Source organism: Paramormyrops kingsleyae, chromosome 1 (assembly GCF_048594095.1).
Source record: "Paramormyrops kingsleyae isolate MSU_618 chromosome 1, PKINGS_0.4, whole genome shotgun sequence".
Taxonomy (NCBI): domain Eukaryota; kingdom Metazoa; phylum Chordata; class Actinopteri; order Osteoglossiformes; family Mormyridae; genus Paramormyrops; species Paramormyrops kingsleyae.
Genome location: NC_132797.1, coordinates 36,082,150 through 36,204,147, shown reverse-complemented (window position 1 = coordinate 36,204,147; position 121,998 = coordinate 36,082,150). Strand labels below are relative to the sequence as shown.

At 43.1% G+C, this 121,998-nt stretch overlaps 8 protein-coding genes and 1 pseudogene across 32 annotated transcripts; 5 read left to right on the top strand and 4 right to left on the bottom strand.

Moving 5' to 3' along the window:
• Positions 1-1,272: 1,272 nt before the first annotated feature.
• On the bottom strand, positions 1,273-7,643 carry LOC111840675 (alpha-aspartyl dipeptidase). The gene is made up of 8 exons (XM_023805742.2): positions 7,393-7,643; positions 7,052-7,140; positions 6,835-6,909; positions 4,372-4,451; positions 4,026-4,199; positions 2,849-2,908; positions 2,389-2,471; positions 1,273-2,308 (listed from the first exon to the last, which is right to left on the bottom strand). Exons 1-8 carry the CDS (start codon positions 7,485-7,487, stop codon positions 2,248-2,250), a joined length of 717 nt encoding a protein of 238 aa, XP_023661510.1. The 5' UTR covers positions 7,488-7,643; the 3' UTR covers positions 1,273-2,247.
• A 2,340-nt stretch (positions 7,644-9,983) lies between these two features.
• nhej1 (nonhomologous end-joining factor 1) lies at positions 9,984-25,988 on the top strand. Of its 5 annotated transcripts, none has more exons than XM_023805664.2 (8): positions 9,984-10,079; positions 11,488-11,687; positions 11,759-11,992; positions 12,551-12,689; positions 13,489-13,547; positions 24,496-24,694; positions 24,844-24,953; positions 25,691-25,988. In XM_023805664.2, exons 1-8 carry the CDS (start codon positions 10,058-10,060, stop codon positions 25,769-25,771), a joined length of 1,044 nt encoding a protein of 347 aa, XP_023661432.1. In that variant the 5' UTR covers positions 9,984-10,057; the 3' UTR covers positions 25,772-25,988. The 5 variants fall into 5 exon arrangements, with proteins under 5 accessions (XP_023661432.1, XP_023661436.1, XP_023661434.1 ...); XM_023805668.1 differs by lacking the exon at positions 9,984-10,079 and adding an exon at positions 10,373-10,584; XM_023805666.2 differs by lacking the exon at positions 9,984-10,079 and adding an exon at positions 10,373-10,683.
• Positions 25,989-27,118: 1,130 nt separating this feature from the next.
• On the top strand, positions 27,119-37,426 carry LOC111840846 (indian hedgehog B protein-like; annotated as a pseudogene).
• Positions 37,427-38,409: 983 nt separating this feature from the next.
• On the bottom strand, positions 38,410-44,571 carry slc23a3 (solute carrier family 23 member 3). 3 transcript variants are annotated; one of them, XM_023806142.2, is made up of 12 exons: positions 44,240-44,563; positions 43,798-43,949; positions 43,614-43,702; positions 43,422-43,489; positions 41,382-41,563; positions 40,862-40,961; positions 40,358-40,607; positions 39,938-40,188; positions 39,751-39,856; positions 39,495-39,662; positions 39,286-39,381; positions 38,410-39,177 (listed from the first exon to the last, which is right to left on the bottom strand). In XM_023806142.2, the coding sequence occupies exons 1-12, from the start codon at positions 44,360-44,362 to the stop codon at positions 38,888-38,890; spliced, it is 1,875 nt and encodes a 624-aa protein (XP_023661910.1). In that variant the 5' UTR covers positions 44,363-44,563; the 3' UTR covers positions 38,410-38,887. The 3 variants fall into 3 exon arrangements, with proteins under 3 accessions (XP_023661910.1, XP_023661911.1, XP_023661909.1); XM_023806143.2 differs by having other exon boundaries at positions 39,286-39,333; positions 43,798-44,571; XM_023806141.2 differs by having other exon boundaries at positions 43,798-44,567.
• A 217-nt stretch (positions 44,572-44,788) lies between these two features.
• LOC111840748 (myc box-dependent-interacting protein 1-like) lies at positions 44,789-63,057 on the bottom strand. 13 transcript variants are annotated; one of them, XM_023805918.2, is made up of 19 exons: positions 62,962-63,057; positions 62,599-62,706; positions 55,731-55,811; positions 55,214-55,268; positions 54,999-55,093; positions 54,340-54,435; positions 54,152-54,259; positions 53,678-53,770; positions 53,239-53,324; positions 52,745-52,820; positions 51,972-52,027; positions 51,503-51,547; positions 50,949-51,018; positions 50,442-50,570; positions 50,021-50,116; positions 49,346-49,369; positions 47,663-47,737; positions 47,346-47,447; positions 44,789-47,256 (listed from the first exon to the last, which is right to left on the bottom strand). In XM_023805918.2, exons 2-19 carry the CDS (start codon positions 62,677-62,679, stop codon positions 47,155-47,157), a joined length of 1,470 nt encoding a protein of 489 aa, XP_023661686.1. In that variant the 5' UTR covers positions 62,680-62,706; positions 62,962-63,057; the 3' UTR covers positions 44,789-47,154. The 13 variants fall into 13 exon arrangements, with proteins under 13 accessions (XP_023661686.1, XP_023661687.1, XP_023661688.1 ...); XM_023805919.2 differs by having other exon boundaries at positions 47,663-47,734; positions 62,599-63,051; XM_023805920.2 differs by lacking the exon at positions 49,346-49,369 and having other exon boundaries at positions 47,663-47,734; positions 62,599-63,051.
• Positions 63,058-70,701: 7,644 nt separating this feature from the next.
• Positions 70,702-77,989, bottom strand: ercc3 (excision repair cross-complementation group 3). The gene is made up of 15 exons (XM_023805643.1): positions 77,760-77,989; positions 76,789-76,991; positions 76,037-76,273; positions 75,874-75,923; positions 75,587-75,722; positions 75,282-75,449; positions 74,926-75,130; positions 74,228-74,542; positions 73,958-74,142; positions 73,583-73,785; positions 73,400-73,496; positions 72,493-72,610; positions 72,276-72,394; positions 71,829-71,978; positions 70,702-71,598 (listed from the first exon to the last, which is right to left on the bottom strand). Exons 1-15 carry the CDS (start codon positions 77,785-77,787, stop codon positions 71,461-71,463), a joined length of 2,352 nt encoding a protein of 783 aa, XP_023661411.1. The 5' UTR covers positions 77,788-77,989; the 3' UTR covers positions 70,702-71,460.
• Positions 77,990-79,212: 1,223 nt separating this feature from the next.
• On the top strand, positions 79,213-90,194 carry map3k2 (mitogen-activated protein kinase kinase kinase 2). 2 transcript variants are annotated; one of them, XM_023806072.2, is made up of 17 exons: positions 79,213-79,614; positions 81,778-81,847; positions 81,989-82,101; positions 82,463-82,503; positions 82,608-82,707; positions 82,854-82,967; positions 83,261-83,357; positions 83,742-83,872; positions 83,994-84,073; positions 84,151-84,218; positions 84,317-84,409; positions 85,021-85,230; positions 85,316-85,464; positions 85,725-85,856; positions 86,004-86,133; positions 86,290-86,467; positions 86,560-90,194. In XM_023806072.2, exons 2-17 carry the CDS (start codon positions 81,844-81,846, stop codon positions 86,777-86,779), a joined length of 1,860 nt encoding a protein of 619 aa, XP_023661840.1. In that variant the 5' UTR covers positions 79,213-79,614; positions 81,778-81,843; the 3' UTR covers positions 86,780-90,194. The 2 variants fall into 2 exon arrangements, with proteins under 2 accessions (XP_023661840.1, XP_023661839.1); XM_023806071.2 differs by having other exon boundaries at positions 83,739-83,872.
• A 744-nt stretch (positions 90,195-90,938) lies between these two features.
• Positions 90,939-99,323, top strand: cyp27a2 (cytochrome P450 family 27 subfamily A member 2). 4 transcript variants are annotated; one of them, XM_023805879.2, is made up of 11 exons: positions 90,962-91,042; positions 91,171-91,226; positions 91,363-91,601; positions 93,168-93,358; positions 93,468-93,667; positions 95,609-95,806; positions 95,972-96,135; positions 96,226-96,392; positions 96,985-97,066; positions 97,173-97,379; positions 97,528-99,323. In XM_023805879.2, the coding sequence occupies exons 3-11, from the start codon at positions 91,386-91,388 to the stop codon at positions 97,642-97,644; spliced, it is 1,542 nt and encodes a 513-aa protein (XP_023661647.1). In that variant the 5' UTR covers positions 90,962-91,042; positions 91,171-91,226; positions 91,363-91,385; the 3' UTR covers positions 97,645-99,323. The 4 variants fall into 4 exon arrangements, with proteins under 4 accessions (XP_023661645.1, XP_023661647.1, XP_072570996.1 ...); XM_023805877.2 differs by lacking the exon at positions 91,171-91,226 and having other exon boundaries at positions 90,939-91,042; XM_072714895.1 differs by lacking the exons at positions 90,962-91,042; positions 91,171-91,226 and having other exon boundaries at positions 91,233-91,601.
• Positions 99,324-99,448: 125 nt separating this feature from the next.
• On the top strand, positions 99,449-120,937 carry LOC111840729 (transmembrane protein 198-like). 3 transcript variants are annotated; one of them, XM_023805883.2, is made up of 8 exons: positions 110,058-111,245; positions 111,648-111,796; positions 113,769-113,875; positions 115,156-115,272; positions 115,403-115,655; positions 116,078-116,653; positions 118,072-118,319; positions 118,667-120,937. In XM_023805883.2, exons 5-8 carry the CDS (start codon positions 115,487-115,489, stop codon positions 118,820-118,822), a joined length of 1,149 nt encoding a protein of 382 aa, XP_023661651.1. In that variant the 5' UTR covers positions 110,058-111,245; positions 111,648-111,796; positions 113,769-113,875; positions 115,156-115,272; positions 115,403-115,486; the 3' UTR covers positions 118,823-120,937. The 3 variants fall into 3 exon arrangements, with proteins under 3 accessions (XP_023661649.1, XP_023661651.1, XP_072571005.1); XM_023805881.2 differs by lacking the exons at positions 110,058-111,245; positions 111,648-111,796; positions 113,769-113,875 and adding exons at positions 99,449-99,951; positions 100,728-100,942; XM_072714904.1 differs by having other exon boundaries at positions 110,058-111,796.
• Positions 120,938-121,998: the final 1,061 nt, after the last annotated feature.

Here is a 121,998-nt window from a genome sequence, read left to right as displayed (position 1 = left end):
TTTGTCTCAAAATTTGATCACTGAAAGAGAGCCATGAAATGCATTTTGAGATATCGTGGTAACAAGGAAGTGTCTAAAAGTGGCAGTGACTGACCAGTTCCAAGACTGTGTATTCCCCATCTGGGAATTCCTTGTGTTTGCAAAATTTGTGAAAGATCCACTGTGTGCACCAGGGCTGTGGAGTCAGTAGATAACTGCTCCGACTCCGACTCCTCAGTTTCTAAATCTTCCGACTCTGACTCCCCGACTCCGACTCCTCTGTATGTATATAGCTTGCCGAAAATCTCGACCACCGCCCCCATCCAAAGTAATGTGATGCCACTGTCTGCTGCAGTGGCTGTCTCCTCTGTCAGCCAGCCGGAAATTTAGTGCATTGTGTCACTCACCGGCCAGCTGAACAGCAGAACGAGCCTCTGCTGGAGACAGGTAGGGAGATCTGTGTTCTCGGCTCCTTCGGCCCCCTTCACTAGCGCATAGCGAAGGGGAGCCGACGGAGCTGAGAACACACCAGATGATTTTTCAGGCGTTTCACGCGTGATGACTCGTTGAACGGCCGAAAAATCGGCAGTGCATCTGTAAATGTATGGGGGGCTTTAGGCTAGGTTCACAGTTCCCTGTAACAGTGGAACACGACACAATGGATAGCGGTGCCGCACCTTACCTGTGCATTACATCCCATATAGTGACGCATACAGTCAATGAAAAGCATGCTTCATGGTTACTTGACATGTTCGTTTTGTGGTAACATTATGCACTGCATGCATTGGGCTTTATTCTTACAGCAGAGAAGTAGTTCATTATGAGTGTTTGTGAATTGGGACATTTCAACTTACTTTTTTAATTCCCATTTAAATTTAGTAGGAGTCGGAGTCTGTTAACTTTTTGCCGACTCTGACTCCAGGTACCCAAAATTGTCTCCGACTCCGACTCCTCGACTCCGACTCCACAGCCCTGGTGTGCACAAGACCAAGTGTCTTATACAGCCTTCATTTCCTTTGGGTAAGTTTGTCTTTTTTTTATCAGTCTGATCAGTTCAGTTCACCCATACAATGTGGCTGCAGTGTTTGAGAAAGATCCTTCAAATTAAATTTTCAGTTATCGTCTGGAAGGGATCAAGTGTCAAAACTGCCCCGTTCTTTGCCATAACAATGCGGTGCTGTTTCAATTTTTGATTAGTTGTAATTCATAACCCAGACAATGCAACCGGCAAAACTGAAAAGATCTACTAATACTTTGAGTTATTGTGTTAAAAAGAAAGCAGTGTCAGACCACTCCCAAAACCATATTTATTCCTCACCCAGGGAATACATTAATTGTCGACAAATATACAATCTTGACCTCTTGTGGTCAAAACTGGAATTGCATTTTTAAGTTAAAAAAAACTGTATCCAAAGTTACAATTTGAGTTGCTGTTGATCAGCATTCTAGACCATGAGGGGAAACTTTAAAGAATACATCATATCAGCTCCTTTTATTACCATTGTCCATCCGTATTTCAATTGGCTGTCCGGTACATTGATGCACAGGATACAAAGCTAGGAAGCCCTCTGGACAGTATTCCCACCCATTAGCGGGCACATACACTTACACTGCTATAACAAAAACATTAGAAAAAGGCTCATTTTAGCCAGAGTATTCATGCGCACACGGTGTCCTGGAAACATGGGCCAAAGGGATAGTGCCTTTGTTAGAAAGCAGCTGAACAAATCGTTAGAAAAGCTGTTAATTGATTGGTGCTCAGGATAATTATCATTTCCTCGTATTAAGTTAACAGAAAAAGGTAATGGTTTTAGTGATGTCAGATAGTTAAGCCATTGATTTTCACAATTTATTTACTATTAAAAATAGAGTGTCAAGGACAAACATCTATGTAGGATGGCAAAAAATCTTCCAAGCTGCAGTAGCTTCTGGATCCCTAATGTTTTTAGATGTTCAGTGTCTTTGAATGATAGTAATTTCCTATTTAAAATGCAAGGTCTCAATTATACTACCTGAATAGAACCATTTTTGCATTTTCTGGGTACATTTCTTCTTCAGCGTCTTAATAAACATCTCTTGTGATTTTGGTCTCCTGTATGTGTTGCATTCAGGTTTGATGCTTAACAGTAGATATCTAACCAAAGTATTTAAGATTAATGGACAATTGTTTTTAACAGTAAGCTTAAATCTGCTTGTAAGTACAGTCATTCCTCTGGTCACATGATATGATATGTGCTTGTGAGATGCCATTCTGCTTCCAGCCAGTGATCAGTCTGTCAGTAGGAAGCTGAGATCGCTCCCTGGCGTGAATTCTGTGGCCGCTTCTCCTCTGCAACACATCCAACAGGTTACAAACTTGTCTTCCCAGACAATTATGCAGATAAAGGAGCACTGGCCTGAGACTATTACCTGGGGAAGAGCCTTGCATTAGTGCTGCCCAGCAGCGTGGCTTTGTGTCCCTCCACGAGCAGCATTGATCCCTCCCTCAAGCCCTAAACAGGACAGCATCCATACTCATGTATGCAAACCACTGGTCATGCACTTTAATTTAATCTGCACCCAAAGGTATGAATGGGTGAAAAGTCCTTTTCAAAAAAACCATTAGTTGAGTATCAGAATTAATTTAAATGTATTTATTCAGCAGATGCTTTTATCCAAAGTGATGTGCGATTGGGAAGACAGGGTCAGCCAGTCCCTGGAGTAACTGGGGGTTGAGGGGCCCAACAGTGAAATACCCCTGCTGATCCTGGGATGTGAACCAGTCACCTTCTGATCATAAGCGTAGTCTCCCAACTTGCTGAGTCAAACACTGCCCCCATGCACTGAATACAAGAATTACAGGAGCTATAAAAAGCGAGGCACAGCTTACCAGCACATGTGGTGTATCGGGTTCCTCATGAAACTGAAGAATGCGCTGCTCTCGGGTCTCCTACATAGAATAATGCAAACCATCAAAGTTAACTAAACTCAAAAGATAGGGCTGGATACTGCTAACTGGCCCATTATAGAGTACCAGGGTCATGATTCAATGCATCACAACCATTGTATCCAGACCATTGTTATTGTAGTTAACATTCCAATACTGTAGCAATGGAACTAACAATATTTTTAAAAAGGCCAAATTTAATTAACTGGCATTAAAAGCCTTTAACTACCAAGGATGAGTCAAATTGTTGCACATTTCTACTACCAGTCACACAAATTATGCATTTCTTCCCACTGTACCAGGCACTTCGGCCCCTGCCCTCCCCCCCCACTGAATCACTGACCTCCCCACTGTACCAGGCACTTCGCCCCCCCCTACTGAATCACTGACCCCCCCCCCCCCCCCCCACACTGAATCACTGACCTCCCCACTGTACCAGGCACTTCTGCCCCACCCTACTGAATCACTGACCCCCCCACTGTACCAGGCACTTGCCCCCCCCCCCCCCCCCCCCCCACTGAATCACTGACCTCCCCGCTGTACTGAACTATATATCTATCTAAGCATTTATTTAAATTAAGGCTATGATCAAACATGCAGTGCACTCTGCAATTTATGCCAATCAATGCCTATCGCACATATCTGATTGGATGTGCCAGTGAATTTTAAATGAAGCACCTGTGGTTTGGCTTTTTGGATTGGTTGAGTGTTCACTAGTTTTGCGCTAAGCATTTGCAGACCCAAGACCCATATTAACATTGGTTAATTCTAGGACTGGAGCTAGACATTTCCAATTTTCCCTTGCGACCCATGGGTTGAGAATCGCTGCTTTAACATTTGAGAGGTAGACGCTTCACTGCATTTTTGAATTGCAGTGCACTTAGCACAGACTACAATAAACAGCACATTTTAATCAACAAATGTTTACGTTTGAAAAATAAAACACCACCATACCGCAATAAATGAATCAATGCACAGGTTCAAAGTATTGATGAAAATCATGACAAACTTAATCGAGATTTAATGATTAACTGCAGTATTAATACAGCTCTTGTAGGAGAAAGGTGGAAGCACGCTGGACATAGAAAGAAAGTCACGAGAAAAATATTATTGGCCTCACCCCCATGTGCCTGCTGTTAGGGTCAGGATCCACGTAATGGGGATTGATGTTAAAAGGCACCAGGCCAATGGCATCCAGGCTTGGAGGGTAGACAATGGGCATGTCGTTTGTGGTATGGATGCTGATGGTGGAAACGTTTGTGCCAGCACTTGAACCCATGTATGGAACCCCGTCCTGTAAAGCCCAAAAACACTGAATTCATAAACTTACCTGTTATAACTTGCAATGATCTTGTCTTATAAATGCTCCAGCTCTGGCGTGGTAAATTCAGAACCAGGTTAAGTCTGAGACTGAATAACAGAATATTAATTAAAATAATATTGAAAATCAGGCAAGTTGCACTCACCACCAGCACACGCCTCTGGATTTCTGACACCAGCTTGTGATCGTACAAGGTTTTGAGCAGACGGAATGTGTTGCCGCCCCCTGGGGAGAAAGACAAGACATCAGGAAATCCCTCCCTTGATATCATCCATCCATCCTCCATGACTGCCTACCCATGGAATCATGGTTGGTTTGGAACCCCAAGAAGCAAAGGCTACAAAGTAGGGACCACCCTGGGCAGCATGCCAGTCTATCCGAAGGCACGCCAAAACGATGCCAGTCTATCCGAAGGCACGCCAAAACGATGCCAGTCTATCCGAAGGCACGCCAAAACGATGCCAGTCTATCCGAAGGCACGCCAAAACGATGCCAGACTATTTTTAGACATGCAAACTCCACAGCACATTGAGTAGGGTGGCACAGTTGTGGCAGTTGAGGCACCTCCTCAGTTGTGGGTTTGAGTCTTGTTTTTGCGTTCTCAGTATACATTGCACAGATTTCCTCCAGATACACATGCAAATGGTCTCTCTCCTGCCTGCTGTATACATCACTTGTGATCTTTGCCTTGTGCCCTGTGCTGAATGGGATACTCCATGTGACTCTAACCAGGACAAGTTGTTGGACTATGAATAATATACTTTGTACAACAACATTTAATGCAGTAAACAATCAGATCAGCCAAACTCTCAACATATGGACAAAACTACACTATATGGACAAAAGTACTGGGACACCTCGCCATACAAGATATGCATACCAAGACATTTTGGACAATTCTATGCTTCTAATTTTGTGGGAACAGTTTGAGGAAGGTCCTTTCTGTTCCAGCATGACTGTGCCCCAGTGCACAAAGCAAGGTCCATAAAGACATGGTTGGGTGAGTTTGGTGTGGAACAATTGACTGGTCCACATAGAACCCTTACCTCAACCCCATCAAATAACTTTGGGATGAACTAAAATGGAGATTGTGAGTCAGCCTTTCATGTCCAACATCAGTGTTTGACCCCACAAGTGCTTTTCTGGATGAATGGGCAAAAAATTCCCACAGACACACTGCAAAATCTTGACGAAATGTCACAAGTGAAAATGGGAGACCATTGGGACATTCCATGTCATGTCATCACACTTTCGGACCTCATTGTCACAAATTTTAACGAAACTTGGCATGCTGGTTTGGTCACATGAGTAACTCATGAAACTGAAACTGGGCGTGTCTTGGATAAATATTGAGGGAGATTAAGTTAAAAAAAGCTATGACTTTGACTGGCTATATTTACCTTGATATAAGCTGCACAGAAGTGGACCTCATATTGTTTTAAAGCTATTGTCCAGTTCTATAGATTGAACAAATATCATGCTATCCCCATATGAATAATTACTATGTAATAACTGATTAAAATATTTAAAATTCAATAACAAAAAAACCTATATTTCAAAATGTATAATTTTTTTTACTAATGCATCATAATGTCAAGACATCTCCAGAAAATGGAAAAAATTGAGAAAATTTGGTCTTTGGTTTTTAAGGTATTGCTGAGATATCTTGACGTAAAGGTAGCGTCACATGGTTTCATATCACTGATGGGCCTTTTTAATGGCAGCCAAACTGACATGAAATAGTATAACAAGCACAGGTGTAAGTAATAACATTAATTAAGGTTACAAATATGCTACAATCATTAATGTCATTGCAGACACCTGTACTTGCCATACTATTGAAAAGGCCCACATGGCTAGTAAATATGGCTAATAAATGGCCTGCATTCATCAGAGGTGAGTGAGGTGTGCAAATCGGTCCAGTGTAAGTGCACACTTAGGGAATCACTAGACTTTGAAAGCATCAAAGGTTATGTCATGGCTGCATATGATGAGAATTGGTGGCTAGGATGTGTTGAAGAAACTATGCCCAGCACTGGAGAGTTGAGACTGAGCTTTTTACATCCTCATAGACCATCTCCATCCTATTCATTCCCATGCCATCCTGATAGACTTGTTATGGATCATCAGGAGGTGCTTTTAGTAGTTGAACATGTGACATCAACAGAGTGGACATACACAATTTCAAGCAAAGACACAACAGGTAGCCATATGGGCCTTTTCAATAGTATGGCAAGTACAGGTGTCTGCAATGACATTAATGAAGCTTCCATTAAATGTCATTGTAGCATATTTGTAACCTTAATGTTATTACTTACATATGGAGATGTTCATGACATTATGATCTAGCTTTAGTAAAAAAAAAATTGATCAATTTTAAAATATAGGTTCTTTTGTTATTGAAATTTTAACATTTTAATCAGTTATTACATAGTAATTATTCAAATGTGACCAAATCAGCATGCCAAGTTTCGTTTTCGTTGAAATCCGTGACAATGAGGTCCGAAAGTGTGATGATTTGACATGGAATCCATTTTAATGATGAATTTCAGGTACCATTGGAATCCTAGTGATCACTAAAGAGATCAGAAATTATGCACCAACGCACCAATGAAGATGCCCTCTGCCCTTTTCACTGCCTCCACAGGATCGGCTGCTTCATGTACACTGTCCAGTTCATAACCTATTTAAGAACATGAATAAAAGAAAGAACGGAGAGATGCAAATTCAAACACTAGTCTGTACTGATCTGAAATACCCGCTCATACGGGCGACACTGTCATGTACTGTAAGAGATTACTGGAAATCGGTGTTCCTTTACTCACCTAGACTTGTGAACTTTTTCCGGGCAGTGCTAGCATAAGTGTCCCGGTCTTTTAAAGCGTAGGGAACGAAGAGTATTTTTTTCACATGACTGGCAGAAAGGTTTAGGTTTAGTGTTTATAACTACAGTACTAATATAACAAAATCTACAGTTTAAAATCAACCAAGAACGAACTCGTTGACAAAGTATGCTATCGAAATGTACACTAAAAACAAGGCTGAAGCGAACCTTTGATTTTCGTTTTCATTAAGTTTCCACACATCGAACAATGGGATATAACTAAAAACAGCATGCAAATCAGAAGATGGATGTATTTAACCTTTAATAATGTGATAAACTTACTCTCCGAAAAACTGCTTTATCTCTTGTTGACAGTGATCCAAATAACCTCCACCGTAAAGGGTCGAGTTTGACACCAGCAATAACCTCCTTTTCATGTTTCTTAATCAAATGCAGCTCAGCTTTCAAGTGGTGAACACAAAACCATGTATTTTGTCTATGATTTAAAATCATGAACAAAACGCTATGGGCGTTTACAATACGTGTCCAAAGATCGCCTTTTTCCTGACGACAGCGTTTCTAACGCCCACTTTGAACAGCTGATTCGTGTCGTGTTTTATTGATCTCAACACACATATAGGACGCATTTGGAAATACACTAATGTAACGCATGGACTGAATAAACCAACTTACAATTACTACATCATAGAAATATAATCGAATAGCTTAAGTTTGTCCTTTACTTTTATTGTATTGCCAGCATGGGGAATACATAGGATGACCCGGATTAAAATATAGGTATTTGGGCACATGTCCAGAGGTACCACATCCTCAGGGAGCACCAGACAGAGCAATCCCCAATAAATCTGGGGTGAGATTACATCTGGTAGGTCAACGCTTGACACTTGAGAGCCCTGCCTTCTGCATTCATCTGATATTGCTCTGCCACTTCCCCCTTGTCTGCGTTCCCCGTATGTATATATGCACCCATGTCAGATATACTAGAATTGGGGGACTCTCAGATAAACTATTTGTTAGGTTTTAATAAATAAATAAATAAAAACACTTAATTGGATCAATTTTGAGTAATTGTATTAATTATATTAAACTTTCACTAATAATAATGAAGTATATCTTAGGCATAACTTTTACATAAAATATTAACTAAATAACTCCCACCTCTCATTATTCACTGTCTTCTTCAGCTTTTGATTCAAACATTGAATTAACATGAAAGAATTAAGTCTGGTTTCCGGTTTTTGTTTTTACTCTTTAATAGTTAGAAAATCAATTGCGCATATATATATATATATATATATATATATATATATATATATATATATATATATATATATATATATATATATATATATATATATACATACACACACACACACACACATACATACATATACACTCACCTAAAGGATTATTAGGAACACCATACTAATACGGTGTATGACCCCCTTTCGCCTTCAGAACTGCCTCAATTCTACGTGGCATTGATTCAACAAGGTGCTGAAAGCATTCTTTAGAAATGTTGGCCCATATTGATAGGATAGCATCTTGCAGTTGATGGAGATTTGTGGGATTCCACCACATCCCAAAGATGCTCTATTGGGTTGAGATCTGGTGACTGTGGGGGCCATTGTAGTACAGTGAACTCATTGTCATGTTCAAGAAACCAATTTGAAATGATTCGAGCTTTGTGACATGGTGCATTATCCTGCTGGAAGTAGCCATCAGAGGATGGGTACATGGTGGTCATAAAGGGATGGACATGGTCAGAAACAATGCTCAGGTAGGCCGTGGCATTTAAATGATGCCCAATTGGCACTAAGGGGCCTAAAGTGTGCCAAGAAAACATCCCCCACACCATTACACCACCACCACCAGCCTGCACAGTGGTAACAAGGCATGATGGATCCATGTTCTCATTCTGTTTACGCCAAATTTTGACTCTACCATTTGAATGTCTCAACAGAAATCAAGACTCATCAGACCAGGCAACATTTTTCCAGTCTTCAACTGTCCAATTTTGGTGAGCTCGTGCAAATTGTAGCCTCTTTTTCCTATTTGTAGTGGAGATGAGTGGTACCCGGTGGGGTCTTCTGCTGTTGTAGCCCATCCGCCTCAAGGTTGTGCATGTTGTGGCTTCACAAATGCTTTGCTGCATACCTCGGTTGTAACGAGTGGTTATTTCAGTCAAAGTTGCTCTTCTATCAGCTTGAATCATTCGGCCCATTCTCCTCTGACCTCTAGCATCAACAAGGCATTTTCGCCCACAGGACTGCCGCATACTGGATGTTTTTCCCTTTGCACACCATTCTTTGTAAACCCTAGAAATGGTTGTGCGTGAAAATCCCAGTAACTGAGCAGATTGTGAAATACTCAGACTGGCCCGTCTGGCACCAACAACCATGCCACGCTCAAAATTGCTTAAATCACCTTTCTTTCCCATTCTGACATTCAGTTTGAAGTTCAGGAGATTGTCTTGACCAGGACCACACCCCTAAATGCACTGAAGCAACTGCCATGTGATTGGTTGATTAGATAATTGCATTAATGAGAAATTGAACAGGTGTTCCTAATAATCCTTTAGGTGAGTGTATAATATATATATATATATATATATATATATATATATATACATATATATATATATATATATATATACATATATATATATATATATATATATATTCTGTATTATATGTAATTTCAGTAATAAAAAATACATTTTGTGTGTGTCCCAATGTTCCCAATGTCCCAACTCTGTTACCTCTGTTATAAAACTACAAAAAAGTTCTAATAAAAAGCATGTGACATGCACACAGTGATGTCACGCCTCACTGCCCTCCACTTCCTCTGGCAGGAAACTATTGGAGAGCAGTGAGGTGTGTCATGCCATCTCATCTAGGGTGCACCCCAGTCTTTTGCCCTATGCTGCCTGAAACAGGCTCAAGGCCCCCTATGTCCCTGACCACGATAAGCTGTTAGAAGAAGAATGGATGGATGGATTCTTACTGGTACTTTTCAATCCACTAATTTTAACTTCATGCTGGGAATTGAGAACATTTGCTTCTATTTTATAAATCTCACATATACAAAGCCTACATAAGAAAAGAAAATAAATGCTGTGACCCCGTGGGGTTGGTCGGCAGGACCAATTATGCAGTTCTCCACACCACGGAGTTTGTAAATAGTCTAAATTTTGTCTATTAATGTATTTATGTTGTAAATAGCAAATGTCCTAACTGCGTCATTGCTTTGGAATGTGTGTGCGTGTTAGCATGTAACCGTAAGTATCAGTATTGTATAAACGGTTGGCTTCCATATCTATGCCGCTGTTAGGGTGGACTAGCGATGAGTGTCATTACAAACGCTATTCCCACATTTTAAAAGAGCAGTCACCTCCTATTTATTAGAATGACCCACACACTCACTGCAATATGTTAAACATTCTTATTGAATTGAGAATATACGTATGAAGTCTGTTTCTACTTTTTATGTGAGAAAGCTCTGACTAAACAGGTGAGAGCGCAATCTCTTCAAGCACAGTTTTTAGAGGAACCTTTATTTGTATGTCGAAGTTTCTCGTCGGAAGTTGAAGCCCGACGGATATCCTGTGAGGCAAGTCGGGCTTGAGGGAATGCGCACTTAAAAAAGATTTTCGGTAGCCGTTTAATGATTCGGGATTATTTTTTAATAAATGTATTTTGTTTATGATATAATTAATATACATGATGGCTATATAGTTTTAACTCGGCTTAGAAAATGCACGTTAGTATTTGCCAGCTAGCAAGTCAGCTAGTATGAAAACAGTATAATTTCCACAAGAGACTTGTCACAGTTAAAAAAAGTTAAAATTCTAGATACGTGTCACATGAATCCTTTGTTGTTTTTGTGTTAGAAGTATTAACTATTATATATCTACATATTTATGGCCCTAAAAGCCAGTCTAAAGTCACTTATTGTGGATGGCTAATTCAGTCCAGACAGCATCAGAAGCCACCTTAGCTGTTAATTAACCGACACCCTGTAAAATAGTTTAGAATAACCAATGGGAGTAAAATTGGTATTTAAATGGACATGTAGCAGAACTTTAGTTAGCTTTGTTGAACAACACCCTTGGTTGAATTAAAATCAAATACAATTTCAGTTTTAGAAAGAGGGGAAAAAAAATGTTTAAAACTTTATATTTTATCATGACCCGGTTAATGAAAACAATTTTAAAGCCTGAGTACACCCTATGGAAAAACATCATACAGTACATCGTACTTAATTTTCACAGAAAAAAAGTAATGAAAGATTTTGGGTGGGTTTTGGAGTGAGACCTGCAGTTGATTTCTGGTGCATATTTAGTGCAATTCTCTTTATCTTGTGCTTTTATGTTCTGGGTAACCATCTTCTTCCCTTTGTTCCTCTGCACATCAGTGGGCTGTATTGCTGCAATGAGCACGTTAGCGCTGGACATAGACCTGCTGCTGCAGCCTTGGATGCCAGTCCGCCTGGGTGGCATACAGCTCTTGGCAAAATCCTACTTTGGGGACACAAAGTACCAGATGTTGCTGAGCGACATGCAGAGTGTGTGGGAGGAGGAGGTGGATGCAGACACCATTAAGGAAAGAGCACAGGTAAAGACAGGCGTGTGTAGTAGGTGTGGTGCCCTTTAAAAGCTCAGTCTGATTTACTGTTCTATTTGCAGGAGCTTAACAAGCGTCTCCGAGCGCCCGCTGACGCTTTCTTCGCTCACCTGCGCACAGTGGCGCGCCCGTATCTGGCTGGGGAACCTGGTGCTGCAGTGGCGTGCAGTGGTGATGTGCCATCCATCTCCGTCGTTGACTTGAAGCCCCACCGGCTAACGTTGCGACTCAAGAGTGAGCTGGCAGGAGTGCCTTTCTACTGGGAGTTCCGCTGCTCTTCCTCATCTGTGGCAGTGGTATAGTGTAAATTCAACATGTTGCTGTAGCACTAGGGACCCGGGATAATCGCTGTGTATGCAGGGACATAGCTTGAAATTCGCGGCCCCATGACACAATGTCACCTGGGTAGATGTAATTGCCAAACAGTAAATTCTGTTTCTTGACTTAAACGTATTAAAGAGAGGGAATGATATCTGCACATTCCTGCAGCTGGTGGGAGCCATGGAAGATAGATGCATGGATAGCAGTAAAAGCTTTTCTTTCATACAAGCTATTTACGCTGTGTGTGGAGGGCTTATCTACATGTGTGGTTTTCCTGCATGTCATTAACACATAGTCTAGTCACAAGTTCTCCTGCAGGCTCATGGCCACAATCATTCCCAGACTGAAAGCATGCTTCCCATTTTCCTTCCTACTTTCAAATGGCCGTTTCCAGTCGTCTCACTTCTCACTAGCCTTCTTGTTATGTCTCAGAACAGCATTGTTCTTGTACGCGTCCATGTATATGTGCCTGTTGCCACCAGTGTGTTATTTTGAAGCTGTTCCTGGTTCAGTGACTGGTCGTGTCCTTACAGGTGTGCAGTCAGCTAGTGTGCCCCCTGCTGGCTGTGAATTCAATATTGCAAAGACAAGTAGCTGAGCTGGCTGCCCTGCTTGTGAGGAAGGATGCTGAAATTCAGGACTACAGAGAAAGTGGAGCTGTGTTGAGCAGAGGTGAGTAAAATGTATTGAGGAGGACAAGGGAATCAGTGATTTTATATGGTTAGACTGGTGTTTAAACTACTAACCAAACGCGCAAGCTGAATGACCTAAATGCAGTAGGTGGTAGATAAAAACATGGATTGTTTTTATGTGATTTGCCTCAAAGTCTTCTGCGGTCATAGAGGAGAGGCTACTTGCATCTAATTCTAACTTTGGCACTTCACATAATAAATTAATGTCATTGACATTTAATATTGCAATAGAATAACAATCTTGTTAGAATTTTCTGCAAAATATCTCTTCTAAGAAATAAAGTGTATAATCGCTGATCTTTCCCAAAAGTTGGGGCAGTATGGTTGCTGTGCCAAAGTAGTTTTGATTGGTTGACCTTATTTTTAAAAACTTATTTTTGCCTCAGTCTAGCAGCCTCTGTCTCTGTATGTTGTGTGATGTTGCACAAGGTCTATCACATGTCTAAGTGACCCATACAATCTTATACATACCAGGAAGTGTCCCACCAGTCAGTGCCCCCCTTAGAGGAGCCTTGTTGCCCCGCAAGCTGCATATTTCCCTAGAGCAACACTAGCAGTGAATTTAACAGTGGTGCAATAAATACTTGTTAGGCCATTTTTATTTCAAATTTCCTTATCTGTAATGTTTTAAAATGTTGCTTTTTGGTAATCGATACCCAACAGATACTGTGAATGTGATTTAAAAGGTATGAATCTCCTCATTGTTTTTTTCACCCTCATGAAATTGCTCCATAGCACACACCTTAATTTTTTGGGCCGTTCTATGTGTGTCGTTACAGGTCGGCTACAGACAGAGGTGTTTGATGAACTGCACTACAGAGAGAACTTCATCACACAGGTCAGTTTTAACATTTGCTAGCATTGTGTGCAATGTTCATACTGAACTGGTGTGCTGTGCCTTTAATTTGATTTGGAGAGAGGAGAGCCGACTTTGGCAGATAGTGGAAGCACAGTGGTCAATGAGAACCCTTGTCCACTGTGGTCCTTTTGAGGGAACATCTTAGCTGGGGGCCAGAAAGGCACGTTTTCTATGATGCGTTCATGCTTTGTTTTGATTGGTTATATTAAATGTATGACATAAATCTTTAACTAAAGTTCTGTACTGACCACATGGTGAGTGACTTTGTGATTGTCTGACTGAATCCATCAAAATGCTGTATGAGGAGAACATGGGGAGACCATGCAATTGGGTCATTCCATGTCAAATCATCACACTTTCGGACTTAATCGTCACGGATTTTAACGAAACTTGGCATGCTGATTTGGTCACATAAGTATCTCATGAATCTGAAATTGGAGATTTAAACAAAGTTTTAACTTTTATGACTATGACTGGCTATATTTACCTTAATGTAAGCTGCACAGAAGTGATCTTCATATTGTTTTAAAGCTATTGTCCAGCTTTATAGATTGAACAAATAATATGCCATCCCCATATGAATAATTACTATGGGTTAATGCACAACGAGCCGTGCTTCATACAAATATATGATGCACGGATTAGAGTTCATTAAGCTACTTATACCATGTTACTACACATTTGGATTGCACGTTTGTACCTAAAGACATCATTTCGATGTTTGAGCCAAAAACGAATTTATAAGTAGAACCACTTTCTTCCGCCAGTGATTAAACATTTTGCTTAGATATGATCCAAGCCAATTCGAAAATTGCCTGTTGCTAAGCCCAAAGGCTAGTTGTTAGTTTGAAATTGTCCATTTAATTCCAGAACCTGTGACAATAAAGAAAAGTTCAATGAAATGTGGGATGAAGTATCCAGGCAAAGTTATCATTGAAATATTTGAGGGTGATCTCATCTGGATGATCGCGTGTCTCATTCGGCTCGTAAACATGAAAAATAATGTTTTTAGGTTCAAACATGTCAGCCAAATGTGTAGTAACCTTAGTATAAACATTAGGTGGTTCTTTTTGCCTCTACAGCCATACATTTAAATACATGTAATGCACATCTTGTTGTGCATTAACCCTTAGTTAGAATTAAAAATGACAATAACACGTTGATTTATCACTAGATCACAATCCAGCTACTAATCCAGCGTCCACTATGACTAATACAGACGCTCCTCCACTTATGAACTTTCAACTTACGAACTTTCAGACATACGAACAAAGAGGACTATAAGTCCAAATTGTGTTCCTTGGGCTCCCGTTTCTTGTCCACAACATTAATTTTTTTTTCTGCACGCCAATTCCGCCTAGTATGACTTCTGGCCACTACTCCTGCCGCACAGCAGCGTAGCGTGCGTACTCCCAGCATCCTAGTTCTTTGTACTTGCCTATACCCTTAAAATGATGTTAATCATTTACGAACATTTCAAGTTACCAACGGCCGTTCGGAACGTAACTCAGGTAGAGGAGCGTCTGTATATATATAACTGAAGCTAATGTGCTACAAAGTCTAGCTAAGCTCAAAATAAATAAATTACAGGGCCCTGATGGCATCTAACCTATAGTTTTAAAAGAAATTAGGAATTATTTGCCGACCATTAACTTTATTTCAGAAATCGTTATCTGCTGGTGTGGTACCTTCTGATTGGAAGCATGCTAATATAACGCCCATATTCAAAAAAGAGGATAAAAGTAATCCAGCAAACTATAGGCCAGGGGTCTCCAACTCCGGTCCAGGAGAGCTACTATCCAGTAGGTTTTCTATCCTACTTGGCTTCTGATGAGCCACACCTTCTCCTGCTATTTACCTGAGAACAGGTGTGGCTCATCAGAAGCCAGGTAGGATTGAAAACCGACTGGATAGTAGCTCTCCAGGACCGGAGTTGGAGACCCCTGCTATAGGCCAATCAGTTTAACTTGCATAACTGGCAAAGTAATGGAAGCTATAATCCAAGTGAAAATGGTAGATTACCTGGATTCAAATAACATTCTGAGGGTTAGCTAACATAGATTTAGGAGAGGCAGATCCTGTTTAACTAATCTATTTGAGTCTTTTGAGGAAGCTACAAGAGAAATTGATCTCTAAAAAGGCCTACAATGCAATCTATTTCGATTTCCAGAATGCCTTTGATGTTGTCCCCCACAAACGACTCTTGCTTAAGCTCAGAGCTGCAGGGATTTTAGGAACTGTAGCAGCTTGGATTGAAAACTGGTTAACAGACAGGAAGCAGCAGGTAGCTATTAGAGGCACAATGTCACAGTGGGCCTGTGTTCATAGTGGAGTACCCCAGGGTTCAGTTTTTGGACCATTGTTATTCCTAATTTACATTAACGGTATTGACACCAAAATATACAGTAAACTGATTACATTTGCAGATGACACCAAGGTGGGTGATGTAGCAGATACTGAAATAGCGGCACAGAGGCTACAGTGACATCTGCTGATACCTGGCAGATTACATTTAATGTAGACAGATGTAAGGTAATCCATGCATAAAGTACAGACATTTTTATGGGTTCCACTGAAATAAAGGTAGCTGATTATGAGAAAGACCTTGGTGTGTATGTTGATACTTCCATGTCCCACTCTTGCTAATGTGGGGAGGCAATTAAAAAGGCCAATAGGATGTTGGGTTACATCTCTAGGTGTGTGGAATTTAAGACAAAGGAGGTGATGGTAAGTGCATTGGATTGGATGCATGCTTGGCCTTTTCTCTCTTTATATAAGCATTTAGCTTGGAGTTCATACTCCACTTTTTCTCATGCGCGCGCACTGTGCGTCTGGCCTAAATTTCATCATCAGGAGTGTCTTTGCAGACTGTGCGTGTGCAGCCCAGATTTTGGTTCTAGCAGACCATTCATGGAGAAGAAGGTGGGATACGAGAAGCCCGATTTCCCCATGGCGGTGAATGAATGATGAATGAATGAAATGATGAATGAATGCTCTTATAGTTGAGCTGGCACTCCCCCCTCCTTCTGTCGCCCTCCTTGGCTCTGGTGCCATGTGACACACTGGCATTTCAAGTGATCCTGTGGAATCTGCATGCAGGTCGCTTCATCAACATTGCTGTTCCTTTGATGCCTCTGGGCAGCCCCCCACCCCCCCACACCCTGTCACCCTGACGGCAGCTTTGCCTTCTGCCCACTTTCGCTCCTGTGTGTCAGATATCTCACTTCTGCTGGCGGCTCCCCTTCCTTGGTGCATGTTGATTGTGTGGCCGACCTGGTTGACCGTCTTCCGGTCACACCCCCTCCTTTGTCCTGGGGAGGTGCATCATGAGGAGATCAATCTGACTGTCTGGCTGTTGATGGGCCACATCTCCAGTTTCTCCAGCAGTATTGTCCTTTCAGGCGGCACTGAAGCCACAGTGAGTCAGTCTCTCAGCAGCAGAGAATCTGTTCTGTGGTCAGTGAATTTCCATTTGTGCTCCTCTGTAGCCCCTTTTTACATATTGTGTTTGACTCTGCACTGTCTGTCAAAAACTCAGGGTTTTAAAGTGTTTCCCAAGGAAAAGAAACACACACCAGAGCCAGAGTCTGGCTGGCATGACAAAAGCCAACATCTTCTCCCTCAGAAGCTTTAAAGATTGAGGTGAAAAATTCAACGGGTCTGTGGTGGCAGTGCCTTACGCTGAATTCAGCCAATGTAAGAAGGGCTTAAAAACTTCACATGGCCACGTCAGCAGAACACTGGCTCCGAGGGCCCCCCCCCATACTCAATGTAATCTCATGGGTGGGAGACGATCACTGTGGCAGATTGGCAAAGGAATAAAAGTGTCACCTTTTGGTTTGAGGGACAGTTGGTAGCAGAGTGGCTATGTAGAGTTTGTAGTAAAAAAACAAAATTAAAAATGAACCGTACAGGATAAGTCTGCTGCTGTACGCGTGAGCTGTGTGTTTAATCTGAAATGCTGTGGTCAATATGCAGTTATGTAAACTGGAAAAATCCCAGTTACAAAACCATAAGACGTGTTGTCCTCTGCAACTAAAATCCAGTAAATGGAAGTACATACTTTGTGACCTTTCTCTCAGCACATAATTTTAATGATTTGGAATTTACCAGCTTCTTGGGAAATGAGGCTTTGGGTAGAGGGGTAATTATCTGTGATTTGCGTGTATCGCTGGGGTTTTATGGGAATCCATGAGGCATGTGCTGTTTTGATGTCGTTGCTGTTCCTGGTACGTCGGACTGTCTCATAAACAGGACGGGCGGTTTTTTGGGACCTCCTGTCTTTTTCACATTCTTCAGTCTGAAGCTTAGCCAGTCCTGACCAGCATTAAATAACTATCTACTGTATGTGTATATAATGTATGGATATATGTATAGGTGTGTGTGTGTGTGTGTGTGTGTGTGTGTGTGTGTGTGTGTATATACACTCACACACACGCACAAACAACTATACCTATATCCATATATTATATACACATATATAGTATATACACACACACACACACACACGCACAAACAACTATACATATATCCATATATTATATACACATATATAGTATATACACACACACACACACACACATACATGCACACACCTATTTATATATAGTCTGCACAGGCTTGTGTTTTTCCAAGAATCACTTCTCTAAGCAATGGCGGACAGTGTATTTCTGTATCTGTCGTGATAGCCACCAGCGAGTCTGACTCAGCTGCTGATGTTGGTGTGCCCCCTCCCTCAGACCTCAGTCAACACCCAGCCATGTGTACTTCATATCCCACTCTGTGTTTGTGTAATCCCTCGATTTATTAATTTATTTTCACTTGAGCATGAATTGGACTTGTGACCAAGACAGTCGTAACCAACTTTAATATATTTCAGGGATGTGCATCCCCCCCCCCCCACAAAAAAAAACCAAAATAAACAAAATTCAGCAGAGCCCCCCCCCCCATGTAGTTTTCTGCCAAGTCCCGTGCTGCCATTTCAGGATCCTTGTGTCTAATTTACTTCTTTTGTTTCTATCGATGCTGGAATCACATTCCTATTCTGTTGTCGGTGACATTTCGATTTACCTGCATCTCCTGCTTGTGCTGTGGAAGCATTTGGAAGCACATCATCTCCATAAGTGTTGCAGACTGATTGACCAGTGTGGGAAGGAGAGCCTTATGTGGACACACCATTAGTGTCTTCGTCCTTCATGCTTGGCCTGCGAATTTTACCCACCAGACCATTAGCTGTTGCTCTGGTTGTTCACTTCTAAATATGAGGTGCTGATGTCTTGGATGAAACTGGTGCATCTCAGGCGAAGAGCTGAACACTTATGTCTCCAAAAGCAGTTTCAGTGTGTTTCCTCTTTTTTGCCTGTACATAATTCCTTTGGAAAATATACAATATGACAAATGTACCACACGTATCTCTTCTTTCCTTGTCATCCTGAGGATATGCTGTGTCAGGGTTTGGCTGCTGGAGGCCCATGTGAATAGCTTCCTTTGAGCTCTCCTGAAGACTCTCTCCACCAGCTGCTTAAAGCCCCTAACTACCCTCCTGTATTTGCATATCGGTTTCTCGCAGTATCCAAATATGCTCACTTTGTCCACCACGTCATGACCTCACTTGTAAAATTTGTTTTTGTCAGTGTGCAGTGGTGACGCATGACTTGGTTTTGGGGGTGTAGGGTGTGGAGGGGCAGACTGAAATGGATGTTTGAGTGAGGGTTTACCAGTTGCACCTCTTTGTGGTGAACCTCACATGGAGGTGGGTGCCATGCTCCAGTCCCATGATGCCCTTAAGCAGTAGTGCCCCCTGGGGGGATAAATGGCTGCTTTAACCCCCCCCCCCCTCTTCCCAGCCCTTGAGGCTGTGGGACAGTATTTACACCCCAGACCAGCCAGAGTTGGTTGCCCATGACCATGGGATGAGGTGTCAGGATGTGTGGGTCCAATCAATCAAAGGCTTTCAGCACCTTTTCTCTCCTTCCTTCCCAGCTGGCCATCCAGAAGGTCTGAGGTCTGGGGATCTCTGTGGTCTGCAGTTTGAGCTCCTTTTCTCTGTGTCTTTTCAGGTGACTGTCTTTTTCTCTTTCTTTTTCAATGTCACCACAACTGCTGTTCTATCAGGCATGAGACCCTCCTGCACACCTGACTGCTAACCCCTTTTGGATCCATTCCCCTCCTTTCTTCCATGCTTTTGGAGCAGTGGTCTTCTCACAGCAGCGGCGTTCTCTGGCAGTTCAGCCCCTCGGTTATCAGCTGTCAGGCAGATCATGACAGTAGCACTATTCTCTGCATGACATTTGCAGGCATGGCTGTACCCAGAAGCTGAGATTCCAGCAGATGGCCTGACTCCCTCCGAACTGTAAGGTCATCATGAAGGTGGGCTTTCTTTCAGTGCTTTTCCACTGCCACCAGGAATGGAGCTGTACCACATACTGGTGGTTTTCCATTGCAAAGTACTGTATGCGAGCCGTAGCTGAACTATAACCGCACTGACATAGACCTGCCTACTAGCAGGGTAAAAAGTGTGACCAAACTTAGTTGGTTGTGTCACCACAATGTAACTGGCCAAAATGCATGGAGATACCGGTGTTCTGTGCATGGATCATCAAAAGGAAAAAGCGTATATTCTATATATTAGTAGTATTGCAGTGCCTGCACCTGTCATTGAAGACAGAGGTCAAGTCCAGAGTATTTTTTCTGCAATTCCATTAACCACGATCCATTATGGGGCACGCCTAGGAAGGGTTAGCCCTTTTACCTTGGTATTTAAAAAAATTCTGGCTATGGTCCTGAGTATCACACATTGGGATGCACTCCCAGAAACTTGGATCTTGAAAATTTCCAACTTCCTCCTACTTAAAGTACTATGCAACAGCCAGACAGAATGGATTCATAATGCAAATTTATTCAAGCAAACTCCGCTAGCATTTGAAACTTGCGTAAGACAGCGATGCCCACAGGTGTGCTAGCAGAAATTAGCACACAGTTAAAAAAAAAATAAAAAATCATAATAATTGTACGTGATGACTCATGATATACACCCTGTGAACAGTAAGCAAACAATAAACATTGCTGTTGCTGTCCAAACCCGGTAACCCTTTACCGAGCCGACCCTTCTGCAGTGGAAAATGGAGGCGAGCTGGAACCGTGCTGTAACTAGTCTCTCTCTGCGGTATGGGTCGGTTCCTGTATGCCAGTGGAAAAGTGCCGTTTCATTACAGAAAGCTGTCCATCCTCCGATAGACTGTGTGTAGAAGTCACCAGCGCTCTGTCGACTCAACTGCAGAGTTCCAAACTTCTCTGGCATTAACTCAAGCACAAAAACTGTGCTGGGACCTTCAAGTGATGGGATTACATGGCCAAGCTGCATGAAAGTCTCAGATCACCAAGTGCAGTGTCAAGCTTCGGATGGAATGGTGTAAAGCACGCCGCCACTGGATCCTAGAGCAATGGAAACATGTTCTGTGGAGTGATGAATCATGGTTCTCTGTCAGCCGAAAAATTTGGTGGAGAAGGAATAATGGTAGCCTATGGGGTTATTTGTCAGGGGTTGGGCTAGGCCCCTTAGTTCTAGTGAAGGGAACTCTTAATGCTTCAGCATACCAAGGCAATTCTATACTTACAACTTTGTGGGAACAGTTTGGGGGAGGCTCTTTTTCTGTTCCAGGATGACTGTGCCCTAGTGCACAAAGCAAGGTTCATATAGACATGGTTGGGTGAGTTTGGTGTGGAAGAATTTGACTGGCCCACACAGAGACCTGACCTCAATTCCTAAGATCTTTAGGATGAACTAAATCGGAGATTGTGAGCCAGGCCTTCATATCCAACATCTCAGTGCCTGACATCACAGATACTGTTCTGGATGATTGGGCAAAAATTCCCACACACACTCCAAAATCTTGAGGAAATCCTTCCCAGAAGAGTAGCAGCTGTTTTAGCTGTAAATGAAGGACCAACTCCATATTGTTGCCTATGGATTTAGAATGGGATGTCAAAAGTTCCTGTAGGTGTAATGGCCAGGTGTCTCAATACTGTCTGTCAGTCTGTGAATACAAATGTGTGTGTTTGTACATGTCCTGCAGTGGCCTGGCGTCCTGCCTGTGGTCCTGCGTCCTGCCCGTGGTGGTTCCCTGCCTTGTGGTCTGTGTATCCTGGCGTAGCCTTCAGGCTTCTGTGACCCTCAAGCTTGCTGTATGGTTATGGAGCATGAATTGCTGTCTTTTTTTTTTTAGTGTATGACTATTAAAGTGCTTAAAATAATGCTTTTTATTTTTTGCATGTTCAGCATATATGGGGTCACCCTTATGAGATGGAGATGGGTGGTGAGGCAGTGTGACCACAGCCAAATCCAGCTGGGACTTTCTGAGATTCTGGGCCTGGTTTTTGTGTTTTTATTAGCGACGAGGGAAACCCGTCAGTCCAAAACTCATGAAGCAGAAGGTGATCATGTGGTCCAAGAGGAACCATTTGTATGCTGTTGACCCCCCAGGCATGTTAAGGTCTGGAGGAGAATCGGTGGGAGGGGGGCGTCTAGGCAGCACGCTGTAATCATCCATTACTGATGTCACAGTATCCGTTGCCCAAGGTCGCGGCCCGGTCCTGTCCGAAGCTGATCATGTGGCCTCCGCGCTGCCTAATTACACGCGGAGCGACAAAACCATTGCAGTAAATAGACTTATGGTTGGAAGGCTTAGGTCTGTGTTCCAGCATGTTCCAGGGAAAAAAGCAAGATGGGGCCCTTAGCACCTGGGCGGTTAGGCTGAGCAGCTGCTCAAACAGCAAGCCCACTGCAGCCCACTGCAGCCCACTGCAGCCCACTGCAGCCCACATGCACGCCGGTCCACAGACAACAAAAACAACCCGGGCTCACCTGATTACCTGCTAGTAAAAGGGGAAAGGGCAACACGCCTGGCCCGTGTGTGTTCCGTGTTAGTCAGCTCTGGTGCACCGCTGCTCGTTCTGAGGCCACAGGAAGTCTAACTAGCTGGCTGCTATTACCTACCAGAAGTGTATGCCGCTGTCTTTACAATGTCCTGTTTCACCGGGATTACAATACATGTAAGTAGAGATGGGTGATCCACATTTTTTCAGTTCCGATCCGATTCCGATACACAACTGCCGATTCCGATACGAGCTCTTTTTACTTTGTTATACTTTATATATAATTTTTTTTAAGCTAGTAAATACAGATGGAAAAAATGTATGACAAAAATTTAATTAGGCTACTAGAAACATACATCACGTACTGTTCCACCTCGTTTGTTTTGAGCGTTTTTGAGGCATTTGCAGTTCAATATGAATATCTTCAAAGCGAGGATATACAAGTGGCAAATGCTTAAAATTTTAACACAGTTTTTCTCCCATTGGCGTCAGCGCAGTTACTTTCGTTGCGATGGCAGCCCCTCTTGTATCACAAGCTGCAGCGAGTTCGCAAAACAGTCCAATTAAGTTAGCGACTCCCAAATCATCCATTGCTTTGTTTTGTCTCGCAGTTGCGTGCGCTTTGTTAAATGGGATTGTCCATTAAACGCTATTCCAAACTCAAAACTTTATTTTACATAGATTGCAAATCACTGTGCTACTGCTTTCTGTTAAAAGCGTATAATACTCGCAGATCATCACGTCTTATCTTACGCTTCTCGTACTGCGAAGGGTATGCGCATGATGTCACAGCAGGCGGAAGTACTCACACCCACTGAGTAGCGAAAAAGACTGAGGGGCAGCGATAGCGTTCGATTTGAATACCGCAAAAAAACACATGTAAAATGGGAAAGCGCTGTTGTGCGATTGATTGCCAAAAACTAAATAAGTAGGTATGGGACGTGATCGGTCACGCATGGCCGATACCCGATCCGTCAAATACGTCTGTATTGGCGCCGATACCGATCCGAATATCGGTATCGGTGCATCTCTACATGTAAGCTTCAGGTAAAAGGTCCAGGCTTCTGTCCAAATGATGCCCATTAATGATCTGTTAGAAGACATAGAAATAACAAGTTGTAGACACATAGTTAGAAAAGCAGAAGGTGCCGGAATGATTCCAGTCCCATCACTGAACCACTTTGACAGTTTTAATGCTTCGATATCCATTTCTATGTTCTTTCCTTTAAGAGCATGACATTTTCTTTTGACTAATCTGTGAAAACGCATGTTGCTCATTTAAAGATCACGGTGGGTAAGGAACAAGCCTTATGACAGATTTTCAGAGAAAAGTGTTGGAGAGAGTGATCTGTTTTTTTTTTCTCTCCACTGTGGATCTTTCTGTAGTTAATGGCTCTCTGTTCTTAAAATGGAAATAAAAAGAGCGGATGCAGTGTACGTCTATTTTTTGGGTGTTTGAATAAACAAATAAATTTTAGTCGGCAAAGTCCCCCAAGCCTGAGCTGTATATTTAGAAGCTCGTCCCTCTGAAGGCAACGCGAAACCGCTGATTTCTTCTGGTAAATATTTGAAGAGCTAATTTGGATAGTTTGTCCTCCCTCTGTAAATTAAAAATAAATAAATTGAATTAAATTAAAAAGTCCAAGTACAGTGGAGAGTGTGTCACTCGCACACATCTATTCTTAAACCTTTTGGCCATTCCAACACCTGAGGTAGTGTTCCCCCCCCCCCGTACTTTCATCTGTCTTAGCCCCTTTGCAGACCCCTTTCATGAGCTGCTGAAGCTCAGATGGAGCAGTCATTCAGACTGTGTTTAGACGATGAGTGTTTAAAATATGTATTTTTGTGTTTGTGCGTGTTTGAGGTGGAAGGTGTGTCTGTGTCGATAGGCCCCTGCCAAACTTAGACCCGCGTGTAGGTTGTAATGGTAGCTTTTCCTCTTTGACGCTCACGCCTTGACTAGGACTCCTTGTCCTGATTCTCCCAGGTCTTGCGTCTCTCTTTGGCCCAGTATGGATGTGTTCTGATGCCTCTATTGCTCTCTTCTCATCAGGTGCTGCCCAAGGTGTGCGTGCAGCAGGAGAATTTTGGGTTCAACGTCACCCTGCAGGAGCTGTACGCTGCTGTCATGGCTCTGAGACCCGGGTACCAGCAGACTGTCCCTCCGAGCACGGTGACCGAGAGCGGCACGCCTAACAGGCGTGTGCGCGATGGGCAGCGCCCCGAAGAGCCAGCGTCTAAGAAACACAGAGGTATCCTGGACAGTGCTGATTGTAACATTTATATTAGTTTTGGCGAAAGCCATGAGCAGCTTGATGCGGTTTCATTGATTTAAAGAGCCAAGCCGCTTTCTCTCAGCTCTGCGAATAAGACGGCTTTTGTTCTCCACTCGTGCTATCAGTTGTAGATGATCAGCAGGATGGTGCTCAGGATGACGGTGCGAGCGGCACCGTTGTTCCGAAGGAAGACTGCAGCACGGCAGTGACACTGGGGGAATCACAAAGCACACAGGTTTGGTGCTCCGACGTCCCTGTAGGTTTCATCCTCTCTCCCAGCCCTCCAGCTTTCTACTATACACTGCCCGGCCAAAAAAAAAAAAACGTTGCCATTTGAATTTTTCGTTGGGCCGCCTTTAGCTTTATGGCGCGCATTTGGCATGACATTGTTTCCACAAGCTAATGCAACACCTCACCTTTTAGTTTCATCCAGATTTGCGTTCATTTCTCACCGAGATCCTGTATTGACAAGTGAGTTGAACCACTCCATAAAGCCTCCTTCAGAACATCCCAAAGACCTTCACTGAGGTTAAGGCCACAACTCTGTGGTGACCAAGTCACGCGTGAAGATGATTCCTCATGCTCCCTGAACCACTCTTTAACAATTCGAACCCAATGAATCTTGAATATGCCCGTGCCAACAGGGAGGAAAAAAATCCATACTTTATTGCTGCATAACGTTGCTCAGCTGTAATAATGATCCAGTCATTGGCTCTCAAGTATTTGCTGATATAAATTCAAATGGCGACTTCTTCTTTTGGCCGGGCAGAGTATATATTCTGACTAGACTAGACCTGACTAGAGGAACCTTAAGAAGCTGTGGTGCCCTTCAGGTACTGTGATGCAAACAGCAGGCTGCAGCTAAACGTTGGGCACCTTCAGCCCATGTGTTTTATGAGTGAGTTACACTGCAATAAATCCTTCATGCTGGATGGGAGGCCAATTTGGTTCCTTTTGGTCCCTGAAACCCAGACGGTGCCTTCAAACCCGGTCCCTGCCAACTGCGGTCCTCCCCGACCCAAGAAGAAGAAAGCAGCGGGATTGTTTCGCTGAGCAGCGCTGGATCTGCTCCTCTGTTTCTTCTCAGCTTCGCTTCATGTGCTGCTGTATGCTCTCATCCATCTTTCCCTTTATGCATTGACTCCTGGATTTTAATGTCATTTTAATTAGGATATTTATATTAACCTTTTTATATGACTTTTACTTCATTTTCCAGTCATATTTTAATGATTTTATTGAACATTTAATAAAGACCAGCCTATCAAAATGAGATCTGTGTTTTGTGGGTTAGTTACCTGCTACATGTGTGTGTTGTGTTTTGCTCTGAGCTGCTGGCATGACCTGCACGGTAGCCCACTTGTCCCTCACCCATGTGATGTCAGAGCCGTGCATTCGAAAATAACTCTGGGCCCTGTGGTTTTTTTTTTTTGTGGTGATTTATCTTGTTTTCAGTCGTCCATCATGACGTCCAGACCCTCTGCGAGGCCTCAGAGGCGGTGGGTATATCTGAAAAGCAGTGCCTACTGCACCGGTCGGGGACGCGGGACAGTCACCTCTTACCGCTGGGCAGCAGGCCAGTCTGCGGTGCTGAGACAGATGTACCTGAGAGAAGGATTCTGCTTAAAATCCACCCCTCTGGAGGTCACTGTCACAGTATGCTAATGATAAAACACAGACACACTGTGGGTCCACCACTAGATGGGTCCACTGGAGAGCAGGAAATAGCTTTTTAATGGCATATCAAACTCAGGCACTTGCATTAACTTAAGAGAAAATGTATATTTTAAAGCATTCTATTTAAAAAAAAAAATAATACATTCCATTTAGAATGCTGGAGTATTTTTTAATGGCTACTTGGGTAGGATATACATTTAACATGTACCAGGTACCTTCACAAGTAAGACAGGCTGCTGCCTGATGAATGGGGGGGGGGGGGTGAATCAGCTTCCTTTTGCAGCTGATCAGTTAGATCTGAAGGGATCCAGTGCCTTTTGTTAAGAGGTGACCCTGTACCTGGCTGGAAAATGTGTATAGGACCAAAGGAATTTCACAGCAATGAATGGTCTAAATACTCAATGTAGACATTTTTGAGAAATGGGGTTTTCCATGAATGGCAAGGTAAGCTAGTAGTTTGAATCTTTTGATGTTTTAGAAATAAATCTAAAGAAACTGGGGGGAAATATATTACTTGAAACAAGATATTCATGATGCACAGAAAAAGTTTTGTCTCCTGTTATTCAAAGATAGTATTTGATGTGAGCTAAATATTTATGATTCACAGGGCTCTGTGAAAGCTACCTGTCGGTTATAAATAGCATGATTCTCAAATATATGTGAATTCAAATCCTCTGATGATATAAAATAGTGCATATCTCACACAGGTACTCAAGATACTTTTTCAATAACGTGAGAAGAATGTACTTATGCGCACAGCGTGGAAAAGCTGGGAACCGTGTATCCGGCGCCTCGGTCAGTGAAAGCGGACCTCGCTCGCCCCGCGTTGGAGTTTCAGGAGGGGTCTGTCTGTTTGTTTATGGCCACACGCGTATCCTGACATATGAGTGCAGTCTAACACCGCAGAGAAGCGCTGGGTTTCTTCCTGCAAAGTGCCGTGTCGAGGTACCTCGACGTTTTTTACATTGCATCAGGTGGCATCTGTCCGATCTGCGGCGGGCAACGAGAGGGGAGCGCTTCGGGCTGATGATGAGACTGGCACTAACAAAATGGCAAAACGATATCTTTCCTATCTGTTTAGTTTCTACCAATTCAGCTATGGACGTATATAAAATCAAGCAGAAAATGGAAAATGACAGTGGGGACACTTTTTGACCGCCACGCAAAAGCAGAGCGCTTGCTCAGGTAGGACGGTCACTATTTCTCACATGACTTTGAACTTGGCTGCCAAAATAAACGGACTTTCAAATTTATGTTCAGGGAGAGCTGACCTCGGGAAAGGACTTTCGCAGGCTGCGGCCAAACGACTCTGTGGCACCTTCATTTCAGAGCTGCCTCCGGTGCGCGGCGGCGCCCCGTTTACGGGCTAATAATGGCGAGTGTTAGAAATTAGTCACATTAATAAGTTTCTTATATCCCCCCTCCCCTTAGGGAAGTATATAATTGAGGGGGAGGGGTCGATTATAGCAAGATCGGAGAAAGGCGTCTTTTTGTCACTCCTATTGGGGTGCCCACAGGTGTGGGTGGCATGCAGCTCTTAGTGCTTGTTGCGTTTTTCATCGGTTTTGCCTCGATTCGGGTGCCGGTCAGCGAGGGCTGCGGACCGGGCAAGAGAATCGGCAAGAGACCGCAGCCGAGGAGGCTGACAGCGCTCGCTTACAAACAGTTCCTCCCCAGCATTCCTGAGAAAACGCCGGGAGCGAGCGGCAGGTACGAAGGGAAAATAACGAGGGCTTCGGAGCGCTTTAAAGAGCTGATCGCCAACTACAATCCTGCCATCATCTTCAAGGATGAAGAGAACACGGGCGCTGACCGATTGATGACACAGGTGAGGGACAGAGTGAATTCACAACTTTCCGTTTCCTACGGCTGTAATTTTTTCAGTAATCAGCACAATGGACATTAAAGCAAACCGACGCGAAGTTTCACCGAATAAAAGTGCGACATGTAACATTATATATTTAGTCAAAACATTCTATAAGGGAATTTTTCTAGCACAATTCCAGTGGTTTAATTTTGTTTCATTTTTTTTTAACATCTTAACCGGTCTTTTGTCTTGGGCTATTAGTAGTAGGCTACAGTGGTAATGCTGTACCTGTATCAGTGTGTGTACCTGTAAGTAACTCAGAGCTTTTTAAAGCAATTGAGATCCAGAGACAAGATGTGCGGTACTGAATAGGAATTTACGCTAGGGGGAGTTATGGCTCAGGATGCGCGCAGAAAGAAAATTGAACAAGCGCAGTTTATATTAATTATTCGCTGTGAATGTGAAGCTTGATTGTTTTGCTTGTAGTTTCTTTAGACGCCGAAAAGCCTCGTGGATCCTCGTGAGTTTTTTGAATGTATATTTTATGACCAGTTATATATAGTTTTATTGTTTATGTGCGACTGGATTCGAGTACTTAAGAATGAATGAGTTTTAAAGTCAATGAGGCCACTAGGGAATGCAACTTGTCTTACTGAGGTTTTTCTCCTCCATCAATCTGCGCGGTCACCTCGCACTTAATTATGAGGCGAAGCTTTCTTAATCTGTACAATTTACGAGCTCCATTTCAAATGCTTCCGCCTGCAGCAGAGGCAATCTCGTTTATAGCTTACCGTATTTTGTAGTTTTGTATTTTGCTTTTTAGCGCACCAATACAACCGTTGCATTACACATAAATTTCGCACACGTTAAGATATGTTATATATAGTGACATAAACCGGAGCCGACTTTATGTGTTTTATTTATTTAATTTAATGCTTAAATTTGCCTACAACACAGGCGTGACTTCTCTAGTCACATTAATGCGTTTGCACAGACGCGTGTTGTCGGCGCGGTGGTGAATGTTTATGTAGGTCGAGGTTACGAGAAACCTCCTACAGAAGTCGAGCCGATCTGTGCCTTGAAAGTTAAACCAACAAAGTCCTCGGCTTGATTTATGAACTCCATTTCGTTTTTGCAGCCGCAGAAAAAAAACAGACGTGGAAATCCACACCGTCCTGTGAATAGGCGTATACAGTTCTGTAATACCCTATTCTTATCCCAAGTCCAACACCCCCGTAGAAAAGAGTGGATTATTTTAAAAGTTTAAATACCCCTTTTGTTTCTAGAGGTATAACATAAACAGCCCCTTTCTGTTAGCTGTAGGCTACTGTCGCCGTTTTAACCATTCATAAGATTAACCAGTAGCGTACGTACTAATGAATTAAGATAGGGATAGGAAACCGAACACAACACTCAAAACTACACGTAGTAGAATTTATGTGCAAAAATGAAATGGCTATTTAACTGCAAATGCACCTTTTAAAATCGAGGGAAACAAGCCAGTATTGTACTCCTGTAGGCTACGACTCTGAAGACGCGTGATTAAGGTCAAAGGAAAGGCTGTTATCTTAGAAAGGCGTGCCTGGGCAAATGCCGGAACGATGACATTATTATATAGCTACTTAATAAAACAATTAGAACCGTGAACTAACGGAAATTAAACGGTCAATAAAATTTAACGCTTTTACAGTGCGCAGCATAAATGAATTACTTGACGTGTTTTATGTGTATTCAAGAGAACGGACGTTAATATTTGTGTTGCTTTGATGAAATTGTTTTACTAGATTATCCCAAATTAATAAGGCTGGAATTTATATGTTGTGCTTTACATGACTGTTATGTCATTATTAAGAGGAGAATCTGGCTTCACAAATTCTCTCAGGTGCCCCAGTTAACTGCAGGCAGGCACAATAACGACAGCTTCATTCACTTAAATTCTCTCAATTTATCTAGTGACTCGAAGAAATAGCTTTGTATATATCCAAGGTATGGCTTTCCTTAATCTCATATGCTATACCAAAGCTGTTTCTGTCTTGCATGTAACTCTTTTGTTTTAAAGATTAATGTTGCCCATATTCATGTCATGTTTCTTCTTCCTTCTTAGAATGTTGCCCATAAATATTATTTGCAGGCAGGGGCATAACTGGAAATTTTGGTCCCCCTGGCAAAATGTTACCTTTGATCCCCGAGCAGATGTGGGGTACAGGGGGGATCCCCCTTAATGGGTTTTACCATTTGGGCCCCCATTGTTCGGTTTTGGGGCCCTTATAAACTAAGTGTTGGGTCCCATGAATCCATGCCCGAAATATAGTGACAACATATGCCACTAGTTGTTTGAACTGCAAAATTCATTTTAAAGTGATATTTTAAATGATTAATCTGTGATTGATCATTGATTGAGTAAGGCAAAATATGTATAAATGATAAAACTATTGGGGAAAAAAACACTAAAAATATTTGTAATAAAACACTTTCAGGAAGGTGGGCTAATTTTTTGTTGTTGATGTGTCAGGACCCTGAAATGTGACACTAGTTGCTGCTAATTAGGTTAATCTCACCCTGGCTACAGTTTTGAATTGGCATCTGATATTTGCACAAACCCTGCGTGTCTTAGTTGAAATTGCTCACCCAGTTATCAACCAGGAATAAACAGATCTAAAATGTATCAGTGCTGCCATCCAGTTTCAACTGCACCTCTTCATTAACATTTTGGTCCGTGAAAGCACAACAGTGCACTCAAATCCAGCAGAGCCCCCTGAGTATGTATGCAAGTTCAATGCCACTGTGTGAAGTGTCAGCTTTCTGCAGGAATCTCAGTATCTCAAAGGTCTCACTAGCTACCCATAGTTTATTGGATGTGGAATAACACATCCCTGGGATGCATAATTTGCACATTACTCTTGTTTTCTGTTCTTAGCAAATTTGAGAGAAAGCCAGCCAGAGGAAGTAGGTCCATTAACAGCATTTGTACCCCAACAATTGAGGGAACCCATATTTCAGACGTTAACCAAAAATAGTGGCTACAGTATTCACTGAAGAACCTGCTCTTTTCAGTCTTTGTGGTCTGATCCCTGTGGTTTCACCTTTATAGACAATAGGTTGGAACAGAGTTGGGGGCTACCGATGCAGCCAAGACTTTATTTAGGGATGAATATTATTGTGATGGGGAAACAGCACCTCTGTCAATGTTTCCCCCTTGTGATCCTGTACTGGTTAAGCAGTTGGAAATTGGATAAAATATTTACTGGCTTGGTTGCGTTTTTCAGCTGTAAGGTACATTGCGCATCACTGTCTTTGGTGACATCACTAATACAAGCTGTGTGGTACGGATTAGGACTTAGACATTAGACAAATATATTATCTTGTGATGTCAGGAGATTTATGGAGATATAACGTACATTAATCTTTAATGCTGGAAGCTTAAAGCTTGTAGGCAAAGTGGATAGTGGTGAGAGTCACGTTCTCTTGTGCACATTCATCTATCTCTGTGTAACCGTGTATTGTTTTTAGTATAGATAGCAGTCTCCTGTGCCTGTCTTGCTGTTTCTGTTGCACGTCTCTTTCTCTTCTTGCTCTGGGACTTTGTCTTTTGGCTCCACATCTGTCCCACACCACCCCGTGTCTTCTGTCAACACTCAGCGCTGCAAGGACAAGCTAAACATACTTGCCATCTCTGTGATGAACCTGTGGCCTGGAGTGAAGTTACGCGTCACCGAGGCCTGGGACGAGGACGGCCACCACTCTGAGGAGTGTCTGCACTATGAGGGTCGGGCCGTCGATATCACCACCTCGGACCGTGACCGCAACAAGTACGGCATGCTGGCCCGCCTGGCTGTGGAGGCTGGATTTGACTGGGTCTACTACGAGTCCAAGGCCCATGTACACTGCAGCGTGAAGTCAGGTGGGTAAGAGAGAAAGGAAAGACGAGCAACGCACCTCTGTGAAGCCAATGACTGCTGACGGGGAAAAAGCTTTGCTTTGTTTCATCCCATTCATAGATATCCTCAGGATCTTGAGCTGCCAGCAGTAGTGCTGCATTTTCCGTTGAATGGAGTAGCACTTTTTCATAGCAAATACCTGAGTCATGTTTGCCGTGTGCAAATAGAAGACCGAGTGCAGTTGATCACGTTGATTTAGGTTTATTTCCTTGCTTGAATGAGCTCAGCACTAGCATGTTGTTATTCTCCATTCAGTAACCGGTTGCGTATTTAAAGATATTTATCCTATATGGCATCAACTAAAGGAGAACACCAAGATACAGCCGCGGAAAAAATTGAGACCACAGCACAATTTTTTGTTTTACTCATTTCTCAATTTATGGGTGTGCGTCTGTGAATAATATATATTTTTCTGCAAACTGGAGTCTGGTTCTTCCCTGCTTCTCATTAATGAAGGGCTTCTTCCTTGCTTTATGGGACCTCAGTCCTGCTTCTATCAGCCTGATACAAACTATCCTAGCAGTGCACCTCTCACCTGCACTTAATATTTCTCATTCCTTTTGAAGTTCACTTGCTGTCAGCCTTCGATCCATGAGAAACTGTCAGATGAGTTAGCGGTGATCTCTGGCATTAGAATGTCGCTTCCGCCTTTTACCTGGCTGGTTTCTGGTCGTTCCCAGTGTCTCCTGGTTCACCTTGTTTTTGTGCCTTGCTGTCTTAGAAATTTTGAACCTGAAAGCATCTCGCTGCTCAGCATAGCCTTCTGCCAGCAGAACCACAACTAAACCATGATTTAAAAATGCAGATTTGTTTAAAAATATAGAGTGGTCTCTTAATTTTTTCCACGGCTGTATATAAACAAATACAGGTGACACAAGAACAAAAACCATATAAAGAAGTACAAGCACACAGAAAAGTTCAAAAAAGCACCAAGACCTTTAACCAAAATGTGTAAGTCAAATCCAAAATATAAGCCAAAAGAAGTCTGAACCAAGGTCTCCAAGAAAAATCTGATACCGGAAACCTCACCTATCACTAAACAGTTTTCCTTGAGAGAGGCTGGACTTCCTTTCAGACAGAGAATTAGATGTTTCTTGAAAGGTCACTAGCATGTAAGATGTGAAAAGTTTAATTAACCCTTGTCTTGCAAGCCACTTAGATGCAAAGTTATATGAATGGTGATATTTAATGTTTGTGTGCAGAAAGAGTAAATATCCACTATCAACTTGATATTTTGTATTGAACAAGAACATTTTTTAAGATTAATTAAATGTTTCACTTCTAGTGATATTACAATACGCAACTTCAAAAGTGATAGAAGTACTTTTTATGAAGGGTGTAATGTATGAATGATCAAGTCTCGAAGTACATCTTTATATATAAGGAAATGGTATATAGATCAGTTATGAATGTTGTATAGTGTAGCAATAACAGTGATATATAGTAATTTGGAGAAATACTCTGCTAGAATAGTGTAGGGCACTGGAGAAAGTTTGAATATTATGTGATAATGTGGAGTAATGAAGAGTGTATATATACCTCTGTAATAGGGGTAATGTAGACCATTGAAGACAGCAGAACAAGGCTAAAGCATCAGTAATAGTATTAGAACATCCTGAAAGCAGCCTCATGGTGTTAGTATTCTCATCCGTTGGTTCTGTGAGATGGCTGAGTTTCTCTCCCTCCGTCACTATAGACTGTCTCCTTTTGACTGAAATCCCTGCTGCTTAGTAAAGCAGAAATATATGCTGATCTTCATCCTGAGTAGGTATGGGCATCATGCATTGGGAGAGATAATGGGATTAATCTAGATCCAGACTAGGGTAAAAAACACAAACCAATGTGGAGTATGGACTGTCGATGGCATCTCAGGGCCTGCTACCCTACCTGTTTTTTCACTCCTGCCCGTTGCCTGGCACTCTCGATTTCTTTGTTTTCCCTGATTGTTTTACTCTATTCTGCATTTTTGTTTTCCATTTCTGCCCAGATCGGTTTGTCAACTTTCAGCTGCCGACATAATTCACAGGGCGACATTGCCGTTCGGCGGGGCGTATTTTTGACTTCTGAGGAAAAGAGACGGGACCTGCAGCACTGCCATCTGTCAGGAAACGTGGAACAAAGCGCTCGTACATTAAGCTTCACCAATGAAGGACTTTTTATACATGAGTGAAGATATGAGAACAATTGTTTTTAATACAAAACAAGACTGGATTTATCCACCTATTCTGATGATGTGTGTGACTCTTTTTTGGGACTTAACTATTTTAAAAAAATCCATACAAATAGACCAGGGTGGCACACTGACATAGAGGGTGACTGTTGCCTCACGTGTATTTGTGGAGTTTGCATGTGCTCCCTGTGTTCTGCAGGATTCCTTATGTAGTCCAAAGACAGATCAGTGAATTGGTATTTCTAAATTGCCCATTGTGTCTGAATGTGTGGGTGCACCCTGTGTTGGATTGGCATCCTGTCTAGGTTGTACCCCTGTCTTGTGCCCTATGCTGCCTGGGATAGATTGCAGTTCTCCACTGTAACCCTGTACTGGATAAACAGCCTGAAGATGGATGGATGGATAAACAAGCCAACATGTGGAATTACCAGGACTGATTATCTAATATGTGAGAAGGGTGGATGTTTTTGTGCATTTCATGGACCAAGGAAGCCACCCCCTCTACAGTAGCATTCTGGAGCTCACCCACTGCGACCAGCCAGATACTGTGGATTTTGAGCCATAAGGTACTCATTTCAATAAGGTTCCCTGAATGACTTTCACTGTTCTGTAATTTTTACATGAATGTATCAGACTGAAGGTGACATCTAGAAATTTATCACACTGTACTCCCAGTCTTAAGCAGAATATAGCACACTAGGCTTAGTTTTTTAGTCTTTGTTGGTTATTCTGTTGTTTCTGCCTCTGACTCTGGCCAAATGGTAACTTTTTTTTATTTTCTACCATGGCACTGTGCAGTTCTCAAATCTGATTGGTCAGAACTGTTGATTAATTTTGTTATTGTGTATGTATTGCCAGCCAGACAAATCACAGTAGTATATCAATGCACTATTATAATCTTCAATTTGAAGGGTTAATGCAAAACAAGTCATGCATTATACATTTTGAAATGCATGGTTCAGAGGCACAGAACCACCTCAATGCTTTTATCATGGTTACTACACACCTGGCTTACACGTTTGTACCTAAAGACATTATTTTCACATTTACGGGCCGAAAACTCATGAGATCATCCACACATATTTCACTGGTAACTTTGCATGGATACTATATCCCAGACTTTTGTGAACTTTTATTTTATTGTCACAGTCTTTGGAATTAAATGGACAGTTTGGAACTAACAACTGGCCTTTGGGCTTAGCAACGACTGGCTCACGGTCTTAGCAATGGATCATTCTCGAATTAATGACGATGGCTTGGGTTGTATCTAAGCAAAATGTTTACCGGCGGAAGAAAGTAGTTCCACTCATAAATGCATTTACAGCTCATAAACATGAAAATAACATATTTAAGTACAAACGTATGCCAAATATGTAGTAACTCTTTTATAAGCCGGTTAATTTTCACATTTATTAGCCATAAATGCATTTATTAGTAGAACCAGTCTCTTGCGCCGGTGACTAAACATTTTGCTTAGACAGACCTGAAGTCATGCATTATATCTTTTTAAACACAGTCCACTGTGCATCAAGTGATTCTTCGCAGCTGTCCGTTTGAAAATGTATGATGCACGACTTGTGCATTATAACCTTTACTTAAATTACTTTGATATGGGCATTGAGTAACATTTTGGTTTATCTGTTTGGATGAACATTGGAGTGTATTTAGTGGAGAAGTATTTATATGGTGATTATTGTGTTAATATTTTGCCAGATTTATGTGGTTTGTGTGAACAGATGTTCAGTGGGGAAGGAGGCACTTGCATAGGATCACATCTGAAGGAAGAAGCCAGTCCTTTGGTTCCATGATTCATAGGGCCGTCAGTCTGGATCTTGAACACAACCGTTGTGAGAAAATGTGAAAGAACAGCAGTGATTAGCTTGACTGCTCATCTGAAAGCAGGATTAGAAATTGCTGGAATGTTCTGGAAAGTTCCGCAAATAATCGGGGGTGAATGAAGAAAAACATATAGAAAAACATTTTTGTAGATGGGAACATGGAAAAGCAGTGTCGCTATAGATGTGTCCGTGTACATCGGTCAGCAAGGAGGAGCGTTGGGAAGAGACAATCGAGACGTAAAACAGGGAAGAGGGGCGTTCCTGATGTGGGGCTACGCAGGGTTTGGCTCAGTTGGTGGCATTTTGTTCCCTTTTCTCGGATAGTTAGTCCGTCATTGAAACCATTATCTGGGTCTCTCATTACCTGATAAATATGTTGTTTTGGTGTATTGGAAAAATAAGACTCCAATGTAGCTTCGTTTACACTCCACCCTGGGAGCAAAGACAGAACAGCAGGGTTTTATTCATTATTTGTGTCCACTTTGTAAAATTCAGGTAAATCATCTTTTCATTCACGCTGTAAGCATACCTGTTTGTGTGTCTATGTAGATGGACCAGTGCTGAGAAGCAGTAATGGCTAGTTGACTATGGATGGTGTGTCTGTCATAGTTTTTTTGTATAGACATAATGACATTTGCTATGTATAGACATTTTTCTTGTTTACCAAACCACACACCATCCAACCCCTTTGCTGGCATACATGCTGTTTCTAGAATGTTATTCTTAAAACTGGACCTGGCTTTTATCTGAACATTCTGAATTCTAAAACCCCAAATCCTAGATAAGAGCTTTCATATTTGAAAGGCAAGAGTTTGTGGAAAAACATGGCCTGGACCCTCGGCCCTCTCCACCAGGTCTTTATGCTAGTGATGGTTATTCCTATGAGGTGTGTCGTATTCAGCAGCATTTACTGGAGCTGCTTGTTCCTCTCCTCCTTTCCTGCAGAACGCTCCATGGCCACTGGGACAGGAGGCTGTTTTTCCTGCTCTGGCTCAGGTCATTGTGGAGGGTGGCGGCTCAGAACCTCCATCTGGGCAAGTGTGTGCTGGTCTGGTCCACAAGGGGATGGTCGTGTCCTCCTTCCTGGGCTGTAACCTGGTGACCCGCAGCCATTTCTTTGTGATAGGTTGGCCCCTCCCTCCAATCCCGTCACTCACTGCCACTCACCTGCTGTTTTTGGCAGAAGGGACTGCTCTGGTGAGGTCCGTGGGGGGAGGGGGGAATGCAGGGGGTGTCTTCCAGCAATGCTAAGACAGGACAGTGCATCCTCACATGGGGGGGGGGGGGGGGGCAGGACAGGGCTGTCTGCTACGCGTCACCTGGGTCACGCTGCAGGAGGACACCAAAGTGATCTGTCCCTTGACCTATCATGGCAGACTGGTCGTCAGCTGGATCCTGACCTCCTCCTCCTGCGCCTCCATGGACCAGCACGTCGGGCCATTGCTCCTCTCCGCCTGCTGCAGGACTGCCGTGGCCCAGCATCTCACCTAGCGTCAGGTCTGCACTGCTACTCAAAACCCTTACACTGGTTAGGAGCTCTGCCTCTGGACTCTAAACATTTTCACACTTTGGAATTAGCAGACTGTGGGGTGGGTGGGGGGGGGGGGAATGAAAGAATGACATAGAATTGGGGTCAAAAAGTAGGACAGTGAGAGAAACATGAGATTGGAAGAGCCTGATTGGGAAGTTGGAAATAATATAAGAGAACAGGAAAATGTGCTTGTGAGGCCAACTAGTTAGTTAGACCTAAATGGAAGACGCATGTCCAGACAGAGCCCCTCTCGGGGGGGGGGGTGTCTCTTCCAGTGATGAGAGATGACCTCATGTGGGCGTTGCCTGTGTGGGGTCCCTGCATGCTGATATCCGCGCAGAGAAGCCAGCACACTGGCGAAACGGGGGGGTAAAGTGGAAATTCTACATGTAAATATGTTATGTATGGGTTAATGTAGTAAATGTATCACTCTCTTGAAGCAATATGTAAACGTATGTTTTTTGTTTTTTTTTGCATAAATATTTCAAGAAATATATCAGATTAAATCCATTTAAATGTGATCTGACCATCAGTGTTGACTTATGTATGAATTACAAATGTATATCTTATTTATTACAAACTTATGAATCCATTATACGTGTTTATAGTTAAGGTTTCAGTAATGAAAATGTATTTTATTCTTTGTTAGAATATTATATGTATCTGAAATGTATCATTACTTGGACTGCAGTACTCTGAGTGTCTATACAGATTTTAAACAAGGAAGTTCAGATTTTCATGTACTCAGTTTTTTTCAATTTATTTCCCTTCAGTGTGCCAAAGTGTACTGCCATGTATTTCAAATGGCCATAACAAAAAGATATTTTGTGGTTGATATGGCTAACAGCCCTGCAAACTTCACTCAACACCTCAATTCTTGCCCCCCATGTAGTAAAATGTCCTGTCAATTGACCTACTCATCCAGTTTGTAAAGGCATTTTCATGTTAATGCAGCCTAATTTTGTTGCATTATATTGTCTCTTCATGCTTACATGCATACTTACTTCTATTTGGAGGCATAGTTGCCATCAAACCTGCATGCTCAGTGTTTGAGTGTCACATATTAACATTTCTCAGTTTGCTTAAAAAATATTTCTGATCACCTTGTAGTCTTCCAGCTGGTTCAGTAGAAAACGTGTACCATTACTTCTCTCCAAATAACATCTCTCTCTCACACACACACACACACAGACATTTATACCAGTGCAGAGCTAAAATTCCGGACGATGTGGATGCGTGTCCATTGCCCCAGTAATCTGGGTTTCTTCAAAGCTGTTCAGCAAATCAGAGGTTTCCTGCAAGGGCAATTCCACATCCTTGTTAGCCTGTGTCCTGCAGGCAGAGAAAGGGATGACGCGGAGTCCAGGAAGGTCCAGAACCCTTTGCACGAAGTAGGGGGGGTCGTAGATCCCAATGTGTTCCAGTGAACGATCCAATGTTCCATCATCCAATCTCCTTTTCCTTCTCGTGCTGGAACACAGCCCCCTTTCTGACAGCGATCCTGGAGAAAAGGACATTTTGGGGAGTATATTTTGAGCACAAATATCTGCCAATAAAATAAGCCACAGTTTCCCCGTTTATCACATTGTAGGTTTGACAGTGACGTTACCTGACACGGTGTTGTCCAGGAAGAAAGCTAGAAGACCCACAATGAACACTGGTAGGGTCAGAAGGGAGATGAACAGCACATCAAGACTGGCCACGCCTGCAGACACATCCGCACACAATCGCGATGAAATAATCTGATGGGACATCCATCGAGAAATTCTGCTCTACAGCTCTGACAGACACAAGTTACTATGGCAGTGGAGTGGGTACCTGTGAGGACAAAGGTCTTGTGGAAGTTGAACCAGCGAGGTAGTAGCAAGGACATAAAAACAGCGAAGCCAATGTTGAAAATGTTGCGACCGGAGTCCATGTGTGTGTACTGGAAGTAGGTGACACCTGTCCCCACGGCGACTGTGTAGGTCACGCTGAGGACTGCACCTGTACAACGGAAGCTTGAGATCAGAGATCATTTACTGATAATATTACTGCAGATAGACAGAAAAAAAATACTGAAGGAGAAGATCACCATGAATGGCAAGGGGGAACGAGATGAGCAGCTGAGCTAATCGTGGGGATACCCCTAGGACCAGTCCCATTACGGCTCCCAGCTGGACAGTGCGGCGAGATCCACACTGTTGGAAGAACAGCAGGACTGATGTTCTGAGGAAGCTCCTGATATTGAACCCTACAAGGCCCTACAAACAAGGTAGTACCTGGCTGAGTCCCAATGTGCAGGCATTGGGCACACTGCTGCTCAGACCGACCGGTCCCCCCAGCAGGGCGGCGCTCACACTGCCAAGACCCTCAGCACAAAGCCCACGGTTACACGCAGCAGGAGGCGGGGGAGAGGTTCCAAGGAGCCTCGCGGTTAACAGGTAGACACCCAAAGAGCTGATAAATGATGAGAAGGCAGCCGCAACACCTGCTGCAACTCCCTGTGCTGACAGCAGGGGGAGCCTCGTTCCTGCAAACAAATTTACTTTGGGAACCTACATAAAAGTTGATAGTACAATGGTGTGCAGTAATACAAGAGAGCACCATGCTGTGATTTGTCCCCTTTTAAATAATTTTCACTTGGCCCAGAGGTCACTATAATTAACAAGCACAAAATGGTGAGAATTAGATTAGCAGACCTAGAAGAGGAAAGCTGAACCAGGGTGCACCGTAGGACATGTTCTGGCTAATGCATGGCAAGATTGAGGAGCTGTTCAGGTTAATCCAAGAGAGGCTGTCTGAGGTATTTAAAGTGATCCTGGAGATTTTGTTGGAAGTGTTCTGGAAGTGCAGCGTGGACAGGAGCTCGGAGGCCTGGTGAGGGTGGAAGTAGCCCAGGCGCTGAAGTGCTGCGCTCACCGCCCACACGCTCAGCAGCGGCACAAGTACCTGTGCACAGGCGACACACATATGACATCCCTGTCAGCAGCCACTGCAAACATATGGACACCACTGGTAAAAGCATACGTGTAAAATATGATGATTTATGTTGAAATAATCATAGGCTTTGGACCTCCTACTACTCCGAATAGGACACGTGGTTTTGGAAAATGGATGGAGGGATGGAATGAATAAGCATTATTGCACATCAGGCTGAGGTGTGTTCCCAGTTGTGTCTGCGTGCTTATTGTCAGGGGACTCACTGAGACCATTCTGCAGACAGGGTGTCGTGTTGCCCCCAGGATGGCCGGGAGCGAACAGAAGCGCAAGTGCTGAGACAGGAAGACGATGAGCACAATCACCCTAGAAAAACAATTGATTCACTTATTGTTATAGTCATACAGGTGCATTGAATTAAGCTCGGCACAGCCTGGTACAGACAGACAAGCTGACAGACAGGCAGGCTGAGTGACAGGCAGACACAGGCTGACAGACAGACAGGCAGACAGAGATAGAGAAACAGGTGCATTGAATAAGGCTAGACACAGCCTGGTACAAACTGACAGACAAGCTGACAGACAGACACGCTCACTGACAGACAGGCAGACAGAGATAGAGAAACAGGTGCATTGAATAAGGCTAGACACAGCCTGGTACAAACTGACAGACAAGCTGACAGACAGACACGCTCACTGACAGACAGGCAGGCTGACAGATAGTCAGACAGACAGACATGTGCACTGAATGAAGGCCCAGCACTGGCAGACAGAGCTGCACACTCACAGAGCAGCAATGCCCCAGTGGTCGGAACACAGCAGAGCTGCCTCCCTGTGGACGGAAAAGCCAATCACGCAGAAGAGGGGGGCCAGAACCAGTGGTCCACAGTGACGGAGCACCAGGGAGCTCAGTCCACTGGCACCCAGAGCCAGCTGGACCAGCCCGCTTGTAAGGACCATACCTTGGAGCTGAAGTGAAGAGTGAACAGACGGAAGGGTTGGAAAGACAGTGATGTGTGGGGTGTCGATAAAATTCTGGAGGGATGTGAAAGTCCTCACCCTGCATGACAAAAGCAGCTACAGGCTATATTTACTGTAATCATACTCAAACTGCATGCTTCTTTACCATCAGTGAAATATTCAAGTAAAAGCAAAAAGAGCCCGAGGTCACATTTACCAAACTTTGCATAAATTTCATTGTGAAAAAATATGCATATGCAATAAATGGAAAAAAAAATACATACAAGCAAACACAAAAAACAGATTTATTAAACCTGGTGTAGGTCCATTTCCCCTGGAAATCATATACATCTTATAACTGTGTGTATGTGCACCAGCCTGAGATCCTGCCCAACTGAGTGTCATGCCCCACATGCCTTTTTCCCCTGTGTTCCCGGTCGTGTGGCGCTAACGAGCCACACCTGTTCCTCGTTTAACCCTGCCTCTCATTTCAGCCCTCGTGTGGATGATCCCAGGTGCCTCTCATTTCAGCCCTCGTGTGGATGATCCCAGGTGCCTCTCATTTCAGCCCTCGTGTGGATGATCCCAGGTGCCTCTCATTTCAGCCCTCGTGTGGATGATCCCAGGTGCCTCTCATTTCAGCCCTCGTGTGGATGATCCCAGGTGCCTCTCATTTCAGCCCTCGTGTGGATGGTCCCAGGTGCCTCTCATTTCAGCCCTCGTGTGGATGATCCCAGGTGCCTCCCGTCTGCTCCCTCATCTGTGGTGTATATAGTGCCTCCTCGTCCTGAGCTCCCCAGTCCCGTCATTGTATTGTGTAATGTGTGTGATAATTCCGCCTGCTGTGCTCCCTCGCTCGCCCTGCGCCCAGTCTTCTCTCCCGATTCACCCTACCCCATTTTGACCCCTCGTGGTTGTGTTTTGTTTAAATAAAGCCCCCTTTGCTTATCCCCACGCCTGCCTTCGTTTCCGTCCTTCCCGCTATATGACACTGAGGCCCCAGGTGTCCGGATTTGACAGTGACTTACCGGTGATTATCTCCTTTGTAGGCTTAGGCCACACACATAGCAAGGTAAATGAAATATTTATAGAGATGTATAATTTGGCCTTCAGTTCAGCCTTCTACCCTACACTTCAGATGCAATAAAAAAAAAAAACATTGCCATTACCTCTTTACCTCCTCGTATGGTACGTGAAGGTATCAGTGTATGTAAACTTTGGTGATAATGGTGGTAGGCAGTTTACTGTCTCTACCAACCCCCCTCCCAACAACTTCTTTGCAAGGCAGCTGTAATGATCACCACCCACCAGTGTTCCTTTTTGACACTAAAATAAAATAAAAAGCTCCCTTAAATGTAGCCAGGGAATATCTTCAGGCACTTCTCTTGACGACTGGTCTGATGTGCCAGGTCACAAGTGTGGTTAAATCCGACTCAGTAGGTCTGCTAGATACACCTTCCATGGTCCTGAATGCAAGATGCCGCGGCTGGTGGGTGGTGGTCTCTCTCATTCTCACTTTGTCATGTGACCCTTTGACCTTTGGCGTTTACTCTGTTGTGGACTCAGAATTGAATGTAATGAAGCACAATTACTAAAATTCATAATACTTAGGTCAAAGTAAAAATACTTTAAAAGTTCAATAAAAAAAAAAGACCCTATTGCAGTAATAAGAGTAAATCTACTCTTACTGTCCACACCTGCTACCTTCCTCCATTAAAGGAGATGGGGGCTCTTAAAAAAGCTGAATGAAAAAGGATGAAAAACCCCATGCAGAATAATAATAAAAAAAACCAGCAGGTGCACGGATACTGGCTCACGCCGGACAGCGTGTGAGCTCATCAGCACCACGGACAGCACTGCTGTGTACCTCTCTCAGGGGGTCTGTCACTGCTGAGGGGGGGTCCTCGCAGGCGCTCATGCAGACCGACGTGGACACTGCGCGAGAGCACACAGAAACAGTGACTGCCCCCATATATATCACAGTACAGTATAGCATAGCATAGCTTAGTACAGCGTCGCGTAGAATTATATAGTTTCAGGCGAAGACAGGAAGACTCACAGTTGAGATGCACGTCTGCTAAAGGCTTGGAGGTCAGGACAAGGGCAGAGATAATAAACTCTAAGGACGGCGTCTGGATCAATGGCAAGCTAAAAATAAGCAAGACGGTGACTGTGTATACGAAGGTCAGCTGGATTGCTGGCGTGTTAATGCACGCTCAGGGTCGTTTGTGTCACCATCTCACCGTGTGCCCAGCCAAGCCTGCAGCAGCGTGGAGACACTGCAGTGAAAGAAGCTGGAGGCCAGCAGCCTCTGCCTGTCACCTTCCCGCAGCCAAAGCTGCTGCTGCAGGAGCCCCAGAGCCAGGACCAGCATGGAGGACTGGACCAGCACATGCTGCACGCGGTGGGGGAGAAATACAGGAGGGATACAAGGCATGAGATAGAGACAAATCAAGCTCGGTGGAGAGGTCAAAGTGCACCTGGAGGGTCTGGACATTCTAGACAAAGAGCAGAGGTGTTTACCGCATTGAGACAGCATTCTGTGATCCGCTCTTAGCAGCGTCAGCGTACCGCCTTAGCATAAGAATCGGACTGTCGTCGGTCCCTAATCTACGGCAGTGGGCGTATCTCCTATTGCCACGTTCTCCTGCCTGGGAGGCGTGTCATATGACATAAGGTGTTTACCTGCAGGGCCAGGGACAGGGTGAGCAGGCACGGTGGGACTCGGTCCACTCTGAGCACGCAGGCCCTCTTCGCTCTGCCAGGATCCTCGGGATCTTCCTGGAGACCAGCGTTCCTCGTGCGCATGCTGCTCTCCCTCGTCCTCTAGTCCCTGGGATTCCTTCCTGACTCGACTCCCCCTTATCGTGCCGCAGAGTGGAGGCCCGGCTCCTCCGTCTGCCACCCTCGGAGAGTCCCTCTGATCAGCAAAGATTCTCCTTCCTTCCCCAGCACCTCCTCAGCTATGAGCCTCCAAACTCCACCCCTACACTGACCTTTGCCTTCAGCTTGTGTAAAGTCAGTTTGACATTAATCAGGCTCCTTCTCTTTAATATTTACCTTGGCCCCCTGATCCCACATTGTTGTTTTTCACATTTGCATAGATTCTACTATGGGGGGGGGGGGGTTCTTCCTGGCCATCATGTGCAAATCATTCTCAGTAATTTCATAGCTGTTGTGTGCATGAATACATTAAAAAAATGTATAAAAAAAAATTGGAAGGAGGGAAGCTGATGGCACAACAGAATAAATCGATATTTAATGTAATTGATCAGAGGGTCATTTGGAAAAAAAAAAAACAGCAGAATATTCAACACATCACAAGGATTATTGATATGTGGTAGGTAACATACTGTTCTTAGCATACAATTATTTAAAGAGAACCGAGAAATATGTTCCAGACTGATATAACACATATGGACGCTTCTGTGTCTGGGGAGAGAGGGACCGGCTTTAACTCCAAGTGTGGCCCAGATTAGTGCGACAGTCTGTGGTGAGAGTTAAAGCACAGCCCTCTGTCTGCGGCACCATGAGGCACCAGTGGAGAGAGTGATAATACCCTGAGCAAAACAAACAGATGCACACGTTACAATATGGATTAGGAAAGAGTCCAGGCATACAGTATACGATTTTGGGAGGTTCACACCAGTGGTGAAGCAACATAGCCTGAAAGCACCCCACTGTTTCCATTGACATATTCCATAAGAATAAATGACAAGCTCAAAAACATTTCTTACTGATGGGTTTCATGCCTTCGGAGCCTCAGAAAATCTCAGGCAGAGAGGGTTCAAGTATGAATCCCATGTATCCCGTCTGCCACCAGTTAAAAGCACCAAATGCAGACAGTTCTCAATTTCACAGAACTCGCAGAAATAACTCTGCTGAGTACATGTGAAGCAAACAGCGGATTAGCGTGCGCCAGAGGAGGACGGAACTGGCTTAAGCTGAAGACAGCTACAGAAGATCAGACTTCCTCTCAAGCAAATAACAGATGTCACTCTCCCGCCACCACTCAAACGGCAGAGGGGCAATTTTTCCAGGCATACGTGAACTACAGATCCTAGAAATGGAATTTCACAGCACATAAAGCAGCTACAGTATATTCCGGATTTTCCAGGAAAAGAAGAAATAATTTCAAATTCAAGAATTCTCAGTGTACCCTCAAAAATCACTGAATGCAGACATGGCATTGCGTGGGAGCAAGGAATTCTTGCATGAGAGATATACAGGTGTAAAAGGACTATTTGTGTGAGGATAGTGCACATGAGCAGGGGTGTATGTGTGTAGGTATATGTATGTATCAATGTGACCAACCTTCCTGGGCTTCAAGCAATGAAACTCATCTACTTTGATACAAAAACTAAGCTGATTCATTCTGTGAACGTCTACCCAGGTGCAATCTCTCTCAACCAGATCCTTGGAGACTCCCAGACGGTCTACGTTTTTGCTCCCCAGCAAAAATGTGGACCGTCTGGTGGTCCCCAAGGACTGAGTAGAGAAACACTGACCTAGGTAGACAGCAGTTGTGATGCAAATTAAAGGCTAGCCTACCGCCTTCACAACAAAATCCTAAAATAGGCACTACAATCAAACATCAGTGCAAAATGGTTAAACAAAACTGTTTCATAAAAGGTCTGTAAATATCCAGATCTGTTAAAAGTAGGTAGAATTACAGAATCTGAAATTTTTTTTCTTGAATAGCAAAAGAAAAAAAAAAAGACAGTTTAGAAAGAAACGTTTGCCAATTCACGTAGATGCTAATGACACCTCTGTATTCAATGTAATACTTTGATCCCAGAAGGCTTTGGGAGAAGCAGGCCTGACCCGTTACATGGAGACGCATCCAAATGACACCCCTGTAAACTTTTCATAGGCTCATACACATTCTATTCACACGCATTTCTTATGTCAGATAAAACTATTTCACAGAGCATCATGCAATATGTTTTTTTACAATACTATTTAAATAATGTTCAAACAATCATTTGTTTCTTTACCAAAAGCTCCTAATATACCATTCCTTTCTCGTTTAAGATTTGGTTTTGCGAGTAACGGGGTTTAAAAGAACCACACTGAAATACAAACACATATAATAAAAGGAGCAAAGAAAAAATAAAACATACAAAACAGAGGGTTCAGATGAGGGAGAGACTATGCTAGATCAAGCCAGGTTACAGTTCATTGCTACTTCACTTGGAACCCAGTGTTAAGGGAAGCTGGGCATTAAAGCCAGTAAAGAGGGAGGAGGGGGTTTACACTGGCAAGCGTTTGAGACAAAACAATGATTTAATCAAAATACCGAGGATGGTCAAGTACAACGAGAAACAGAAGCACACGTCTTCCAAGGAGGTACAGAGGCTTGGTGAGACAGTGCTGGTAGCTGCTTCTCCGTCCAGTTTGAAGGCAAGCAAACCCTGTCCAGATCCCACAGTAACACGACAACGAACTCGCCACCACTTCTAATGACCTGAGTCAATCTTCCAGCGTGCAAAATGACAAACTCTGTTCCTGTGCCCGGTGGGAAGCTGGGCATCCAGTGTGTCGGAATGACGGGGCAGGAGGACGAGGGTCAAGGAGAGCCTGGACGTGAGGCGGCGCCCTCACAAGTGCTGCGTGAAGTTCTCTGGGAACACTCCCTTGACTTTGAGGTCCTTCTTCTTAAGCCAGTGTGCCTCCTTTACACCCATCAGCCAGCCATCATCCTGCAGACACAACGTTCAGAGTGAGTGACGCACAGCACGGTGCGCCGCATAAAGACAGACAGCCGAATGGGGGGGGGGGGTGTACTGACCTGCTCCTCTGGGTTCTCATGCGACATCACCAGTACCACATCTCCAGCTTTCAGATCCAGCTCATCCCCATCGGTGGCACCATAATCATGCATCGCCTTGACCTATGAGCAAGTGTTCTGAATTAACCAACCCTGGTACACGCTTTAATCCAATTAATCATTAATAACCCCCTCCAAACAAATTTAGAGTTCTGTTACTTCCAGTTTCTCAAAGGAGGAAGACAATGTTTGTTTCATGGTGAGTTACTGGCATTTGGGGAACCTTCTGTTAAACTCTCAGAGAACAAGAACATATGAACGGAGTTAAGCGATCTTACTTTGTAGAGGAAGCCAGGTGGCATTTCAGCTTCATCTGAAGACCCGTTTGTGGTTCCAGACGCCTGCTTCTCCTGCTTGCCCCACAACCAGGTACCAGCAGGCATCAGAAGAGTAAGAGACAAACATCTTAGTCACCTTGAGGCAAAAACCTAAATTCAGCAACTTTATGTAACACCTGCCAGTCTGTGTCTGTGCTCCTTTCAGACACAAATGCACTCATGTGTCTGTATTTGTGTAGAAGTGCTGAGGCAGGCACTCTGCCAGCGAGAGACAGAGCAAGCATTCATGTTCATGCCGTTTCTGATTGTCCACAACATGCACAAATATAGCTGCAGTTCTTTTTTTATTATTCTGAAAGAGACTAAAAATGTAACTGGCTTGCAGCTACATAAGCCTCCTCCCTTCCTACCGACCAATGAGTCGTCTTCCCAGCACCATTTACATGGCAAGTAGCCAATCACGTCACGCTACAGTAAAATTCTAAGACGTACCACCCTATCTGGCACCAGAAGCTATCAATTATGCAGTAAAGCTTAAACAAAAAGGAAACATCCATTGACATACAAGTTCTACAATTGCCAGTACCAGTCTACAGAATTTCACATTTCTACCTGCCAGCAGTACAGCCCCTGTACAGTTTACCTAGGCTGCTAGTGCACCAACATGCTGGTACTGCTCTCCTATTGTCTGTGCTGGAGCAGTCTGCTCATCTGCCCCCAAAGCCTGGTCCCCAGGGCTGTCCCAGTCTGCCCGCTCAGCGGCAGCTGGGGACTCCTCCTCCAACTCTACCTTGGCACCACCACCACCACCACCATCATCCCAGCCTGCCTGTGCAAACTGGGCACGGTCATGCCAACCCATCTGCGCATACAGGGAGGAGCCATCCCAACGTGTGTGTGTAGTCTGGCCTCTGCCATCATGCCAGTCTGCACTGCCCCACTGCTGTGACTCCTCTGTGGAAGGGGTTTGCTCAGGGGGATGAGTGGGGGCCATTTTCCCAGGGCATTGTCAGTGTTTGGGAGGCAAAAAAGGCCAGAGGTGCATGGACAAAGGGCCAAATACAGGAATGCAGGAAGGAGACATGAATACGGTTTAAGGTGACAAGCAGACCGAGAGGGCACTTTAACACTGATTCTGAGGTTAATGCATATTTCTGCTACAGGCTATAAACTCCTACACTCAACTGTCAAGCCCAAACATCAGAAGTGGAGGAATGAGCCATAAAACATCGATAAACTTAATGTCTTAAATCGTGCCCCTCCTGAGCTCAGTTTCAGAAACAATCTGGATATTAAAAAAGATGAATTATAGAAGCCAGGAACAGTGATGGGAGAAGTGGGTATTTCAGCTTTGTGGGAATAATCATACACTGTCAGTCACTGTTGTGTTTAACCCATTTTCATTAGTGAATTTGTTAAATCCCAGCGGGTTAGATGAGGCAGTGATTGACAGCACATAGTAAATCCCGCCCACTTTGTTTTTCCATTCACTACCAACTGAATGAATGAATTACTACTGATGCAATCAGAAGTCAGCCAATTAGGAAAAAGAGCACAGTTCTCAGTCTACTGATTCACGACATTTTCCAATTGGCAAAGGCAGAAGAAAAGCCAAAGATACTGTTACTCAAGCCAATGGAGTGCGCTGTCAATGGAGCCAATCAGAAAGCAGGATCTGATTACCTCCCACGTATTCCATGACATCGCCTTCCGTGAGGCAACGAAGATAAGAAAATCACAGGCAAATAAGTGACGTCTCCCACCAAGACAACAAGCAGAAGTAAAACCCCTACTGATTTTGACTACACTCTGTAACTGAACGTATTTGAGTAAATAATTATAACCAGTATCATTGTTCTATAAGTTACATCTGCTCAGCATAATAATAATTTGAACTGCATAGATTCAAAATCTATCACTGCTTTTTGCGCTCAAATACTTAGGTTTTATTTTTCCCCTTCAAGTACCTTTCCAAAAATGCCCTATTTGTCAACACATTTGGTAAACTTTGACCCCAGAGAAGGTGCTTCCCTCTCAGTGGCTAGCAGAGCTACACGCAAATCGTGTTTGCTTACAGAAACATTAAACCCGAATAGGCAACAGCCCAGCGAGGTCACCAGTCACGTCTGCTACTGTACTCCGAGACGCCTGTTAGTTAATCGTCCACATGCAGGGAGACTGAGTAAACAAATTGTTGCTGGAAGGCATTTCACGTTAAGATTTTACAACCGAGGACCACAACAGGAGGGAGGCCAAGATTAAATACTGGGTGGAAAAAAAAGAATATTGCACTCTCTTAACATGCAATACATGGTGTAAAGAAGCTTCCTGATTTCCCTGCCAGAAGGGAAGACCCACCTGGGAGGATGGGGATGAGACCACACCCCCTGGGCTGACTGCAGGTAGTGTATCCAAATCCATATCAAGCAGATTACCCCCCCCAGAAGAATCACACTGCCATCGGAAGGAGAGAAGCCAGCTTTTACTGGAAAGCTGGTCTTGGAATTAGTATGAGGAGAGTGAGGTACACTGGCTTTAAGGGAGGTAGGAGCAGCTCTGAAATATACATTATGTGGTTATTAGATGGATTGGCAGGGATACGGATGCTGTGGAGGAAGGCCAGAGAAATAGGAGGGAAATCTGAAGGTGCAGGGGTACAGGGTGGGAACCAAGAGGGGGCAGATGGGGGTAAATCAGGAGTGGTACGGATGTACCAGGGTAGGATGGTGTACGCTGCAGTCGAAGACATGTAACTACCCAGAGGAGGTGGCTGTCTAACCTGTGAAGGGGAGGTGACATTAATCTCGGGCACGAGCGCGTCATCAAACAAGTCGATGATGTTTTCCTGCTTGACATCTTTCGACGGGGTCACTTTGGGTGGTGGGGGTACCGGTGGCCCCGGCTTCAGCTGTGGTGCCCGCGAGTGTTTCATGGACACAGGAGAATGTGCAGCAGTAACATGCCAGCAGTAAGGGAGACAGACAGCACACAGTTATCAAAGCATGCCAGTTACACGCCACCACACCGTGCTGCAGTTAGGGTTGAATGCTAAGCGACACTGAGTCTCATTGGGTCGAAAGCCCTCCTGAGCACAAGGGGGCAGCACAATGATGTCACTGCTTTTTGAGTCCACCGTCCACCCTCCTTCATATGTTTGTGTGCAAGTAGACGCCCCAAACACTCTCACTTCTGGATGGGGACCAGATACTTTCCTTCACCCCCATCTCCGCAGTGGCGAGAGACCACTGGGAACAATGGGAGAGACATTTGGGAACAGGGTCTGTACCTTGGACGGAGACTTGGGGATGGGTGGTCCTGATGCTCGTGGAGAAAGGGTGTTATTAGTGCCTTCCTGTCTGTAGCCAATGAAAAAGCAGGAAAAAGAGAATCATTGACTGACTATCACCTGCTCTTGCATGCACCTATCATGTGAGCAAATATAAGTGCAGAAGGAAAATCAAGGATATCACCACAAGGGGGCAGCAAAGTAATGTAGCACACTCCCCCTACAGACAGGAGGTCAAGATATACTTAAACTGAATCCCAGCATGCCAAACCTAATAAAGTGTCTTGGTTACCATGCTAGGTCACTCATCTGAGCTCAGCTGGTAATAAGCAAACCTCATTAAACACCTGTAACCATGCATACTCACCTGGTGAAACACTAACTCATTCACAAGAAAATAACTCACATATTCTGATGAACTGAATGTTAACCTTTTCCTTGGACCATGCAAATTCTATCCCCAGGGACTCCCTGTGTCATGCAAACCTTGCAAGTCCACCACCTAGTCAGAGCCCATCCCAGTAGCACAATGCACTCTCTCCCACTTCTGTTACCTCTTCCCAGCGGCTGTCGTCTTCAGACCCAGTTTACCTGCCTTTCTGTTGAAGGGTGCGGTTTGGTTTATTCTTAAATCATCAAGATCGACTCAGACCAAAAGAAATTCCAACCTCTTACACACCGTGAGGACTGTCTGAAAACATTTGTCATTTGAAGTTTTCTTGAGTTACTTATATAAGTAATATATATATATAAGTAAGTTGATTTAAGGAAAAAAGGTGAAATACAACGAATATTTATGGAACCAAACTGTACATAATAAATAATGCATAACGTATGGCAGATAGCTGTAAAAATGGATACAAGTATACAGATGAGATAAAGCAATATTATAGAGTTTTGAATATGCCATACTTATATCATGTATTAATGTTACATGGATATGTATGACAATTATTAAATGACGGATGATGACGTGTAGATCTGAGGGCCTGTATTCAAACCTCCTTCACAGTTTAAACTTACCCGGACTGGTTCTGATCTTCCAGTTTGATCATCACATCATTTAGGTTCTGACTGAGCTACACACATGGAGAGAGAGAAAACCCGTAACTACAGGAACTACCGGTGCATTACGCATGTATGTCAGCCTGACTGCAGTGAAAACAGGGAGTCGGGTGACGGAAAGCTTGTACATTTGGGGAAAACTGTGAGCCATCAAAAATGGCCCTTTATCTCTTTACATTTTTATTATTACTATTACAAAATAATGCTTGCAGAGAAAAAACAACAACGTGACCACTAATGTCTGTAAATACAGAATAAAACTAATCAACTAAGCTTTATGAGCAGCAGAGACACCCCCCCCCCACCCACCCCCCCATTTATATGTTTACTCAGATAAGCCTTCACAGCAGATCATTTCTGATACTGAAGAAACTGTTCTTGTCTGGTTTAAGGCAGTGTGTCCCAATCCGGTCCTTGGGGATCCACATACGGTCCACGTTTTTCTCCCTCCCAGCTCCCTGCCAGAAAGTCCACATTTTTGCTACCAGAGTTGTGGACTGTCCACTGTCTTTGGGTCCCCGAGGACTAGACTGGGAAACACTGGTTTAAAGGAATCACAAACTGTATGATTTACGTCTCACGGCCGTGAGATGACGGCAAAGACAAAACACCGGCAATCTCACAGGAACAATGCGAGACTTGACACCACTGATTGTGGGAAGGTCCCATGCACAGAATGACCTCATCGGGGAGAAACCGTAAATATGCCTTTCGGCTGTGACATCGCTCACCTTTCCCATTTCTCGGTGGAATTTCTCCTCCAGCCCTGCAACACTCTGGAATGTGTTAACATAAAAGCCAACACGACTGGGGAGAGAACACAGCAAGCATTATCCCGAGGAGTAAACAAACCACTAATCAATGTCTACCAAAGTCTGAAAATGACCTGTAACTCTCCCAGCGCTTCCCGGTTTATTAGGGGGTGTGTCTCCGTCTTTCTGGTCAATGAAGCACCAGATGTCATTATCCAAGCTATAGTACTAGTCTAAGTGAATTCTCTGATTCCAGAGAGAACCAAGTCTTTCATTCTCCATATTTTGTCTTAATAGAATCTAGCTCTTTTAGGGCTAACCCATTCTTTAACCCACTAAGGTGAGAGAGACTAACTTCCATATGCCGCTGTTTTTGATGGGAACTATAGCCACATTGTGTAAATTGCAGAGGCTAATTGCTTTATCCCCTAGTTTAGGAGGGATTAGTCTCTCTTTCTGTTCCATGAGCTCACCTGTTCCACAGTGATGGAAGTTCCTCTTGCAGGTCTTCATTGATATCCTCAAAGACCTTCTGAGCCCTTCCCAACTCGTCCTCTGCCTAGCAGTGTAGACACACACACACACACACACACACACACACACACACACACACACACACACGGAAATGATGTAGCCATGCGCAAAGACAGTTCCATTTCACCTGAAATGTTTATGAAATACTTGCAACATCTGCTCAGAAATTATGAGAAAGTCTAAGATTGACCTAAAATTACTCCTTCATTAGTGACCGAAATAACAGGTGATGCCATAAACCATTAAAACAGATGTAATTTGATCTACCATTTCTATATAATTATTCGACTTTTCTGAAAACATGTTGAGACTGAGCAGGAAAGCACATTAACTCAGATGCGGGGTGAGTCGTGAGTAGCGCGATGCTTCGTCAGTCACCTGGTTTCTCGACAGGTTAGTTTGGGCAACATGATGCGCGGACAGTATCCCCTGAGCCCAGCCTGGGGCGGCCTTCTCCAGGAGCGAGACCGGCTGCTCGTGCACCGAGTGACAGAATAAGCACGCAAAGAGTGAGAAGGGAAGTGAGGTGGAGGAAGAGAGAGGGAAAGACAAAAGCAAGACAAAGGGCTGTGGTTAAGACACTCAAACGGTCAGTGCTTCTGTTATGCTAAAATCATCTCGAGACCAAAGAAGGCACAATGCAAACGCACACGGCCATGCTCACACACGTGCGTATACAAGTCAGTGCAACAGCAGAAAGGGCCACTCTCCAGCTGCTGGTTAACTGCACACCACGGCCATGTCTGCCCTGAGGAAAAGCAGCTGCAGTCCTTCTACCCTTACTGCCATGAGAGAAGGGTACCAGTCATCTCTGTGTCACCATGAAGCAGTTGCTCACTTTACTAGCATTACCTTGGCGATCTTGACTTCATCCTTCTTCTTCCCCTTCTGCAGGGAAGCAAAGTGGTGCCGTGCGCTGTCAAAATCCACCAGCTTCCGATCTCGCTTGGCGATCCGAGCCTGAGTAGAGATTCGCGTTCAGTCTGGGTGCCACAGGGCACTGAATGTTTAAGATGTCGCAGGAACAGCACACTGCCTACCTTAATGTCTGGGAACTGAGCCAGATAAGTGTCCATAGAAATCAGGGCGTGATCCACCAGTTTCTGATGGAAGTCCGTCCATAGCAGATCAGTATCCTGAAACATTAAAGACCGTCATACGCATGCATAATCACACACAGCCCTCAGCATGACAAACAGATGTTCGCTTTTCTACTGTAAATCTAGTCTTTGTCTCTCATAAAACCTGCAGTACAAAGGTCTACTAAAACAAACAGCTCCCACATTTTCAGAGCACCCAGCACTGTTCTGCGTCCTGTTTACCTCCAGTGTGTTATCCAGCTCCTTCTCTATCATCTCCTTCAGAGTGACAGGGATGAGGATTGAGTAAAGAATGAGAGACATGCAGTGATGAAGGATAGAACCATGCAAAATTAAATGACGGCTGACAGAGGAGAGGAAGAACCAACACAAATGACCCATAAGTAGTGGGCACATGTGTTCAAATGTCTACGTGTGTGTTTTGGTAATACTACAATTTGACTTGAAGGACAGGGTAAAAAATATTGTGGATTAAGTTTCTCAAAACTTATTCTACAGGGACTTCTATGTGCTGACATAGACAAAGACACTTTATACCCATTTTCTAGCCACACAGTTCAGTTATAGTGTAACCAAAACTGAGTGTGAACAGGGCCAACCTCAGCAATGGAGTCCATCTCGTCTTTGCCATACCAGTCTGGTTCATACATGTCTGCCAAACACTCGTGCAAGCGTTTGGACGACTCGTGCATTGCTGTGGGCGAACGGAGAGAAGGAGACGTCACTGGATGCCCTGGCTATAGGGGCCAGACAGACATTAAATTCAGACAGGAACAAGGACAAGAGGATACGGAGCAGCAATGTGAGGTCAGACCTTTTACTGCGGCGAGATAAGCTTTCAGGTCCTTCTGCAGTTTGCTGCCCTCTACCTGAAAACAGAAGTCATGACACATCCATGGAACAGCAGATGACTGAGAGAAAGACAAAATGACTAAGCCTCACAGAGGGACAAAGTGGTTTGGGCTGGTACATTGGCCTTCCTTTGCTCCCAAATGTTGCTTCTGCATTAAATATATAATCCACAATGAGCCTAGTACCAAAAGCAAGAAAGCCCAGGACACAAGCAAGGAGATACACACATGCACACAAACACTGAGGCCAATAGTAATAACAGCCTCCTAGATGACAACAACTTCCGGTTTTATATACAGATATGTGACATTATGTTCAGATTTCCATTTTAGTCAATTGGCACAGTGCATTTAGACTGCTTGAACCCCCTAGCAGTTTGTATGCCAGAACCTCACTGCTGACAGAGGGAGGGGGGGGGGGGGTCTGGAAAACTGCCTCATAATGGGAGGGGTCCCAAGCAAGAATGGCAAGACTCTCACCAGCTGCTTGTTGAAGTTGATCACACCCTCCTCAAATTGCACGTCCTTCGTCTCGTCCGCCTTTCCCAGCTTCTGCAGGACCTGTAAGAGGGCAGAACAAAACAAAACAAAATTAACAGCCACAGTCAATATTGTTTATATCAACAATGCAAAGTAACAGAAGTACTGTCAAAATACAGGAAAAACAAGCCGAGGCATGCAGGATAAACCCAGCAAAGAGGAATGACTGCTAAAATATGTCGACTAAACACAAAACTAATAAAAAACCAAATTATGCGAAGGAACACAAATCAATAGCATACATTTATCAACCTAACTGTTAAGTGCAAAGATCAAAATATACTGGAGAGAGGGATTTACCTCCAAAACCACCTTAAATTTGCCCTGAGAGAAACCTGCCTCCAGGAAGACTGGGGCCCTCTACAGGTGACAGCACAGACTAGGGCTGTCACATTTTTTAAAAATCAAGTCCCGCAATTCCTTCGAATATATTCAAATACCCGTGACCCCGCCCCAAAAAACCCAACGCATTCTTTTCAGTATTTTATTAACAGCCTGTAAAATGTCACATTTGTACAGTGCCCCAAAGAGGACAGGGTCGGTGGATATTTTTTGAAATAGTTTTTACTAATTTACTAATAACTGCATTACTAATAATGACTGTACTGTGTCCGTTTAAGTACAAAACATAGAATTAATGGACTAATAACTATAAACCCAAACGATACAGACATGTCCAGTTAAGTGTGCTTTAAGCATTAAACAAACTATGGAGGACAATGCACACCATGTAACTTTCATATATGTGGTTTTATACGCATTTGTTAATAATTTCACTGTTGATCAAACGCCAGTAACAATAAGCAAGGCAGCTGGGCTACTGGACGTGAAGTGCACACACAAACATAAATATTAAAATTCGCCTGTAAAGAAATCCAGAAAACAAGGGGGTGTTTCTTACTTTTGTAGAAAGATATTGCACCGGAAAACTGAATGGGCCGGTTTCCCGAACTAGGATTAAGACTAGTCTTGGACTAAATTGCCATTTCAATGGAGATTCACCATTGTAACTCAAAGCTAGTCTAGGCTTAGGCTTAATCCTTGACTGGGAAACTGGCCAATTATAAATTAACTTTACTGCAGTGTCATAGCTCGAGTTTAAACCCCAACTTTCGGATATACCTCCCTGGTATTCTCGCTTGACAATGTATGTGGGGATATGCGGATCTATACTGAAATACAGTGGTACCTCGGTTCTCGAACTCACTAGAACTTGATTTCTTGAAAGTAGAACAAACCAGTTTGACCTAGAACTCGATCTGAATATCAGAAGTCGAACCGTGAACGCTGACCTAATATAAATTGTACGCGCCAGGAAATGAGTCATACTACAATGCAATTCTTACTTGAATGCCTTCTTCACAGACTGGACGATTAACCAAATAAAGCAGCGCAACATTACAGTAACTAACAATAAATAAACCACTAACTTACGTGTACTATTAGAGCATTTATGTCATTAATTTAAACTTTAATTTTACCAGGTAAATTAACTGAAAACCAGTTCTCACTGCTTTACGTGATATTCGGAAGAAATAGCAGACTATACATCAGAACTGAGATACAAACGTCATGCGTGTAACTAAACTCTTCAGCCAATAAGGGCAAATGTGTGTCGTCACGGAGGCGGTTTCAGTTTGTGCAGCCGGGTGAGAAGCCGCAATGCATCCAACCGTAATGCATTGCGTCAGGATCAGAATGCGTTGCTTTAAGCCAGCACTGTAAGCAAGTCGAACGCACCCAATGACCGGACTGGGGAAACAAACTGAAACGCGATACAGAGGACTAATGACAACAACCAGAAACAGCTGATCACATGGGGATCCCACACAAGGTTAATGAGGGGGCGTGGCACACGGAAGGAGCGGACGATGGGGGCAGGACAGGGGTAATGTTGGGATAAGATCTTTATCGTTTTGGATCTTTATCGTATCCTGTTCATTTAGTGTTTAACTGCTTAAAAAAAATCATATTTAGGTGTAATTTCGGGGGACTGGGAACCAATTAATTGGTTTTCCATTATTTCTTATGGGAAAAATTCGATCAGAACTCGAACTTTTTAGGATTCGATCCGGAGTCTGGAACAGATTAAGTTCGAGAACCGAGGTACCACTGTATTCCAAAAAGCGGATTCGAGTTAACTCCAAACACCTCGTAAAGGTAGCTTTATATGCTTATTTTCCGGTTGTAATATCTTTCAATATATATATTTTTTAATGTATTTCAGCGATTGTGCGCGCACTTCACGTTCAATAGCCCAGCTATTTTGCTTAATGTCACTGGCGGTGAATAGACACAGTACAATTATTAATAAATACGTCGGCCTATAAACAGACATAACATTAAAGTTACACAGTGTACAAAATTGATAGTAGTTCAATGATTAAAAGTACACTTTACAGGACATATCTGTATTATTTAGCTTTATCCTTGCCCTCACGTTGCAGCAAATAGCAAGTGGGCAAATACAGAGGGATAGCAAAAGTGTTGCGAGGAAACACAAAACTATTTCAAAAAATGTTTCCCCACCCTGACCTTTTAGGGGCTCCGCAGACGGCAGACAAGATTACAAGAAACGGTCTAATGCGCGTATAGGCTACAGTGACACTTTAAAATTCGATTGGGTTCATTTTTCACATCATGTTCGAACGGATGTTCGAATATCGGTTAAAAAGTGACAGCCCTAGCCCAGACATACAGCACACTTCCTGCCTGGGAATCCTACTGAGAAAATCCACTTATATCCCCAACAGTCAGTTACTGACTGATGGGCAGCCCTATTTTAATAAAAGCAAATCTGCACCAATAAAAGAGTCGAAGAGTGCCTATTTTTAAATAAACTTAACTGGAATTCTTTAAGGGAACCAATAACGCCTAACATCACAAGAGCATGACCCTTATTTATTATTTATCTGTAAATGACTAGATGCCTGATGTAAGCACACACTGTACATCTTCTGTATGGTCTTGCACACCAAGCTAGTCATGAGGTGTGTGCAATGGAATAGCCCTTCATATGCCCAGAAGATGTACCGTGAAGCCAAAACTTAAGTTTAATTATAAAATGCAAGAATGTGTTTTCATTCTAAAGCTCTATTACTCTGTAACATTAAAGAGCAAGGCGGACATAAGAATGCCAGAAGCATTAAGCATTGACTAGGTCAGGTTTTATCAGATCACCAGGCTTAGACATAAGGCTCCAGAACCCAAGCCAACACCAAATACTGCTCCCCAGTCCTCACTAAAAGAAGCAAATATGGCCTTAGATTTATTCTTGTCATTGCATGTAAGCTGGGGCAGAAGGAAAAAATGAGAAAAGGCCAGCATGGCAACTGAACTACTCACTGGACTTAAGACAATGGATTAATAAGCAGTTTCAGACCCAAGCGGGGTTCTGCTGTGTGATATACTGGAAATGCTTCAAGAACAAAATGCAGTTGTGTAACTTGTGTCTCAATTTAATATATATATATATGTGCCACTAGAGCAATGGAACATTACTGTGAGAGTGGCAGATATATATAGACATGATACATTTGGCTCAGAGTACAAACACAATTTCTTAAACAAATAATTTATCTGCGAGAACAAGTCAACAGGATCTGCTGCAGAGGAAGCAACTGCCAATAATGATAGAGGCTCAAAAACATCCATTAGATTGGGGGCAAAGGTCAGAGCTCAAACAGAAATAAAAGTCTTTGACCCATGAGACAATTCCGAAGGTATGAGGCTTATCAAGTTGCCCATTTTAAAATATTTTTGCTCATTAAAAAGCAAGGTTATTGTTACACTTATCTTCAAATTTTATTTAGCCTCATTTCTGATTATAATATCCATGATGTCCATGTTAAAGGTGATAGGCACCATAATGAACCAGTAATCATGGAAAGAAGGCAGCAGATATTTGCAGAGGTATTAGCTGGAAGATCTCACAGTGCTTGTTGGCTGGAGATTCAATAAAAACCACCATGACCTCCATAGGTATCTTCTCCTCCTGCTCCAAACACAGCACAGATATCAGAGACAAAATCCATCAGGAGAACAGCCATTGCTCCTACATCTGCACTTTTACTACATTTTTACCATTTTGCCTTTTATCCAACTACTTTTACTGGCTCAAGTTCTACAGAAATTAAAAATTTGGATAAAAGGAAAAACCGCAGAAGGAAGGTGGGAGCCGTGAATCACAGTTTAGAAAGATATAGAAACCACACCATCAGCATATTAAAAAAGCCACTGCAATAAATTTCACTTGTACCCACACACAATCCCAAACTGCCTCCCCTATCTCGTGCATTTCATTCATAACAGCAAACCACACAATCAAGGACACTTATAGCTCTTTTTCCCCCAACATGGGACCCACATTGTCCAGAGGGTAAGAGGAATGGTAGAAACCAGATCCCAAAACTGTCCGGCACATTCCACCCTCAGCTGCTGCAGAGCAATTCACTCCTCTGCTTACTATTTCCATCTTCTTGTTTTTTTTTTTTTTTGTTGTTGTTTCCCAGTGATATTTGTGGACATTTGTTTAGCGATGATAATTAGCAAAGGTAATAAACTCTGCTCAGAGCAATAAAGTGGCTGTCTCTTAAAAAGTGGCAGTCTTTTCTCCAACAATGCATTCAGCTCACATATGCAATCATCTATTTATTTACCGGGTAACAGTAATGCTAAGAATGGTCTCAATTACCAACCGGGTTTGGAACTTTAATGGCCAAAGCGAGGAGAGATAAAAGGCCACACAGGGCGGGGGTTAGTCTGTGGAGCCAGCCAGTGTCACCGTGTTTGTTTTCTAGGAGACCAAGCTTAACTTCTGTTCAGTGGTGTTCAGTTTCAGTCTCGAACCAAAAATACCGCAGGCCAGTGGCATGATTACCACACACCAAAGTTCATGGGGATTAGCCAGTGGGATGCAGGCTGCAGTCTATTCATAGGGGCCCAGCCATATCCCACTGATGGACTTTGCAGGGGGAGACAGGTGTGGAAATGGACCTATTGCTGGACTGGCCTTAAAATTTTGGAAATGGAGGGGGTGGAGTTAAGTAGAACAGGGGTGCGGGGGAAGGGGGGCACCAGAACCACGAATAGCTTCAACAGGGTCGATCAGAAGGTGAGCTGTTCAGACCCAGGCAGCCCCTACAGTCCACACGCCGTCCTCCCTTCGGACACACGACCAGACCACCTGCCACCAGGTCTAGTTTAGCCTGCCACGTGCGAGAGCGGCCTGACCTTCCACGCCGAAGGAGTAATCAGCTTTGTGCGCAGAATTCCTTAGCCTCCTTTAGGATGCCTAGCTAATAGCACCTGTCTGTATGTATTCACACACTACAGACATGTCTAGAAAGGAAAAAAATCTGTGGACTTAGGAACAGATGTCATTTTAACTTCTGTTTTACAAGTATAAATAACTTGATGAATGACATGAGAAAATAAAATGAATGACATGGGAAACCAAAAAGGATTAGAATGGTTAGGGAGGGAAGTGCAGCAGAAGTCAAAGTACATTAAGAAAGAATATATAAGAACACAGTCGTAAGAGTTTTGTTTTGGTAAAGCTGTGCTGAATCAAGCGGGGAAAGCAGCTCCACAAAACCTGGCTGGCTGGAATGGGAATGTCTACAGACTGCTTCCGGATGATCTGCAGCTGTTCCTCAATTTGTGCTCGTGTTCTCTACCGAATGGGGTCTCTGGCTGGGTGAAGCGGAAGTAAATCCAACCCACCTTTAAGCGGCCAGAAACTCGGCTGAGGATCCATATAAAATAAAGATGCAGAAACAGACAGACCCACATATCTGCCAGAAATGTGTGTGTGTGTGTGTGTGTGTGTGGTCAAATCCTGCTGGGCATTTACAATAGCAAGGCTTGTCCTGAATTTCCCCATGCAAGCTTCCAAAACATATACAGAGGGATTTCTTGAGTCTCCTGTGTTTGATCATTTTTCATGGAGTTCTTGTTAACACAATAACCTCATATATGATAAAATATGATAAATGTGTACATTTAGATTGAAACCCATAAGATATCCATACCCAAATATCAGATTGAGCCTGTAGATGAAGACTAAACTCCTAAATCCACATAGGATGACACAGGTCATCCAAGTCATAACACAACAAAGTCACATACACTTGAAATGTGTTTTTTCCTTGTTAAATATGAAAACACATTCGGAAACCCACGAGGAGAAACGTCACAAAAATAATAAAAATCAAGAGTGATACTAACATGGTTATGCGCAGTGGTTGCTTAAAGAAACAATGTCTGTCTTTGGGAGAGTCCTAGGGGCTGTTAAAATACTCAAATCACAGCTTCATCTGAAAATGCACGTCGCTGTCAAACGTGACTCACGCTTCCTGTCAATGATAGCTCTGGGAGGAATAATTGCTGGTCAAAGGAAAGATCGGCATAAACATTTTATGCCCTCGGGGATGACACTAGGACTGGAAATAAACCTGTTCGCAAAACACTCCACATTCTGCGTGTATACAGCCCTTTAGGTGACATGTAACACTGCAATGGAAAGGGATCACTGAATCACAAACTTAACAATTAGGGGAAAATGCAAGTTGGAGTACTACCATACCAATTTATCTGTTTACTCATATTAGCCATTCTTAGTAGCAGATCGTTACAAAACACCGCAATCCCCCACTGCATACACTGACACCCACCTAAAGAGAGGCGACAATACGGACAAACGCTAATATCTTATACCTCCGACATTCAGCTGGGAAACCAAAGGGGCGCCTATAATAAAAATGCGTTGGATTAATTGCTCCGATAACGTCCATCGTCCCCTTCTTACCTTTTCTTGGGCTCGCGTTATTTTTTTCTGCACATTACTGGCCAATTTCCCAGCGGTGACCCCTTTACTCATCTCAGCCATCTTGTTTTCTTAGCGGTTTCGGACGTCCTGGGATCAGATAAATATGTCGAAGTAGCGGTACGTGCACAGGAGTAATAAAAGACGAATAAAAACAGAAGGGATAAGCCTGTGTGCGACACCGGATTACTAATCCGCGAAACAGCGCTTTCAGATCGACCTGAATCTGCAGTGCAGGCACTTACAGTTAGACGTTATACTGTAACTGCACTACATGAAATTAATATTACAGTTTATAATAATACATCGTATGTAAATATAGATAAAAGCAAGTGCAGATCTTGCCAGTGCATTCCGCTTGAAGCATCAATTCATTGAAGCATAGGAAATGTCTGCCTGAAATAAACCCGTTCAGTTTCCCATCATTGGACAGCTTGTCGGACTGCCTCTTAAAGAAACAGGTGACACTGTTTCTTGCGGACAGCTTGCCTTAATGTTAATGAGAGCAATAGTTAAATAGACCTAACTGGCGTTAATAGAATAAAAATAACCGTCAACAGTGACAAATATACGCAAATATACAGAGGGTGCTGATCAAAGTGCTTCAGGTGAGGGGCTGATTATCTAACCGAAGTGTGCAGGCGTCTACACACCTTCATTGTACAAGATCCTAGTCCTTAGTTTTAATAGCTAAAATAGAGCAAATAAAGCAACAAGGTAATAAATAGTCTGAGAAATTCTTGATATGATAAATTATACTATACGTGAGAAGACATTATAAACTTAATAAAAATCCAATGAATTGTATTGTGTGTAATATTATATTGTAACCAAGAGGTGGCAGCAAAAGTGCACTAAACTGCATTCCCTAGCGCTAAAATCTATTAGGGTGATTCTCACCAAACCATGGTGAGATATGGTTTCGAAAATTTCAAATACGAGGTACAGTGGAATACGCTTATAGTGATCACGTCTGGCTGGGTGAAATTGATCGCTATTATCGGATGATCGTTATAACCGATTTTTTCCATTTGTAGTTTCGCCGGGTTACCAGCATACGGGTTATCACAAGGCTATTAAGGTATGCTTATCAAAGTAGAGTATGTTGTCATAGCCTATATAAAAAGACCCAACAAGAAATCTGTAAGAGAATTATTTAAACCATATTTGTACAGTAATGATTCTGTCCCAAGGTTTTTGATCCATACTTGCGGTTGATCACTATAACAGTAATTAATATAAGCGGGTTCCACTGTGTACAAGTATTTGTAAGGGTAAATTTTAAATGTTTTTTAACATTTCCAAAAACAAGTCCTTAAAAATCTCATTACCACAACAGTCTGAAAACATCAAGACCATTAAGAAAGCCAATGCATTTTCACATTTTTGGAATTTTCTTATTAACATTTATGCAAATTAACAGTCATGCTGAGTTACTTGAAGCTCAGAAATAATGTTTATTTTTAAATTAACATTTTTATTTTATTTAGACTATCTGTCATTACCACAACATCTTCTGGAATCTACAACATAGTATTTTTTGTATTTCACTAAAACTTGATATGTTGATTTTTGAAATAATCACAGGATGTCAAATCCAGATAAAAAAAGATATGGTTTCTCCAGTACCGCTGGCAATTAGAATTGTCACGTCCCTCCGTCCAGCCCTCTCATGTGCCACGCCCACCTCGTTACCCTTGTGTGCATCCCGATTGTGATCAGCTGTTTCCTGTCATTTCGGCTTGTCTTTTGTATTTCAGTCCGCGTTCAAGTCTGTTTCCCCAGTTCTTTCATAGACGTTTTCACTGTGTTGTGCTCTGCCAGCAATAAAACCCCTTGTTTTGGATCTCCGTGTGCCTGGCCCTGCTTCCCCGCTTCCTGTTCGCTCGCCTTGCGCACGGTCATCACAAGAATCTTCTGATTTTGTTTTTGAACTTTTGTCCCATAGTGTGAAGCCCCCCTAAAATAGGCCTATCGATGCTCCTGGCCACCATCTTAAGTGCTGCAAAGAATAAATCTTTCAGAAATTGCTCCATGCCATAAACCGTTAGTGACAAATACTCCCTTAAACCAGGGAGAAGAATATTTAGCATAAAATTTTCACATGTACTTTAATTACTTATATTAGTATTTCTTATAATAGTGATTGAATGCCACCCTGTAGTATTACACTCTCAGAAAAAGGGGTAAAAATGTGCACATTTGCTTGTCACTGGGGCTGTTCCCTCAAGGGTCCGCCAGTTGTACCCTTAGCTGTACTGAAATTGTACCTTTTAAGGTACAGAAATGGACTCTGAGGAACACTTCTTACCATTGATGGTACATTAATGCTGTTTATACCTTTGGGATGTTCCTCAGGGTCCATTTCTATACCTTAAAATTACAAGGGTGCAGCCCCAGTAACAAGCAAATTATTTTTTTACCCTTTTTTCTGAGAGGGTAGTTACTCCTTATAATTATGTTATGACGGAGACCGTCACTTTTTTGTAAATAGGTTACCACCTTCGGGTTCCACATTGCAGTGAGTTGAATTATGAATTATGAGGTGTAGTATCATGCTTTGTGAGATATCATGATATCATGATATCATGAAATTTCACATGAAGCTATTTTAAATTTCTGAAATTTCTCCCTTAGAGAGCCCAGCCACCCTGCGGAGGAAACCCATTTCGGCTGCTTGTATTCGCAACCTCGCTCTTTCGGTCACTATCCACAGCTCATGACCATACTATAGGTGAGGGTAGTAATGTAGATCGACTGGTAAATCGAGAGCTTTGCCTTTTGGCTCAGCTCCTTCTTCACCACGACAGACCGATGCAGCGCCCGCATCACTGCTGACGCCGCACCGATCCGCCTGTCGATCTCCCGTTCCATCCTTCCCTCACTCGTGAACAAGCCCCCGAAATACTTAAACTCCTCCACCCTTTTCTGGCTGAGAACCATGGTCTCGGATTTGGAGGTGCTGATTTTCATCCCAGCCGCTTCACACTCGGCTGCGAACTGTCCAAGTGAGAGCCGAAGGTCTGATGAGGCCAACAGAACCACATCATCTGCAAAAAACAGAGACCTACTCCTGAGGTCACCAAACCGGACACCCTCAACGCCCTGGCTGTGTCTAGAAATTCTGTCCATGAAAATTATGAACCAAATCAGTGACAAAGGGCAGCCCTGGCGGAGTCCAACCCTCACCGGACACGAGTCCGACTTACTGCTGACAATGCAGACCAAAGTCTGACACTGGTTGTACAGGGACCGAACAGCCCTTATAAGGAAGCCCGGCACCCCATACTCTCGGAGCACCCCCCACAGGACTCCCCGAGGGACACGGTCGAATGCCTTCTCCAAGTCCACAAAGCACATGTAGACTGGTTGGGCAAACTCCCACGCACCCTCCAAGACCCTGCCTTGAGTATAGAGTCGGTCCGCTGTTCCACAGCCAGGGCAAAAACCACACTGCTCCTCCTGAACCCAAGGTTTGACAATCCGACGGAGCCTCCTCTCCAGGACCCCTTTCTTATTTAAACCACAGATATTTAGTTTGATTTGCTCTTGATTGCAACAAGCTGAAAGAAGTCTCCAAAAATCCTAAAATGTCATCATGAAACATACAGGACACTCTTGCCACAGTTGATGTCAAGGTACATGCATCTACCATCAGAAAGAGACAGCACAAGTTTGATTTACATGGGAGGTGTGCAAGGGGGAAACCCTTGCTGTCAAAAAAAAATCAGGGCAAGACTGAAGTTTGCCAGAGACCCCCTAGACAAAGACCAGGACTTTTGGAACAATTTGCTTTGGACGGATCAATCTAAAATTAAATTATTTCGACACAGGAATATGACATGTTACCAAAGACAGATTTTGAGCAAAAGAACCTCATGCCAGCTGTGAAGCATGGGGGTGGAAATGTCTTGGTTTGGGGCTGTTTTACTGCAGCAGGACCTGGCCAGCTCACCATCATAGAATCTACTATGAAGTCTTCATCGTATCAGAGAGTGCTTGAGGACAATGTGAGATCATCTGTCCAGAGGTTGAAGCTGAAGTGGGGGTGGACCACGCAACATGACAATGACCCAAAACATTCCAGTAAATCTACCAAGAAAAGGCTTAGAAGAAGGAAAATGGAGATTTCTGGAACAGGCAAGTCAAAGCCCGGATCAGAATCTTATTGCAATGCTGTGGGGTGATTTGAAACGGGCCGTACATGCGAGACACCCTTCAAAAATCACACAGCTTAAGGGATTCTGCATTGGATCGTGGGGAAAACTTTCTGGCAGCAATTTCAGAGATTGATATATGGTTTCTTATTGAGGTTCAATAAGCCAAGGGGGGACATACTCGCTATTAGGGCATAGGGGGCCTAAGCTACTGTACAATAGAACATACTTACAAAGCTTATTTTTGTGTGCCAGCGCGGAAGTAGCAGTTGTGTTTGTGATTATTCATGGAATGTGAACATAAAACTTTACCTGTTTTATTATTATTATTGTTATTATTTTGTTTTAATGATCAAGCAGGCCAGTAAGAATAGCTGAGGGGGCTGGCTATGGGCTTTTGCTTTCGTCTGTCCTAAATGCTGCAATCCTCCAGCCCACACAGGTGCCGGTACCACAGCTAATCCACATGTTGACTGGTATCCTTCTGTATTGCTCTGAACTGAACTCATCTGTTTCTGGAAAAGGTCTCTTCCAAAAAATTGATGAAAACAAGACACAGTGCCAGTTGGGTCTAGAGTAACCCAAATAGATTTGGCAGGTCTGATTTTTAATGATAACTCTGGCGTATGAATAACATAAGTAGCAGAACAAATAGCAGTGGAAAAAATCAAGTGAATTTGCACATGAAGGACTTGAACTACGCAATACAGAAAAGGATGAAAATGGATACAGAACTAAAGGTAAAACAGAAAAAGAGTGATTTGGTGTTCAGTTAAACTGCAATAACATGAGAACATGTATCTTTAGAAGAAGCTGAAGTTCTGTTTGTGTGAAAGACATTCAGTGAATTAAATTAAAATTAAACTGTAAAATGTCAAACACAGCAATCTGAATTCTGTAATATTTAAAGGCATAGTGTCCTGGCTTACATTGTGTGCTGCTGAAACATTGCAATACATTTATATTTTCTTGGTTCAATCAGAATGAAAGGTCTTTTCTGGGGACAGTCTCCCACATGTTATCCAGCTCTATTCTCCAAATATGATCTATGATTTTCCAATGATGTATTCTCCACTTTACTAGCCAGCATAATGCATAATGCATCACATACTGTGCAAAACAAACTACTCCTGGTTGTGTGGGAATGTGGTTTCAGAATGTGCTTTAATGTCTAAATCATAATGTGATAATAATCATAACGTGTCATAATGTAAGCCTCTGTAATTACTCTGTTAGTCACATGGTGGCACTAAATAACCAATTTTAACAATTCAACTCATTTCTTAACCACATATTTTTCAGTAGGTGGCGCTCCTACCACTTCCGTTACTAACCTCGCCCATTGTTATCATGCATTTCATCTAACTGCAGCTGTAATATTGGCCAAGCCAGCCCCTAATTTTAACTGAGAGCATTTTTTTCTGTGTGGGGGAGACCATTAAAAATGACAATTTTTACATTTCTCATAAGGACTCAATTCACATTACAAGTTTTTGAAATGTACTTACTTTAGCAATGTGTTTAGCATGTTTAGCTTAATGCTCCCAGAATTCATTAGTTTACCTTTGCACTGGAAACAAGGTGGATCCAGTGGCACAGAAAACTTTTTCACAGTCAGCCTTGATGTTTCTAAGGACATGAAGCATGACCAGTCCTGACAGCTGTTGATTGGATGAAGTTTTTCCTCAGCCATATCTTGTTTTCGCATTGAAGAGAATGATCTCTCTTAAGAGCAAGCTGGGGCAAGTCAAAAACAGCTTGAGTATGCAGAATATTCAGATAGAGCCACATGTGAGTCATTAGCTGCCATATTCTTGCATTTTTTCAAATTAGTGTGTCCATGTGATTATTACCAACTAGCTGGTATGATGTGTACATATCCAGCAGAACTGAGTGGTCAGTTCTGATGATTACACAGTTTGCATCACAAGAGCCGTTTTGTTCATTGTAGAATAACAAATGCTCTGATGGGACCTTTCCCCCATAACAACCCTTCTTGTAGGCACAGCCTTAGTCAAAATGCTTGTATACACAGTGATGTTGCTCCAACAATGGCCTGCTGTAACCAGGGAAGCGCTACTGCAGACAGAAAGCCAACACTGACAGACTTAGGACTAGTTTCTTCCCTTTGCTGTCCATATACATAATGACTGTTGACAGCTAACACATTATATGCACTTTATACTACTGCCACACTGTTTAAGGCATTCCTCATTTTACATCTTTATGACATGCACTACCTTATGTATTCAGATATGTACATATGCTTTTGTATTTTGTCTTTTATTTCATTTTGTTATTTTTATCTTTTCGTATTTCTTCTTATTAGGTTTTTTTAAGCACAATCCAAGAAGCAGGTGAGAAAACATTTCCCTACACACACGTACAGTGTACGCTCATGCATGTGACTAATCAAACTGGAAACTAATGAAATACCTTAGCATTAGTTCATGCGATTAATGAGGCGTGTGGGAACTATTTTGGAGGAATAGCATCCTGTCCAAGGGACACACTGTCTTGTGGTCTGTGCTTCCTTGCGCTGTCTTGATGCTCACGGTTAAACCCAATGAATGGATGAGCATGACTCACTGTATAATTTGCCAAGCAGACACCTCATTTCTTGTCCCTGTCATTGCAGAGGCATTGAACATTATGCTGCATATGTTGAAACATGAACTAACCCTAGTCAGAACTTTTAGCCACGTCCCCACTTTGATTTCACACAACAGAACAATGAATTATCCACCCTTTGGCTAACCAGCACAGGTATGGATTGTATGTAGTCATAAGACTCAAAGGCTGGTAACAGACAGAAGAACTATCCTTGAAGCCGTGAATAAGGCTACGAGGCATTTGTACAGTTGAGCAGAGCATGAGGCTGACACTAAATAATTACATTGCACAGCTATTTGTGTTAGGAAAGCATGGATGTTGGCATGAATGGATGAAAGCATTTAAAATCCATTTGAGGCATCGGTCATTTGCTGCCTAAGCAGAGACATGTTAATCTGTGTGGAGACAGACCAGGTCCAACACCAACACCTCATGAGCGCACAGACTACAAAAGACTTCTGAAAGCAGTAGATTTAATGTCTTTTTTCCAGGTTTCTTTTTCCATTAACTAGAAAAGAGGGAGGCTTTTTTGGTTGTGTAAATATCTGCACTTGCTATGCTGTGGTATTGCAGCGGTCAGATGCAAAGTTGCCCGCTCTTATGTCTCTGCATATTCCAGGCAGATGACAAGTTTATTGGCAACTGTACATCACTACTTGGTATATCTTTAGACTTAATTGGTACTAATTTAAGGTGAGAAACAAGTGGTGTCAGATAACATCACTCTCAGGAAGAGTGATAATGAACAACAGCTTATTGTTAAAACAACTTGACTAATTTGTGATATGGTATAAACAGGATTCCTTACAGCAAGACAAGACAACCTTTGACATTTGTTGTTGTAATTATATGACTGTTCTTTAGGGAACCTTTTGATTACTTGTTGACAGCCTCACCTCTTCGCAGGTTGGTCATAACACCCCGGTTGTCCTCCAGCTGACACATAACATTATAGCAGCAAAGCAAACGAGCTACGGCTGCACTGAGGCTTTGCAATATTAAATTCTGTAATATTGGGAACAGTAGGAGTTAGGAGATGTGGGGGACTTAGGAAGCAGAGGGACATTTTCTTGTCTCTCTGTGGCCTACTGCAGGCGGGATGAATCAGGATATGAGGAAGATTAAGGAGGATTTGGAGGACGGCTCTGTGCCAGCGCTGCTTTGAAGACAGACGTCCCTTTCCATGCTGTTACCACATGGCAAGGGAGATCTATGGTGTGTTACCAGGGTTTGTGGAAACCACTGACTTTTACCTGGGCCTCTTCATTAAGCAGTGAATCAGTGAATTTTCCTTAGAAATGAGCCATCCAATATATACACAGCAAAACATAAAATTCAATTTAATATTTTACATGAATTCCCATTGCTGATATTGCAATGTACCCATTTGTGTAAACAGGTAACACACTGTTCTGTAGCTCTGCTCCAGAAAAACATCTCGTCAGCCACTTATGGGATCCCTTATTCCCCCCATCATAACTGCCCCAGGACCATGTTTGCCTGAGCAAGATTAGCTTGGTAAGAGACACCCCCCATCTAGACAACCCACTGAACGCAAGTATCAGAACCAAACTCACAGCTGTAACAAGCACACTGAGCAACACTGTATATACTGCATTGTAAGTACCGAAGCAGTGCTTAACGCAGCGTGTGCTTCTATAGTCGCTGGGGTGGGTGCACAGGACATTCTGCTGTTTAATGTTAATATTGTAATACTAACTTGCCCATGGGGCAAGTGATACGTTTATGCCAATGCAAACCACATTGAGCAGTAGAAAATTTACAATTAATTTCTACGTTCTAAACAGTCACATTTTTAAATAATGCCACATGAAAAGAAAAAATATATATGCCATGACACAGGGGAGAGGAGAGGCATGGTGTTGTATCCTGGATGAATCCTGGATGAATCCCTCATCTCCCACCATTAGCTTTGAGACAAATCCACCCTTAACTGTAGGTGGATTTGAGGGATGCATGTCATCCAATAATTAACTTCCCTACTGTGTCCTCGATTAAGGCTCCCCTGCACTGCTTTGTGGAGGAGTTTGTCTAAGCATCCGTTCAGCACGGTCTACTTCCTGAAGCGCTTGAACAGAGGGTGTATGTTCTTGTTGAAGGAGTTCTTGCTGCTGCGTGCGGAGTGGTACTCCATGTAGACTGTGTCATCTGCACCCGACATGGAGCTCATGGTGCCGGAGCGACGGGAGAACTGGAAGGGAGGCAGTCAGGGCGGCTTAGTGTCAGACAGACGCGCATCAGCAGCTGCAGAATAGCAGTTGCACATACCTACACGTCGACGACAAAAAAAGTCTCAAGTGTGTCAAATTTTCATTACCTCTATTGATTAGCTACTACAATGATTTCACGCCTGACCAGCTCAGCATCACATCCTTACGTTCACAGCATAAAACAAAATGGAATAAAGGTCACTCAGCATACCTGTGGTCTCCCGCTGGATTCACCTGCAACGACCTCTTCCTCAGCATCCAGGTCGGATGCGGCCAGAACCTTCTGCAAGAGCTGCTGCTGTTCCTCCTTGGTGGAAAACATGAGATCCTCCTCCTCCATACCTGCCATCTTTGTGATTACCTAGAAAACAGCAGAAGCAAAAGGGAGTAAACACTGTTCTTGAATACTGAGATACATACATTCATCTTATCCTGGAGATTCCGGACAGCACTGAACACAAGGCAGGGGTAGACTCTAGACAGCGCATACACACACCCCCACCTTCAACAACGGGCAATTTAAAGAGACCAATGAAATGAACTGCATGGGGAGAACAAGCAGACTCCAATAACAGCTGGGATCCAAAGCTTCATCCAACCAGGGACGGATGAAAGGGCCATTGTGCCATGTAAGTATTCTTGTATGTACTGAACCAACCTTGAAACTGTAGCCCTGGTCCACTAGAAACCTCTGTCTCTTGGTAGAATAGGACATTTCCTGCGTGTCTTGAGAGACCAGTGAGTAGAAGTAGGCGTTGTACTCTTCTGCCACCATACCTAAGAGGCACAGTGTCGGGTACAAACACAGCTATCAGCAAACGAACCATATGGAAGAAATAACAGAGCTGAGTGTGTCATTAGCACGGTTACTGTACCTTTCTTTGCACGAAGCACTCTGCCTAACCTCTGGGCCTCCTGTCTGCGTGATCCACCGTGCGATGAGATCTGTATCAGCACGTTCGCTTCAGGAAGGTCAAACGAAGTGTCTCCAACCTGACATGGAGATGAGGGTGTATGTTGATGCAGAAGACCTCTAGATGACCACCTTAACCTTCTCCTCAGGGCTTTAACATGGTGAAAGTAAAAGTGACTGGAACAGCCCTTGTAGACCAATAGGAGATTCTTGACGGGTGCCTTGATATCTTATTGTTTTTTTGTTTGTCACTGCACTGTGACATGCAAGCGCAGCAGTAGAATAAAATCCTGTAGCGCTTTGAGGGTCCGTGAAAACCACATATCAAAACACACAAATGAAGCAAACATTTTACACCCTTCATGAAGGATGTAACCAGCCATACTGCTTCCTATCAAAGTGAAAAGATATCCAAGATAACAAACTAACAAACAAATATTACCCGACAATATTCAGTATGCTACACAAATGACCAATTAAACACAAGAATGAATGGATAACAGCATAACAAAGTTTGTGTTACTGTGGCAGTAGATTCCTCACCAGATAAAATCATGTAAGTCTAGGCTACACACTAAGAAGGAAACCCTGCCAGCTGCTTCTAAAGGTTCACCACCCTGTGTGCAAACTACAGTGTCACTAAAGGGAAAAATTTCAACGATATGGTTCCATTTCCACAATCATAAATTCCTGTCACTTTTTACTTTCTGTGGCTAAACAAAGTCATCAGATCAGAACAGAAACATGACATGAATTTAACTTACTTAACTTGTTTATAGGTCTCTTGGTTAAATATTTGATATCACTGAAATTCACTGAAGGATATATGGGTCATGGCATTGCTTTGGGCAGGAAGATGAGGTAGTTACCTTGGAGATGAAGATAGTGTTGATCTTGGGATTGTGCTTGAAGTTCTGTAGAATCTGCATTCGCTCTCCCTGTGAGGTGGGTCCATAGATGTACGGCCTTGAGAAGTAACATGGTGTTTGGGTTAGAGATGACACTCTGGGGATGGAGTACTGGGTGGAAATAAAGCTCATCAGGAAACTTACTTGTTAAGCCGAATGGCATATTCCTTGAGGGCGAAGACGTTGTCGGCAAAGACGATGATCTTGTCGTTGCGGCGCTCATGGTAGCGGATGAGGAACTGGCAGGCGCGGAACTTGTTGGGGTTCATTGTGTACAGCAGGATCCGCTTCTTTGTCTTAATAGATACGTATTCCCGGTAAAATTCAGGGGACATTGGACACCACACCTGGGAGAAAAAGGAAGGGAGGAAATGAGGGGCTAACGACCAGCAGACAGAACGCAATACACTCAAGGAATGCCTGTTGTTAACTCTACTAAAAACGTCAAGTGTGTGTGCTTTATATCCCAGCTCTGGACTTTGAGTTATACTAAAACTAAGACCATCGCCTTGGACGCACTTCTGCACACTGGACTTTTGCAATGTAGCCATTGTTCTGCAGCTCCATCCAGTTGGCCTCATACAGCTTGGGGCCGATAAGGAAGTTAAGGTCCACGATCTTGTCGTCCTCTCGAACCAGTGTGGCAGTGAGGCCCAGCTTGCAGTGAGCCTGAACGATTGTCAGCACCCGCCGGAACATCCGGGCTGCAAGGAGATGCATGTTAGATGGGCCCTTAGAATGAGGCACGGGAATCCCGTGAAAGGCAACACAATGGGGACAAAGACCAACCTGGGATGGTGTGGACCTCGTCCAGGATGATGAGGCCCCACTCCTGGTTACGCATCCACTCCATGACCCGCTCTGCCTCCCAGGAGCGCTTAGTGGTGTGCCCCAGCATGGAGTAGGTACTGATAGCCACCGAACAGCCTATGGGTTTGTCCTTGGCGTCGGATGTAAAGCGGCATATCTGGCTGTCATCAATGGTGGACCACATCTTGAACTGTGCCTTCCACTGCTCCACCGACACTGAGGAATTTCCCAGGACGAGGCAGCGCTTCCGCACCGTGCAGGCCGCCGTTACCCCCACCAGGGACTTACCCGCACCTGAGAAGCACCCAAGACCAGCAGACTATTACTAACAATCACAGCATCGCTAAGCCAACAGTGTAAAAATGACACCAGAAACTCAAAAACTGCTAAAACGAACCATACAGACTTTTTACTAGCAAACGTATTTCAGAGTTATGGTAGATAAAACTACACCAACACATAAATAAATAATTCCTTCCTATATCTTCCAATAGATGAACATAGAATCTTACTAGAAATACTTTGACAACATCGTTAATGCTTTTTTAAAGCCTTTAAAGATGCTTACAATGTGTTAAATTGCAATAAAATCTATAAAAAATAAATAATAATCGTACAGTTTTGCAGCTCTACTGTTCTGCTGTCTCGCTGCCTGTCACTGGAGAGGGCTCACTCACCGCAAGGCAGTACGATGACCCCTGAGCGAGCTCTGCCGTTGCCAAACATCTTACGCAGACTCTTCTCCTGGTAGGGTCTCAGAACAGCTGTGGGCTTCAGGTCCATGTTAATGTCCGGGTTCACCGTGTCATTGCGAAAGTCATACTCCGCTAGGAGAGGGTACTCCAGCTGGATGCAGCGTTTCTGCAGCTCCTCAATCATCTCCTAAACGTGGCAGGAGAAGCAAAAGAATACAAAATGTAGAACAGGAGGAGGAAAAAAAAAAGAACGATAATCCAGCTCAAACCCACCTCTTTCGATTCACAAACTACCTCCATGTTCATATTTATTGACATCTTTTTTAGTAAAACTTCACCTGTCTAATCTCAAATGATACAGTTTGAGTCTCCTCTTCCTCCTCCTCTTCCTTGTCCATCTGCTCATAGTAGGTGAAGATATCCTCAGGCACCTCCGCACCCGAGCTTTGGCCCTCCGGCAGCTGGGAAGTGGAAGGACCTGCACCATCCCCAAGTGACTTTGAAATCTGGAATAAGTGGGGAAAAGTAATTCGTTACAATATCAAATTAGAGTGGGGTGTTAAATATCAGCACACATTGCAGCTGTACGAATGTCTCCGCTGCAGTGCACATTTCTCTACAGTGACGTCACTGACGTACGCACCGCAGACTTGTTTGAAATGACCTCCGTAATGAGCTCAGTTTCGCCCCCTTCTGCAGTACGAAGGCGACAATCTCGGATGACGTTGTCCTGCAGAAGGCGCTGTATCACGTCAGGAAACGTGCTCTCCACAAAGTACCTGTTACACGCAAAGAAACATTAGGCCTAGAATGTCAAGCACGTCTTGTTGTTGAAACAGTAGTAACAGACAAGCAAAAAAGTGAATTGTCCCACAGACTCTTCTCTCTCTAGTCTGAGAAACAATGTTGCCATTCCTATGAGAAACTTACCTATTATGCTTCAGGACAAGTTTCACCTTTCCATAGCTTACAGTGCATAGCTGAAGGGGAGAAAGATATGACCTAATATTAAAGAATATCTGGCATTAAAAAGCCTGTTTTTCTGGTGGAGAGTGTTTTTTGTCTCCCCACTAGTCCAGGAACATCCACTCACCTTGATGAACTGCACAATTCCATCAGGCACAGAGGTCTTGCTAAGCTTCTGCAGGTACTCAATGATATCACCAGTCTGCAGACCCACACTGACGGCGGCATACAGGGAATAGGCAGTCAGCTTGTACTCGTGGATATGCGTGGGGCGGCACACAGGCTCTGCAATCGCCACCAGGAAATCCTGGGCGTATTTGTAAACCGGTGAGAAGGCTTCCAAGAAGATGTGGCCGTCTGGAGCCTATAGGGCAGATAAGGGAAGCTTTAAATAATTTAGGAAAGAGTAGAGAATCTTACAGTAACCATAATTACACAGAAAAAAAAAACAATTTTACTTATTTCACAGTTCGGTATGTGGTTTTGCATGTTAGAACTTTGCCTGTGATGGGAAGGTTGTCAGTTCAAATCCTGTGGCTAGCAGTGATATCGCCACTGGACCCTTGGGCAAGACCCTTAATCCGAACAGGGACTGTCTGATCATGCTCCTCTATTTTACGTCAATTTGGACATACGAGTCTGCTAAATATTCAAATGTGACAGTTACATTTTACTCAATAAAATAATTTTCCAGATAGCACTTTTACCCCACTAAAGCACCTCTTTTAGACATTAATTACAATTGACTGGTATTTAACATGGTAGTCAAAACCATTTAGATCATTTATACCTGAGAGTATTAATGAAGGCAGCTGTGATTTTTAGGATTACGAGGAAACTAAAAAGTAACACACACCATAGTAGGTTCTTTTTACATACCACCCAGAGCGGACGAGAGCAATGGTCATTTTTTAGAAGCATCTGCAGGCGATAATCCTTGGCTCCATACTCGTCCAGCTTGGTGCTGGATTCATCTACTTGCTTCCCAGCAGCTGAAGGGACGGCCTCCTGGGATTCGCTGCCCATTGGCTCCTCCTCTTCCTCCTCATCTTCATAGGGGCGTTTCTTTGCCTTCTTCTTCTCTGTGAAGGTAAACATGTGAAGTCACTGTGTGCAAAAACGCACATAAATCCTCAGTCCAAACGCAGCAAAGTTGAGTAGTGCTCATCACCAGTGCTAAACATACTGGCTACAACAGTGTAATACCACAATTCGCATTAAATGTTATAAAACCTTGTCTTAAACTGCACAGAGTGAATAAGCACATGCTTATCCAACACAAAGAGAAAGCCCACTTACATTTGTGTAAAAGAAAAAGGCAGGTATGTGGGGAGAGGGTGTATAGAGCTCAGTCCGACACAAGAGTAGTTAATAAATTTAGATAAAAATACTTCAAACAGTTATACAGATAAATGTGCAAAAATGCTTTTTAAAAACTATTTTAAATACTGTGAACAATACCATAAAGGTTCACCCATGTGTAATGATATTCGCACATAACAAAGCGTAGATTTTTTAAAACATTTAACAGAATAAGAGACATATGTAATAACCATACATATCCTCACGGGAACTTCATTGAATTCATTTCCATGGTATACAAATGTCAAATCATATTACTGTAACCACTGCGCTAGGACTTAGGTCTTCAACACCGGTATGCGATGTACTATGCTGTATATGAAAATATGCAATTCGTTTTTAGCACTGTCATCAGATAATATGGTGAACAGATGATTCGTATGAAAAATAATCCAATAGAATAAACAATAAACGTTACACAACTGTTATTGCTAGGTACAAGTTCAGAGTTTCAGCTTGGTAACGTTAACCATCAAATGTGGTCTTACCCCGATCACCTTTGTCCTTTTTTACCATAATTTCAGATCAAATAAATTAATAAATATTAGGCAACGATACTCTGAAACTCCTCCACTAGACCCTACTTCTGTTGTAATGAAGCCACTAACTGGCAGCTACCATATTTCATGCGTAATAAACCGAGCGCGAGCAGCCCGAAACCTTCTGATGGAACAGAGCGTAGACCCGTCCGCGGACCCGGAAACTTCCACTGCGCATACTCCACACGTACAGAGCGGAAATGAGCGCTAGAGACCTCTGGACTACAATAACCATCTGCCTCCGACGCTGTGCCCCACGGGATAGGCTGCAGTCTTGCCGCATCTGTATTGGATAAGGGCTGATGGGTGCAAAGACTTTATTTAATATTTTGATTGTGGACCGTGATTAGGGGGACATGTTTTCCACTGTTTTCTTAATGTTCAAAAGTTTCGTGAATACCCTATATACTTTTATAACTCTAATTAGTAAAGGTGATCTGTAAGCATTTATTTAATGACTGGATGAAGTGAAAAATTTCTGTTGTCCATCCTAGTGATATCTAGCCATTAATCCAACAATTCGAAATTTAGCAGGTTGGTATATTATAGTATATATATTAAGAATCTGCCATTAGTGACTTTAATGAAATTATAGTTTAGTGCTTTATTTATTTGTGGACTATAACAATCTCATATATATCAAATCCTATAGAATGTGGACTCACGTATACTCTTAAGATAATTTACAACAATTAATTTATGAGCAATTAATCTGGGATGTACACGTTATAATAACGAAAATATATTGCAAACTGTATACCACAGAACCATGTAGTGTCAAGCAATACATGCAGAAAATTCTGGACATTCCAGAATATGAAATATACATTTTCTGGCGTAAAAAGAGACACCAGCTTTATAAAACATTATATATTTTTTTTGCAATGAATGATAAACACTATACTATATTTTAGTCTGTTTCCATCCTGACTGTGAGATGACATGCTGTTAACGTTTATACTGTAATGGTGTAAAAAAGAGTGTGCATTTTTGTGGTCCACATGTCTGTCATTATTTTACATAGTTTTGATTTGGAAATATAAATTTGTCATTTCTGGTTATTGGATCTATTTTAGAATATTTCTGCAAAGTAATACATTATATATTGAGCATATGTGCCCTTTGTATTGGCGCTGTGAACACAATATAATGCAAACGTCTGTTTTATGCGTGATATAGTTTTGTCACTCTGAAAATACTACGAATGTGACAGTGTGTACTGCAGTTATTATTAACCAGGGGTAGATGCCAGAATATGTTTCATCATAAGAACGTACGTACTAAATGAGCATTATTACAAAGTGTGAAATTTCTGGCAAATTACCATGAAATCGTCAGGGATTTTAATCACTCTGAAGTAGAAGGCAGTCTATTCAAGCAGTCGTAAAAAGATGTCTTCCGGGAAATAAGTCACATGACAACCCAACGTCAAAATACTGTACTCCTATTCGGAACTGTCTGTTGCGTTAATCTGGGGGTGGATACGTGGAATAGCAAGTATTAAACAAGACATTTTTGCTTTCTTTTTGCGAGACTAATTTTCTATACACAGATTCGCATTAGCAGGGATAAGACATCATTAGGCGCAGCCTCCGACTGTAACAGTAAGAGCAGATAAAGCATCAGATCGCATGGAAGGAAGTGTGGCCTGCGCCTAGAAACGCCGAGTGTGCAGCAGCCTCGGACTCCAGTGCAAGTTAGAGCCGGACCCTGAACTCTGCGGCTGTAAGGCGCCCATCATCAGGGCCGAGGCTCTAGCAGCCGGCCCTGTGAATGAGGAAGTAAACGGAAATAATCTGCCCGGGTAAGCACAGCAAATTAAACATTTCAGACAATATATGCCATAGGTACGCGTACGGCTTTTTTGCTGCATCCTATATAGCAACCATAGTATCAGTACTAAAAATGAAAATCTAGTTTCACAGGCTAGCATCGATGCAGGGGCATGTCAACATCAGCGGACAAAACAGTTATCGAATCACTTAATATTACGAACAAGAAATTGCTTTCACATTATATGCTAGTTCTTTAAAATTGACACGTAAATAGTAAAGATTGTTTTAAAAGACCTATAGAGGCGCACGCTGGTTAATTTGTCAGCGACACCCAGAGCTATTAGCTAGCTAATAGTAGTTTTTTTTCCCCCAATAAGAGATTAATGTCATCGTCCTATGTTCAAACTGCAATATCTTTAATTTAGAGTAATAATGTTGCTTATGCAGAGTTCACTAAAACTAGGTCATTTTAAAGTTTGCATATCTACTTTTTATATGGTGTGCGTCTGCTGTAGATTTCGCTTAAATGCTAATGGCGAAACGACAGTGAAATGCAATATTAAATGTACATATTTTGGAATAATTAGTCGTGTATTCCATATCGATTATGGCTATTGTCGAGAACTGTAATGATGCTGAGGTGATATCATCCTGAAATCGGCACAGTGATTCAAGTTCACAATATTTTGGAAAAATTACTCCTTCACTTAGTATTTAACGATTTGAAAACTACGTTCGAAATACGCTTTATTTTGTTAATTTAGCCGACTGAAATAAGTATAAAGATTCCTATAAGGCGTAAAACAATGCATGTAATATCTTAGAAAGGAAACAGATTCAAATCCAAATACACATTAGTGTATCGTAATATCAAACAGACCTTGGTTATATTAAAATGAAACGAGCTCAGAAATGTACTTACAACAATGATATTATAGATGGTATAATATTAAAGCTGATTCACACGAGTAACGGCACAGATAATTGTCTATGCAGACTATGCAGTTGCATATGACATTCCTTGCGTATTGTAGTTTTATGTCATTAACACACTATGGTCAGGAATCAAGGTTTTAAATAAGATGCAAGCTGTAATTTGTAGTGAACTGAGGAATCAGACTTGTAGAAGCTATGTGCAAGACCAAATACGTAAAATGCTTACATCCTGCACAGCTTGAACAGTCTAGTTGCACTATTGTAGATGTTGGCCAGGATACAGATACTGTGGTTTTGGCAAACGATGAATTGGTCATGGATAAGGAGATGTACAGAACTGGTTGTGAAGAAGAGCCAGATTCTTCTAATTTTACACAGAAAGAATCTCAATCACAAATACCTTGTGGTTAATAAGTTATTTGGCAGCCTAGGAGGATAACATTGCACAACCAATGGGAATTAAGACATCAGACTGCTGTCTGGCAGGAATGTGGAGTACTTGAACCTTGGAGAGATGTAGCATGTGATGATGATATGTAATCAGACTGAATTCTCTGCCAGACTCACTGTGCTCCATGGGGAATTACATACACTGAAGGACTGAAACCCTTGTTTTTGAGAAACCATCTTGGATTATGATGTTGCGTACTTGGGAATAAAATGTGTAAATGGGAGCTGGAGTGAACCTCTTCTCATTTTTCTGTTTTTAACTTGTCAGTGAAGTTTGAAAATATTTTAGAGCTGCTTACAGCGGTATTTGTGTTATTTGATTGCTGTATTTTTTTATTCATTATTTGATTGCTGTACTTTGACATTTATGCTAATTGTGTGAAAGGTTAACCCTAAAGTTCTGATCATTTATAACATCATATAATGATTTATAACTGGATAAGATTCTTACTAAATTGATCATGTCTTAAATATGTCTTGTGCAACATCCATAGCAGGTGAATTTAATTTCACATACGTTTATTCTTTCGTGCTATCCAGAGTTAATTAGGAAAACACATTACCTTTCTAGAACGTCTTCCAGTAGTGCTTGCACTTGCATGCCCTTGTACCTGGGTATTCATTGGCAGCTCAGCCTAGCTTCACTTATCCCTAGTTGACCCCTTAACAAATGTATGTTTGTGGTGCCTTGTACATTACTATGGATAAAAGTTTCTGCTAAATAAACAAATGTATAGAAGAGTTTAATGTGCAGAACATGGTCATTTATTTAGCTGTTAAAACCAATCCATTCTTCTCTCCTTAAGGAGTAAGGATCCCCTTCTGAAGGGAGAATCCCCTGCTCTGGGCTCCTGGGTCAATAAAGTAGCGCGATGGGTAAGTGCATCACTCAGCTTCACCGTTCAGCTTCAGCTTTATGCCGTTTATTGCGTGAGCATATTTGTCGGATGCTGCATTATTTATGACACTGTATGATGTTTAAACTTTAGCACCACTGATTTGATGTGATCCCCACAGATGAGGCATTGAACTCGATCATGCAGGACCTGGCTGAGCTGCATCGCTCCAGCCGCCCTGCTCTGTCTCTTGCAGACCTGGGCAAGCCTAAAGCCTCCTCACCCAAGAATCAGGTCTGGATTCACCTTCGATTGCCAACGTGGAAACCCAGCAGGCCCCCACATCTCACTCACCTGTATTCCACATAATTTGCTGTAATGCTAATTTTATTACGGGACCACAGTCCTCTGTGGCCCCACAAACCTGATGAATAACATAGCTGCTGTGTGCAAAAAGTAGTTGTAGTTAAATAATAATAATGATATACACAATAATTGCATTACTACAGTGGTGAATTAAGACTCCGTAAAATTAAAATGCTACTCATTCCACGTTTTAGTACCCAATTAACAGTAGATGAGTAAGTAAACAGTCAGTAAAGCTTGCCATTATTGCATACTGCCTAAATTTGAAATGGAATTTCTGCTTTTGTAGAATGATGTGCGGGTAAAGTTTGAGTACAGAGGTGAGAAGAGGTAAGAGGAGCCGGAAAATGTTTTTTTTTGGAAGCCATAGCTGTTCTGAGACTGATGCAACGGATGTGACAGAGCACCCATCTGCGTTTCCTTTCGTTGCAAAGGATTTTGCAGTTCCCTCGACCTGTCAGGCTGGATGACCTGCAGTTTAAGGCCAAGGTTGCCTTTGGTCAGGCCATGGACCTACACTACACCAACAACGAGGTAGTTCCTCTTTTGAGCTGCATGGGAAACTTCATTGTGTGGTCGAGATTATTATTATTTTTTTTTTATGAACCGATGCATGACTTTCTCTTGATGTTCCTGTGTCTTCCTCCATTTCTTTTCTGTTTCTGGCCTTCCCTGAGTAGCTGGTCATCCCATTGTCCACACAAGATGACTTGGACAAGGCGGTGGAGTTGCTGGATCGCAGTGTACACATGAAGAGCCTGAAGATCTTGCTGGTTCTGCACTCCTCCTTACAGGTTAGAGACTGTCCACTCCCTTCACCTTCTGCATTGCTTTTACTCTATATTTGCTCATATTTTAATCAGTTTGGTTTCCAGTCATATTACTGCTTATTTGCATTGTGTGCACCATAAGGTTTCATTTACCTCTGTCATGTTATTACTTTATATTCTTTAGAATGAAATAGAATGATATGAAAGAAAGTAAATCATGATGTAAACGTAAGTGAACAAGGTTTTATTGCGCTAGTTTGGCCTTTCATTATGATGTGGAGTGGTGCTTAAAGTGTGTTTCACGATGCTTCACTCAGAGCTCCACTGGAAACATGGGGCTCTTGCCTGCCTTTGAGAACCTGGACAACACAGTTTTCAGGGGAACAGACAAGAAGAACATGATGACCTTAACTGGTGAGGTGTTTGTTAAATAAGCACAACAATAAAACAAGTTTTAACAGAGTAATTTCTGAAAAATGAATTTTTAAATAGACATACAATGCATATATTGTCTTGAGTGTGTCGAAGTAATTTGTGATTAAAAGCACTTCCATCAGATAATGTTCAGTACTTAATACAGTTTCCTAGGAACATTTGGCATGTTTTAGACTCGTGAAAGAAGGTGGACGCTGTGATAGAAACAAAAGAATCTGGAAACCGTGATTTGAGATTGGCATACTTTTTCAATGTGCAGTGATTTCACCATCTGTATTATAAATGTGCAAAAACATGTTTCCCTGTCAACTCAAACGTTGAGAAGTTTAGAAGCGTGGCCCCTTTGTTCTGCTTCTGCAGCAGGATCACATTCGAGTGACCGAAGCTCGCCTCCCCCGGGATACATCCCTGACGCCTTGCAGCAAGTGGCTCGCAACGGCTCCTTCACCAGCATCAACAGCGAGGGCGAGTTCATCCCTGAGAGCATGGACCAGGTGAGCCCAGCCGGCCGACCCAGCGGGGGCTAGTGGGGGTCAGCAAGGTGGCCTCACCACTGCCACGCTCTGCACCACTCACTGAGGTAACAGTTATGATTTCTGTGTCTCTCTGCTCTAGATGCTGGATCCCCTGTCCATGAGCAGCCCTGAGAACTCGGCCTCTGGGAGCTGTCCCTCCCTCGACAGCCCTCTGGACAGGTGGGACATACAGGCCACACAGTTTAGCAGGTTGCGCTTGCTGGATGATTAGCTGATGATCATGCCTCTCCTTCCAGTGACACCTACCCCAAAACCCGCATGCCCCGGGCCCAGAGTTACCCCGACAACCATCAGGAATTCGCAGGTGGGTGGTGAGAATCTGCTGGGGTTCAGAGCAGTAGGCCTTGCTAATCTCTGCATTAATGAATCTGTTAAAGATTTCTCTCCTCTTTGTGCTTCCAGATTATGACATCCCTGTTTTTGAGAAGACTGGAAAAGGTGGCACATACCCCCGGCGTTACCACATCTCTTTTGGTCACCCGGACTACAGCGATGGTATAACCTGACTGTTTACACAGCTTTTGTTGTGATCATTGAGCTATTGTATCCTCACTGCACAGGCAGCCAGTCCAACCAGAGCACTGCTGTCTGGATGCTCTTATAAAAAAAATCATTAAATGTATTTTTTAAAATAATTTGTCAAAGTTTACTGAAGTGGGGCATTGTACAATATGTTGGTAGCTTCCTTTGTTGGGTTTAAACCATAGTAAATAGTAAATGTTTACTGTGGATATTTACTAAATACAGCTTTTGCAAACGGGGCAGAACGACAAATGATTGGTTATCTCTCTGAACAAATCAGATTAGAGGGGAGGTGGGTCCAAGCAACTAGGGGAGGTTGGGGCCAAGACATCTGCTTGGTTGATCCTGCCTCCTCTAGTTGCTTGGACCTACCTCCTCTCCAGTCTGATTGGTTATCTCTCTGAACAAATAATTTTTCGTTCTGCCCTCAGAACTCTCTTGTGTGAATAAAACCACCATGAGCCTAAATATAGTAACTATTTGCTCATATTTGAACAAAATAGCAGTGCAAGTGGAATCTCTCTCACAAAGCCCTGGTAGATAAATGCGGACTGACTCGGTTTCCGGTCTTGTGCCTCCCTCAGGGCGGAAGACATTTCCCCGTGCTCGACGCAACCAGGGCCACAGCTTCCGCTCGCCGGTGAGCTTCAGCCCCACGGAGCAGTCGCTCAGCACCAGCAGCGGCAGCAGCATCTTCACCCCCGAGCTGGAGGAGGCAGGCCGGCGCCGCCGGGGGAGCGACATCGAGGCCAATGCCATGCTCTCCGTCATGGACATCAGCCCGCCGAGCCGCTGTGGGTGGCGCTGTCTTGCGGTTGCGGTGTGGCGCTCTCTCTCCCTCCCTCCTTAGCTCACGCTTCTCCTCTCCTCTGCCCGCAGCACCACGCGCCCCCACTAACTGGCGGCTGGGGAAGCTGTTGGGTCAGGGTGCGTTCGGCCGCGTCTACCTCTGCTACGATGCCGACACGGGCCGCGAACTGGCCGTTAAACAGGTCCAGTTTGACCCAGACAGCCCAGAAACTAGCAAGGCAAGTAAATTTTTTTCTGAATAGCCATTTACATGTATGACTGGAATATGTTATTTTTATCCGACATTATGTATGACTGTTTTGATTATGTCTTTAAAATATGAATATGCTTATAGTATTACATCTTGTATTATTAGGGTATTTATTACTGAGAAGCCAGATCATTTTTATCTGCTAGTTTACACAGAGAAGATATCTTGCTGTGTGTATGTTTATCTGTGCTTCTGTGATTGTACATGTAATTGCTTGTTTGTCTGTAGGAGGTGAGCGCCCTGGAATGTGAGATCCAGCTGTTGAAGAACTTGTTCCATGAGAGGATTGTGCAGTATTATGGCTGTCTGCGAGACACACAGGAGAAAACGCTCTCCATCTTCATGGAGTACATGCCTGGGGTGAGAGATGTGCATGCGCACAAACACGTGCATATTGCACCTAAGATAAGAACGCTTCTTCGGGAGCTTTGGACTGTTTATGAAGGCCATTATGAAGTTTTTAATAACCTTCTGGTCACTTCTTTCCCACTAATGTCTTCTCTACAGGGCTCCATTAAGGACCAGTTGAAGTCCTATGGTGCCTTGACAGAAAACGTCACCCGGAAGTACACACGACAGATCCTGGAGGGGGTGTCTTACCTGCACAGCAACATGATTGTCCATAGAGATATTAAAGGTCAGCTTCATGGCAAAATGGTTGGACCTTCAGTTAGGGTGGGTTTTGGGAATTGGTGGAAAATTGATAGGGATTGGTGGGAAAACACTGCTGGGAGAACTGAATGCTGGGAAATGTAGGCTTCTTTGAATGGAATGTTCATGGTACTCTTCTTAGGGGCCAACATCCTGCGAGACTCTGCTGGAAATGTGAAACTAGGTGATTTTGGGGCAAGCAGACGCCTACAGACAATCTGCCTTTCTGGGACGGGGATCAAGTCTGTCACAGGCACTCCTTACTGGATGAGCCCAGAAGTGATTAGTGGAGAGGGGTACGGCCGAAAGGCAGATATCTGGTAGGGAGACACTCCAACCCTGAATACTTATATGCTCTTGTTGGCTTGGTTGTTTGGTTCTCATTTTTTCTCCTCCTTCATCCTTTGTCTAGGAGTGTGGGCTGCACAGTGGTGGAGATGCTCACACAACGCCCACCTTGGGCGGAGTTTGAAGCAATGGCGGCCATATTTAAAATTGCCACTCAGCCCACGAACCCTGTGCTGCCGGCGCACGTGTCAGACCATTGCCGTGACTTTCTCAAGCGCATATTCGTGGAGACCAAGCAGCGACCGGCTGCGGAGGAGCTGCTGCGTCACATCTTCGTGCAGTAGTTCCTCCCTGGAAGCCCTGAACCAGATCCTTGGCAAACCCAGATCCCGATCCCCCTCTGTGTATCTGCCTTCCCCATCCTCTCCAAGTCCTTTGTTTAAAAAGAAAAAAAAATTACGGAAAACACTTAGAACTATCAGGGTTTCACCTGTGTCTGTTTGCTCTTACAGTTCTGGAAATAGACTGAGTGAAAACATTGCACCTTAATTTCACTGTTGGGTAAGTGCCCGTAAAGACAAAAAGACAGAAGTCTTTGTAGTTATTTTATTTTTTTTATATATATGTATATCTATCTTGTGGAGTTGATATTTGTCTTTTGAATCCAGTAGTACTCTGGATCTGTGGGAGTTGAGAGAGACAATCTGGTTTGATTCTGAAACGTACCAGTGGACCTAACATTTTGACTTCTGAGAGCTGCTTACAGATGGATGTGAGGAATTCCGTCAACATAGACTTATAAGTTACTAAAAAAAATTGAAACCTTACAACCACAAATGTCCTATAACTTGAATAGTACATGTTGTGTGATATTTTAAGCTCTGTTCATCGTTGCCATCAGTTTCGTAAATTGTCTTCTCTGTCTGCTACTTTAAGGCTGTATTTGCAGTGTAGCTTTTTGGAAAGCAGCCTTTTGCAAAGTTTACTAAACACTCGTGTAGATATCTTGCATTTATCTGCATTGCCCTCTGCCTGAGAGTCATTACAGCTCCTTCCCGAGATGACAGGATGTAAGCCTGGCTCTCCTCCCTTCGTTTGCAATCCGCCAATGTCTAGTTAGAGGGAGGTGGAATGACTGGATGCCTGCTAAAAATCCAGAGAAGTGTAACCGTGTGCTCGGTAAACAAAAGGTGGCATCCAGAACTGCTGGTAGTGTGACACTCCACTTCTTTTGGAGCCGAGCAGCAGGGGTCTTGGTGCTCGCACAGCATCGCATAGGCCTATCATTATGAAGCCGTCTTCTAACTTCTTCAAGGCAACAGATGTTCTTTCACAAATATGTATGGTATGTACCTGCAAACAAATCCTCTGCAGTAAAGTTTGGGTTGATTTAAATAGATCTGGTCACGAAAGCCAGTATTGGGTAGGAAGCAACCAGATTGTCTCTCACCTTGCTTATATTTCAACAGTGCCAATCACTAGACTTATCAGTACTGTTATTACCAAGGCCCTTATTCTTGTTATTCTATTATTTCACTATAAATATGAATAGTAATTAGTAAGATTTCTGCGCTCAGTGTCCTGGGTCGAAGTTGTAGAGACACAAAGTGCTAATTACAATCAATCCCTTCTCCTATCGGAGAAACAAAATGGAACTTTAAAAACACAAGACATTTGTAAATACTCATTTGCAGGTGTTTTTTTTTTTTTTTACTTTACATTTTTTAATAGAAAGACCTCAGTCCTGAGTTCTGCCAATTCTGTGGTCTTTTGTGTATATAGGGTCTGGTTGGGGGAATGGTCTCCTAGCCCTCTACCACTTTAGGTTTGAAGGTACCATTACAGTCACAACCTTAAGTTTTAAAAAAGTAAGCTATTAAATAACTTTATTTCTATTGTGTGAAATAGTAGTTATCTGCCCTCCCATGCTGTAAATCATACAGATCCATTTTGTGATTGTCATAGTGCCTATGGGTTGAGCATTTTTGTAATTATTCTGAAAATGTATTTGTTTTTTATGGTACATGTTGCACTTTTCAATGTTGCAGACCTGACCAGTTCTTTTCAGCTGTTCTTTTCGGTACTGTCCATTCTGTGGTTATTGAAGAAGCTGGACTAGGGGAAGTTTTAACCATCTTAGGAATTGGCAGAGTAGACAGCGTGGTTCGTTTGACCAGAGAGCATGGTTTATCATGTATGTTTTTTTTTTTTGTGTTAACTTTGAAATTATATTTTAAAAGGCTTTTAGATTTGTTTGCCTTTTTTGAAGGTATGAAGAGTTGAAATATTATCTGGTACTCATTTAAAAAGGCACCTCAATTTCCATACTTGACTTACGACATAATGAAATTTACCCCAAAGTGACCTGTCAGTATTGGTCATAAAACATTTATAGTCAAGCTAACTTCAGAGCAGTTTAGGTGATCCTTACCTCCTCTTGTAGCTTTTGCTTGGGAAAACTCTGCCATTGACACAGTAGAAAATGATGATGAGCTTCTGCCCTTCTGGTCCAGCTTAAGTAACATGGAGCTTTAAATGGTTTGAATAAATGATTTACAACATTGGAGGATAGATATTGTTTTACAGGCAAAAACATCAAATCACAGTATGAATTTTTTTTGTTGATTTAACTGTAGTTGTATGTACAGATTTTTTTTTTTTTTTTTTTTTTTAAATGTTGACCCTTTGCACATTTTTGAGGAATATGATTTCTACACTGATGTAATAATTGCTGAGTATGCTGGCATGTACAAATGTGTTGTATGTAGTTTCTGAGCGACTATGCGTTACCGCTTCATGTGAAAGAACCCGTTCCAGAATGGACAGGGATCTTTGTGTGTGTCCTTTTTTTCGTTAGGGCTCAGAGGCAGCAGAGCAGTGCATTCTGGGAGCTCTGCTGTTGGAAATATCAGGAATGTATCATCCTAAACCCTCAGCTCCTGCTGGCAATGTACAACCACGATACTTCAGATGCCTTCTTCTCTTTCACTTGAATCTGACTTAGCTTAGGGCTGTATAGTAGTAGCAAGGTGTTTGTATAAAGCACTTAAATGATGATGAGAAAGGGGGCGGGGCACTGCGGCCTTCTCCACGAGCTTCGATGCCTTTAAGCAGAAACATACAGCACATACAAATATAGTTCAGTCAGTACTTTTAATACCACAATGCCATGACTGCTTCTGCTGCAGAGTCCTGAGTGCACTTTTGAGGATTTCTGTGTTTGCGTGTGCATGTGTGCAAGTGTACGTGTGTGTGCGTGTGTATATGGTGTCCACCACACTGCCTGGTCCCAGGACACTGCACCCAAAATGCCCATGCATTCTGGCTGTATGACTTTTACTGGGGGGTGGGTAGGGAGAAAAAAAATGTACAAAATGTAGAAATTTAAGAGACTTTTTTAAAAGTAAAGAAGCGGTAACACTTAACTGGTTCTGAAAGTATAATCCTCCACCTTGTTCTCTTTATCTATTGTATAAGAAGCCATGTTTATAATTATTTGGTTTGTGACCAATAAGCCTGTTTATATCAAATCTGTATATCAGTGGTACGCATATTTTTTTTAATATAATTATTTTCTTTTTTTAAGATTAAGATTTTATGCATGATAAAAAAGCTGCAAGAAATGACAGGACTTGTTTTTGATTAAATACCCAACACCTCATCTGATGGTGAGGACCAGTTAAGTTTACGAAGGAGATCAAGTGTCTGGACAACTGGCCCTTTTTAGAGTGGTAATGGTAATAAAAAATATTTATTTCACCAGTGTGTCTCCAGTCATTCTTCTGGTTGGAATCCAACCTGGCATCTCTACCTTCTGGTTTTTCAGGATTCTTTTGGAGTATCGTTTACTTAAAATGAGTATTTCAGCTAAAAACTTGCAAATGAACAAATGTGTATGTATGTAAGCAAACAATCGCTGTAACACTAACAGTGCATGGTGAGTTCTTGCACTGGTGGTAAATTACAACTGAACTTGAACAACTTAGAGTTAATTATTCATATCAAGGACAAGCATTACAGCAGGTTGCTTTGTGGCCATCTGGGTCTCACATGGACGGCAGGACCCCGGCTTATCGCCCCCTAATGGGTCTTCCCTGCCTTGTTTCCTGTGTTTTTTGGGACAGGCTCACCTTGAACCTGTATTGCATAAGCAGTTATGGAGGATATACAGATAAATTTGATAACACCAACACATTTGTTTAACTATATAAAAATATAATTTTTGGACACTTGCATACTGACCGTACGAAAAATAATGTATTTTAATAAAGCCTGGTTAACGGGTATTAAATATGGGGTTGATGAACATGGGTTCAAATCCTGGGACTGGCAGAGTAATCAAGGTCCTAAGCCCAACTGCTCCAGGCTGGCTGATCCTGCTCTCTGATTCCAACCTTTCCTAACCTGTATTATCTTTGAAGAAATTTAGTAAATGTCCAATAAAATATTTTGGCAGAAAACAACAGCAGGCGATTATTTACTGCCGCCAAGGGGACAAACGCGGTTATTACAGTATTTTGTGCCAAGTTGATAAAGGAAAGCCCGTCGCTGCGTTTCTGCAGTATATCCTGATTTTCTCAGGCTTTGGAGCTAGACCGTGCCCTTAGGTGAGTTTATATTCATGTTTTATATTTATACTAGTTCATTAATAACTTAAAAATAAACACAATGGGCGTACTTTGGCTATTTTGAGTAGCACTCCGAAAAGCTCAAATTGCTTACATTTGATAAACAGCTTACTTGGCGCCTGTTGCTGTCAACATCTAAACAAGTCTTGAACTTCTAATACTGGTAAGCAGGTATCTAAACGAAACACTCAAATACCCGATAACACCTCTTTAATAAGTAATTATTCGGGGAAAAGGCACCATTTTCAAATTAGGCTATATGTTGACTTGGTGGAAACGGAATTGGTTTCTCGGCGCAGACATCGCTGCCTCCGTCGAAGGCATGTTGTTGACACTGAGAGGAGCCTCGATCTCCGCCATCCGGCGATCGGGCCTGAGCTGTGGACCGAAATCCGGATTCAACAACATCAACCTACAGTCGTCCACCGTCAACCCAGGCAACCTTAAAACCATTGACGATCTTCCTGGACCCAGCCTGGCTACTACCGCCTACTGGCTCTTCGTGAAGGGATATGCAGACAAAAGCCACGCTATGCAAGTAAAACATGCGATATTTATATGATATTATTATTTTTAAATTAATATTCGATCTTATGGAGGTGTAAGACAAGTTAATTCTCGCAGCTAGACTTTCCACTTTCGTGACACATCTCAAGTTGTAAGGACAGTACCTAAAAGTATATATTAAGATGTATATTTAAAGTTAGACATGACAAACGGTTTCGTGTATATTTGTTATCAGAGATGGACACAAATACAGTCAAAAACATCTTGTTATAAATCATAAATACTTCCTCATCAAATGTAACAAAATAAAATACAAAACACTGGTGGTAGGAAATGCATTTAATTAAAATACAAATAATTTGAAAATACAAAATACATATAAAATAGTAACAGTACACGACGAATATGTGTATCGTTAAAGAATTTCTTTTTAATGTGTAATGTTTATAAAATACTAAGCTTGCCGGCAACTTGCTGAACCTGCAGCATGTCGCGGTTCTGTATGGCGGTTTCGGTCTCGGTTTCAGAACCGCTCTTATTTTATGCCCAGTGTGTCCCACAGCATTAGTGGCGATGGCACACCAACACTTAATTTGCATGCATGAATATCTTTCTGTGTCTTACAGTAGGGTGTCGAACATGCACAAACACAAAGCGTTAACTCTTTTTCCAGATGTACGCTCAAAAAAACGGAACCATGCATATATTCAACGTCAAGTTGGATCTCCTTTTTACTATACTATAAAAACCTCAACGGTTAGTTGATAGAAATTTATTTTCTCCTTAGGAACAAAAGTAGCTAGCCTGATTTATTGCTAATAAAGTCTTCCATATATGACAAACCGCAAGATGCCACTGCATGGCTGCGCATGCCTGTTGAAATTTACTAGAATGTCACTAGCGGGCGACTACGTAGGCTACTTTATTTTAAAGCAATTTGCACGGAGTATCAAAGCAGCTTCTTTCCTTGGATAACCGCTCATGGGAAACGAAGTTCGCAACGAAGTTCTACCCAAGACGGTGAAAAGCTATATTTAAAAGTCTGTAAGCCTGTTGATGAAGGTTCTTAAAATGACAAAAAACAAAGAAATAAAACGACATATTTTATTAAGTATTTTAAATACATAAAATACAGTCTCTGAAAGTATGTTGTTACTAATTGCATCTGACTTACATCTGACGTCTGCTTACAAAATACTCAGAAGTAATGGAATGCATACTTTAAATATGTCTCATTGAAATGCTGCCCATCTCTGAGTGTTTTAAAAATATTTTGACTTTGGACAGGAATTGCATTCAGGTAGGAAGCTAGATGTGGCAGCATACTGAATGTTGAATTTTCAACATTGACTCGCAAAGAGATCTAGTAGCTTAGAGGACGTCCTGTCAGCTGGAAGGAAAAGTATCTAGATATTACTATTTTAAAACCACTTGTGAGGTTTGGTTTCTCCAAGACAGAATTTTTTGTGTGTTTTGAGTTTGCCCAAAATAATTTTAACACATTTTTAGAGGTCAGAGAAGTAGTTTAAAGATTCACTGTAATCACTCAGTACCTCTCGTTTGAACTCATGATCTTTACCATAACCTTAACCCCCAGGTTGAACATCGCCGAATATATGGGCCCATCTGGCGCTCACGTTTTGGCCCTTTTGACATCGTTAATGTGGCAACCCCAGAGCTGATAGCGCAGGTGATCCGGCAGGAGGGCCAGTACCCAGTGCGGACCTTTCTGCCACACTGGCAGGAGTACCGTGACCTGCGGGGTCAAGCTTACGGACTTCATGTTGAGTGAGGGCTCCTGTTTTTACTGCGTTTCTGAATGGTACCACTGCTGGCAGACAGCGTATCGTGCCACTCTGCCTCCTTAAAAACCTCCTCCATGTTTTTTTTCCCTCAGTAAAGGTCCTGAGTGGTATCGCATCCGCAGCGTCCTGAACCCCAAGATGCTGAAGGTGAAGGAAGTATCCGTGTACGCCCCAGTGATTCACCAGGTTGTGGGTGACCTGCTACGACGTCTGGAACTGCTGCGCTTGAGGAGCCATGACCAGGACACGGTTAGCGACCTTGCTGGAGAGCTCTACAGATTTGGCTTTGAAGGTCAGTGACCCTCATGGCTTCCACAACTCTTCCTTCGAGAGCCTTATATCCCCCTCTCATGATTTAAAACAGTAGTTGTTGAGACTGCCTTATACCTGTGTTATACTGAACTCAGATGAGTTGCTGGAACACATCCAACACGCCAACTCATTTGAGACAACATCATCCAAGTGTGTGTACGACTGGAGCAGGCAGGAACAGCCTCGGCAAATTAGTCTCCCATAGTATTTAAGTCACTTTTACCAGTAAATTCATATTGGGCTAAAAAATAACTACAGCTGTAGTGGTGTTTATGGTTACAGATATGCGAGCGTAGTTGGGAGTGGAGAACATGGGACTTAGATGGGATGTAGTTGATTATGATTGTCATAATGCAGTATTATTTATGAATTTTTATTTATTTTTACAATGTGCAAATAAGCATCTACAGGTTTTCGCATTCAGACATGCGAACAGCCACATTGCCTATGGTTTACAACTGTTTCTAACTATGTGTGCAGTTTTGATAATAAATGATTTTTTAAAATTCTGTTTTCCTTGTTATAGTGAAATTGCACTGAACTGTGAATCCAAAACTGAGGTTTGTTTCAAACTGTGGATTTTGTATACCGTTATTTCTGTACATGTCAGAGCATGTGAGCGGAGTGGAGCGGTGAGAATTTCCGCTCCTCGCTCACGAGGCTGTTGGCTCCGCCCGCTCCTCCGCTCTAATTCGCACTAAGCCGCTCCGATCAACACCGCTCCTCGCTCCACTAAAATTTCCTCCCGCTCCAGTGAAATCGCTCCACGCTCGCTCCAATTTAAAAGAGGGACAAATAACCTGCATGCCTAACAAATGTCACTTTAAACCGAAGCCTTATATCATAAAGAAATATGAGCAACCTGCAACATTGCCACTCAGAAAATATTTATTTTTAAGCAACATATATAGGCAACAACGGACACGTTTGGCAATGGCATTCCACACAAAAATAGGTTTCAAAATAAAGGAATCAATGGTCTTAATAGTCTAAAGAATATACAAGCATCTACGTTTTAAATTCCTCAATTTTTCTGTTGATGCTGCTGCTGCGTCTCTATAAAATAAAATTTCACTAACAGCGTTACGTGAAATTTAAAAAATCCTGTTAGACCTACTTTGAATGACAACGAATTTATTTGATTACCAATATTTACCAATATAGGATTTTATACTTTAATTTATAGACTTGATATACTACAACCATATAAAACTTGCTCACGTTTTGGCATATAAAACTTGCTCACGGTGGGGATGCTGTAAAGCGCTTTGGGACAATGTAATGTTGTGATAATGCGCTATACAAAAATAAATTTGTTGTTGTTGTTGTTGTTTTGCTCTGGCTTCCGTCTGTTCGCATAAAACACTCTAGTGTTTCTGAGAAAAATGATTCCAAAGTGAATCTGTACTCACTGAAACAGTTTCACCACCTTGTTATTCTTGCTCTACATTATTGTCATCTTTACGTTTGATAAGAATATTACACTTGTATGATCTATCAGTTTCCTTTGTGAAATACTTTCCGAATTCCATCTCGTCTTGATAATTGTACAGATGAATTCTGGGTAGATTTGGGCATGCCTCAGAATCGTAGTGTGAGCGGTATCGGAGCGAAATTGGAGCGAGACAGAGCGACCGCTCCAGCCTTAATTAAAAAAACCGCTCCGCGCTCTGACTAAATTCTGACCGCTCTGCTCCTCGCTCACGCTCCGCTCACATGCTCTGGTACATGTGATTTTTTTTGTTTTTGTTTTTGTTTGATTTTTGATCTGGTCTGGTGCTCATCCTGCTCCGCAGACTGTAAACTTTGTTCAAGTTAAGGTCCCTTTAATGTGATCACACTCTTGGACCAATGTCCTACGCTTTGTAGGTCGCTGTCTGTTTTAACGCCTCTCTCCTCATCCCTGACTGACCTTCTCCAGGCATCTCCTCCATCCTGTTCGAGACCCGACTCGGCTGTCTCCAGGAGGACATTCCCCAGGACACGCAGCGCTTCATAGCTGCAGTGGGTGAAATGCTGGCACTCTCAGAAACAGTCCTCTTCTTCCCACGCTGGACTCGACGTTTTCTGCCCTATTGGGCGCGCTTTGTTCAGGCCTGGGATGACCTCTATGACGTGGGTAGGATATGGTTTTGATGGAGACCCAATAACCCAATAATTTAATTATATCGTTTAAAAAGGATGATGTACGAAAAAGTAGTCAAACTGACAAAAAGAAGATAAAATAGTGACAGTGGTATTACAGTGACTGATTTGTAATCAGGTCATGTATGTGTACTTGTAGCACGCAAGCTAATCAACAGAAAGGTGCATGAGATCAATGCCAAGGTGGAAGAGGGGGAGCAGGTGGAGGGGATGTACCTGACCTACCTGCTGTCCTCTGGCAAGCTGTCCCTGGCAGAGATTTACATTAGCATCACAGAGCTGCTGCTGGGAGGGGTTGATACGGTAAATATGTCTCTAGCGTAGCATCAGACGCTCATGACAGCCAGCTGGTGGCATCATTTCAGTGAACATATTCCCTCCCGTGTTCTGCAGACCTCCAACACCCTGTCCTGGACACTGTACCACCTGGCCCGGGATGAAGCAGCACAGGAGCGACTGTATCAGGAAGTGTCTTCAGTGTGCCCAGAGCGGAGGTTACCCACGACAGAAGACCTGACCAGGATGCCGTACCTGAAAGCTGTCATCAAGGAGATACTCAGGTAGCACCCCTGCCGCAACATTATCCACTCATCTCATCCCGTGTTTGCAGTTTTTTTTTAAACTGTTTTCAGAGTATTTTCCATGTATTCTTCAATGCTGAGGTCAGGGACTGGTTCATATGTAACTTGAACATATTGGTATATTGTACTGCTTAAAAATGTATTATTGCATAGTTTATGTGTGCATAAAGTTTCACTTCACTTCACAACAATCTGTAATGTTCTGCTCCATCCTAGCCATAAGAACAGAGATTCATAGAAGTTTGGAGTGTGCTCAGTGAAAATTTACATTAGAATTTAATTTAACTAAAAAGGCAATTCAGTTATATTTAAAAAATCATGTACATGTATCATGTGATTCAGATACAGATGAATTATGAACTGTAATTTAAATTCTCAATTAAATAGGACATTGTAATATAGACAGCAGGACTTTTGACAGTGATAAAATCAAGAACCAAAGCCATTTCCCATTCTTTTTCCACATGTGAAGTTTCACAAAACTATGTCTGTTATTGTTGCCTGGTGTGATGGGAAACATCTCACAAAGTCATAAAACTAGGTTGTATTTAGTTTTCCATCTTATCCCCAGGTTATATCCGGTGGTCCCGGGGAATGGACGCCTAACAGTGGATAATGAAGTCGTCGTAGACACCTACTGGTTTCCCAAAAAGGCAGGCTCATGGTCTTGGAATTCCTCCATATTCCCCCTCCAACTTTGTTTCTTCATATTTCTTGATGTGTTTTTCTTTCCTTTTTTTCCCATGATTTCCTTGGCAGACTCAGTTCCACCTCTGTCATTATGCCGCAAGTCATGATGAGGGGGAGTTTCCCAACGCAGAGCAGTTTCTTCCTGAACGATGGCTCAGGCAGGGAACAAACCGCTTCCCGCACCACCCCTACAGCTCCATCCCATTCGGGGTGGGAGTTCGTGCCTGTGTCGGAAAGCGTGTGGCCGAGCTGGAGATGTACTTTGCTCTTTCCCGGGTAAGAATCAAAATGACAGAGCTTGTCCTTATAGTCAATGCCAACATTCTTAGCTAAAGTTTTTATGAATGGAAAATGGCTACATTCTTGTGGCTGGGATCTACAGCCAACCCATAAGCCCTCACCCAAATGCCTGTCTTAATCTCAGCTGATGCAGCATTATATGGTTCAGCCAGAGAGCAGAAGCACGACTCTGGAACCCAAGACTCGAACACTCCTCATCCCATCTGGACCCATCAACCTGCGCTTTCTCCCTCGAGCCTAAGGTGCAGGAGCAGTCAGAATGGTGGAGAATATTTGTCAGAGCAGGAGATTCAGCACAGAAGAACATGAGAGCTCTCAGCAGCTGGGACTAGAGTGGTAGGAATACTGAAAAGAACGCAACTCTTTTAGTGTGGAACGTTCAAACAATTTTTCCATTAAACATTGATATAATATATATTTTATATATTTTTATATGTTTCTACATTCATCTCTTACTTAAATATGTAATCTTATTAGAATATTAGAAATACAGTGTTAGGCTATTATGTTTGTTGGGTTAGGTGTACTGTATTAAATCGCCTTATGGTGCTTGTGCCTTACAATAGGTTTATCGGAACATACTCCCGTTGTAATTACCTTTAGTTAGCCGATCTTGCCGATCTTGCCACAGTCATATTAAAACTGCTGAACAAAATATACAACTTATTGGACTGGTGTGCATTAGCAAACTACCAAAATGATACAGCATTGCTATTACAAAAGTTCTGTTTTTTGCTACTGGAAGAGCCACAGATGTTTTATATGACACTCTTTTAATTAGTTACTTGTTAATTATACTTGTAATCCTGTTGCTTCTTTTAAAATCGTATGGTAACTTGAGGTCAGAATGTAACGTAAAACCGGTATACTGTGTTTCACGATGTATTGTGCTTTTATTTGCACTTTTTTTTTAAAGTTTTTTTTGTCTAAAAATGAACATTATTGTCCTGCTATATTACCATTTGTGAAATGTGTATTTTCTGCTTCCGAACCATATTGTAGTATTGAATATTACAAAATACCTAAAAGACTCATACATTTATATACATGCATATTTAGCTTTTTTTCAATTGCAAATTCTTTTCCATTGGTCATAAATTTTATATAAAACTTAAAAAAAAAAAAAAAAAACAATCTCAATTAATAGCTACAACAGGAAGTACTATTAGCTACTGATGACTCCTATAGCTAATTTTTTGTTTGCTCCCCCAGCAAGTTACTATAGCTCCTTTCTTTTTTATGTTAGATTAGATTCAACTTTATTGTTGTTACATAAAGTACAAGCGTGCAAACAACAAAATGCAGTTTTGGCATCTAATCCAAAAGTGCAAAATAGAAGTCTAAATAGTCTGGAGTGTTAGAAACCGTTGTATATAATTGTATGATAATTAAATATAGAGTTGGAAAGTTCAGGTCCAGAAAGTACAAATCCAAATCAAGGTTTTGTTCCAACCAACCAGTTGAGTACTCTGTGAATGCAGCTATATATGATCAACTGTTTCGTTAAAACAAAATTGTGGTCTGGATTTTTACTTTCTGAACCTAAACTTTCCACCTCTGGTTAAATAGAATAACATTTATAAAGTGGTATACATGGTGTGCTATAAATAACAAGTATATACCGCATTTTCAAGCAGCTGTGTAAAACCCTTCCCTCAAGACATGACACACATCTTTTTTGGTACAGAGCATCACTCATCTTGGAATTTGACCCATAAATGTTGATAAGCTTAACAGTTCCAACCACGAGTCAGACTAAGCACCAGCCTGTCTGTCTTCCACTGATGCCTGCCATCTTCACAGAACTGCTGAGCAGGTTTCACGCTCCGGAGAATCTTCCGGCAGTTCCATAGTCTGCAACTTTCAGAGATTGTGGTATACTAGAAAAAAATAAATAAATCATAATTTTTCATACTTATACTTCACGTGTTATTAATTGTCATTAATAGTTACATCACTGACAGTTTTAATACTACCGGATCACTGATGTAGTTATGTCATACAGAATGCATGCAGAATTCAAATATCCGGCTGTTTCTTCTCATATTTCCCCCCACTCGTATTTTGATGTTCCTCAGCCCTGCGCCCTTCCTGTAATGGTACACTCCAACCTAAATGAAGTTCCTCTTTGGTGGATTGCACTGAATATCCTATATAAGCATCGCTGATTGTATGGGTAGTAAGGAGGAGCCTACAAATGGGCGTAAAATAGTTTTAGTGGTAATAATAATAGAATTAAGGCCCTGGATATTGTCAGGTGTACATTATCGCTCGGTATTATCTGTTAAGCCTCCAGGTTAATTCGGATATGATTGTACGTGGCGAGGTGATATTACCCTAACACTCGCTTCGGGGTCTTTGTTTTAATGCGCCGCGATTGGAAAAGGCACCAGAAAGCTGGATCTAGGGGACCGCCGACCCGCGGCGTTTTAGGATGGGGAGCGGGCTGATCTGCCGGAGATGCGGGTCTCAGATCCAGCGAGTTAAAGCGGTGGGAGCAGCGATGTTTCTGGCAGCGGTATTTCTTCGGTCTTGAGTTGAAGTGGGGGTGAGTGGGGATGCGCCTCTCATCTTTGTTAACGGGGAGAAAACGGCACGGAATTGCTGGAATGTAAAGAATGGGCGAAGGCGGTTTAAGCGAGCCTATTTTCGATGTGGGGATTATAAATACATAATACACTGAGTATGATAAAGAGATGCTGTCGTTGGATTTCTGCCGATTTACTAACCAAATAATAGAAATTATTTTAACGTCGGTTAATGGAACCGCACTTCTATACGATACAGTACGCGGTTTGGTGTTTTTTTCCTTCATTAATCGTAACCCAAACACCCACGTATTCATTACGACCCTTAAACCTAAATGAGCATTTATCGCTTCAGATAACTGCGATCAGTCCGGCCAATGTTTCTGTCACACCTATTGTTCATTCATCGTGCCGTTCCTTACTGTCTTTTGTGTTATTTGCACCGAGTAAACCATAAGAATTTTTTTAATTATCACCTTTATTAGTTTAATTGTTTTCCAGGTGACTTCATCTTTTATAACGGTTTATTAATTTGATCGTAAATATTTTGGTCTTTATTGTTTAGTGAAATAAGCGTGGCGGTGTGTAAACAAGCGAACCGGATTAACCCTTTGCTTGCCGTCTCTCGCACAGTACATGATGTTGTGATGTGTGTGGTGAGACTATGTATAATCAATCGCCTTTATTAAAACGTTTTCAAATCCCACAGCAACAAAGACAATGCGGAGGAGTGCTATGAATATTTCTTAAGTAGATACCCCTGAACTTAAACCATGCCTGTTCATGTTCGTTTCAGATTTTATTCATCATTTTGTAACGCGTCTGTTAGCATACACCGAATATTATTGTAATGAATGGAGATAAACGAAGAGGCGGAACTCGGAGGATTTTAAAAAGAAGTGGGGACACGATTGATTCAGAAGTTGGTATGTGCATCGGTGGACAAGGAGAAAGAGACATCAGCCGTGGATATCTTTAACGTATGTCAAACACCCCTTCCTCGAGAGCAATGTAAGTTTACGGTATTGCTACCATTCTTTTCAGGCCAATAGGCCTATTTCTGACGTGACGGAAGATTTAATTGCAGTGCTTGGCTTGTGTATGACAGATATAGTTTACGTGCTGTCTTCTGGACTGCTGCGTGTGTGTGAGTGTGTGGCCACTGACATGTTTATGGGATAATCCTATGCGAAGCCTGTACTTTTGTTCCACAGGTGCATACCTTTGCTTGTGAATGCAAGCGTGAAAGGAGACTGGTCTTTATTCTGGGGTGTTGTAGTGAATTGGTTTGTTATTCTAGCAGAACAGGTATTATTATTATTATTATTATTATTATTATTATTATTATTATTTGCTCACATTTTGGTCTAGTGCATCAGATTGCAGGCAGGTGAGATATACAGGCACTTTACCAGCAGTTGGGCTTAGATGGTGATTCCTATGTTTGAGGGTTGCAAATATGCTGACAGCATTGACTGTCTTTTGTAAACAAATTCCTTAATGATACACACACATTTTTGATACTAAACCCTTCTGATATAAAAACAGATTTTAACAGTTGATTTAAGCACTTCAGAGTTTAATGGCATGCATTATTAATGGTACTTTTGAAAAGGCAATTCATGTTGTATCATTATTACCAAAAACTCTGTGGGATAGAGAGAGAACTAGGTTATGGTTGTGAGGTTGGGGGGGATATAATGTTACGAATATATTACTGATCATTGTCTCTAAATATATTGCATGTCACTGTGAATTGCCCGGTAAACTATCTGTACAGTTAATAGTGAGCAATAGGGCAGCATAAGAACTGAAGTAGAAGTTTCATTCTCTAATGTAGCTTTTGGAATTAATACGTACTTCATTAATGTTTTCTGGGCATTTGTCCACATTGTAAAATGATTTAGAGTTGCATTTTTTTCTAGAACAAAATATGGCCACTGTACAGCCTTTGCAAACCGTGGAGGTTGTCTGTGATGTATATGTAGACTGGACAGGCTGCAATTGCATGAGACATTGTGTGCTGTCTGAACAGTGACAGCGTTTGTTTAACAGTTTAATGTGCTGGTGGAATATAGAGAGCAACTAGCCATAAGATGGGTGCCTGAAATGAATAATATAAAACTATTTTAAAATAGTGCAAAAGTTGTGGTATTTGCCCAGTTATGGCAGTTATATAAGAACAGTGTGAGAATGGGTGGTGAGGCATGTGCATTTTGGGAAGGACAGTGATTGGTGTCGGCTTGCTGGTTGCTCACTTTTTCCTGTGTGAAATACGGAGCTACGCTCTTCACCCCCATTAACCTGGAAAAACCTGACATGGCCAGCCGGTTTCCTGTCAGTTTTCTTATCAGCTCCTGCTGATAGGTTAGAATTTGTTGCTCAAGTAACAAACAATAGAGATGTGTGTGTGTCTGTGTGTGTGTGTGTGTGTGTGTGTGTGGGGGGGGGCTCACTGAGTCATATTTTGACTGTGTACAGAGAAAGAAAGACACCAGAATGAAGTACGATATACAAGTCAATTTAAATATGGTGAATTAAAATGACTGCTGTGTGCACTATTACAAGAAATATTTAATGCATTTAATTTGATCATTTATTCTGAGAAGAAAGATGATGATAAAATGCTTTGGGATCTAGGATACCTTGTTACTGTACTTTCACACCAGCTTTTGAAATCTGACATCCCTTTAAAATAGTTAAGCTCGATAACCAAGTTAAAATTTGTTGCCACTCTAGAATTCATAGAAGAAAACTTGTGCCTTGTAAAGGGCATTATTCGTCTTATTTCTGTGTGAATGCTTCTGTGGCAATGCACTGCACAATCATAATTTAAATTCAGCTTTACATGTAGCAGGGAACAGTGTGTTAGTCATTCTCATGTCTGATTTTGTAGAATGATTCTAGGGTGATGGTTTGGCCTGTTATTCCACTTATTGACCCAGATGGGTGTGTGCACACGAGCCTTTGCCTGAGACGTCAACACTAACTGGGAGGCTGGACGCGTGAGGGCTAAGCCAGGCTATTAGGAAAGCCTCTTTGGCTCTTTGTCAACTTCACAGATGAGCCCTAGGGCTTCTGGGAAACCACTGTCATTGCAGCAGCTGTTCCTGGTTCAGGTCCTGCCATAGAGCTCGCCATCTGGGGGACCCTGGCAAACAAAGACTGAATCCTGCATCTCAGCAAGCCGGAAAACTGCAACACTATTCCAAGTGTCTTTTCCATTTAATAAAAAAAAAATAATAATTTTTTTAGCTTGTTGGGCATTTTTATATCTTCTTTGTTGTCAATGGCATCTAGTGCATCTAGAATAGATTTCCAGGATTTTCATAGGTACGTGGACTGTTCTACAACATTCCCAGTGAAACCTGCAGCAGGATTTACTGCCACAAGGATGGTGTCTTAAATCCTAATGTCACACTGTCAATACCGGGGATCTTTGTGCTGTAGGTCGCTGCTTTATGGCTGGTTGGATTCTGTCTGCTTGTCTTCGCTGTCAGCATTGAACTGTCTGACCTGCGGTAAATAACGTTTCATGAATTTCCACAAAAACATTGAGGCTTTGCATGCGTGAAATTGCAGTGGGAGTAGGCAGTGTGTTATGTTGCTGACTTTTTTCTCAATGTCCCTGCCAGATTTTTATTTGGAAAGGCGTTGTCTGCATTTTCCACTCTCACCCTTCCTCACTGTGTTACAGGGCTTTGCAGCAAAATCTCTTCAAGTCTCTTGGCATTAAATTATAGCCCCTTGGAGAACCTCTGACGTTATGTCAGCTGAACGACTGACAACATTTGACCCACTGAGTAGGTTATTGTGAACTCTTACCACCAGCTGGGACCTAGAAGGTTCCAGCTGGTCCATGCAGCGCCTAAAAACTGCGCTGCATGGACCAGTGGAGACTACTTGTTGGGGGAGAGACAGGAGAACCTTAGCTCGCGTGCAATTGTGGAATGTAGCCCATTCAAGATCACTGCCACTATACATTCTTTCAGTTCTCATTCCCGTAGTTGTGTTCACTATCTTGTGCCTATTGTTTGCCAGGAAGATGAATGCAGTTCTAATAGGGAAGATATCCCACATCACTGGCAACCAGTATCTCTTAGGCATTCTAACTAAATTCTGACAAAGTGCTACAGTCGGCACTGCAACTTCCCAGAGACCCCTAAGGACCCTGCTTTGGTTACAATGCAGGAGTGAGAACTGTGAGCCTGTGAGATCTGTGATCAAACTGTGATCCTGTTTAGATTGAGGATGGAGTATCATTTTTGTGAAATGTTATTTTTTAGAGGGAATATATTTACTACACGAGAAGAGCAATCACTAAACTTCCAGAAAGTGATGAAAAAGGTCTCTCTAGGTATGATGGACATTAGATGCCGTGTTAATGAAAAGAAGGTCGCCGGATCAAGTCCATTAGAAATGACGAATAGGATACTACTGCAAGTTATGATTTGTTATTTGGCATCATTCTTAGGATGCTAGCTGAACTTTCTTGTGAGAGTCATACGTTTAACGTTGCCAAACTCTCCCATGAAAACTGCCTATGACTCAAGAAAACTGTAGTCAGCATCAGCAACTGAAATCAATACACATATAAAAATAGCAGAAAATACTGGGTCACCTGCTGTAGCGATTGTTTTGCTAATACCATGCCATCTGGTAACCTTTGTCACTGAACTTTTCTTTTCTTCCTACTGCGCTTTCAGATACAACTATCACGCTGACATCGGAATGTAATTTGCAAAAGTGTGTCAGCTTTTACAGCGTGTTCGGGCAGCCTATGTGATGATTTCTTAGGGACCTATAGAGTTAACAATAGGAGAACATTTGGAACATTCCGCATTAAAAAGAGTAATACAGTGGTACCTCTGTATATGTCCTTAATCCGTTCCAGATCCTTGGACTTATACCAAACAGGATGTATACCAAATGAATTATTCCCTTAAGAAATAAAGGGAAAATTATTAATCTGTTCCCATGAAAAAACAACCTATTGTTATTGGTATATTATACATTAATGGAGTTGTATAAAATAATTTAAACACTGCTTAATACCAAAATACATACATACAAAAGCAATTACATGAAATAAATGATTAGAGAGCTATAGTGCGGGTTGTTCACTGAATGGTAGCAACTGGCGTACTGACGCTTGTGGGCAGTCGTGGCTTTGTATCGAGAGGTAAACAAGGGTAGCGCGCGGTGTCGTGACTCACTTTGACCCATACAAGTTCTAGCACGCGAGTCGTATTCCAAACAAAGGTCGTATACCAAGCAAAATTTTTAAGTTGGACTTATTCCAAAGTGGACGTATACTGAGGTACAACTGTAAGTCATTAATGGTGAGTAGTTAGGGTTCTGCTTTACTAAGTACCTGGTGAGGTCTGAGAAGGCAGCTGACTGTAACTCCATGGAAGTGCTCAGGAGCGGCTATAATGATAGGGCAGGGTCATTTAGGAAGTGCTCAGGAGCGGCTATAATGATAAGGCAGGGTAATTTAGGAAGTGCTCAGGAGCGGCTATAATGCTAGGGCAGGGTCATTTAGGAAGTGCTCAGGAGCGGCTATAATGCTAGGGCAGGGTCATTTAGGAAGTGCTCAGGAGCGGCTATAATGCTAGGGCAGGGTCATTTAGGAAGTGCTCAAGAGTGGCTATAATGATAAGGCAGGTTCATTTAGGAAGTGCTCAGGAGTGGCTATAATGATAAGGCAGGGTCATTTAGGAAGTGCTCAGGAGCGGCTATAATGCTAGGGCAGGGTCATTTAGGAAGTGCTCAGGAGCGGCTATAATGATAAGGCAGGGTCATTTAGGAAGTGCTCAGGAGCGGCTATAATGCTAGGGCAGGGTCATTTAGGAAGTGCTCAGGAGCGGCTATAATGCTAGGGCAGGGTCATTTAGGAAGTGCTCAGGAGCGGCTATAATGCTAGGGCAGGGTCATTTAGGAAGTGCTCAGGAGCGGCTATAATGATAAGGCAGGGTCATTTAGGAAGTGCTCAGGAGCGGCTATAATGCTAGGGCAGGGTCATTTAGGAAGTGCTCAGGAGCGGCTATAATTCTAGGGCAGGGTCATTTAGGAAGTGCTCAGGAGCGGCTATAATGCTAGGGCAGGGTCATTTAGGAAGTGCTCAGGAGCGGCTATAATGCTAGGGCAGGGTCATTTAGGAAGTGCTCAGGAGCGGCTATAATGCTAGGGCAGGGTCATTTAGGAAGTGCTCAGGAGCGGCTATAATGCTAGGGCAGGGTCATTTAGGAAGTGCTCAGGAGCGGCTATAATGCTAGGGCAGGGTCATTTAGGAAGTGCTCAGGAGCGGCTATAATGCTAGGGCAGGGTCATTTAGGAAGTGCTCAGGAGCGGCTATAATGCTAGGGCAGGGTCATTTAGGAAGTGCTCAGGAGCGGCTATAATGCTAGGGCAGGGTCATTTAGGAAGTGCTCAGGAGCGGCTATAATGCTAGGGCAGGGTCATTTAGGAAGTGCTCAGGAGCGGCTATAATGCTAGGGCAGGGTCATTTAGGAAGTGCTCAGGAGCGGCTATAATGCTAGGGCAGGGTCATTTAGGAAGTGCTCAGGAGCGGCTATAATGCTAGGGCAGGGTCATTTAGGAAGTGCTCAGGAGCGGCTATAATGCTAGGGCAGGGTCATTTAGGAAGTGCTCAGGAGCGGCTATAATGCTAGGGCAGGGTCATTTAGGAAGTGCTCAGGAGCGGCTATAATGCTAGGGCAGGGTCATTTAGGAAGTGCTCAGGAGCGGCTATAATGCTAGGGCAGGGTCATTTAGGAAGTGCTCAGGAGCGGCTATAATGCTAGGGCAGGGTCATTTAGGAAGTGCTCAGGAGCGGCTATAATGCTAGGGCAGGGTCATTTAGGAAGTGCTCAGGAGCGGCTATAATGATAAGGCAGGGTCATTTAGGAAGTGCTCAGGAGCGGCTATAATGCTAGGGCAGGGTCATTTAGGAAGTGCTCAGGAGCGGCTATAATGCTAGGGCAGGGTCATTTAGGAAGTGCTCAGGAGCGGCTATAATGCTAGGGCAGGGTCATTTAGGAAGTGCTCAGGAGCGGCTATAATGCTAGGGCAGGGTCATTTAGGAAGTGCTCAGGAGCGGCTATAATGATAAGGCAGGGTCATTTAGGAAGTGCTCAGGAGCGGCTATAATGCTAGGGCAGGGTCATTTAGGAAGTGCTCAGGAGCGGCTATAATGCTAGGGCAGGGTCATTTAGGAAGTGCTCAGGAGTGGCTATAATGCTAGGGCAGGGTCATTTAGGAAGTGCTCAGGAGCGGCTATAATGATAAGGCAGGGTCATTTAGGAAGTGCTCAGGAGCGGCTATAATGCTAGGGCAGGGTCATTTAGGAAGTGCTCAGGAGCGGCTATAATGCTAGGGCAGGGTCATTTAGGAAGTGCTCAGGAGGGGCTATAATGCTAGGGCAGGGTCATTTAGGAAGTTCTCAGGAGCGGCTATAATGCTAGGGCAGGGTCATTTAGGAAGTGCTCAGGAGCGGCTATAATGCTAGGGCAGGGTCATTTAGGAAGTGCTCAGGAGCGGCTATAATGCTAGGGCAGGGTCATTTAGGAAGTGCTCAGGAGCGGCTATAATGCTAGGGCAGGGTCATTTAGGAAGTGCTCAGGAGCGGCTATAATGCTAGGGCAGGGTCATTTAGGAAGTGCTCAGGAGCGGCTATAATGCTAGGGCAGGGTCATTTAGGAAGTGCTCAGGAGCGGCTATAATGCTAGGGCAGGGTCATTTAGGAAGTGCTCAGGAGCGGCTATAATGCTAGGGCAGGGTCATTTAGGAAGTGCTCAGGAGCGGCTATAATGCTAGGGCAGGGTCATTTAGGAAGTGCTCAGGAGCGGCTATAATGCTAGGGCAGGGTCATTTAGGAAGTGCTCAGGAGCGGCTATAATGCTAGGGCAGGGTCATTTAGGAAGTGCTCAGGAGCGGCTATAATGCTAGGGCAGGGTCATTTAGGAAGTGCTCAGGAGCGGCTATAATGATAAGGCAGGGTCATTTAGGAAGTGCTCAGGAGCGGCTATAATGCTAGGGCAGGGTCATTTAGGAAGTGCTCAGGAGCGGCTATAATGATAAGGCAGGGTCATTTAGGAAGTGCTCAGGAGCGGCTATAATGCTAGGGCAGGGTCATTTAGGAAGTGCTCAGGAGCGGCTATAATGCTAGGGCAGGGTCATTTAGGAAGTGCTCAGGAGCGGCTATAATGCTAGGGCAGGGTCATTTAGGAAGTGCTCAGGAGCGGCTATAATGATAAGGCAGGGTCATTTAGGAAGTGCTCAGGAGCGGCTATAATGCTAGGGCAGGGTCATTTAGGAAGTGCTCAGGAGCGGCTATAATGCTAGGGCAGGGTCATTTAGGAAGTGCTCAGGAGCGGCTATAATGCTAGGGCAGGGTCATTTAGGAAGTGCTCAGGAGCGGCTATAATGCTAGGGCAGGGTCATTTAGGAAGTGCTCAGGAGCGGCTATAATGCTAGGGCAGGGTCATTTAGGAAGTGCTCAGGAGCGGCTATAATGCTAGGGCAGGGTCATTTAGGAAGTGCTCAGGAGCGGCTATAATGCTAGGGCAGGGTCATTTAGGAAGTGCTCAGGAGCGGCTATAATGCTAGGGCAGGGTCATTTAGGAAGTGCTCAGGAGCGGCTATAATGCTAGGGCAGGGTCATTTAGGAAGTGCTCAGGAGCGGCTATAATGCTAGGGCAGGGTCATTTAGGAAGTGCTCAGGAGCGGCTATAATGCTAGGGCAGGGTCATTTAGGAAGTGCTCAGGAGCGGCTATAATGCTAGGGCAGGGTCATTTAGGAAGTGCTCAGGAGCGGCTATAATGCTAGGGCAGGGTCATTTAGGAAGTGCTCAGGAGCGGCTATAATGCTAGGGCAGGGTCATTTAGGAAGTGCTCAGGAGCGGCTATAATGCTAGGGCAGGGTCATTTAGGAAGTGCTCAGGAGCGGCTATAATGCTAGGGCAGGGTCATTTAGGAAGTGCTCAGGAGCGGCTATAATGCTAGGGCAGGGTCATTTAGGAAGTGCTCAGGAGCGGCTATAATGCTAGGGCAGGGTCATTTAGGAAGTGCTCAGGAGCGGCTATAATGCTAGGGCAGGGTCATTTAGGAAGTGCTCAGGAGCGGCTATAATGCTAGGGCAGGGTCATTTAGGAAGTGCTCAGGAGCGGCTATAATGCTAGGGCAGGGTCATTTAGGAAGTGCTCAGGAGCGGCTATAATGCTAGGGCAGGGTCATTTAGGAAGTGCTCAGGAGCGGCTATAATGCTAGGGCAGGGTCATTTAGGAAGTGCTCAGGAGCGGCTATAATGCTAGGGCAGGGTCATTTAGGAAGTGCTCAGGAGCGGCTATAATGCTAGGGCAGGGTCATTTAGGAAGTGCTCAGGAGCGGCTATAATGCTAGGGCAGGGTCATTTAGGAAGTGCTCAGGAGCGGCTATAATGCTAGGGCAGGGTCATTTAGGAAGTGCTCAGGAGCGGCTATAATGCTAGGGCAGGGTCATTTAGGAAGTGCTCAGGAGCGGCTATAATGCTAGGGCAGGGTCATTTAGGAAGTGCTCAGGAGCGGCTATAATGCTAGGGCAGGGTCATTTAGGAAGTGCTCAGGAGCGGCTATAATGCTAGGGCAGGGTCATTTAGGAAGTGCTCAGGAGCGGCTATAATGCTAGGGCAGGGTCATTTAGGAAGTGCTCAGGAGCGGCTATAATGCTAGGGCAGGGTCATTTAGGAAGTGCTCAGGAGCGGCTATAATGCTAGGGCAGGGTCATTTAGGAAGTGCTCAGGAGCGGCTATAATGCTAGGGCAGGGTCATTTAGGAAGTGCTCAGGAGCGGCTATAATGCTAGGGCAGGGTCATTTAGGAAGTGCTCAGGAGCGGCTATAATGCTAGGGCAGGGTCATTTAGGAAGTGCTCAGGAGCGGCTATAATGCTAGGGCAGGGTCATTTAGGAAGTGCTCAGGAGCGGCTATAATGCTAGGGCAGGGTCATTTAGTTCTATTTCCTACTGTACAGGTTTGCCAATCCTGCAGGGCATGTCGGGCACTTACGGTAGATGCCTTGTCCTGAAGGAGTGATGTGCCCTTTTAAGCATTAATTTACTGGTATATGGTACTAACTCAGGGTTAGACAGTTTCAGTACTTTTTTTTTTTTTCTTTTCTTTTCTTCAGTGAGTCATGAGTTTAGTTTAGAGCTGCTGTGGTTCTTTCACCTGCCCGCGCTGATATGCATGAGGCCCAGGCAGGCCGTAACCAGGATAGAGGAAAGCTACTCTTACTTCTGTGCCTCATGTGGTTAAAACTAATGTCCTAAAACTAATGTTGCTTCATGTGCTGTTAAAACTAAACTATTAGGGCCGGTTTATACTTAATACTCTCAATGCATTCGCTTGCACATTAGTGGCTTCCTCGCCTATTTTCTACGCGTGGAATTAACGCTACGCGTACACGAGATGCAGTACCACCAAAAATCTTGGGGGCAGTATGGTCACCTTTGGTCACAGGACTGTGACTGTGGTTTTATATATGGTGCAGTTAGTATTAAAGTAGCATCTGATTTTTCTTTTCCTTTAAGAATGAGTAGCCAGAAGGTACTGAAAACGCAATACGATCGTGTGGCTCTGTGTGCAGCGTCTTCAAAATTTAATGACGGTTTAAGTTTCTTCTGCTTCTGAATTCAGTCTGAACTAAAAGCAGTGTCACATGTACAAAGTACAATGAAATTTTCTTGAATGCTTTTTCCACAGACTACAGATAATCAACAGGGCAATCCATCCTTACAGTACAAAAAATACTTAGTTGGCCTGGGTCATGTGTGATATAACGACATTCATTTTCATTCATTTAAATTTTGTTTTTACTGTTTTACTGTTTTTTCATAAAAATTCACACAACAAAAAAGCAAATAGCATTTTTATTCATATCAGCAGTTATCTACGATTACTTGTCGAAGTCTTGCCTAGATATTTATTAAACACAAACCTGAAGCATTCTGGATATTAATTTAGTTATAACATTCTCAATGGTATAATGTTTTGGAAACATCACATTATCTATTGTGTTATTCATTCCTGATACATGAAACACATTTACACCAGGATTGAAGTAGTACTGAAGCAATATCGTTACATGTTGATCATTTTATTCTTTTACTCTCTTTTTTGTTTGCGTTGTCCTTAAGGGTGGTGAGGCTTGAAAGTGGCAAAAAAAACATGGATGGAATTATTTAAGCGTGAGCGGCACCAGTGGAAATGCAGAATTAGGCACAACTCCACCACATTCTGTGAAATGGCTTCTCCGAAACCGCTGAGTACTGGATATGTAAGCAATAACAGACAGCATGTACGGATGTGAAAAATACCCAACATAGAAAAAGTGTTGGCTTGCACAATGGTCTGAACACTCCCTTTAGCGGAAAGTGATTCATACGACTTGTTTTTATACAATGGTGAGGTAGGGAAGCACATCCACATGTATGGAAGGTCAAAAGGCCACATTCTTAATGTGTTAATGCATTATTACGCATTACCACGTGGAAAATGTGGACATTAACAGGCCCAAAACTGACGTGATAATGTGAAAAAAGTGAACATGTTTTGACTTTTTTGGCCTTCTATACTTGCATAGCAGTAGTATGCGTGAACAAATGTGCTTCAAGCATAGAATATAAACTGGCCCATACACGTTATCCTTACAGTAATCTTTTTTCCGATTTTTATATAGGACCTTCAAATCAGTCGTCACATGGCGCTGAACAAGGAAGTGGTAATCCATTACTATCATTTACACAAAAAATGTTGCACGAAATGGAATGTCAGAGGGAAAGAAAGAATGGCAGAAGACAATGAAGCAAAGGAACCAAATACTTCTGAGTAAGATGGAAGAAAGCTAAGGTTGACTGGCTGCCCCCCCCTCCCCAACCCCGGGCATGCTAACATTGTAAAATACAAAGGAAAATGAGCCTGCTTAAATAAGTGAGGGTTCAGCCAGAGTCCATCTGTGAGTCTGTTCTCCAAGCAGGTCTGCATAAGCCAGCAGATTGTAGGCCACACCCCTCATTCGCAGTTCATAAGCTGTATCCATGTCATGCCTCCATGGGACTGAACCAGCACTCCCTCCCTGGGCACCATCCAGACATGTGGGGAGGAAAGCAGAGGACATGGGTGCCCAGAAAATTCATACACACATTGATGGACAAACACTAGACCAAAGGGGCATAGTTACAGTGTTATGCTTTAATGTGCGACTAGCAGGACTAAAGTAAATGGTCTTCAACTGGGATTTAAAAACGGACCAATTTGGCATCCTGAGCATGAGGTAGCAGACTCTTCCCTAACGTAGGGCTCCTGTAGCAGAGCGCTGTACAGCTGTTGCTTTATATGTGGGATGGCAAGGAAGCCTGTGTTCTGTGATATGAGTGTTCGATGTGGTTTGTAAACTTGGATCAGTTGTGTAAGGTAGGCTGGTGCTAAACCTCTGAGGAGTGCCTTGTATGTAGGTAGGAGAGCTTTGAAGTTGAAGCTAACAGGAAGCCAGTGCAGGGAACTAAGAGCAGCTTTTGTGTTTGAACTTCCCGCTTGTGCTGACAATTCTTGCTGCTACATTGTAAATACATTGTGAGGTGTAATGTAGAGTGTGTGCCTCATGGTGACTGAGCATTACAGTAGTCTAATCTGCTATATACAAAAGCATTTATTGGTTTTTCAATGTCTTGAATAGTGAGAAAATGCTGCGGTTTGGCAATGTTCCGTAGCTGTAAGAAGCACACTTTTGATAAATAACAGTTAATCGGGGATTGGTCAAAATTTTCTGCTGTTGGAAATATTTGCTGAGTCATTGTTCACACAGATATATCTAAAGGAAATGGAGAGACATTTGCTGGAGAAGTCAGCAGACACCAGCAAAGATACTGATTTGCTGAAGGAATTGGTTGCTATGAGCTTCAGGTTCTTTTTTCCATTGACCAAGTTCAGCTTAGTAACCCAGAATTTAGCAATAAGACAAACTTTGTCAAAGACGTTCTTGAATTTATGCCTGAGAGGAAGTCTGACAGGAAATCTAGAGCTTAACTGGCAGGTGGGTATAAGAGTAGGTGCCTTTTGTGGTTAAGCTGCTTGCCTACTAAAATCCTTCTATCTCTCCTGAGTTCCAGCATGGTAGGTTTATCCAGCTTGTGGAACCCTGTGGTTTGTCATTGGCCACTTTACATGGAACTTAGAACAAAACAGCAGAAAAACCCCATCAACAATATAAGTAATCCACCTTCCTGTATCAGTTGTCTAGGATTGCCTTTAGCTTGGATCATGTCCCAGGAAGCACCCTTACTGACAGTCTCATGGACAATTTAGAGGCACTGTTTCATGGCATGTTTTTGAACTGGGAGAGCAAACACACACAACACATGAGAACATGCATCCATGTGCCCAGAGGCGGGAATCGCACCCACAGACCTGGGCCTGTGGCCGTAATACTACCCTCCAAGTCACTAAGCTCACAATTAATAATAATTAATTGTTATTACAGGGTTCTGGTTTGTTTATTCATGTTAATCTCTGTATTTTGCCACTGTTTGGCACCTTGTGCCAGTACTTCAGAAATTCAAATCAACTTAATTACTTTTTGCTAGTGTGATGTGCAGTAATTTCAGGCTAGCATGTTTGGCAGGTGAAGGGTAATTCAGCTGCTTGAGAATTCAGTTTAGTTCAGTTTGTAAAGCCTTCATGCCTCACGAACCTCTTTCCTTTCTCTTTAAGAGGAGAAGAACACTGGCATGATTTTGGTTTTGCAAAGAGCTTTTAAAACCAGCCTCATTTCCCTCACATCTGTTTTGTTACCCTCTCGAAGCACAAGGCTGTGAAATGGCACAGAACGCGCCCTGACTGAGCTTCACGCTGTCCTGTCATGGAACAAGCGGTGCTGTAGAAGAAGGAATTGGAGATTGGTCTATCCAGGTCAGCAGGGAGTGGGCCAGAACCACAGAAGTGCTATTTATGTTTCACTCTTTTGTCCAGCATGGGGCTGAACAAATAAGAACCCACTCTTGTGATCTGGGGATTTGTCTCCCATGCTGACATTTCTTCTGTGTATAAAAATCTTCTTATACTTCAAGGTATCATGAAATAAAGCATTATTGCATACATTGCAGTCATTGTTGGACTTTAAGGAACTGTTGCAATGTATTTTAGGGTTTTAAATATTAATGTAAAATTTACCAGTCGGAACCTTTATAGGTTGCTGTGATAATGATTTTAATGTGAGTATTTGTTTATTACAAAGCAAATAAATATCCATCCAGCTTCCATACTGCTTATCCAGAATGGTGTCACTTCGGCAAAATGAATATTGTTTCCTTGCATTGTTTCTAATGCTAACAGTCTGTAGTAACTGCAAACCGCAGTTTGGTGGTAAACACATTTTGGTTTCATATTGTACTGACAGTGTAATATTATGGTGGCATTAGTTTTAGCATCTCAACCTGGAGAACCAGTGGTTCTCTGGAGAACGTGACACTAAAGAAGGTTGTGGTTGGGGCAGATGAAAGTTGGTAGCGTGGTAAAAAAAACACGGTCAGCAGGTGGCACTGTGGTTAAGGCACTGCACATGTGACAGGTTCATTTGCTAGCAGGGAAACTGCTTTTCTGCAGCGTATCTAAGCTCAGTGGCATCAGCAGAGTTCATTTGTATAATTAGAGAAAACAATCCTTTTATGAAAGAAATACTGTAGCTGTGTTTGATGTAAAGGCTTATTTTGTAGTTGTTTACAAAAATCACGTCAGGGGCTGAGAATATGGGGAGGACAAAGTAAGCAGGACAGGGTACGCCTGGAGGCCAGATGGCGGGGCTCATTTATTTTTCATCTCTCATATGTCACAGGAATCGAAGTCTGTCATTTTAGTGGGTGTATGACGATTGTCACGATGGTGACTCACTTTGTGTTATGATGCTTTTTCATAATGATGTTTCACTATGCATCTGTGTGTTCTTGTTGTCGTGCATAATGCCGTTCTGTAGAGAGTGGAGGGTCATGGACTGGGAGTCAGAGCACAGTTGCGGACCAGCAGCCCCTTCTGTTGAGTTTGGAGTTACTGTCATTATACGCGTCCATCAATCGTGCACTTGCAGTTCCAGTGATGGTTCACTGGAAATACAGTGTGTGGATAAGGAGAGATAAGATGGGATGTAAGAAAAACCTGGCAGGCAGAGACTAACGTGTAACTTGTGGCTTTTTCAGGAAGGTTACTGGATGACATCTCACAAACCTGCACCGCCGACAGTCTGCCAACGGAGGTCAGGGACGACTGTCGTGAAGGGAAGATTAAAAATCTACTGACGCAGGGGCAAGAGAGGGGCAAGTTTTTTTTTTTTTTCCCCCTCAAACATCCCTTTTTAGTATTTGTTCAGTTGGTGCCTGTGGAAGTTAATGAGGATGTAGGAAGAGGGTGTTTGCCAATCCTACGTTCTGCCCTTTGTCTCCACAGGTGACCCGTGTGAATGGGAAGTGCTTCCTAATTGGTCCCACCCTAATCATCCCCCCCAACCTCTGCCGCTGAGCTCGCGTTGCCATGACGTCCACGTTGCAGACGCTGGCCTTCAAGCTGGCCCCCCCAGCACGGGACAGCAGCCCCGAGCGGTTCTATAGCTGCGAGGAGCGGATCGAGCGGCGGTACGAGATCGTGCCTTCGGTCGTCTGCTCCATGTGCTGCCTCTTCGGCATGATCTACTGCTTCTTTGGTAAGCTCTGCTTCTTGGGGGTGGGTGGGTGTGTGTGTGTGTGTGTGTGGGAGGGGGGGTGCCTCAGGGTCACGAGGGGCTGTGCACTATTCGGCTGGACTGAATAACATGTCCAAACCAAATGGTGCCTTTATGATCTACCTCAGTTTTTTAACACCGATTGGACTCTGGCAAAGAAGCACTGGATGAGCATCTTATTTTTGAATCTTAAATAAGCTACAAAAACCTTGGATGGATGTTGCTTTCTGGTGTGGCTGCACAGCTCTCTATCTTCATACAGCAGTTTCCACCAGCTCATGAACATTGTTTTCCTCTCCCTGGCTTCCTCTTCCTGTCTCTTTCCCCCTACTTCCTTTCCCTTTCTACCCCCTCTGTTCCTCTCCACATCCTCCTCCTGTTCTGGCTGCTCTTCCTCCCTCAAGGCTACCGCTGCTTCAAGGCGGTGATGTTCCTCACGGGCCTGATGTTCGGCTCCGTTGTCATCTTCATGCTGTGCTACAAGGAGCGTGTGCTGGACACGCAGCTGAACGCGGAGGCCAGCGCGGGCATCGGCCTGGGCATCGGCGTGCTCTGCGGCCTGGTCACCATGCTGGTGCGCAGCGTCGGCCTCTTCATGGTGGGGCTGCTGCTGGGGCTGCTGGTGGCGGTGGCCGCGCTGTTGACCATGGAGGAGTTCTACCACCCGCGCACGGTCTGGGTGCCGCTGGGCATGCTCCTGGGCTCCGGCATGCTCTTCGCCGTGCTGGCGCTCCGCTGGGAACGCTGCTTCACCACCCTCTCCACCGCCGTCTTCGGGTCCGCTGTCATCACCGTCACCGTCGACTACTTCGCCGAACTCTTCGCGCTGGTGCACCACGTCTACGAGCGGATCAAGGTGGCCCCGGCCCAGCCTGTGTGCTGGTTCACCTGGGTCATCCTGGGGGTGTGGCCCGTCCTCACGGTGCTGGGCATCGTGATCCAGTGGAAAGTCACTGGGGAGGGGTACTCTCACACAGAGGGTAAGTCTCTTGATTATTAATTTGGTCAAGCTGCGAAGTTATATTGGGGGGGAAAAGCAGCTATTAGTGATGTGGATTAAGATCACCTGCATTTCTGTGAGATCACTTGCAGAGTGGTGATTATGTGGAGTTCTGAAGGACTGTTTCGGTGTGTGACATGAGCATAACCCCTCCAACTTACTCTCGCGGTGTGAGATTAACACTCCCATCATGCCCCACTGTGTAACAGAAGCCCGCGGTTCAAAGAGCGAGCACAAAGCAGCTGCCATAAGGCCGTCGCCATGGCGACACCCACTGCCACGACTGGATTAAAAGTTCTGATGATGCAACAGAGGGGGCAGCGGAAGTCATCAAAACAAGCAGCAGAACTGTCTCTTGCAGTCGGTGCTATTATGGGACACCTTAAAAATAATGAGAATGAAAGAGGAAATGTGTCAGGCAGCTTTCTAGGGCCGTCCTGTGTGTCAGAAGGCAAAGCTTTCACTCTGTCTAGCGTTTCATGCAATGGCAACTACAAATGTGCCCGAGAAGCTGTCACAGCTTGTTTGAGCAAAGCTTAGCGGTGATCGTCCATCCATCCACCTTCAAAACACTTATTCAGCACAGGGCTGTTCGGGTAACAGTGATAATGTCCCTTCCTTGCTGATATGCTTCACAACTCACTTTCTTTGCGCAAAGGAAAGAGAATGTTGAATATTGAATGTGAATTTTGAATATGTTGAACCAAACTAGAAAGAAGAGAGGAGTCTTTGATAGGGTGACAAAAAAGTCTTTACTTCAGAAACATGCAGCTGCTTCTCCTTACATGCAAAGTTATTGAAGTTTTGGTGGATTCAGAGAACAGCCTGTTCATATGCAGAGTGTGACCTTCCACACAGAGCAGCCTGATTCAGGGTTTAATTCTCAGAACTTTGAGTATGAAACTATAAAGTGTCTATGTGGTGCTGAACTTTGATGTGGCGCTTTTATACACTGTCAGCCAAAGTGTTTGTGTATGAATGTGTGTGTCTACAAGTGTGACAGTAACAGCTGGTGTCCATAATAATTGTGTGTGTATATTGTGTATATATATATTGTATATATTACATTGTGGGGACCCCATGTCCAAACAATGTGATAACCTGTTATTTTGACCTTGTGGGGACATTTTTCTGTTCCTACAAGGGGAAACTCAGTTTTATAAAAATCTATGAGTGCAGTCAAAAACAAAAAAATGCCAGAAGTCTTGTGTTTTATTTGGTTACTTATGGTTAAGGTTAGGGCTGGGTAGGGGTTGAGGTTGTCCTTGTTGGGAATACGGTTATGTTCATAGAAATGAATGGAGAGTCCCACACAAAATATCAGTACAGACCTGAGTGTGTGTGTGTGTGTGACCAAAACTGCTTGCTAGCACTAAGGACAACTTGCCGTCCCGTTAGTGATCATCAGCCGGCAGCAGCGTCGAATTCAGCTGATGCGGATACGTCAGAAGGAGGAGCGGAGGGAGAGGAGGAAGAGGAAGAAGAAGAAACAGCAGCAGCAGCAACAGCAGCAGCAGCAGCCGCAGCAGCAGGAACCGCAGCCCCATGCCACGCACACACACTCGGCCAAGCCGCTGCCCACAGACCCCGCCTACCGCAGGAAGCCCAACCCCATTCGCCGATTCGACGGCGATGTGCTGTCACCGGTGAGGCAGACACCCAATCAGTTTAAGAACAAACAAAAATGTTGGTTTCTTAGGCAACCAGGGAGCATAGCGCTGTAGTAAGTAAGTATTCCTGGCCGTTGCTGATAATGGTCTAGCATGGACCCATCATAATGTTCCTTAGCAGTTGTTTAAATTAAATAATTAATAAACCATTAAAAGCTGCCACGTCCTGTACTGGGCAAGCAGTTGGAAAACTGATGTATTGGTTTTAGTTACATTATAAAATAATCAGCTTCCTTTACGAAATGTATAGTGAATAGTAAAGCATGTTTAATTATTAAACAAAGCATTTGAAACGTGCATCTCTGTATCTGTTTTTGTCGCAGAGTTACATCCAGAGTTTTCAGGACAGGCAGGTGGACAGACGGAGATACCCTCGTGGGCGGCTCACGGGGGGGCCTCACACTACCATGGACCTGGACTATGATTATGGCTCCACGGTGCCCCTGACTGCCTCCGGGGGCCCGGCAGTGAGAGTGTAGCCCTGCAGTGAGGGTGTAGGTAGCCCTGCAGGAGTGGGCCGGCGTCGTGGCCGCACTGATATTCTTCTGGCACCGCATGAGAAGCGGAGGAAAGCCCCGCCCCTCTTTCCGGCCGTGCCCTGTTGGGTCTAAGGCCACGGTCAGATCCTTTGCTAGCTGAATGTCCAGAACAAAGCCTCCCCCGGACCCCGTCACCCCAAAGGCCCATATTTACTAGGCATTTCCCATGGTTTAGACACGGCAGAATAATGGCTCTGCAATGCTATATGTATGTGTCATATTTCATAAAGGAAGTGATTTTATTACTAGCTGTCTGTAAGCATGCATATGCATTTGAATGTAAATGATGTGGAAATTGATTAAATACATATGTAACGGTAAAGGTAATGCAAATGAAACTGTTGGGTGCCATGAAGAAAAAAAATTGCCCACATATTGCCCATATCTGTAAACCAAGTAGTAACTGCCACTTTAACTGAGCTTGAAATGTTATTGGTCAGAATGTTTTTAAAGTAAAATTGCAAACTCAATATGTCTATTACCTATTGAAATAAGCCGATAGCTTAGTAAATATGGGCCCCAGCTGTAAAAGTCTGGAACCCTTGATTCCCCTGGGCTCTGCATGAGACAGCTCCCTGTTCCTTTAGTCCTCTGGGTACCTTAATGTTCAGAGAGAACCTCAACCACGACCAAAATGACAGCATTCCGTCATCTTCTTAACCTTGAAAGACGCTACATTTTCTTACGATTTTCACATTTCATTCCAGTTCCTCTTAAGGGAGGAATTTTTGTAATACTAACATCTACCGAAGGTGATGACTTCAGATTACGAGAAGTCACTCTCCACCAAGCTCTGTAATCTTTGTGAGCTGTGCCCAGGTCCTGTGTACACAGCAAAGAGTTGGTCAATTTTTACACTAGAACTATTAAAAGACACTTTGGGGAACAGTGTTGTGTTTCTGCCCCAGGCTCGGTATAACACAGCGTTAACCTCTATGACCTGCCGCTTTCAGCCATTCTGCCCCCTTGTGACTGCCGTGTGCTTGCTGTCTCAAGCCTCTCCTCTCTGGCCTCATGTAACTTGAGTCCGGTCCTTTTTTCCGGCCCTTGTCTCTGCCAACTGATGGGAAAGAAATTTTTTGCAAACCCCACTATACCAGAAGCCAGCCAAAACTGATCTCAGGAATTCCTTCCCAAAGGCTTGTGGGGAAAGTCTGGAGTTCAGGAAAGGGCCTGTGTGTGTTTTTTTTTTTTGTTGTTGTTGTTGCTAAAATAGGCACAGAAAGGTCTTGTTAAAGCGGCAGTCTGATTAAGGCGGAATCGTTTTGGCTGCAGTGGGCTCAGTGGTCCCCTGTACAACAGAACCCAGTATAGTGAACTGGGGTAATGACCACCAAGCACATCGCACTGAAGGCTCTGTCTGTACTTGAGGCTTGGGATTCCCTGGCTGCCTAACTGGCAAAAAGTCCACTAAAAGACACTTGAAAGTTATGTGTATAGGTGACAGTTTACACGTGTATCTTTCTGTATATAATAGACTGTTGAAGAGACACATTGTGGCAATGGGCGGAGAGGTAGGGATTGAAACATGGAGGCAGCCCCTCCCAGTTCTGTGGTTCCTTATGAGACCTTCCAGGAAAAGTGCATGACCATGTTGTTCTAGTGTGATCCTATCTTTTTATCTGGAAGGTTTGAGTGGCCGTCCCCGATTTGTAAGGGACGAGCAGCAGTCCTCACTCGGGCTTTCAGTATTTTGTAAAGCGCTAACCTTTATTGTATGTATACATTGTGCTGTACTCTTGATGTCACTGTTACACTGAAATTTCATTTAGGGTTTTTTCCACTTTTGCATTGATTAATGAGTATGAATGTATGAGGTGTTAATGCTTATAGTTCTGTAGATTTGGGTTCTTGTAAAAGTATGATCCTTATTTAAATTGATTTTTGCTTCATGTATACCTCTCTGCTCTGAAATAGTGCTGCTGAAACAGCTCAATGATTGGAACCATGGAGGTCTGAACATATGAACATGTTTTTTTAAATTATTTTATTTATTGCTGTTGTACTAAAATGTGTCTTTGTATGGAACCAATAAAAATGTGATTTTACACCTTGCATTTGTTTATAACTGTCCTATTTGTATCTTGTCTGTGAGTCCATGTGCATTTTTCATGTGGCAGGTGGATCTAATTTATCCCTGGATTTCATAAGCAAATATATTGAAATGAGGGGTCAGAGATCCATCTGGAAAGAGCATGATTGAAAGCTGAATCAGTCAGAACACGCTTGCAGAATAACACTCTGTGTAACGAGCGAATCCAACAAGCCAGGTGCATGACGTAAAGTTATTCTCACAGGAAACATCTACAGGTCCAAGATGTGACCCACAAATCCTAGCCAGGATACTAAGAAGTATTAAGAATCATAAATCTAATGCTGATCATGTGCATATATTTTGTAAATGTAGTAAAATTAAACATTTTTGGGAGGATGTATGGTCACAGTTGAGGAGAATACTAGGATATAATTTGCCCAAGACTTTTGAATCATTATATTTGGGAAACCTGAAAACAGAGGAGGTTTCTGGAAATGACATATACTTGGTGAAAATTTTACTAGCAGCGGCTAAAAAGTCAGTGACCAGGAGATGTTGTAAAGAAGAGCCTCCTACTGTGGATGACTGGAAGGACACTGTCAGGGAGATATTTGAACTTGAAAGAATTGCACACAAAGTAAGGATTCAGCAAACGGTTTATGTGGAAAAATGGACCACATATAATTCCCTTCACGGAGACGCCATTGCGGATACGGAAATCTAATGCTTAGAGTTGTATACTCGATTCATGTGTGGCACTGGTACGGTTACTTGATTCTGTTCTTGACTTATTTGTATGTATTGTTTGAAAAATTAATAAAATTTGTTACAACAAAAGAATCATAAACCTAATGGGTAACCAAAATAGATATGTGAGCCATACCACAGGGAGCACACTTAGTACCGCGCAGAGTGCTTTGCCCTGAAAGCCTCCACGGTAATTCAGGAATGAAATGCAGGTGTATTTTCTACTGTGTGGTGTGAGCTGGCTGCCAGTGCTGGCTAGAGGCAGGTGTGGCACACAGACCTTCTGGGTGTTGCAGTCTGCAGGTCAAATGGTCTGCAGGTCTGTCCTCCTCAC

Bases quoted from the DNA above. Each gene is read 5' to 3' on its own strand.
- slc23a3 (XM_023806141.2), bottom strand. From the start codon at position 44,093: ATGCTGTCTCAATGCGGTAAACACCTCTGCTCTTTGTCTAGAATGTCC. The intron at 43,490-43,613 runs GTGAGTCTTCCT...GCTCTCGCGCAG, and splicing joins AGCAGACGTGCATCTCAACT to TGTCCACGTCGGTCTGCATG. The intron at 40,608-40,861 runs GTGAGTCCCCTG...GCCTGTGCACAG, and splicing joins CTGTCTGCAGAATGGTCTCA to GTACTTGTGCCGCTGCTGAG.
- ercc3 (XM_023805643.1), bottom strand. From the start codon at position 77,787: ATGGTAAAAAAGGACAAAGGTGATCGGG. The intron at 75,723-75,873 runs GTAAGTTTCTCA...TGCGTGTAACAG, and splicing joins CTTGTCCTGAAGCATAATAG to GTACTTTGTGGAGAGCACGT. The intron at 72,611-73,399 runs GTAACTACCTCA...TCTCCATGTCAG, and splicing joins ACACTATCTTCATCTCCAAG to GTTGGAGACACTTCGTTTGA.
- cyp27a2 (XM_072714895.1), top strand. From the start codon at position 91,323: ATGTTGACTTGGTGGAAACGGAATTGGTTTCTCGGCGCAGACATCGCT. The intron at 96,393-96,984 runs GTAGCACCCCTG...TCTTATCCCCAG, and splicing joins GTCATCAAGGAGATACTCAG to GTTATATCCGGTGGTCCCGG. The intron at 97,380-97,527 runs GTAAGAATCAAA...TCTTAATCTCAG, and splicing joins TGTACTTTGCTCTTTCCCGG to CTGATGCAGCATTATATGGT.
- LOC111840748 (XM_023805918.2), bottom strand. From the start codon at position 62,679: ATGGCTGAGATGAGTAAAGGGGTCACCGCTGGGAAATTGGCCAGTAAT. The intron at 53,771-54,151 runs GTAATGCTAGTA...GTGCACGAGCAG, and splicing joins ATGAAGTCAAGATCGCCAAG to CCGGTCTCGCTCCTGGAGAA. The intron at 47,448-47,662 runs GTAAGATCGCTT...ACTTGCTCATAG, and splicing joins CACCTGGCTTCCTCTACAAA to GTCAAGGCGATGCATGATTA.
- LOC111840675 (XM_023805742.2), bottom strand. From the start codon at position 7,487: ATGAAAAGGAGGTTATTGCTGGTGTCAAACTCGACCCTTTACGGTGGA. The intron at 6,910-7,051 runs GTGAGTAAAGGA...GTTCTTAAATAG, and splicing joins GAAAAAGTTCACAAGTCTAG to GTTATGAACTGGACAGTGTA. The intron at 2,309-2,388 runs GTAATAGTCTCA...GATGTGTTGCAG, and splicing joins AATGCAAGGCTCTTCCCCAG to AGGAGAAGCGGCCACAGAAT.
- map3k2 (XM_023806071.2), top strand. The intron at 82,708-82,853 runs GTAGTTCCTCTT...TTCCCTGAGTAG, and splicing joins TACACTACACCAACAACGAG to CTGGTCATCCCATTGTCCAC. The intron at 84,410-85,020 runs GTATAACCTGAC...TGCCTCCCTCAG, and splicing joins TCACCCGGACTACAGCGATG to GGCGGAAGACATTTCCCCGT.
- nhej1 (XM_023805664.2), top strand. From the start codon at position 10,058: ATGGATGGATGGATTCTTACTG. The intron at 11,688-11,758 runs GTAAAGACAGGC...TTCTATTTGCAG, and splicing joins CCATTAAGGAAAGAGCACAG to GAGCTTAACAAGCGTCTCCG. The intron at 13,548-24,495 runs GTCAGTTTTAAC...TCTTCTCATCAG, and splicing joins GAGAGAACTTCATCACACAG to GTGCTGCCCAAGGTGTGCGT.
- LOC111840729 (XM_023805881.2), top strand. From the start codon at position 115,487: ATGACGTCCACGTTGCAGACGCTGGCCTTCAAGCTGGCCCCCCCAGCA. The intron at 115,656-116,077 runs GTAAGCTCTGCT...TCCTCCCTCAAG, and splicing joins CATGATCTACTGCTTCTTTG to GCTACCGCTGCTTCAAGGCG. The intron at 116,654-118,071 runs GTAAGTCTCTTG...CCGTCCCGTTAG, and splicing joins GGGGTACTCTCACACAGAGG to TGATCATCAGCCGGCAGCAG.